The sequence below is a fragment of the Camelina sativa genome, chromosome 17 (assembly GCF_030686135.1).
Source record: "Camelina sativa cultivar CO46 ecotype springtype chromosome 17, ASM3068613v1".
NCBI classification, from domain to species: Eukaryota; Viridiplantae; Streptophyta; class Magnoliopsida; order Brassicales; family Brassicaceae; genus Camelina; species Camelina sativa.
The window spans coordinates 29,034,950-29,177,943 of NC_141896.1; the positions used below are offsets into that span (position 1 = coordinate 29,034,950).

A 142,994-nucleotide genomic window follows, 5' to 3' on the forward strand; every position below is an offset into this window, starting at 1 on the left:
AAACTTCCACCAGGTACATATTTTAAAGCTGAATACACCATTATATGCATATCTTGCTATCATCTGCCTAACAAGTTATGTCTTTTTCACTATACATTTAAAACCATTGTCCATTGTTCTTCTATTGTCTAACAGGAATCATCATCATGAAAAGGAGAAAAGAACCAAAGGATAGACAAGTCGAGAAAGTACCTAAGACTTCTAAAAGGATAAGGTCTACAGAGAAGTCTAATACCCATAATCTACTCACAGAAGAACAAGAATATACAATGAAAACTCCTGTGTCGGTTAATTCTGTGTTTAGGAGGGTTTTGTCCGATATTACAAACACCCCACAGTTACAATCGGGACAATCATCAAACAACAACGTATCCACTATATGCAATGAAGGAACAACACCGCAAAGCAAATATGAATTACAATTTGCTCATAATGCAAGAAGCCAAAGTATTAGAAGACAAACTTCTCCAAGTCCATTCGAAAAGACATGGACAAATCAAGCGTCTCAAGAAAGTAAGTACTAGATAGGATTCTCTTAAACTAAATTAACTATTTCAGTATATAATCAAATAATTGCTGCTCATTACGTTTTAAACATACTGAGAATGATCAAGACTTACATGATTTCCGTACAGGTGGACTGACTACTCCTTTTACACCAAATAGACCTGCAAATCAAACAGATTATGACATAACAGCAGATTAGATCAGTTGTTATTGAATTATATATATTTTTGTAAGTACTGAATACTAAAATTTCCAATTTATCCACATCATAGGTAATCAGACAGATTTCAATAGTGTAAACAGAAAGGAGAATTATAGCCATAATGACGGAAATCTAACAAGACCTCATGGTCAACATGGTGGTGTTATATTAGATTCAGATGAGGATTCTGAATTTCAAGACTATTATGATCAATCGGAAGGTAAAACAGCTTTCAAAATACCTGTGAAAATATTAACTAACTACTTTTATTTGGTTATTTTAACCCAGAACACTGTAATCAATGTGGCCAATGTTTTCAATATTTTCTCAGAGGATCTAGAAGATGATTACCATCAGGAATTTTACTGTAGTAGCCAGGAAGATACAAGTAGTGAAACTTTTTCAGAGGAAATGGATGAAGCTAGAAGAATTGAAGACTCTACAGACGAACAAATATATCAGGCCAAAGAACATTATGATATTCTTACAATGCTAGAGAAAAGTATAGCAAAGGTCTTTGGTTCCAAAACTGCAATTCCTCCAAAGGCTAACAAATCAAACGAAATAGGTAAGATAAACTACGTCTTTTAATAAGTTGGTAAAACCATAGTCTAGATACAGTTTCAAACTAATAATTCAGTTTCCTGTTAATACTCAGATTATGTTGATGACGGTGATCCAGACTATACTTGTGAACACTGTGGTGCAATCTTCTGGTATGGAGAACGTCTAAACAAAAGGAGGAATGCTAAAAATCCTAAATTTGCAGCATGTTGTATGCAAGGACAAATTACATTACCATCGCTCAAAGAGTCTCCTGAATTGCTAAGGCAACTTCTTACTGGAGATGATGAACTAGCAAGAAATTTTAAAGATAACATAAGAGCTCACAATATGATTTTCTCATTTACATCTATTGGTGGCAGAGTTGATCATTGTGTTCCTAAAGGACGTGGCCCTCAAATGTTTGCATTGCAAGGAGAAAACTACCATCTGATGGGTGCTTTAAAGCCAAAACCTGGCGAATTAGCAAAGTTTCTACAGCTCTACATTATCGACACCGCAAATGAAGTGGAGAACAGAATGAACATAATGAGGTATATTTTAATTTTAAGAAAGTGCACTGTCTATTAGTTAAGGATCATTGTATTAAGGTTTTCATAATCTCATAAAATATATATTTGCTGATATTCAATAGTAATGGGAAAGATCCTGATAATGGGCAAGGAAAGAAAAAATTCAGAAAGGAAATAATTGAAAGCATCATCAAGCTACTGAATCAGATCAACCCACATGTTGATGCATTTAGGTCTGCCCGAGACAGATTTAATACTAATGATGAAGAAAGGTTTCACATGAGGATTATTGCTAAACGCACAACTGATGGAAGGCTATACAATATGCCAACAGCATCAGAAGTCGCAGCTTTAATACCAGGAGATTTTCATGAAGATATGGATAAACGTGATATCGTCTTACAGGAACATTCCGGGAAGCTAAAAAGGATTCATGAACTGCATCTAGCCTATCTAGCATTGCAATATCCTCTATTGTTTCCATATGGAGAGGATGGTTATAGGCTTGGTATAAAGAAACTTAAAACATCAGGTCGTGGAGAAAAGGAGCAGGAAGATGTCAGTATGAGACAATTTTTTGCTTACAGACTTCATGAAAGAGAAAATGAAAAACATGTTTTGTTAAGGTCTAAGCGCTTGCTGCAACAGTTTGTGGTTGATGCTTTCACAATGATCGAGTCAAATAGGTTGCGTTTTATTAAGAAGAATCAAATAAAGTTCAGGACTACAAATCTTGAATCAGTTCAGAAGGCAGCTTCATCTGGTAATAATGATCTACAGAACCAAGGCAAAAGAGTGACGCTCCCAGCATCTTTTACAGGTGGACCAAGGTATATGACTCAAAATTATTTGGATGCAATGGTTATATGCAAACATTTCGGATTTCTCGATTTGTTCATAACCTTTACATGCAATCCAAAGTGGCCTGAGATAGTTCGATTCTGTAAAAAACGCAATTTGAAGCATGATGACAGACCAGACATCATATGCCGTGTTTTCAAGATAATTTAAACTATGCAATTTTAAAAATTTCATCACTTAAATATGTTTGTTTATCTCTAAATCTCACTTATTTACTTTTCTTTTACTGCAGCCATGTACACAATCGAATTCCAGAAAAGAGGACTTCCTCATGCTCACATATTATTGTTTATGCATTCAAGTTGTAAGTTTACAACATCTGAAGATATTGATAAGATCATATCTGCCGAGATTCCAGATAAAGTGAAGAAACCAGAGCTGTATCAAGTTGTTAAAGACTGTATGATTCATGGACCATGTGGAGCGGCTAATCCAAATTCACCATGTATGGTCGATGGTAAATGTACGAAGTGTTTCCCAAAAAGCTTTAACAACACTACTAAGGTGGATAAAGAAGGATTTCCAGTTTATAAAAGGAGGAAAAACGGAGGTTACATTGAGAAAAATGGTTTCAAATGCGATAACCGTTATGTCATTCCATACAATGAGAAGCTATCTCTTCCTTACCGTGCTCACATTAATGTGGAATGGTGCAACCAATCAGGTTCAATTAAATATCTCTTCAAATATATCCACAAAGGACATGATCGTGTTACAGTTACTGTCGAACCACATAAAAAGGATGGAGATGTTGAAATGAATGTAAATGGTGGAGCGACTACAAAGGAAAAGGAAATCGATGAAGTTCAAGATTATTTTGATTGCAGGTATATTCACACACTTTTCAAATTCCATTTTTTATGCTTTATTGTACAATTCTATTAACTGTGATTTAATGATGTCTACAGATACGTTTCAGCATGTGAAGCTATGTGGAGAATTTTTAAATTTCCAATGCATCATAGGACAACACCTGTTGTCAAACTTACTTTTCACGAAGAGGGTTTGCAGCCGGTTGTAATCAAAGAAGGAGAAACAATTGAAGCTGTGATGGAGAGATTAGGTAATCAGATGACTCAGTTTTTAGCATGGTTTGACCTGAATAAGAAGAACCTAAAGTCATTCAATCGTTCTAATGGGAAGAAAAGGATTAAGAAGGTTGCTGATCCCAAAAAACTCCTATATGAAGAGATTCCAAATCACTTTACATGGAATAATAAAGAGAAAAAATTCGCTCCGAGAGAAAGAGGGTTTGCTATTGGTAGAATAAATTTTGTTCCACGTGCTATAGAGGACTCTTATTTTTTGAGAATCCTCTTAAATATCCGGCGAGGTCCTCAACAACATAAGGATCTTAAGACAGTTGATGGTGTGGTTTATAACTCTTACAGAGATGCAGTTTTTGCACTTGGATTACTAGATGATGACAAAGAATACATCAACGGTATTAAAGAAGCAAACTTTTGGTGCTCAGCAAAATATGTTCGAAGGCTTTTCGTCATCATGCTACTGTCAGCAAGTTTGAGTAAACCAGAGATTGTATGGGAAGAAAGTTGGAAAATTCTATCTGAGGATATTGAGCGAAAAAAAAGACATGAGTGGAATCAACCAGGTTAGAAATATCCCTTCTTTGGATTTATACTTTTTACTGCAAGTAGTTTTTTTTTATTTATAAGTATTCCAAAGATACTATACTCAAATGATTCAATAAACTGTGCAGATCTTATTTTAAGTGACGAGGACAAAAAAAAATTTGCTTTACAGGAAATAGAAAAGTTGCTAATCAGAAATGCAGCATCCCTTACGAAATGGAAACAGATGCCTCAGGTTGATATGGAAGAAGTAGAAAAGTCCAACCAATTTCTTCTAGATGAACTGAAGCACAACAATCCAGACTTGAAAGCTAAGCATGATGAATGGTTATCTATGGCTACTTCAGAGCAAAAACAGATATATACTGAGATTGTAGATGCTGTTTATAAAGATAGAGTAGGAGCTTTCTTTGTATACGGTTTTGGGGGAACTGGCAAAACATTTCTATGGAAACTGTTATCGGCTGCTATAAGATATAGAGGAGATATTGCATTAAATGTCGCTTCAAGTGGTATTGCTGCATTGCTTCTCGATGGTGGACGAACTGCACACTCTAGGTTTGGGATCCCAATAAATCCGCATGAGTCATCCGTATGTAATATTGCAAGAGGCACAGATCTTGGTGAGTTAATTGAAAAAGCAAAACTAATTATTTGGGATGAGGCACCAATGATGAGTAAGTATTGGTTTTGAGTCTTTGGATCGAAGTCTGAGAGATATCATGAATAAAGAAGACAAGCCGTTTGGAGGAAAAGTCATTGTATTTGGAGGTGATTTCAGACAAGTTTTGCCGGTGATTAATGGTGCTGGTAGGGAAGAAATAGTTTTTGCTGCGTTAAACTCTTCGTATATATGGGAGCATGTGAAGGTTCTAAAGCTAACAAAGAACATGAGACTTTTGGCCAACATTCCGGAATCAGAAAAAAGGATATTGAAGAATTTTCTAGGTGGATTCTAGATGTGGGTGATGGCAAAATTTCACAGCCTAACGATGGAGTAGCAGAAATTGATATCCCACAAGAGTTTTTAATTACTCAAGGAAATGATCCCATCGAGACAATTATAGAGTCAGTTTATGGTAGTTCTTTCATGAATGAAGAGGATCCTACATTCTTTCAAGGAAGAGCTATTTTATGTCCAACAAATGAGGATGTCAACTCAGTTAATGAACGAATGCTCTCTATGTTGAATGGTAAGTTTCCCTACAGTTACTTCTATAGTAAATTCTATAGCACGGATTGAAACATTGAAGTATAAGTTTGAGATTTTTTTGTTTATTTCTATGTAGGTGATGAAAGAATATATTTAAGCTCGGATAGTATAGATCCTTCCGACAAGAGTTCTACAAACAACCCAGTTTACTCTCCAGATTTTCTAAATAGTATAAAAGTGTCGGGTTTGCCTAACCATTGTTTGTGCCTAAAAATAGGTTGTCCAGTCATGTTGATAAGAAACATTGATCCATCTAAAGGTCTATGCAACAGGACAAGGCTACAGATAACGCAAATGGCAGATCATGTGATTGAAGCTAGAGTCATTACAGGTAATAGAGTTGGAAAGATAGTTCTTATTCCTAGAATGCTAATCACACCATCAGATACAAGATTGCCTTTCAAAATGAGGCGTAGGCAATTTCCTTTAGCTGCAGCTTTTGCTATGACTATCAACAAGAGTCAAGGTCAGACACTACAACGTGTGGGAATTTTCCTACCAAGACCAGTTTTCTCACATGGACAATTGTATGTAGCCATGTCTAGAGTTCAGTCTAAATCAGGTTTGAAGATTCTCATTACAGACAAAAAAGGACAACCAAGGCAGACAACAAAGAATGTTGTTTTTAAAGAAGTCTTCCAAAACCTTTACTAGACAAACCAATCAATAATCTATCGTTTCCTTTTGTTGAGGTATCATCTTTTGTTTCATGTCTTTTAATTTTATCATACTTAGAATTATGTTATTATAGATATACACTTTAGTTCACTACAATTAATATATCTTTTATGTTACAGAAGGCGTTCTTACAAACAAAGGAGTGATTGAGATTTCAAAGCAGAGAAGTAGTTTTTTCAAGAATTATCGTTTTAAATAGACCTCCTTATTTTGTTGATTTGTATTTTAATTTCCATTTTACATTTTCTATTAAGTACTATTCAATAAAATAAATCAACAAAATCCCCTAGAAATATTATGTTTATTGTAAAAAACAAGAACTTCACAACACATGGAAATTTTCATATGGGACAACAAACATAAAAGGAGAAGAAAGTACATGGATTTTAAGCTTGCTCCACAATCTGGATGACCCAAGAAATCAGCCTAACTCATACGTCTCTGGATCCTGACTAAGGGAGCATTGAGCTGATCGTAACCTGGCTACCCACTCATCATTACCAAATGCATGTCCAATTCTTTAATATTTGTATACAGTTCGAGTGAAGAGGGTATTCATATCAGAACATATGAAAAATGTTAAACCTTAATGGATCTTTTATGCTGCCTCTCCCACTTATCAGAACACGGCAATCAGTACTCGTGCCCATTCATTTGAGCCAAAGATTCAACTACGACCGAAGAGGCGTCCAACAGATTGGTTACACGCAAAACTTCTGTTCCAAAAAATTACAATTAACAAGTAAGACAAACAATCCAGAATTATTTGGAAAATCTATCACTAACCATGACTGTAATATGTAGAGACATCATAGTCTCAAATAAGTTTATGAACGAAAAATGATATTCAGACAGATTTTTATAAAACAATCGATAATTGTACCGTTTAATCTGTATCTGATGCAATTCAATTATACAGGACATGGAATTAAGAATTGGATAACTGATTTAATAATTAAAGTAAAAAGATTAAAAACGAATAAAACAGCAGAAGGCGAAGAACAATTTTAGATCAGCATACTTCAATCGCGGGAAAAGAAATTGTTGATATTAAGTTTCCGTATTAGGAAAAAAAAAAATCAATCTGGTTTTGGATTGAAATCTTCAAAGAATCTTTGTCCAAAAAATTGTCAAATCTTTGTCTTTTCGTTTCGAAGAAGATGAAAGAATATTGAAGAAAGAGATAAAATACTTTCTCTTGCAATTCCCCTATAATAATCAGATAATTGTTATACCAAAATAATACTAATACGTAAAAGGCTTTTAATGACAATATTGGCCCAATTATGGCCCATTAAATTAAATAAATATAGAGGATCCAACATGATCCAGTATGGGTAAGAACAACGATTCCGTGATCCATTGTTTGTAGATAATATATTGTTAATCATGATAGTATGCTATAAAACAACGATGCTATTATTCGGCCAATGATTAACATGCTATTACAAATATTATTATAATAGCATCGTTGACCAAATATTTGCTATTACAAATATTACAAATATTTGTTCCGAATATTTTTAAAAATGATTAACATGTTAATATTTGTAATATTAACAGGCTATTACATGCTATAACATGTAATGTTAAAATTAATATTATAGCATTTCTGTTATATGTAATGTTAATATTACATGCTATATTAAATGTAATATTCAAATATTAAATGCTATATCAAATGTTAATCAAATGCTGTGTTTGAAGACTATTATTCCCGATGAAAATGATCATCGTGTGTATAGCATGATCCAACAATGACTAAAAAAATTGCATATGATTTTTTCATAATATTGTATTCAAAAAAATTTATTTACCAAATTATATAAATTATATTTTACTATAGTAATTAAAAAATAAACAAAACGAACTACAACCCGTGCTCGAGCACGGGTCATAATCTAGTTATTTTTACAAGGGGGGTTATAGGGAAAAACTTGGTAGAATACAGGTTATGTCAAAAAAAAAATTGTTATTGGAAACTTTGAATGATGATGATACCAAAACGGCCGAAATCTATATATATAAAGTTACCTTTCCTCACTACTCATGCTGCCACATCAGCAACTCATTCTTTTTATTTGGGCCTAATCCTAAACACTAATCCACTATGTAGCTTCTAATCCATTCATTCATAACACTTTAAAAGCCCATATTAAACCCAAATGTTTTAAATAAATGAATATTTTAAAATAGTAAAAATAATACTATTGATTTATTTTAGTAATAATATTATTATTCAAATTTTAACCAAAAATGATCATATTCCAAAATTTAGAATGAGTTACTAAGTTTTAGAATATAAGTAAGATTTTAATACATGTGGAGTAAAAAACAATTTATGTAATTGTATTTATAAAATTCTAAACATAAAAATAAAATTGAAGTGAAATATTAGTTCTAAGAAACAATTTCACTTATAGAAAAATAAAAGATTAATTATTTAACTCAACTTAAAAGTTTTGATCTAAAACAAAGATATTGTAAGAGTCACAATTTTTTTTTGGGAAAAACTATGAAAAAGAATCTTGAAAAATTAATCCATCTAAAAAAACACAAAATCAATGGTCACAATATATAGAGAAAATGATATGTAAGTCGTTATTAAAAAGTGACATGTATAGTATATCTCAGAATGCATATTATCGATCGGAGCTAAAATTCTATAACATGATAAATAAAAATATATATAAAACATGCTTGAGATTTTATCAATTTATGATCAAATGCTTTTAACCAAAAACATTGCTAGAAATAACATATTACTAAAGTACACCATGTTTTTTTTAAAAGATGAAGCTGAGGTTGCATCACAAAATTAACATATGAAAATAACATATGAAGGGTTTTAGACATATATGTAACTTGGATTAGTGAACGGATGTCGGGTTTAATCATTTCACCATTTACGCATTCTTGACTTGGTCGGAAATTCTATTATGACAGGCGATGCACTTGGATAACTCCGTTGTAGTGACATAACAGTAAAAGTGTTCATCAAAGGAGATTGGAAGATCATTGAAGAATTTTCCGTCACTAAAGTCACTGGACAATATCGGTCAACAAACAATCCTTACACAATTAATTTTTTGTATACAACAGAGGTTTCTCCTTCAGAACCTATGTCCAATAACATTTGGCTTGATTTGGTTAACTTTAACAAAATCAACCAAGGTAACTTAGACCTAAATTATTTGGTCGGTAAGTAAATCTGACGTTTTGTATAAGAAATATTTACTGGTTTATATTTCTTATATAGGTACTAATTTCGACTTTTGTAATTGTAGATTTGATTGGTCAAATGGTAAACGTCAGAGAAATAGAGCTGTTAGATGTTCAAGGAACCCCAAGGAAGAAGATTGATTTCCAATTACGAGATGTTAAGTAAGTCAATTACGGAATATACCATAAATTATATCTAATTAATTAAACTGATAATGCATATCTGTTTAAAATTTATTTCCAGGAATAACATCTTAAACTGTACTCTTTGGGGAAAATGGGCCGATCAACTGAACCAAATGTCTAAAGAATTGGTTGGTGGGATGGTCATATGTTTAATTCGATGGGGCAAAGTAGTAGAGTACAAAGGTTATTCATTTATATATATTAATCACTATATAGAATAACATCTCTTACTCACTATATATAATAATATATAATAATTAAACGGTGGAAGTATGCTCTTGATCATATTCGCTGAAGTAATTTAGTAACAGGTGTGAGGAGTGTTGCTTCTTCTTTTGATGCATCTGATGTTTGGTTTAACCCAGACATACCGGAGGCAGTGGATTTCAAAAACCTTTAAGAATTGATATCATTACAAATATAAAGTCGTATCATTAAATAGATGCTGAAACACTAACTAACTATATCTTAGGTTACCATCGGATGGTCTTGCCTTATCCATTTTGGGACCTAAACCGAGATTGAAAAACCGGAAAATAACTGATCAAATGGCAAGTCTGGTTCCGTTGAGAACAGTTGCGGAGCTGATGGACTCTTATGAGGTTAGGATTTTATTACATCAATCATTTATTCTACATGTGTTTATGTATACTAATCTGTACAATGTGGACAACAGCCTGAAAATGTTCGCATCAAGTGTTCAATCCTGGGATTTGACACTGACTGGTCATGGTATTACTACTGTCATGTGACCTGCAATAAAAAGGTAGGAAAGAAAGCCGGTATTTCTACCGACAAGAAACAAGTCTATGTTTGTCAAAAATGCAGGCTAGAAGTGACAGAAGTTGTTTTAAGGTGATTGCTTTGTAATGCTTTAGATACCCTGTACAAGTTCTTAAATTCAGAACAAACTAAACATTAGAACTTATGCAGATACTGGCTACATTTGCTAATAGAGGATAGCACAGGACAAGCGAAGATATTCTTATTTGATAGTTCTGCGAAGGAAATCATTGGGCAAGAAGTCTCTGAACTCATGGAAAGCTGCGGGCCTGAGGTATAATACTGATTTACTCAACATCTAAATTTATTATCTTAATATTGTTTCCTAATTAAAACACTATATTAAGATGAATGTTTAAAATTTCAGATAGACGACCCATGTTGTCTACCGGATGTACTTAAAAAACTAATAGGTCAAAAATATAATTTTGTCATCTCAATCGGGAAAGACAATATAACTAGAAGCAATGATGAGTACAAAGTAGAAGAAGTTTTACCTTATCACACCTTCGATGATGATTTGTCTGCTACGCATTCACAATGCCCAATGGAACTATCTACAGTTAGTTCTACAGACCAGGTAGCTATGTGATTAACTCAAGTTCAATAATTTTACTTTGCTAATTTGTTTAGTTTGACAGTTGTGGGAATAATCGTTATATTGAATTTGATTACAGGTTGTAACACCCGCAAACCAATTTGAGTGTTTTGGGTGAGGGTGTCGATCGACACCAAGGGGGTGTCGGTCGACACCACTGATTTTCTGGTTCGACCAGATTGAGTTTTTAATCGATTTGGACCGATTTGGTTTAGGGAAAACCATTAAATCGTGATATTTAAGTGGGAGAATGACCTAGGTCGTGTTTTGTTGTTGCCTAGCCACTGAAAACAAAGAGAAAGAGGAGAAGGAAGAGTAAAACTTGATTTTGGTGTTCAAAGCAAAAAGGAACAGAATCGTCAGGGTTTGGGAGAAGGAAGATCTGTATACTCAAATCGTTTTGAAAGGTATTGAGTTTTGGTAGGGTTGTAGCTAAGAGATTTTCGTACACTCTCCTTTTTACAGAAGTGATTTTGGGTTAATATTCTAGGAGATATCGACAGTTTCGTGGGGCGTTTCTTCTCAGTCGCGGATTGAGACCAGCGGGAGTTTCGGGATCGATTGCGGTTTCATCTGAGATCTGATCGTGCTGAAATTTTGTGGGAAGCTTCGTGACGCCTAGGAATAGCTTTTCACCGGAGAGATTTGATAGTTAACGGTTCATTTTCATTTTATAAGGTGAGTGCATGACCATGGCTTATCTAAGCCTTTGATTCCTTGTTCTTGCTTGTTCTTGCTTGTTTGTGTGTTTTTCTTGCTTGGGATTGGTTGAAACAGGTTCCTACGGAGGTTTAGGGCTTGGGTCGTGAGTATTGGGCGATTTGGAGGAGTTTCAGAAGTGAGATTCGACTCTCGTTTTCGTGCGGATCGCAGTTGCAGAGGGAGTGTCGATCGATACAACTTGGTGTCGGTCGACACCAGAAAATTGGGCATCGATCGACACTGTGGGGTAGTGTCGGTCGACACCACTGAGCCAGTGTCGATCGACGCTAGGCTGGTGTCGGTCGACACCTCCCTTCCAGTTAGTCGATGTTTGATTTCCTGGTTTGTGTGTTTGTTTGTTGCTTGTCTTGGAACTTTGGAATCATTGTTGCTTGTGTGTATAGCCCAGTAGATGGGAGGATTGCCTCACTGAGTGTTTATCAAATACTCATGCATCTCAATTTGTGTTTGTGGTGCAGGTAAAGGCAAAGTGTGATCGTGGAATCAAGGCAATGAAGAGGAGGATGTTCTAGGGATTCGATTGGATGTTGTCTGGCATTGCTAGGTTGCTAGAGTTGGGTCATTAGAAACATTGCTAGGTTGCTGGTTCCTTGTTTCTTGTTGTTTGGATTGTTTATTGTTGATGATTATGGTTATTAGTTTTATTTGAAGTATTATTGGATATTATGTTAGTGTTGTTATTTCCGCTGATGTTTGTGATTGTGGTTAGGTGGCTAGTGGGTATGGGACCACTAGTTGTAGTTCTATTTATTATATTATATTTATTATTGTTATTTATTAAAAAAAAAAAAAAAGGTCGGTCGTTTCATTTTGGTATCAGAGCCCTTACGGTTCTAGGTTTGGGTTCACTAGGTTTCTGTTGTGATGTTTGGGATTGCATGTCTTGATTGATTATGTGAGTTAGTCAATTGTGTGTGGCATGGAGTCCTAGAACATCCTCTTCGAGCCTTCAATGAGATTCCACGGTGAGTTATTGTTATGTTTCTTTGTGTGGTATTGATTTGTTTTCTGCTTGTTAGCCTCTGTTCTTGGAAGATCAGTGGTTAAGGTGTTTGAGTTGTTGGTCGTGGACGGGGACGTGGTCGTGGTCATTGTCGGGCGGGTCCCGAGGCCAGCGAGTGTGTAGTCCAGAGTTCCACGAGGAGGTACGTCAGAGGGTCGCAAGCGTATCAGGAGGGACCGGAGGGGATTAGCCGGTGAGCGTGCCGGGGGTGCTGGGAACCCAGGTGTGGGGTTGCAGCAGGTGGAGCCCAGGGTCGAGATGATCGCTTGGCGAATCTGTTGGCGTGCTGTTGGAGCGGTTACCGAGAGGAGTACCAGTGTAGGCTCCAGTTGTGCCACATGTGGCGGGGTGCAGTCGAGGACTGCGGATGTTGAGGACTTTCCAACTTACGTTAAGAGGATGGAGCGGTTGTAGATGACCGGTATGAGATTATTCTCAAGAGGTATCGGGCCTAGAGAGGCGGATATGTGGACATATGCAGTTGGAGCAGATATTTCTCTGCTTGGTGGTTAATCCAGTTGGATATTATAAGTTGAGTGGGCAGGTGTAACATTGCAATGTTATACTCGGATCACAGGAGGTAGTTGTGTCGAGAGATGATTATAGTCGTTAAGGATTGTTGCTCCTGAGGGGATGGTGATTCCCCTGAATACCGATAGCTCGAGGGGCTGAGGGCTCCGAGAGTGGCAGAGGGGGATGTTGTTCTCCTGAGGGGATGAGTGGTTCCCCTGATACCGAGATCTTGAGGATTGTGGTCCAAGAGTGAGACGGTATAACTCGAAGACGCTGGTCTGAGAGTGAGATCGGTATGACTCGAAGGTTTCGACCTAAGAGTGGAAGAGTTGGGAGCAAGCAATTCCTAGGACGTGAGTATAAACATAACGATTGAATGTAGACCTCCAGAAATTTACGGTGGTTTAATCTTGGATTTTAGGATTATGTTGGCCGTTGGGCCAGGGTTTTATGAACCAGAGCGGTTATGAATGTGTGGCTGTTTTGCCAGGATTGTGAGGCCAGTGGTGCCGGAGTCCCGGGAAGGGGAGTTACAGCAGGATTGATTCAGGAGAGGCATGTTTGCCAGATACATAAGTTCACGGAAAGCCTTCATGGCAGGATAAACTAATCGTTGCAACGATGTTGGATGAAGTTCATTGGAGATGGACAGGGTTGCTAGATTCAAAGTTTTGGTAAGCTTGTTGGAGGAAATAAGTCAAGTGGCTTGAGTTAGCGGCCTGCAAAGTATTTGAAGCGGTGAATCAGAATATGCGAGCGTATGGTACTTGTTTGTTTTATTACGTTCGTATTGATGATTTGCTGTGGAGAATTGCCAAGCGGAAAGCTATCTTTGGAATAAGCTAACTTGTGGAAGATTCCCTAACTGGCAAGTTACTAGAGGTTTTTGGAGGAACAAGAGGGTTGATATTCAGGTGGGGGCGAGTTGATGTCGGCACACTTGAGTGTTGGTTTAGTTGAGCTGAAGAAGTAACTAGAGGATTTATGGAGCAAGAGATTCATACGTTCTAGTGTATCACCGTGGGGAGCGCCGGTGTTGTTTGTGAAGAAGAAGGATGGGAGTTTCCGGTTGTGTATTGATTATCGGGGTTTGAACCGGGTCACTGTGAAGAACAAGTATCCTCTTCCTAGGATCGATGAGTTGTTGGATCAGTTGAGGGGTGCTACTTGGTTCTCCAAGGTAGATCTAGCGTCGGGTTATCATCAGATACCGATAGATGAGGCAGATGTGAGGAAGACTGCTTTCAGGACGAGATATGGGCACTATGAGTTTGTGGTGATGCCCTTCGGATTGACTAACGCGCCAGCAGCGTTTATGAGAATGATGAACAGTGTGTTTCAGGAGTTTCTGGATGTATCTGTCATCATTTTCATCGACGATATCCTGGTCTATTCTAAGAGTCCTGAGGAGCATGCAGTGCATTTGAGGGCAGTTATGGAGAAGCTGCGGGAGCAGAAGTTGTTTGCCAAGTTGAGCAAGTGTAGTTTTTGGCAGTGTGAGATGGGCTTTCTGGGTCACATTGTTTCTGCAGAGGGGGTTTCTGTAGATCCAGAGAAGATTCAGGCTATCAGAGATTGGCCTAGACCGCAGAATGCCACAGAGATCAGGAGCTTCCTTGGATTGGCAGGGTACTACAGGAGATTTGTGCAGGGGTTTGCAAGCAGAGCACGTCCTATGACTAAGTTGACAGGGAAGGATGTTCCTTTTGTCTGGTCAGAAGAGTGTGAGGAAGGCTTTGCAAGCCTGAAGGAGATGTTGACTACTGCGCCAGTGTTGGCTTTGCCTGAGCAGGGAGAACCCTATGTGGTTTATACAGATGCATCTAGAATTGGGTTGGGTTGTGTTCTGATGCAGCATGGAAAGGTGATTGCCTATGCTTCGCGGCAGTTGCGGGTGCATGAAGGCAACTATCCTACTCATGATTTGGAGATGGGTGCTGTAGTTTTTGCCCTGAAGATTTGGAGATCTTATCTTTATGGTGCAAAGGTGCAGGTGTTCACAGATCATAAGAGCCTGAAGTATATATTCACTCAGCCTGAGTTGAATTTGAGGCAGAGGCGGTGGATGGAGCTTGTGGCGGATTATGATTGGGAGATAGCCTATCATCCTGGTAAGGCTAACACGGTTGCAGATGCTCTGAGTCGGAAGAGGGTAGCTTCGGCTCAGGAGCAGGAGATGGAGTCACTGGTAGGAGAGATCAGTGCTTTGAGCTTGTGTGCTGTTTCACAGGAACCGCTGGGTTTGGAAGCAGTAGATAGAGCAGATCTTCTGAGTAGAGTGCGGTTGGCTCAGGAGAAGGATTTGGGGCTGGTGAATGCCTCTAAGGATGTGGATTCAGAGTATCAGGTCTCAGATAATGGTACTATCTTGGTGCACGGTCGTGTGTGTGTGCCCAAGGATGAGGAGTTGAGACAGGAGATTCTGAGAGAGGCTCATGCGAGCAAGTTATCCATTCATCCAGGAGCGACTAAGATGTACCGTGACCTCAAGAGGTACTATCATTGGGTCGGGATGAAGAAGGATGTGGCTAGTTGGGTTTCGAGGTGTGATGTGTGTCAGCTAGTGAAGGCTGAGCATCAGGTTCCTGGCGGGTTACTGAAGAGTTTACCCATTCTTGAGTGGAAGTGGGATATGATCACCATGGATTTTGTGGTGGGTTTGCCAGTGTCACGGACCTTTGATGCTATTTGGGTCATTGTGGACCGGTTGACTAAGTCAGCACATTATCTGGCCATTAAGAAGACTGATGGAGCAGCGGTCTTGGCTAAGAAGTATGTGAGGGAGATTGTCAGGTTGCATGGGGTGCCAGCGAGCATTGTGTCTGACAGGGATTCTAAGTTCACTTCGGTGTTCTGGAAGGCATTTCAGGCGGAGATGGGCACTAAGGTGCATATGAGTACAGCTTATCATCCCCAGACAAATGGACAGTCTGAGAGGACGATCCAGACGCTGGAGGATTTGCTGAGGATGTGTGTGTTGGATTGGGGTGGCCATTGGGCAGATCACCTGAACCTGGTAGAGTTTGCTTACAACAACAGTTATCAGGGGATTATTAAGATGGCTCCTTATGAGGCTTTGTATGGGAGACCATGTCGTACACCATTATGCTGGACTCAGGTGGGGGAGAGGAGCATGTTTGGTGCTAGTTTTGTTCAGGAGACCTCAGAGAAGATTCGGGTTCTCAAGCTGAACATGAAGGAGGCTCAGGATAGGCAGAGGAGTTATGCTGATAAGAGGAGGAGAGATCTTGAGTTTCAGGTAGGAGACAGAGTGTACCTCAAGATGGCCATGTTGCGGGGTCCGAACAGGTCATTGTCAGAGACTAAGTTGAGTCCGAGGTATATGGGTCCATTCAGAGTGATTGAGCGGGTTGGACCAGTGGCATATAGATTGGAGTTACCTGAGGTGATGCGTGCATTCCATAAGGTTTTCCATGTGTCTATGTTGCGGAAGTGTCTCCGTGAGGGAGAGGAGGTGTTGGCTAAGATTCCTGAGGATCTTCAGCCTAACATGACTTTGGAGGCGAGACCAGTGAGGGTTCTCGAGAGGAGGATCAAGGAACTTCGGAAGAAGAAGATTCCTTTGATGAGAGTCCTGTGGGACTGTGATGGTGTTGAGGAGCAGACTTGGGAGCCTGAGGCAAGGATGAAGGCAAGGTTCAAGAAGTGGTATGAGAAGCAAGCCGCGACTTGAGCTTGTTTAGCCTGGTCCCATCTGTAATCCGTGGCTGGAGCGGGAATGGAGTATTCCAGCCCATCTCTCTTGTTACTCGGTCGCTTGGGGTGGTTGGTTGTGCGACTTAGTAACAAGATGAGGTGGTGTTGGGGTACAAAGTTTCCGTGAGGCGGGGGTTGCGAAGTTAAGTTTCCTGAAAAAAGAGTTTCCAAAAGTGGGAAGTTTCCAAAAGTGGAAAGTGCTAAATATGGAAAGTTTTACGGGAGTTAGAATTTGTCCATTTTAGCGGTGGGAAGCCTTGGAGGGGCTTTGTGGTCTTTGTGGCGGACTTTCGAGTCAGGGTGCATGTGTGTGGCGGTCTTTTTTAGACAGTGTGTGTGGCCTTAGTGGCGGGCTTTTAGCCAATTGTGTGGCCTTTGTGGCGGGCTTTTAGCCAATTGTTGGCCTTTGTGGCGGGCTGTTTAGCCAGAGTGTCTTTGTGACGGTCCTTCGGGACAGATGGTCTTTGTGACGGTCCTTCGGGACAGATGGTCTTTGTGACGGTCCTTCGGGACAGATGGTCTTTGTGACGGTCCTTCGGGACAGATGGTCTTTGTGACGGTCCTTCGGGACAGATGGTCTTTGTGACGGTCCTTCGGGACGAGTGGCCTTGGTGGCGGTCCTCTTTAGGACATTTGTTTTGGCCTTGGTGGCGGTCCTCGTTAGGACATTTTGTTGGCCTTTGTGGCGGCCCTTGTGGCGTGTGTATGATCCTTGTGTGGTCATGAGGTATCCCGGTGAGGGGATATGTGGTTGGTAGGACATTGAGATGTTTCTATGCGAGCCACGGGAAGGAAACCTGGGTAGGGATAGGACTCAGACGTGTTCAGAATCGTTTGCTCGCGACTCTTGGGGGACTTAGGTTCTCCTAGTACTGCTATATTCAGAGACTTTGTGGCTCGGGAGTATGGTTGGTATATCGACTTCGGATGACGATCCGGGGGCGCGCTGTAGGGTGGCAACCCGAGAGACGAGTTTGGATTTTCCTTATATATTATGGCATGCGGGCTTCGGCCTGATGAGGAGCCAACATTTGGCATGCAGACTTAGGTCTGATGAGGAGCCAATAAAACTCAAGGTTTAGGCCTATGAGTAAAGGAAAGTCCAAAAAGTCAAGAGCAAATGACGCCTGGAGCGTGAGTCTATCGCCTAGAGGTGACCTTCTGTAGATCAGTCGGAGGAGTGCGGGCCGTGGAGACGGTTGCACGGGAGTCCTTGGCTGATGGTTGTTCGAGATTCGAGGACGAATCCAGTTTGGTGGGGGAGAATTGTAACACCCGCAAACCAATTTGAGTGTTTTGGGTGAGGGTGTCGATCGACACCAAGGGGGTGTCGGTCGACACCACTGATTTTCTGGTTCGACCAGATTGAGTTTTTAATCGATTTGGACCGATTTGGTTTAGGGAAAACCATTAAATCGTGATATTTAAGTGGGAGAATGACCTAGGTCGTGTTTTGTTGTTGCCTAGCCGCTGAAAACAAAGAGAAAGAGGAGAAGGAAGAGTAAAACTTGATTTTGGTGTTCAAAGCAAAAAGGAACAGAATCGTCAGGGTTTGGGAGAAGGAAGATCTGGATACTCAAATCGTTTTGAAAGGTATTGAGTTTTGGTAGGGTTGTAGCTAAGAGATTTTCGTACACTCTCCTTTTTACAGAAGTGATTTTGGGTTAATATTCTAGGAGATATCGACAGTTTCGTGGGGCGTTTCTTCTCAGTCGCGGATTGAGACCAGCGGGAGTTTCGGGATCGATTGCGGTTTCATCTGAGATCTGATCGTGCTGAAATTTTGTGGGAAGCTTCGTGACGCCTAGGAATAGCTTTTCACCGGAGAGATTTGATAGTTAACGGTTCATTTTCATTTTAGAAGGTGAGTGCATGACCATGGCTTATCTAAGCCTTTGATTCCTTGTTCTTGCTTGTTCTTGCTTGTTTGTGTGTTTTTCTTGCTTGGGATTGGTTGAAACAGGTTCCTACGGAGGTTTAGGGCTTGGGTCGTGAGTATTGGGCGATTTGGAGGAGTTTCAGAAGTGAGATTCGACTCTCGTTTTCGTGCGGATCGCAGTTGCAGAGGGAGTGTCGATCGATACCACTTGGTGTCGGTCGACACCAGAAAATTGGGCATCGATCGACACTGTGGGGTAGTGTCGGTCGACACCACTGAGCCAGTGTCGATCGACGCTAGGCTGGTGTCGGTCGACACCACTGAGCCAGTGTCGATCGACGCTAGGCTGGTGTCGGTCGACACCTCCCTTCCAGTTAGTCGATGTTTGATTTCCTGGTTTGTGTGTTTGTTTGTTGCTTGTCTTGGAACTTTGGAATCATTGTTGCTTGTGTGTATAGCCCAGTAGATGGGAGGATTGCCTCACTGAGTGTTTATCAAATACTCATGCATCTCAATTTGTGTTTGTGGTGCAGGTAAAGGCAAAGTGTGATCGTGGAATCAAGGCAATGAAGAGGAGGATGTTCTAGGGATTCGATTGGATGTTGTCTGGCATTGCTAGGTTGCTAGAGTTGGGTCATTAGAAACATTGCTAGGTTGCTGGTTCCTTGTTTCTTGTTGTTTGGATTGTTTATTGTTGATGATTATGGTTATTGGTTTTATTTGAAGTATTATTGGATATTATGTTGGTGTTGTTATTTCCGCTGATGTTTGTGATTGTGGTTAGGTGGCTAGTGGGTATGGGACCACTAGTTGTAGTTCTATTTATTATATTATATTTATTATTGTTATTTATTAAAAAAAAAAAAAAGGTCGGTCGTTTCACAGGTTTTAATGCTTACTAATAGTGAAGAGAAATCAGATAGCATAATGAATTTGGTGGCTACTCCTTCATCAAAACGAAAGGAAGACTGCAGTGACGAAAGAAATCAGTCATCGACAAACCAAAAAAAAACTAAGGGAAGTAGCGACCAAGAGATTATAGATGATACCCCAAAGGTTGCTGATGGTACCAATCTCATGCAAAAAATACATGCTGTGGCTGACAATGAAGCACGTGATTCTGAAGAACTAAAGAAAATCATGATGAAGAAAGTTAAGATTGAAAAGATTGCTGAGTTAAAGGAGTAGGATTTCATGGGAGCTGTGGTGGATCAAAAGGAGTAGCGATAAAGAAACATGCTTTTTTAGTCTATTTTATTTGAATAATTTGGGTGTGTGTGTGGAGCAATTATATTATTATAATTACTCTATAGATTCCACCTAAAAAGTGTTTTTTTAAGGTCTTATTTTCAGTTTAACTATTTTTGAGTACTTGAATTTTCTTAAAGGGGATGCTTTATGATGGCTTTTCAATTTAATTTATAAATCTAATCTCTATTTTCTTTCACGTGAAATTCAGCTAAATTATAAAATAACAGGGTAGATAATATACCTCATAAAAACAGTACCATCACTTAGCAAATATACTTGACGATCAAACACCTTACTATCCTCATCGCACCCATTCTGCAATCCTACAATAGTTAAATAATCCAAAGTTAAGATTGAATAATAATCACACATATATGTTAGAACAATACAGAAGTTATTTGAAAATAGATTATATATGACCCTCAACTTGGAAAATTTGGAAAAAAAAAGGAATTATAAGCATCTAAAAACGAGTTAACAAATGCTTATTGCGAAAATGGTGGAAAGAGGTTTCCTTTATAAGATCTTTAAAATATCCTCCGAATATGGCTACCAGTAAATTAACCATACTATCCCAAAAATATCGTCAAGGTGGTATTACTAGGGAAAAGGGCTATTTCATACCCGTACACACTCCGAAAGTGCGAATTGCTACCTGTACAAATAAGGAGGGCCAATTTATACATGTACCCTAAGACATTTTAAATTTCATACCTATACTCACAAAATTGAGCCAATTTCACAGTCCACGTTAACGGAATTAAGTCAACCGTTAGAGATGCTGACTCAAAGTCCACATGTGTATTGACTGCCATCGAAAATGCAAAAACGACGTCGTTTTGTTTTCTTTGAAAAAAACTTGTGGAATAACCACACACTAGAGGTTCAAACCCACGACCTCTTCCGTATTTAGCATAGGACTTAACCAGTTTATCCCACAACAATTCTCGATAGAAACCAACAAACTTATTAATATAAACCTAAGGTAGCATCCATCGAAATCCAAAAAAATTGTGGAAATCCTCACTGCCGCGGGTCGAACCCAAGTACTCAGATACAAACAGCATAGGACTTAACCAACTGATCCCACAACAATCCTTGGTAATAACACACAACTTTATCTTTATAAACCTATAAGGTATCTAAGTCCCAATTAAATGAATTTGAATTGGGGGAAAAATAAAAATCCTAGGATTCTTCTTCTTCTCTCAAATATAAATGATAAATTTATAAATTTATATTTAAATTATAAATTTATAATTTATAAATGAGAATTAAATATAAATTTATAAATTAAATATAATTGAGAATATATTTGTAAATTTAAATTTATAAATTAAATTTATAAATTAGATTAAATGAAATTATAAATTATAAATTTATATTTAATTCTCAGTTATAAATTATAAATTTAATATAAATTAAATATAACTGAGAATATAAAGATAAATTTGTATAACTGTTAAATTTATAAATTTATAATTTTAACTGAGAATTAAATATAAATTTATAAATTAAATATAACTGAGAATATATTTATATTTAAATTAAATTAATTTATATTTAAAAATTAAATGAAATATTTATAAACCTTAAACCTTAAACCTTAAACTTTAAACATTTCATTTAACTGATAATTTATAAATTTATAAATATATTCTCAGTTATACTTAATTTATAAATATCTATTTAATTCTCAGTTATAAATTATAAATTTATAATTTAAATATAAATTTATAAATGTATCAGTTATATTTGATAGAAGAAGAACCCTAGGATTTTTATTTTTTCCCTAATTCAAATTCATTTAATTGGGACTTAGATACCTTATAGGTTTATAAAGACAAAGTTGTGTGCTATTACCGAGGATTGTTGTGGGATCAGTTGGTTAAGTGCTATGCTGTCTTTATCTGAGTACTTGGGTTCGACCCGCGGCAGTGGGGATTTCCACAATTTTTTTCGATTTCGATGGATGCTACCTTAGGTTTATATTAATAAGTTTGTATGTTTCTTTTGAGAATTGTTGTGGGATAAACTGGTTAAGTCCTATGCTAAATACGGAAGAGGTTGTGGGTTCGAACCTCTAGTGTGTGTTTATTCCATAATTTTTTTTCGAAGAAAACAAAACGACGTCGTTTTTGCATTTTACGTGGACTCTGAGTTAGCATCTCTAACGGTTGACTTAATTCCGTTAACGTGGACTGTGAAATTAGCTCAATTTTGTGAGTATAGGTATGAAATTTGAAATGTCTTAGGGTACATGTATAAATTGGCACTCCTTATTTGTACAGGTAGCAATTCGCACTTTCGGAGTGTGTACGGGTATGAAATGGCCCTTTTATGTTTCACATTCGTTTCCACACACAACCCTGCAACCATTACTACCTGTGATTGTATACAAACTTCCACCAGGTACATATTTTAAAGCTGAATACACCATTATATGCATATCTTGCTATCATCTGCCTAACAAGTTATGTCTTTTTCACTATACATTTAAAACCATTGTCCATTGTTCTTCTATTGTCTAACAGGAATCATCATCATGAAAAGGAGAAAAGAACCAAAGGATAGACAAGTCGAGAAAGTACCTAAGACTTCTAAAAGGATAAGGTCTACAGAGAAGTCTAATACCCATAATCTACTCACAGAAGAACAAGAATATACAATGAAAACTCCTGTGTCGGTTAATTCTGTGTTTAGGAGGGTTTTGTCCGATATTACAAACACCCCACAGTTACAATCGGGACAATCATCAAACAACAACGTATCCACTATATGCAATGAAGGAACAACACCGCAAAGCAAATATGAATTACAATTTGCTCATAATGCAAGAAGCCAAAGTATTAGAAGACAAACTTCTCCAAGTCCATTCGAAAAGACATGGACAAATCAAGCGTCTCAAGAAAGTAAGTACTAGATAGGATTCTCTTAAACTAAATTAACTATTTCAGTATATAATCAAATAATTGCTGCTCATTACGTTTTAAACATACTGAGAATGATCAAGACTTACATGATTTCCGTACAGGTGGACTGACTACTCCTTTTACACCAAATAGACCTGCAAATCAAACAGATTATGACATAACAGCAGATTAGATCAGTTGTTATTGAATTATATATATTTTTGTAAGTACTGAATACTAAAATTTCCAATTTATCCACATCATAGGTAATCAGACAGATTTCAATAGTGTAAACAGAAAGGAGAATTATAGCCATAATGACGGAAATCTAACAAGACCTCATGGTCAACATGGTGGTGTTATATTAGATTCAGATGAGGATTCTGAATTTCAAGACTATTATGATCAATCGGAAGGTAAAACAGCTTTCAAAATACCTGTGAAAATATTAACTAACTACTTTTATTTGGTTATTTTAACCCAGAACACTGTAATCAATGTGGTCAATGTTTTCAAAATTTTCTCAGAGGATCTAGAAGATGATTACCATCAGGAATTTTACTGTAGTAGCCATGAAGATACAAGTAGTGAAACTTTTTCAGAGGAAATGGATGAAGCAAGAAGAATTGAAGACTCTACAGACGAACAAATATATCAGGCCAAAGAACATTATGATATTCTTACAATGCTAGAGAAAGTATAGCAAAGGTCTTTGGTTCCAAAACTGCAATTCCTCCAAAGGCTAACAAATCAAACGAAATAGGTAAGATAAACTACGTCTTTTAATAAGTTGGTAAAACCATAGTCTAGATTCAGTTTCAAACTAATAATTCAGTTTCCTGTTAATACTCAGATTATGTTGATGACGGTGATCCAGACTATACTTGTGAACACTGTGGTGCAATCTTCTGGTATGGAGAACGTCTAAACAAAAGGAGGAATGCTAAAAATCCTAAATTTGCAGCATGTTGTATGCAAGGCCAAATTACATTACCATCGCTCAAAGAGTCTCCTGAATTGCTATGGCAACTTCTTACTGGAGATGATGAACTAGCAAGAAATTTTAAAGATAACATAAGAGCTTACAATATGATTTTCTCATTTACATCTATTGGTGGCAGAGTTGATCATTGTGTTCCTAAAGGACGTGGCCCTCAAATGTTTGCATTGCAAGGAGAAAACTACCATCTAATGGGTGCTTTAAAGCCAAAACCTGGCGAATTAGCAAAGTTTCTACAGCTCTACATTATCGACACCGCAAATGAAGTGGAGAACAGAATGAACATAATGAGGTATATTTTAATTTTAAGAAAGTGCACTGTCTATTAGTTAAGGATCATTGTATTAAGGTTTTCATAATCTCATAAAATATATATTTGCTGATATTCAACAGTAATGGGAAAGATCCTGATAATGGGCAAGGAAAGAAAAAATTCAGAAAGGAAATAATTGAAAGCATCATCAAGCTACTGAATCAGATCAACCCACATGTTGATGCATTTAGGTCTGCCCGAGACAGATTTAATACTAATGATGAAGAAAGGTTTCACATGAGGATTATTGCTAAACGCACAACTGGTGGAAGGTTATACAATATGCCAACAGCATCAGAAGTCGCAGCTTTAATACCAGGAGATTTTCATGAAGATATGGATAAACGTGATATCGTTTTACAGGAACATTCCGGGAAGCTAAAAAGGATTCATGAACTGCATGTAGCCTATCTAGCATTGCAATATCCTCTATTGTTTCCATATGGAGAGGATGGTTATAGGCTTGGTATAAAGAAACTTAAAACATCAGGTCGTGGAGAAAAGGAGCAGGAAGATGTCAGTATGAGACAATTTTTTGCTTACAGACTTCATGAAAGAGAAAATGAAAAACATGTTTTGGTAAGGTCTAAGCGCTTGCTGCAACAGTTCGTGGTTGATGCTTTCACAATGATCGAGTCAAATAGGTTGCATTTTATTAGGAAGAATCAAATAAAGTTCAGGACTACAAATCTTGAATCAGTTCAGAAGGCAGCTTCATCTGGTAATAATGATCTACAGAACCAAGGCAAAAGAGTGACGCTCCAAGCATCTTTTACAGGTGGACCAAGGTATATGACTAAAAATTATTTGGATGCAATGGCTATATGCAAACATTTCGGATTTCCCAATTTGTTCATAACCTTTACATGCAATCCAAAGTGGCCTGAGATAGTTCGATTCTGTAAAAAATGCAATTTGAAGCCTGATGACAGACCAGACATCATATGCCGTGTTTTCAAGATGAAACTTGACAGGCTAATGGACGATCTAACAGTCAAGCATATTCTTGGAAAAATGGTTTCAGGTAATTTAAACTATGCAATTTTAAAAAATTCATCACTTAAATATGTTTGTTTATCTCTAAATGTCACTTATTTACTTTTCTTTTACTGCAACCATGTACACAATCGAATTCCAGAAAAGAGGACTTCCTCATGCTCACATATTATTGTTTATGCATTCAAGTTGTAAGTTTACAACATCTGAAGATATTGATAAGATCATATCTGTCGAGATTCCAGATAAAGTGAAGAAACCAGAGCTGTATCAAGTTGTTAAAGACTGTATGATTCATGGACCATGTGGAGCGGCTAATCCAAATTCACCATGTATTGTCGATGGTATATGTACGAAGTTTTTCCCAAAAAGCTTTAACAACACTACTAAGGTGGATAAAGAAGGATTTCCAGTTTATAAAAGGAGGAAAAACGGAGGTTACATTGAGAAAATTGGTTTTAAATGCGATAACCGTTATGTCATTCCATACAATGAGAAGCTATCTCTTCATTACCGTGCTCACATTAATGTGGAATGGTGCAACCAATCAGGTTCAATTAAATATCTCTTCAAATATATCCACAAAGGACATGATCGTGTTACAGTTACTGTCGAACCACATAAAAAGGATGGAGATGTTGAAATGAATGTAAATGGTGGAGCGACTACAAAGGAAAAGGAAATCGATGAAGTTCAAGATTATTTTGATTGCAGGTATATTCACACACTTTTCAAATTCCATTTTTTATGCTTTATTGTACAATTCTATTAACTGTGATTTAATGATGTCTACAGATACGTTTTAGCATGTGAAGCTATGTGGAGAATTTTTAAATTTCCAATACATCATAAGACAACACCTGTTGTCAAACTTACTTTTCACGAAGAGGGTCTGCAGCTGGTTGTAATCAAAGAAGGAGAAACAATTGAAGCTGTGATGGAGAGATTAGGTAATCAGATGACTCCGTTTTTAGCATGGTTTGAGCTGAATAAGAAGAACCTAAAGTCATTCAATCGTTCTAATGGGAAGAAAAGGATTAAGAAGGTTGCTGATCCCAAAAAACTCCTATATGAAGAGATTCCAAATCACTTTACATGGAATAATAAAGAGAAAAAATTTGCTCTGAGAGAAAGAGGGTTTGCTATTAGTAGAATAAATTTTGTTCCACGTGCTATAGAGGACTCTTATTTTTTGAGAATCCTCTTAAATATCCGGCGAGGTCCTCAACAACATAAGGATCTTAAGACAGTTGATGGTGTGGTTTATAACTCTTACAGAGATGCAGTTTTTGCACTTGGATTACTAGATGATGACAAAGAATACATCAACGGTATTAAAGAAGCAAACTTTTGGTGCTCAGCAAAATATGTTCGAAGGCTTTTCGTCATCATGCTACTGTCAGCAAGTTTGAGTAAACCAGAGATTGTATGGGAAGAAAGTTGGAAAATTCTATCTGAGGATATTGAGCGAAAAAAGACATGAGTGGAATCAACCAGGTTAGAAATATCCCTTCTTTGGATTTATACTTTTTACTGCAAGTAGTTTTTTTTATTTATAAGTATTCCAAATATACTATACTCAAATGATTCAATAAACTGTGCAGATCTTATTTTAAGTGACGAGGACAAAAAAAAATTTGCTTTACAAGAAATAGAAAAGTTGCTAATCAGAAATGCAGCATCCCTTACGAAATGGAAACAGATGCCTCAGGTTGATATGGAAGAAGTAGAAAAGTCCAACCAATTTCTTCTAGATGAACTGAAGCACAACAATCCAGACTTGAAAGCTAAGCATGATGAATGGTTATCTATGGCTACTTCAGAGCAAAAACAGATATATACTGAGATTGTAGATGCTGTTTATAAAGATAGAGGAGGAGCTTTCTTTGTATACGGTTTTGGGGGAACTGGCAAAACGTTTCTATGGAAACTGTTATCGGCTGCTATAAGATATAGAGGAGATATTGCATTAAATGTCGCTTCAAGTGGTATTGCTGCATTGCTTCTCGATGGTGGACGAACTGCACACTCTAGGTTTGGGATCCCAATAAATCCGCATGAGTCATCCGTATGTAATATTGCAAGAGGCACAGATCTTGGTGAGTTAATTGAAAAAGCAAAACTAATTATTTGGGATGAGGCACCAATGATGAGTAAGTATTGTTTTGAGTCTTTGGATCGAAGTCTGAGAGATATCATGAATAAAGAAGACAAGCCGTTTGGAGGAAAAGTCATTGTATTTGGAGGTGATTTCAGACAAGTTTTGTCGGTGATTAATGGTGCTGGTAGGGAATAAATAGTTTTTGCTGCGTTAAACTCTTCGTATATATGGGAGCATGTGAAGGTTCTAAAGCTAACAAAGAACATGAGACTTTTGGCCAACATTCCGGAATCAGAAAAAAAGGATATTGAAGAATTTTCTAGGTGGATTCTAGATGTGAGTGATGGCAAAATTTCACAGCGTAACGATGGAGTAGCAGAAATTGATATCCCACAAGAGTTTTTAATTACTCAAGGAAATGATCCCATCGAGACAATTATAGAGTCAGTTTATGGTAGTTCTTTCATGAATGAAGAGGATCCTACATTCTTTCAAGGAAGAGCTATTTTATGTCCAACAAATGAGGATGTCAACTCAGTTAATGAACGAATGCTCTGTATGTTGAATGGTAAGTTTCCCTACAGTTACTTCTATAGTAAATTCTATAGCACGGATTGAAACATTGAAGTATAAGTTTGAGATTTTTTTGTTTATTTCTATGTAGGTGATGAAAGAATATATTTAAGCTCGGATAGTATAGATCCTTCCGACAAGAGTTCTACAAACAACCCAGTTTACTCTCCAGATTTTTTAAATAGTATAAAAGTGTCGGGTTTGCCTAACCATTGTTTGCGCCTAAAAATAGGTTGTCCAGTCATGTTGATAAGAAACATTGATCCATCTAAAGGTCTATGCAACGGGACAAGGCTACAGATAACGCAAATGGCAGATCATTTGATTGAAGCTAGAGTCATTACAGGTAATAGAGTTGGAAAGATAGTTCTTATTCCTAGAATGCTAATCACACCATCAGATACAAGATTGCCTTTCAAAATGAGGGGTAGGCAATTTCCTTTAGCTGCAGCTTTTGCTATGACTATCAACAAGAGTCAAGGTCAGACACTACAACGTGTGGGAATTTTCCTACCAAGACCAGTTTTCTCACATGGACAATTGTATGTAGCCATGTCTAGAGTTCAGTCTAAATCAGGTTTGAAGATTCTCATTACAGACAAAGAAGGACAACCAAGGCAGACAACAAAGAATATTGTTTTTAAAGAAGTCTTCCAAAACCTTTACTAGACAAACCAATCAATAATCTATCGTTTCCTTTTGTTGAGGTATCATCTTTTGTTTCATGTCTTTTAATTTTATCATACTTAGAATTATGTTATTATAGATATACACTTTAGTTCACTACAATTAATATATCTTTTATGTTACAGAAGGCGTTCTTACAAACAAAGGAGTGATTGAGATTTCAAAGCAGAGAAGTAGTTTTTTCAAGAATTATCGTTTTAAATAGACCTCCTTATTTTGTTGATTTGTATTTTAATTTCCATTTTACATTTTCTATTAAGTACTATTCAATAAAATAAATCAACAAAATCCCCTAGAAATATTATGTTTATTGTAAAAAACAAGAACTTCACAACACATGGAAATTTTCATATGGGACAACAAACATAAAAGGAGAAGAAAGTACCTGGATTTTAAGCTTGCTCCACAATCTGGATGACCCAAGAAATCAGCCTAACTCATACGTCTCTGGATCCTGACTAAGGGAGCATTGAGCTGATCGTAACCTGGCTACCCACTCATCATTACCAAATGCATGTCCAATTCTTTAATATTAGTATACAGTTCGAGTGAAGAGGGTATTCATATCAGAACATATGAAAAATGTTAAACCTTAATGGATCTTTTATGCTGCCTCTCCCACTTATCAGAACACGGCAATCAGTACTCGTGCCCATTCATTTGAGCCAAAGATTCAACTACGACCGAAGAGGCGTCCAACAGATTGGTTACACGCAAAACTTATGTTCCAAAAAATTACAATTAACAAGTAAGACAAACAATCCAGAATTATTTGGAAAATCTATCACTAACCATGACTGTAATATGTAGAGACATCATAGTCTCAAATAAGTTTATGAACGAAAAATGATATTCAGACAGATTTTTATAAAACAATCGATAATTGTACCGTTTAATCTGTATCTGATGCAATTCAATTATACAGGACATGGAATTAAGAATTGGATAACTGATTTAATAATTAAAGTAAAAAGATTAAAAACGAATAAAACAGCAGAAGGCGAAGAACAATTTTAGATCAGCATACCTCAATCACGGGAAAAGAAATTGTTGATATTAAGTTTCCATATTAGGAAATAAAAACAAAAATCAATCTGGTTTTGGATTGAAATCTTCAAAGAATCTTTGTCCAAAAAATTGTCAAATCTTTGTCTTTTTGTTTCGAAGAAGATGAAAGAATATTGAAGAAAGAGATAAAATACTTTCTCTTGCAATTCCCCTATAATAATCAGATAATTGTTATACCAAAATAATACTAATACGTAAAAGGCTTTTAATGACAATATTGGCCCAATTATGGCCCATTAAATTAAATAAATATAGAGGATCCAACATGATCCAGCATGGGTAAGAACAACGATTCCGTGATCCATTGTTTGTAGATAATATACTGTTAATCATGATAATTGTAACATCCGCAAACCAAAAATTGGTTTTTGGGGATGGGTGCCGATCGACACCAAGGGGGTGTCGGTCGACACCACTTATTTTTCGGTTCGATCAGAATGAGTTTTTAATCGATTTGGTTCGGTTTGGTTTAAGGAAACCATTGAACCGGGTCTTTAAAGGAAGGAAACGACCTAGGTCGTGTTCCAGAGGTTGTGGTCGCCGTTTTTGTTTGAAAAAGAGGAAAAGAGAGAAAACAAGTGTTCTTGAGATTGTGAGTGAGATTGGGAGATTTCTTGGCTGTTCTTGAGAGATTGGAGGCTGGGAAGGTGCTAGAAGCTTGCTAGGAGTGAGGGATTCGTCCTTATTGGTCAGAAACTTCCTGCAAAGAGGTGAGTGCATGACCATGGCTTATCTAAGCTAAGATCTCTAGATTATATGTGATTTGGTGCTTATGTGGTTGTTTCTTTGAGTTCTCTATGATATTTCGTTGCTGTCTGGGCTGGGTTTGGCTTCTGGGAGTGCAAGGAGCGGATTGGAGAAGCTTGGAGGCAAGATTCGGAGTTTCTGATCGAGGGAAATCGCTGCTCGGCATCGGTGTCGGTCGACACCAGTTGGGGTGTCGGTCGACACCAACGCGAGGACGGCTCGGGACTTTGGCGAGTGTCGAACGATGCCATGTGGAGGTGTCGGTCGACGCAAACTAGGGTTTTCGGGAGTGTCGGGCAGGGTGTCGGTCGACACCATTTTGGTGTCGGACGACACCAGATAGTCAGTGTCGATCGACACCATCTGGTGTCGGTCGACACCCCTTGTTCAGTTACGAGGGATGTTGCATGCTATGTATATTGCCTGGTTTGTTTTATTGATTGTTGTTTGTGGCATGTAGAGATCTTATTGCTTGTGTGTATAGCCCAGTAGATGGGAGGATTGCCTCACTGAGTGTTTATCAAATACTCATGCATCTCAATTTGTGTTTGTGGTGCAGGTAAAGGCAAAGTGTGATCGTGGAATCAAAGGCAATGAAGAGGAGGATGTTCTAGGGACTTGATTGTATGGTTACCTGGCATTGTTAGGTTGCTAGAATTTGAGTCTTAGAGCATTGTTAGGATTGCTGGTTGTTTGATTTATGCTGTTTGGGATTAATGCTGGATATTACTTATTTGGTTATTGGTTATTGTTTTACTGGATATTTATTGGTATGTTGTTCCGCTGTTGGATTGTGAATGTGGTTAGGTGGCTAGTGGGTATGGGACCACTAGTTGTAGTTAACTATTATATTATTATTTATTATTTATTTATTAAAAAAAAAAAAAGGTCGGTCGTTTCATTTTGGTATCAGAGCCCTTACGGTTCTAGGTTTGGGTTCACTAGGTTTCTGTTGTAGATGTTTGGGATTGCATGTCTTGATTGATTATGTGAGTTAGTCAATTGTGTGTGGCATGAAGTTCTAGAACATCCTCTTCGAGCCGAGTGGGTGATTCCACGGTGAGTTTATGTTTCTGTGTTATAATAGAAATTGTTTGCTTAGCCTTCTGTTCATGGTAGTGCAGATGGTTAGAGAGGATGCTGTGACTGGTCGAGGTCGTGGACGCGGACGTGGTCGCGGACGTGGTCGTGGTAGGGGTAGAGCCCCAGTGGTTAGTGAGACCGAGGACCAGAGTGTGACAGCTGAGGGTGTTGGCGAGTCGCAGGATGTTCCGGGGGATTCCGTGAGTGTGGCAGGAGGGGGCGGTATTGATGCTCCAGTGGCCGGTGATGCTAGGGTCCCGGGTGTGGGGGTCCCAGCGGGTGGAGTCCCTGGTGTTGACATTGCGGCTTTGCTAGCACATGTGTTAGAGCGGTTACCACCTGTGGTACCGGCTCGGGCTCAGGTAGTGCCACCAGTGGTGGCGGAGGAGCGGCAGCCAGTGGTTGCGGATGTGGGAGAGCATGGACGTTATTTGGCTATGCTCAAGGAGATGAAGGGTCTGTTCACTGAGAGGTTTTTAGGTGGTACAGATCCTACAGCTGCGGATGCTTGGAGGACGAGTGTGGAACGTAACTTCCATACTCTGAGATGTCCTGTGGAGTTTTGGGTGGACATAGGGGTCTACTTTTTGGGTGGGGATGCTGAGTTGTGGTGGAGATCCGTGGTTGCTAGGAGGGTGCAGAGGGAGATGACTTGGGCTGACTTCGTCTTGGAGTTCAACCGCAAGTATTTTCCTAGGGAGGCATTGGACCGGTTGGAGGTGCAGTTCCTTCAGATATCTCAGGGGACGCGGTCAGTGCGGGAGCTGGACTTGGAGTTCAGTCGACTTCTATGTTTTGGGGGTCGGGCCATGGAGTCTGAGGAGGCTCAGGTCAGGAGGTTCATGAGAGCTCTACGGGATGATTTGAGAGTTCATTGGAGAGGGAGGTACTATGCTACGCGTGCAGAGCTGGTTGAGACTGCAGCAGAGATTGAGGAGGATATCCGGGCACAGTCAGTGTCGGTTACTCCAGCAGTTCAGCCTAGTAAGGCTCAGTAGCAGGGTGGTTCTAGCAGGGGCGGTAGGCATGCTCAGGGAACCAAGAGGAAGTGGGAGGCTACGCAGAAGCCGAGTGGTGCAGGTTGCTTCGGTTGTGGGAGCAGAGATCACAGGGTTGCTAGTTGTCCCAAGAGGAGTGTTCCGTCGACAGGACCTCGGGTATGTTATCACTGTAGGGAGACAGGGCACATCAGGCCTTTTTGTCCCAAGTTGCAGCCGGCAGCCGTGGCAGCGTTGCAGCAGGTGCAGCCTGGTGGTCAGCAGGTGGCACGGATTGAGCAGGGGCCTCGGGTTTACACGACAGCTGAGACTGGTGGAACCAGTGCCGGGGCGATCACAGGTATATTTTCTGGTACTTAAACTTTGTGAATTTTAGTAGGTTCAGATTGTATATGTTTCCTGTGATAAAGTGTTAGGTTCTCAACACATGAGGTTTGTGTAGGGACCTTGTTGGTGGGCGGGTTTAAGTCCCATGTTATGTTTGATTCTGGAGCTTCGCATAGCTTCATTACTCCAGAGTGTGCAGAGTGTGCGGGGATCAGCGGGGATCCTGGAGAGCGTGCAGGAGTTGTCAGAGTTGCGGGAGGCGAGTTCCTGAGAGTGATTGGACGAGCTAGAGGAATTGATATTCAGATCACAGGAGAGTCGTGGCCAGCAGATTTGCTTATCAGTCCAGTGGAGCTGTATGATGTTATTCTCGGGATGGATTGGTTGCATCGGCATAGGGTGCATTTGGATTGCCATCGGGGTAGAGTGGAGTTTGAGCGTTCAGGAGGGAAGTTGGTTTTTCAGGGTATTAGACCGACTTCGGGGAGTCTCGTGATCTCAGCCATTCAGGCTGGGAAGATGATCGAGAAGGGCCGTGAGGCTTATCTGGTTACTATATCTATGCCAGAGTCAGTGGGGAAGTCTACGGTTAGCGGTATTCCAGTAGTGGAAGAGTTTGAGGATGTGTTTCAGTCTTTGCAGGGATTACCACCATCTCGGTCGGATCCTTTTACCATTGAACTGGAACCGGGGACGACACCGTTATCCAAGGCTCCTTACAGAATGGCTCCAGCAGAGATGGCAGAGCTGAAGAAGCAGCTAGAAGATTTGTTGAGTAAGGGATTCATCCGTCCTAGTGTATCACCGTGGGGAGCGCCGGTGTTGTTTGTGAAGAAAAAGGATGGGAGTTTCCGGTTGTGTATTGATTATCGGGGTTTGAACCGGGTCACTGTGAAGACCAAGTATCCTCTTCCTAGGATTGATGAGTTGTTGGATCAGTTGAGGGGTGCTACTTGGTTCTCCAAGATAGATCTGGCGTCGGGTTATCATCAGATACCGATAGATGAGGCAGATGTGAGGAAGACTGCTTTCAGGACGAGATATGGGCACTATGAGTTTGTGGTGATGCCCTTCGGATTGACTAACGCGCCAGCAGCATTTATGAGATTGATGAACAGTGTGTTTCAGGAGTTTCTGGATGTATTTGTCATCATTTTCATCGACGATATCCTGGTCTATTCTAAGAGTCCTGAGGAGCATGCAGTGCATTTGAGGGCAGTTATGGAGAAGCTGCGGGAGCAGAAGTTGTTTGCCAAGTTGAGCAAGTGTAGTTTTTGGCAGCGTGAGATGGGCTTTCTGGGTCACATTGTTTCTGCAGAGGGGGTTTCTGTAGATCCAGAGAAGATTCAGGCTATCAGAGATTGGCCTAGACCGCAGAATGCCACAGGGATCAGGAGTTTCCTTGGATTGGCAGGGTACTACAGGAGATTTGTGCAGGGGTTTGCAAGCAGAGCACGTCCTATGACTAAGTTGACAGGGAAGGATGTTCCTTTTGTCTGGTCAGAAGAGTGTGAGGAAGGCTTTGCAAGCCTGAAGGAGATGTTGACTACTGCGCTAGTGTTGGCTTTGCCTGAGCAGGGAGAACCCTATGTGGTTTATACAGATGCATCTAGAGTTGGGTTGGGTTGTGTTCTGATGCAGCATGGGAAGGTGATTGCTTATGCTTCGCGGCAGTTGCGGGTGCATGAAGGCAACTATCCTACTCATGATTTGGAGATGGGTGCGGTAGTTTTTGCCCTGAAGATTTGGAGGTCTTATCTTTATGGTGCAAAGGTACAGGTGTTTACAGATCATAAGAGCCTGAAGTATATATTCACTCAGCCTGAGCTGAATTTGAGACAGAGGCGGTGGATGGAGCTTGTGGCAGATTATGATTTGGAGATAGCCTATCATCCTGGAAAGGCTAACACGGTTGCAGATGCTCTGAGTCGGAAGAGGGTAGCTTCGGCTCAGGAGCAGGAGATGGAGTCTCTGGTAGGGGAGATCAGTGCGTTGAGCTTATGTGCTGTTTCACAGGAACCGTTGGGTATGGAAGCAGTAGATAGAGCAGATCTTCTGAGTAGAGTGCGGTTGGCTCAGGAGAAGGATTTGGGGCTGGTGAATGCCTCTAAGGATGTGGATTCAGAGTATCAGGTCTCAGATAATGGTACTATCTTGGTGCACGGTCGGGTTTGTGTGCCCAAGGATGAGGAGTTGAGACAGGAGATTCTGAGAGAGGCTCATGCGAGCAAGTTGTCCATTCATCCAGGAGCGACTAAGATGTACCGTGATCTCAAGAGGTACTATCATTGGGTCGGGATGAAGAAGGATGTAGCTAGTTGGGTTTCGAGGTGTGATGTGTGTCAGCTAGTGAAGGCTGAGCATCAGGTTCCTGGCGGGTTACTGAAGAGTCTACCCATTCCTGAGTGGAAGTGGGATATAATCACTATGGATTTTGTGGTGGGATTGCCAGTGTCACGGACCTTTGATGCTATTTGGGTCATTGTGGACCGGTTGACCAAGTCAGCACATTTTCTGGCCATTAAGAAGACTGATGGAGCAGCGGTCTTGGCTAAGAAGTATGTGAGGGAGATAGTCAGGTTGCATGGGGTGCCAGCGAGCATTGTGTCTGATAGGGATTCCAAGTTCACTTCGGTATTCTGGAAGGCGTTTCAGGCAGAGATGGGCACTAAGGTGCATATGAGTACAGCTTATCATCCCCAGACTGATGGACAGTCAGAGAGGACGATCCAGACGCTGGAGGATTTGTTGAGGATGTGTGTGTTGGATTGGGGTGGCCATTGGGCAGATCACCTGAACCTGGTAGAGTTTGCTTACAACAACAGCTATCAGGCGAGTATTAAGATGGCTCCTTATGAGGCTTTGTATGGGAGGCCATGTCGTACACCATTATGCTGGACTCAGGTGGGGGAGAGGAGCATGTTTGGTGCTAGTTTTGTTCAGGAGACCTCCGAGAAGATTCGGGTTCTCAAGCTGAACATGAAGGAGGCTCAGGATAGGCAGAGGAGTTATGCAGATAGGAGGAGGAGAGATCTTGAGTTTCAGGTGGGAGACAGAGTGTACCTCAAGATGGCCATGTTGCGGGGTCCAAACAGGTCATTGTCAGAGACTAAGTTGAGTCCGAGGTATATGGGTCCATTCAGGGTGATTGAGCGGGTTGGACCAGTGGCATATAGATTGGAGTTACCTGAGGTGATGCGTGCATTCCATAAGGTTTTCCATGTGTCTATGTTGCGGAAGTGTCTCCGTGAGGGAGAGGAGGTGTTGGCTAAGATTCCTGAGGATCTTCAGCCTAACATGACTTTGGAGGCGAGACCAGTGAGGGTTCTCGAGAGGAGGATCAAGGAACTTCGGAAGAAGAAGATTCCTTTGATGAGAGTCCTGTGGGATTGTGATGGTGTTGAGGAACAGACTTGGGAGCCTGAGGCAAAGATGAAGGCAATGTTCAAGAAGTGGTATGAGAAGCAAGCCGCGACTTGAGCTTGTTTAGCCTGGTCCCATCTGTAATCCGTGGCTGGAGCGGGAATGGAGTATTCCAGCCCATCTCTCTTGTTACTCGGTCGCTTGGGGTGGTTGGTTGTGCGACTTAGTAACAAGATGAGGTGGTGTTTGGGGTACAAAGTTTCCGTGAGGCAGGGTTGTGAAGAGGAGTTTCCAAAAATGGAAAGTGTTAAATATGGAAAGTTTTGCAGGAGTCAGAATTTTGTCCATTTTAGCGGTGGGAAGCCTTGGGAGGGGCTTTTGTGCCTTTGTGGCGGACTTTTGAGTCAGAGTGCCTGTGTGTGGCGGTATTGTTAGACATTGTATGGCCTTTGTGGCGGGCTTTTAGCCAATTGTGAGGCCTTTGTGGCGGGCTTTTAGCCATTTGTTGGCCTTTGTGGCGGGCTGTTTAGCCAGAGTGTCTTTGTGGCGGTCCTTCGGGACAGATGGTCTTTGTGACGGTCCTTCGGGACAGATGGTCTTTGTGACGGTCCTTCGGGACAGATGGTCTTTGTGACGGTCCTTCGGGACAGATGGTCTTTGTGACGGTCCTTCGGGACAGACGGTCTTTGTGACGGTCCTTTGGGGACGAGTGGCCTTGGTGGCGGTCCTTTTTAGGACATTTTGTTTGGCCTTGGTGGCGGTCCTCGTGAGGACATTTTTGTTGGCCTTTGTGGCGGCCCTTGTGGCGTATATATGATCCTTGTGCGGTCATGGGGTATCCCGGTGTGGGGATATGTGGTTGGTAAGACATTGAGATGTTTTACGCGAGCCACGGGAAGGAAACCTGGATAGGGATAGGACTCAGACGTATTCAGAATTGTTTGCTCGCGACTCTTGGGGGACTTAGGTTCTCCTAGTACTGCCATTTTCAGAGACTTTGTGGCTCGGGAGTATGGTTGGTATATCGACTCCGGATGACGATCCGGGGGCGCGCTGTAGGGTGGCAACCCGAGAGACGAGTTTGGATTTTTTCCTTATATCATTTGGCATGCAGACTCAGGTCTGATGAGGAGCCAATAAAAACTCAAGGTTTAGGCCTATGAGTAAAGGGAAGTCCAAAAAGTCAAGAGCAAATGACGCCTGGAGCGTGAGTCTATCGCCTAGAGGTGACCTTCTGTAGATCGGTCGGAGGAGTGCAGGCCGTGGAGACGGTTGCACGGGAGTCCTTGACTGATGGTTGTTCGAGATTCGAGGACGAATCTAGATTGGTGGGGGAGAATTGTAACATCCGCAAACCAAAAATTGGTTTTTGGGGATGGGTGCCGATCGACACCAAGGGGGTGTCGGTCGACACCACTTATTTTTCGGTTCGATCAGAATGAGTTTTTAATCGATTTGGTTCGGTTTGGTTTAAGGAAACCATTGAACCGGGTCTTTAAAGGAAGGAAACGACCTAGGTCGTGTTCCAGAGGTTGTGGTCGCCGTTTTTGTTTGAAAAAGAGGAAAAGAGAGAAAACAAGTGTTCTTGAGATTGTGAGTGAGATTGGGAGATTTCTTGGCTGTTCTTGAGAGATTGGAGGCTGGGAAGGTGCTAGAAGCTTGCTAGGAGTGAGGGATTCGTCCTTATTGGTCAGAAACTTCCTGCAAAGAGGTGAGTGCATGACCATGGCTTATCTAAGCTAAGATCTCTAGATTCTATGTGATTTGGTGCTTATGTGGTTGTTTCTTTGAGTTCTCTATGATATTTCGTTGCTGTCTGGGCTGGGTTTGGCTTCTGGGAGTGCAAGGAGCGGATTGGAGAAGCTTGGAGGCGAGATTCGGAGTTTCTGATCGAGGGAAATCGCTGCTCGGCATCGGTGTCGGTCGACACCAGTTGGGGTGTCGGTCGACACCAACGCGAGGACGGCTTGGGACTTTGGCGAGTGTCGAACGATGCCATGTGGAGGTGTCGGTCGACGCAAACTAGGGTTTTCGGGAGTGTCGGGCAGGGTGTCGGTCGACACCATTTTGGTGTCGGACGACACCAGATAGTCAGTGTCGATCGACACCATCTGGTGTCGGATAGTCAGTGTCGATCGACACCATCTGGTGTCGATCGACACCCCTTGTTCAGTTACGAGGGATGTTGCATGCTATGTATATTGCCTGGTTTGTTTTATTGATTGTTGTTTGTGGCATGTAGAGATCTTATTGCTTGTGTGTATAGCCCAGTAGATGGGAGGATTGCCTCACTGAGTGTTTATCAAATACTCATGCATCTCAATTTGTGTTTGTGGTGCAGGTAAAGGCAAAGTGTGATCGTGCAATCAAAGGCAATGAAGAGGAGGATGTTCTAGGGACTTGATTGTATGGTTACCTGGCATTGTTAGGTTGCTAGAATTTGAGTCTTAGAGCATTGTTAGGATTGCTGGTTGTTTGATTTATGCTGTTTGGGATTAATGCTGGATATTACTTATTTGGTTATTGGTTATTGTTTTATTGGATATTTATTGGTATGTTGTTCCGCTGTTGGATTGTGAATGTGGTTAGGTGGCTAGTGGGTATGGGACCACTAGTTGTAGTTAACTATTATATTATTATTTATTATTTATTTATTAAAAAAAAAAAAAAGGTCGGTCGTTTCAATAATATGCTATAAAACAACGATGCTATTATTCGGCCAATGATTAACATGCTATTACAAATATTATTATAATAGCATCGTTGACCAAATATTTGCTATTACAAATATTACAAATATTTGTTCCGAATATTTTTAAAAATGATTAACATGTTAATATTTGTAATATTAATAGGCTATTACATGCTATAACATGTAATGTTAAAATTAATATTATAGCATGTTTGTTATATGTAATGTTAATATTACATGCTATATTAAATGTAATATGCAAATATTAAATGCTATATCAAATGTTAATCAAATGCTGTGTTTGAAGACTATTATTCCCGATGAAAATGATCATCGTGTGTATAGCATGATCCAACAATGACTAAAAAAATTGCATATGATTTTTTCATAATATTGTATTCAAAAAAATTTATTTACCAAATTATATAAATTATATTTTATTATAGTAATTAAAAAATAAACAAAACGAACTACAACCCGTGCTCGAGCACGGGTCATAATCTAGTTATTTTTACAAGGGGGGTTATAGGGAAAAACTTGGTAGAATACAGGTTATGTCAAAAAAAAAATTATTGGAAACTTTGAATGATGATGATACCAAAACGGCCGAAATCTATATATATAAAGTTACCTTTCCTCACTCCTCATGCTGGCACATCAGCAACTCATTCTTTTTATTTGGGCCTAATCCTAAACACTAATCCACTATGTAGCTTCTAATCCATTCATTCATAACACTTTAAAAGCCCATATTAAACCCAAATGTTTTAAATAAATGAATATTTTAAAATAGTATAAATAATACTATTAATTTATTTTAGTAATAATATTATTATTCAAATTTTAACCAAAAATGATCATATTCCAAAATTTAGAATGAGTTACTAAGTTTTAGAATATAAGTAAGATTTTAATACATGTGGAGTAAAAAACAATTTATGTAATTGTATTTATAAAATTCTAAACATAAAAATAAAATTGAAGTGAAATATTAGTTTCTAAGAAACAATTTCACTTATAGAAAAATAAAAGATTAATTATTTAACTCAACTTAAAAGTTTTGATCTAAAACAAAGATATTGTAAGAGTCACAATTTTTTTTTGGGAAAAACTATGAAAAAGAATCTTGAAAAATTAATCCATCTAAAAAAACACAAAATCAATGGTCACAATATATAGAGAAAATGATATGTAAGTCGTTATTAAAAAGTGACATGTATAGTATATCTCAGAATGTATATTATCAACCGGAGCTAAAATTCTATAACATGATAAATAAAAATATATATAAAACATGCTTGAGATTTTATCAATTTATGATCAAATGCTTTTAACCAAAAACATTGCCAGAAATAACATATTACTAAAGTACACCATGTTTTTTTTAAAAGACAAAGCTGAGGTTGCATCACAAAATTAACATATGAAAATAACATATGAAGGGTTTTAGACATATATGTAACTTGGATTAGTGAACGGATGTCGGGTTTAATCATTTCACCATTTACGCATTCTTGACTTGGTCGGAAATTCTATTATGACAGGCGATGCACTTGGATAACTCCGTTGTAGTGACACAACAGTAAAAGTGTTCATCAAACTTTGTATATTTGCATTTAATGTGGGATATCGATATATTTAAATGATTTCTATAATTAGGTCAATGATCGATCTTCGGTGTTAGAAATTTTAAAATGATGTTTTCATTGGATATAAATATGAAATGTACTTTTCGAGGGAAATTCTTTAAATCATTTTTTCTTACTACGTTATATATTATTGATTTACCAGAAAAACATTACTGCGACACTAGACAATATATATATATATATTATATATATATATATTAGTAAAATAGGTATGACTTTTATTTGGATTTATCTTTTAAACTTTAAATTACTAATTATATTTTTATTCAATGATTTTTATTCCTAAAAAAATTAAACTAAAATCCCTCGCAAATAAATATAACAAATAAACATTATCTTCAATAATATATGTGTTGTATGTTACTTAGTAAAATAAGTTTAGTGTTTATATAGATTTGTACTCAAAAATTTCAATAAATATATTTGAGCTCAAAAATTTATATTGATAAAAATTATTTTAAATTAAAATCCCGCGCGTGCGCGGGTTCAAATTCTAGTATAAATAAAAAAAATTCTAGAAATTAAAATTGAAGTTGTAATTTTGGAATCAGTCGTTTTTGTTAGAGAGTCTAAATAAACACAAGTTTTCCGAAAGTTTATATCAAACTTTTTAGTACTTGAGCCTAGTGAAGAATATTTTGTCCCATGAATTGAAGAAAGCATAAACGATATCAAAAACCAAAAATATGGTTAGAAATAATTCATTTACATTTTAGTTCCAATACTATTTTCATGTAGTTTAATCATTTTTAAAATGGTTTTTCACAATTTAACATTTTAATTTCAAATAGAAAATGTTTCACAACTTAAGTAATGTCAAAGATCACAAAAATCAGTCAGACTCACTAGAGGATGGTGTTGAGGTAAAACATTCGAAAATGTAAAGATTTTATCCAATATGATTTTGTTCGTAATTTTCCAGGGTTACTTATGATGTGCTAGTATAAAATAAATAGTCCTCTAGACCCTTTCTCTCTTAACAAAATAAATTTTAGGCCTTTGTCCCGTAAAATCATTCGATCAATGACAAGTCGTTGGTAATACTTATTAAAGCGTGAACTATCTCTTCGGAGACTCGAGTCTTGTAAGTCACATACACATTCTTTGTTGAACATATAGTATCTAACAAAGCTAGGATCTATGTTCTCTTGCTCTCAAAGAATATTGTATCCATGTGATGAGGAGCTATGGAGCTTGTTGCATCTAAACAGAAGTGAGTTAGCTACAATAAATGTAATAAGGAGTTAAGTACAAGACCTTTTTCGTTAGGTCATTAAAACAATATTGTACTAGTACACTTTTTGCAATTATTTTGATTAAAGGATCTTACTTTTTCCAACTATTGAAAGATTTATAGTACTAGCTCTTAAACAAATCAAAAGGTCTTTGACTATTAAATACATATAGACACAGATCCAATAATATGTATATGATGTGTATAATTCGAAGTATGTATTCATTTTGTTTCTCTTTGACGACGATTACTATTTGAAGTTCTAAAAGCTGATTACAATGAGGCTTTAAATGCTCCATTAAGTGAGCATTAATACCCCATTTAGACAACATATCTCATATTTGCAACTACTTTTCAAGGTAAAGTGAACACACATATGCTTTAAAATGTTGTCCTTAATGCAAGTGATCATAAATTTAATTAATTGCAAAAGTACTACAATATTTAACTAAGTGTGAATTAGGTTTTCACTTGCCAGTTCATATATCTTCTAAAACACGTTTTCGAAGACTCCAAGGATTATGGGCGACGCGAGCTCTCTACTTGTTTAACATGAATTATGAAATCCGTATATAATAATAGCAAATGATTTCATTACTAATTCGTGTTACAAAAAGAATATGTAAAGTATAAACAATAAAAAAATCGCATTATCTAATGTATACTAATATATAGGTTATTCAAAACAGAGTCGAGCAAGCAGAGGTTTTGAGGTCATACAAAGCCGGAAGCAAATATTTTCTCCCATTCAATCCCTTTGCGTTATAACTCCCACCGGTCGTTGCATCCACAAGCAACTCTCCAGCGTAACCAGGATACGAGCCTTTCCCATAGACTCCAGTACAAGCCGATCCAGCCTCAAGCGGTGCCGTTTTAGGGCCTTGGTAATACCCATCTCCGAACGGGTTCGTTGCGGTCCCAGCTAAGAGGCTCGCCAAGTTAATCACCATCCCGTCAAGACCCACGTCGTTGTTTGGCGCCACGAGTGGTGAGCTCTGTGGTCCGTAAACAGGCGAGTGGAATGGCCACGCGCATTGTCCTGGACATTGTGTCTCTGAGTTCCCTACCCAGATGTAAGCGAATTTTGACCCTTTCTTGCCTGATCCGGAACCAGACCCGTGTGACCCGCATCGGTTCATGCAAAATCCTTGGACCGCCACGTCAGCTGAGGTCAAGACTACGTTGACAGCATAGCTTTGGCCGCCTTTCGCGGCTAAGGCTTTGAGGTTACTCTCTGTTAGAGACTTTCCCATTGAGTATCCTTCGTCGAGGATATGCTCTCCGAGGGAGAGAGTGAGTCCACGTGTCTTCGCGGTCTTGCCGACGTGGTAATACTTCTCCACCGTCTTCCACCATGTGGCGACTGGCGACTGATGGGTTTTGAACCATGGTCCGGAAGACGAGAGGGAAGCGACCAAATCGGTGACGATTGCACGTTGCGACGGTTTGAACTGACCGTACCAGATTAGGTTGATTGAAACATCTCCGGTAAGGAGAGCTCCTTTGTGGTACTGAAACGAAGTATAGTCTTGCGTTTGGTTCGTCCTCGCTTCTAGACACACGAAGGCAACAGCCAACAATAACAAGCAACCCAATACATAAGATGCCATTTCTGTAATGGATAGTAGAAGCAACAATAACAAAGAGACTAATAGAGTTTTGAGCTAGAAGGTAGTGGTGATGTGTTATGTATATGAGTTTGTGAGTTGAGTTTGTGTTTGTGTTGTATGATGACTGATGAGTTTATATTTATATAAATTAGAGGAGATAGATAGGAACGTAACCAAGATTTTGGTTGACAGTTAGGCAAAGAGCGCGTTTGGAGATTCAGTAAGAAAACAGCTAAGTGTTTTTTGGGAAACAGAATTAAAGACAAAAAAATGAAAACCGTGGGAGCGAAGTCAATAAGGTTCGGTTGGACTAATAATATCATACAGTAAGAAAAATTTGTGGTATGGAGACAGCTGGAGAAAGTAAAGAGAATTCATGCGGCGGAGAGTGGGTGTTAATTAATAAATTAGAGCATGAAAAGACTCGATTAACGACAATACAAATATACTACACGAGTTAGTGATAAAACTCCTATTTTAGAAATTGCTAGGTGTTAGTCGGGCGGATGGAGTGGGTCTAGCGCCTAGCAAAAAAATCGGATATTAAACGGGGATTAATCGGATACTAGTTTTAAGGTTATTTTATTAAATTAATAATAAAATAAGATATATAGTACTAAATATATGTATAATTCTGTTTATGTGAAAAGAAAAATATCAAATAAAATATAAAATTATAGTATTATCTTTAAAATGACGGTAAACACATAAAACATAATTTAAAAAAAAAATGATTTTAGTTAATAGTTTGTACATTAGTTATTGTAAAACATCATAAATTCATGATTTCAATGTCTAAATAACAAAAATATATATATTTGATTTATATTTGGCTTCAAAAATAATTGGTATATACAAAATTAAGCGGGAAGTAATCGGATTGGATGGTATAATCGGATAATCGATGCTAGGCGGGAATTAATCATTAATCGAGGCAGAGAGGATGGGCCTAGCGATTTTGCGGGGCGTAATCGGTGCTAGACGGGGATTTTTTTAACAGGGGATAAAACTGTAGGCAAAAATGAAAGCTGTTGGAAGAAACTTTGGTAAGGTTCGGTTGGTGACTATAATATTTGAATAAAATTGACGAATATGTTTTTTGTTTTGTTTTTGGGTGGTATTTCTAAAATTAGATACAGCTGGAGAAAATTAATACTATATATTTTATAACTAGTTTCTGATTAATTTTCATTTAATCTTCGATTTTCTGGTTAGGCGCTAGGTCCACCTCGACAGTCCAACTAGCGCCTAACTATTTCTAAAACATAAGTTTGTAGTATGAATGTATGGCCCTTTTGGCTTGTTGTCAATAGGAACTGCAACCGCAACCACCACATTGCATTGTATGTCATCATATTTTGGGACATTTAGGAATTTATAAACTTTAATATTAAAATTGTATTTTTACATTTTCATAATGTTTTGTATGTTAACATTATTGGTTCATATGAGTTGATTCTTATATTGTCAAAAAAAAAGAAGTTGTATCCAGTTCTAAGATGTCTTTATAAATGCTGTAAATAAAAATAGAAGTCTTTATAAACACATTTATTGAGATCTAACCATCTATACTATTAAAGCAGAAGTACTCTCTAGAGTAAAAATGGACCATGACTTGGTTTTGGTAGGTTTTTCATTAAAAATGATTAGAGAATCACAAAATTTAATCTAATTAACCTATAGTTTCGATTTCTTTAAATGACGAAAATACCCTTGGTCGATCACTTAAAAAATTGCCGGGTCGGGACGCGGATCCTAAAATATCCGACTACAGAAGGAAAAAAACCCGCGGATCTGTTTGTATTCCAGAATAATATTTTTCGGATCCAGTATATTATTTCATTCAAGATTAGTTATTTAAGATCCCAAAAAAACTCATTCGATATAGGCAAACACTCTTATTTCATTTTCTTTTAAAGTATTTAAATGTAAATCATAAATTTTAATTACCAAAAATTCGGATATTTCCTTAATTACCGAGATTGATCTTAACAGATAATCTTTTAAAAGGAATATTTAGTGATTCAGTTAAAATCTTAAAAAACGAATATTCAAGTTACCAAATCTGACTAAATTGTTTGATTTCCGATATTATAATATTTCCTTAACGAAATTATAGTAATTAATTGTGAGTAGTATAGATAGAAAGAATTAAAAACGCAGAAATTATATATATGTAAAGTTGTAAACTAATTTACAGAAAAGTGTATTGTATATCCCACATCGACTAAATATTTTGGAATATGGTTCATAATCACTATAAATATGTGACTAAAATGTTTTGAGTACAAATGAGCAGGAAACTTGATTTATCAGGTATCCAAATTTAACAGTTTAATTTGGTTCTATATTTGAGAATATTTAAACTTTTAAAAAGTAAACATATTATAATATATTATAATATATTTACATTTTTTTAAAAAGTTTAAGATATTCTAAATATTTAAATTTTTATAGAATGGTTAAATTATTATAAATTTTTGAACTCCGTCGAAAGTTTAAAATATTATAATAAATTTAAAGTCTATAAAATATTTAAGTAATATTAATATTTTAATTCTTAAAATTTTAAAATATAAATTTTTTTTGAGTTAAATCCGTTAAAACATGTATTTTTATCAAACTATAAATTAAGCCATGGAAGCAGGGTGTATCTATCATCTTACAAAACTACTATCCGATATTGCGGAGTGTCTATTCTCTTACAAAACTACTATCTACTATTGTGGTGTGTCTGTTTCTATGAAAAAATACATTTTACAAACTACTTACTCTATTAGGATTTCCAATTTACTGTATAATCCCAAATATACAAATAAACACTATATAAACAAAGAAAATAAATCAAAATAAAAAACTATATTACAAAAATACAAATTACAAAAAAAAATAACTAACAAAATATATAATCCCGTGCTGTAGCACGGGTATCACCTAGTTCACTTATATTATTAAAGAAAAATTAGCTTCTCTAAGTAACCAATAAAAAATGCTGGGCATAGCATTCTCCTTCTCCTTGTCAAAAGAATAAACATCGAAAGAGTTCAGCCACAAAAACTTATCTAATCAAAAAGAGAAAAAATCGTTACAGAAATGGTCCCTGAAGATCAATAAGATTATATAATTAATATATGCTAAAGATAAACCAAGGAAACTGATAGTTCTTTCTTTTATTTATTTTTGTACGAACAAAAATAAATAAATAAATCAAACAAAGATGCTAAATTTGGAAATGATAAGCATAATAAGTTAATAACATCAGCTTATTTTGGATATTATTAAATCAAACACCAACCAAACGAAATGTTGGTTAATAGACCACAACTTCAATCAAATAGAAGCTGACAAGTACGTGAACCCCTTGGAGACAATAACAACTCCTTGATCATCTCAAGTTTCTTGCTAAGATCAGTGGATTTAGACTATCCTCATTGGTAGTCCTTAGATATTTTTTAGGAAATTTCTTAGGTATAGATATTAATTATTAATGAAACATAAGCTAAAGATTAAAAGAAACGTTTCTAATTTTAGAACTAAAAGAAACGTTTTTTAGTAGACAGGTGGCGCGATATGAATGGTGAAATGAGATTAATGGGATAAATTTTCTTTGGTATTTCTCTTTCATTTTCGTGTGTTCTCTCTTCATGTTGTTTGTTATGTTTTTATTTTTTAATGTTTTGTGTTTTAATTTTAAATGTTGTATGTTATTTTATGTTTTTATTATTAAAATATGTTTCTATGATATATAAAATAATTTTGAATTTTTTAAGTTATTAATTATTATTTTACTATATTTATTACTAAGAAACACCTTAACTTGGTTCTACCAATAATCAACAATATTTTACTTTTTTTTTTTTTTTTTGAATGAATGTAAAATTATATTCAAGCAAAAAAAAAGTCCTCTTTACAATGAATGCGTCCTTGTTTTGAAAATATTAGAAAAGCTGAAAAATGTTAGAAAGGTGTAGAAATGAAATTAGGTGCGTGTTGCCAACCAGAGCTGCAGACCATCCCCCCACTTGGAGGTTTGCGTTTGCAACGAGAGTAGCTTGTTACGAACTAGGCGATCCAGGAAGCGAATGAGCTGGTCCGAAGTCGATGGGGTGTCACCATGCCGACGTCTGTTGCGTTCCAACCAGATTGTGTGAACCGAGGCCTGAAAAACAAGTCGCAGAAGAAACCGAGGAGTTCTGGTGACAGTTTGACCCGAGAGGAGAACCAAAATTTGAGAAATGGAGGCAGAGGGGTTATTGGGCAACAGCTTACGAGACAGGGACTGCCACACCCGAGAAAATGACGATCCGGGGGCGCACTGTAGGGTGGCAACCCGAGAGACGAGTTTGGATTTTCCTTATATATTATGGCATGCGGGTCTAGGCCTGATGAGGAGCCAACATTATGGCATGCAGACTTAGGTCTGATGAGGAGCCAATAAAAACTCAAGGTTTAGGCCTATGAGTAAAGGAAAGTCCAAAAAGTCTAGAGCAAATGACGCATGGAGCGTGAGTCTATCGCCTAGAGGTGACCTTCTGTGGATCAGTCGGAGGAGTGCGGGCCGTGGAGACGGTTGCACGGGAGTCCTTGGCTGATGGTTGTTCGAGATTCGAGGACGAATCTAGTTTGGTGGGGAAGAATTGTAATATCCGTGAACAGGAATCCCGGTTTGGGAGTTGCATCGGTCGATGCAGATGGTGCATCGGTCGATGCATGTTCAATTCTGTGCGTTTTGACTTAAGTCAAACGCTGCGTTTTAGGTTAAGGAAAACCCTTAGATGCGAGTTTTTGTCTCATTCGTGGTTGTGTGGCCGTTTTTGAGAAAAGAGAAAGAGAGAAAAGTTGTTCCTGAGTGTTTTTGAGAATTCTGGGAGATTGGAGGCGTTCCTGTAGAGATCTGTAGCTGGGATCGTTGTAGGAGCTTCCTAGAGGCTTGTTCTTGTTTGTTTAAGGTTCAGATTCTTCTGTGGCAAAGGTAAGTGCATGACCATGGCTTATCTAAGCTAGAGATCTCTCTGATTTGCTTGTTATGTGTTGTTAGGCTGGTTAGATTGTTATTTGGGACGTTGGGAAGCTTTCTTGTGGCTTGGGATCGAGTTTCGTGGTTGCAGGAACGAAAATCCGGCGAGAAGCTTCGGAGGAAAACGATGCTCGGCATTGCATCGGTCGATGCACTTTGTGCGTCGATCGATGCAGATGCGAGGACGGCGCGTAAACTCTAGGGTTTTCGTGTTATGTCGAGCATGCGTCGGTCAATGCAGATCTTGCATCGGTCGATGCAAGTTAACCTTGCATCGGTTGACGCAGATCTTGCGTTGGTCGACGCAACCTCCACCTGGTGTCGGTCGATGCATGTTGGTATCGGTCGATGTAGAGTCCTGGTTTGTTATTGTTGATTGTTGAATGTTGTTTGATGGTTAGAGTTGTCTCTATTGCTTGTTGCTTGTGTGTATAGCCCAATTTATAAAATACTCATGCATTGCAATATGTGTTTGTGGTGCAGGTAAAGGCAAAGTGTGATCGTGGAATCAAGGCAATGACGAGGAGGATGTTCTAGGGACTTGGTTTTATGTTGTCTGGCATTGCTAGGTTGCTAGAGTTGGGTCATTAGAACATTGCTAGGTTGCTGGTTTTATGATTCCTGTTGTTTTGGATATTGATTATGTTGGAATATGGTTATATTTTATTATTGGATTATGATTAAATATTGGTTGGTTATTTCCGCTGTTGAATGTGTTTGTTGTTAGGTGGCTAGTGGGTATGGGACCACTAGTTGTAGTTTATTTTATTATATAATATTATATTTATTAGTTATTATTATTTTTATTTTTTTTTAAAAAGGTCGGTCTTTTCAACCACCTTCGTTTTTAGGCAAACACACATCTTTCCAAGCCAGTTTATTCTTTGATGCAGTAAGATCAGGACCTGACCAAAGATAAGCCGCACAGATACGCTCAATCTCCTGAACACGGGCACAAGGAAGGCGAAAGGCGGAGACCCAGAAGTTGGTGAGGCTAGCAATAACCGAACTCAGTAGCTGCAACCGCCCAGCAAAAGACAGATAACGATGTTTCCAGGAGCCAATACGAGAGCGTATTCTCTCAAGTAGAGGGAGACAATCTTGAATTTTCATTCTCTTGGTGAGAAGAGGAAGACCCAAATAACGAACAGGTAGAGAGCCTACAGCAAAAGGGAATTGAATGAGGATAGCTGCACGAGAGCGACCAGAAACCCCCGCAAGAAACAAAGTAGACTTCTCCACACTGAGACCCAAACCTAAGTATGCAGCAAACTCCTTAAAGACTTGGAGAATGCTATCTATAGAGGAAGCCTGACCATCCGACAAAACCATTATATCATCAGCGAAACAGAGATGGGTAAGCTGCATACCCTTACAGCGAGGATGAAACCCAAATTTCCGGTCCCCAGCAGCCTTATCCAACATAGAAGATAACACATTCATGCAAATCACAAAGAGATATGGCGAGAGGGAACAACCTTGACGGAGACCTTTTTCACTCTTAAAAAAACCAGCAAGCTCCCCATTGATTTGAACAGAGAAAGAGGCAGTAGAGACGCAGAGATGAATCCAATGGATAAACTTATCAGGGAGGTTCAGCGCCTTGAGCACATTGATGAGAAAAGGCCACTGCACCGAATCAAAAGCCTTTGAAATGTCAATCTTCATCGCACAGCGAGATGAGATATCCTCCTTATGATAGTCTTTTACCAATTCCGTAGCTAGCAAAAGATTTTCCATTAGAAGCCTGTCCTTAATAAACGATGACTGGTTAGGCGCAATGAAATCAGGAAGGATTGTTTTGAGACGGTTCGCCAAGAGTTTCGAGATAACCTTATAAAGCACATTGCAGCAAGAGATCGGGCGATAATCCTTCATCTCCTTGGCAGTGGTTTTTTGGGAATGAGAGCCAGGATCGTTGAGTTCACCCCCTTTGGTAAGAAAGCAAACCGAAAAAGATTGTATTGCCTTGGTAAGATCAGGACCAAGAACAGACCAAGCCCCCTTGAAGAACTCAACCGTATAACCATCAGGCCCAGGAGATTTATTGGGAGGCATCGAAAACAGAACCTGTTTCACCTCCACCTATGTAACTTCTAACAGGAGAGCCTGGTGCTGGAGCGTGGTACACCGGAAAGGTAATAACTCCTGTAAAGCAGGAATAGAAATATCTGTAAAATCCGAAGGACAGTGAGAGAGTAAGTGTGAGAAAAACCTCACACCCTCAGCTTTAATGTCCTCCATAGCCGTAAGACTGCAACCACTCGGATCAATAATCTCATTAATAAAGTTCAGAGAGTGCCTTTCCTTAATGGCATTGTAAAAACCCTGTTGTTTTTATCCCCCACATTCAACCAATGCAATTTCGATCTCTGCTTTAAAAACCTCTCCTCTAAACCCGCAACACGCTCCCACCTAGTGTGAGCTAAGGTTTCCTCCGCAATGTCTTGTGACGTAGGGTGAGCATGAACAGCTAATTGCTTAGTACAAAGATCATCATACGCAGCAGCAGCCCGGCGAGAGATATCTGAAAGTTTGTTACGGCTTAGTTCACGCAAATGTGGCTTCAATAACTTCAGTTTCTTACTGAGGCGAAAGAGAGCAGAGGTAGAGTGATGTATAGCTAGAGTGTCTTCCCAGTAGTTCGCAACAGTAGGTAAGAATTCTTGCTGAAGAGCAATAACATTCGTAAACTTGAAAGGGTCCTTTCTCCTCTGCAACCTTGCATCCAAGTAGATCTTTCCCCGCAGATGATCTGAAACACCACCTGCTTCCATCACATAATAGGATCGAGGAAAAATACGATCCCAGTCCACATTCTGTAGAACCCTATCCAGCTTTTTGCAGATAAGACCATTTCCTGGTTGTTACACCAAGTAAACAGTGGACCCGTCATTCATAAATCCACCAAAGAGCTGTGCCGCTGTGTTGCTTGGAAATCACGCATCCCCGATGTTACCATTGGCGTGACTAATGAATTAGAATGTTCCTCAAGATCCAGAGTCTCATTCAAATCACCCATCAAAATCCATGGTTTACCTTGAAAGGAAGCTAGATCATGTTGGCACTGAATGTCACGCCAAAGTTCTTTTCTCTCCTCTGCTGTATTTTGAGCGTAAATAAACGAACACCAAAAATCCTCTATGCCCTCCCCCCCCCCCCCCCCCCTAGCATAATAGAGCAAGTGATCAACTGTCCACTCTTGAAGACAACCTGCAAGTTTGTTTGGCGGCTGCAGAGAACCCAAACTCTCCCCAATCTACTAAACTCATAGTTAGAAACTAAGTTCCAATCCCCAAAAGTTCTCGCCAGCACCCTACTAACATTCACCTCCTTGTTTCCAATAAACAACCGAAAGTAAAATTATTTTTCCGAACCCATTCACAAATAACATCCTGCCTACTTGACTTATTCAAACCTCAAATATTCTAGAAGAAACCAGACATTAAGGTTTTTTTTGAGGCGCCTTTATAGAGGTACCGCTAGAGCCTGTGCCCGTAGCTTTATGAGTAGAGTCCGAGAGAAATCTATGAGCATTTTTGGAATTCCGAGGCTGCTGCACATGAGTAGCAACTGGTTCCTTAGATGCCAATGGCTTCCTGACCGTCGCCAAAACCGTCTGTTTCCCAGTTTCCAAAACGTGTGGGAGAGTAAACCTTTCAACCTCTACACGATCAGTATCAGGCAAAAACTCCCCCTCCTAAGCACCCTTTAAAACATCAAACCGAGTGGGAGATGCAATGCTAACTTGACCATAGACCAGTTGTTTATTGACATTTTTCCCATTTTTCCCTCCAGAATGTGAAACCTCTGTCCACTCTCCCTCAGTTGCATGTTCCTCTTGTCCCCCTACTATAGCCTCTCCAACAACCTCCTTTACATCACCCAAAGAAGGGATCACCTCACTTGCTATCTCCGACCCAGAAACAGAGGGGGGATACTCGCATTCTGCGGAACAGTCTCAACGATAACTGGCACAGTGGCAACGGGTGAGCTCACTTGCGGCAAACTAGCTTGAGCAGGAGCTTTGGCTAGCTTTGCCAAGCAACCATCCTCCGAATGCCCCCACCTGCTGCAGAAACCACAACGAGGTGGTAAGCATGGATATTCATACTGCACACACACCTCTTCCCCTCGAACTGAAAAGAAATAGGTTTTGGGAAGTTCCTGCATAAGATCAACTTCAACAAAAAATTTTGCATCCTCAAAACTAGTAACAAGTTCTGTATCTGGATGCAACCGTTTAGGCTCACCCACTGGACTCGCAAGAAAGCTCAGACCGTCCCAGGAGAACATAGAATGGGAATATTTTTAATTGTAACCCACAGTGGCATAGTCTTGAGCTCAGGCTGAGCGTCCTCCGCAATCGGAGTCCATTTAGAAACAATCATTGGGAGAGCACAAATATTCCACATACCACGCCTAAGCGCACGTAGTCTAGCTGAAGCGTTACGGATACGAAACTTCACCGTTGTCTCATTCACACTGTAAACATCAATCTTAATATTCTTATCCCCCAAGTTCCAGATCTTGTTCACAATAACATGAATCTTCGCTACATGGGGAGCCGCTGAAGGAAATCTACCGATAAGGAAGTCCTCCCACAAAGGCACTGAATCATTGAGGATGGCCTCAGGAACAGCAACCATAGCCTTCCCATCAACCACCGAGAGCTCGAAATCAAACTTTGATAAAGTGGGTTTGGTACCAACAACATTAGCATACGATTTTGGGGAAGAAACTTCCTTCTAAGAATTCGAAATAGGATCCGGAGCAACCCCAGAACCTTCCCCCGACATGAGAACCAACGGCGGCGGCCGCCAGAAACTGAGCTTGCGTGCGGCAAACGGCAGAACCCTAATCGCCTTCAGAATCGCACCCTAGCTGACGTGGCAAAATCTTTCAGTTTCGAATTGATCTTCTTCGATTGCTTAATATTTTCCTTTTCTCTTAACAAAGTTTCTTCTTCCCTTTTTATTATTAAAAAGATTACCTTAAGAAACAACTAAGAAACACACTAATGAGGATAGTCTTAGAGTAAATATTTGCCTTTTTTAAGCAGTTTGTGTTTCTTAAGACGAATTAAAACAACCCGACCCTTTTTTTTCTTCTTTTTATTAATTAAATACAATATATAATTAAGTATCCCATACTACTTAATTAAACAAACCAACCCACACACAGTAACCAACCAATAATAAACCAACATCCAACTACATGTACAACGGAAACATATCAATAATACAAAACCAATACAATAACATTTCTATCCATTCTATCCAGCAACCTAACATATCTCTATCCAAGGTTCCATCCTAAACAATATAACAAAGACCAACAACACACAAACGAGACCCTAGTTCATCCTCCTCCTCATCGCCATGATTCCACGTCACATACCTGCACACCACAAACAACAATTGAGATGCGTAAGTATTATCATAAATACTTAGTGAGGCCGTCCTCCCATCTACTGGGTTATACACACAAGCATATGAGACCCTCAAGTTTAAGCAAAACAAACAACACACAACAATACATCAAACCAGGAAAACAAGTCTCGACTGAGACCAGTGTCGACCGATTCCTCACGGTGTCGATCGATGCTACAAACAATGGTGTCGACCGATGCTAAACAGTGTCGACCGATGCCAACCAAATGGTGTCGACCGATGCTTCCTAGTGTCGATCGATGCCTCCTCTGCAGACACGATCTGCGCGAAACCGAACATCGAACTCTCCTTCCCAATCATCTCGAATCCGTCTCAAACTCACCCAATTACCTCAGAAAACACTGGGAATCACAAAAGCAACGAACCCAAGCAACAAAACAACACAAACCACAAAGAAAACACACAAACAAGAGAGATCTCATGCTTAGATCAACCATGGTCAAGCACTCACCTCAAGAACAGGAAGATTTGATTGAGAAACATGGAAAACAACACCTCCAGAAGCTCCCCCTTCGTTTCCAGCAACAGCTAACCCTCCTACAGCCTCAGATCTCTCCAAAACTCCAAGAACAAACCCAGAAAGTCACAGAAACGTTTTCTCTCTTTTCTCTCTTTCTCTTTCTCTCAAAAGCGGCGACTACCAACCAAATGACACGACCTAGGGTCGTTTTTCCCCTTTTACACACGAGTTAGGGATTTCCTTGAACCAAACCGAACCAATCAGCAATTAAATCAAACCCGACCAAACCGGAAAAACATGGTGTCGATCGATGCCACCAAGGGTGTCGATCGACACCCACACCAAATTTACAAAAATTGGTTCGCGGACGTCCTCGAATCCCGCAAAACCGTCCAACTGTCAAAGACCTCCGTGCCACCGTCAACACGGCCTGCACGTCCCCGACCGGACTAAATACCGTCAGCCAAGGTTTCCCGTGCACTATCGCAACAGCCCGCACACCTCCGACTGAACCACGAGGTCTCCCTCTAGTCAATATACTCACATCAAAGACACTATTTGCTCACAACTCAGTGCTTCCCCCGTCCGTGGTCGCAACCAACGAATCATGCCGGCTCGCTATCAGGCCAACCGCCTTAAGCTACGGCATCCAGGAAGTCACTCACACACACACTCCCCCCGCTCTCAGGTTGCAATCTTCGAGTCATACCGGCTCACTGCCAGGCCACAGCCTACAGCTACGGTATCCAGGGAGTCTCACACGCCCACTCCCCCCGCTCTCGGGTCGCAACCCTCGAGACATACCGGCTCACTGCCGAGCCACGGCTCACAGCTATGGTATCCAGGGAGTCTCACACGCCCACTCCCCCCGCTCTCGGGTCGCAACCCTCGAGACATACCGGCTCACTGCCGAGCCACGGCTCATAGCTACGGTATCCAGGGAGTCTCAAAATCCCGCTCTAAGGTCGTCACCCTAAAGCGCGCTCACGGATCGTCATCCAAAGCAAACATACCACTCCCACTCTCTGGCCACAAAGTCCATTGAGCTATCGGTATCACATGAGTTGGGCTCACACTATCCTGAGCAAATAAGTCCGATGTCAACGAGTATCTCCCGACTAGATCTACCTCAACACTTTCCATTTCTGGAAACTTCTATTTTTAGAAACTTTCCATTTATAGCAATCTTCTATTTATGGAAACTTTCCATTTATAGACTCCCGTGCTATTTCCTTTCCAGTGATTTTTCACAAATCCCAAAACCAAAGAACTCCAACTTTTATTAGAACCTCAAATGCAATAATCGTTTACAACTCCAAATGAAAATACATAATGAAAGAAAGAAAGAATACATAAGCTAAAACTAAGCGCCGGAATGGACACCCGGTCCTCCCTTCGGCTGCGCTGCAACCTCCATCATCTGCCTCCTCTTAGGACAGAAAGGCCTGATATGCCCTTCCTCCCCGCAATGATAACACACTCGACGGTACTCCTACGAATCACCTCCCCTGGCCCCGCTTGCCGACACGTGATCCATGCTCCCGCTCCCATAACCTCTCTGGCCACCTTGGTTCGCCACTGTCGTCTCTTCCCGCTTCCTTTTACGCCTTTGCTCCAACTGCCTATCCTTGTTTGGAATGCTCTGCTCCAATGTCTCCTCTGAACGACCCGCTGGACTGACCACCACCAACTGTGACCTCAAGTCATCCTCTATCCCAGCTGCAACCTCAACCAGCTCCGCCCTCGTGGCATAGCTCCTCACTCTGCACCGTGTCCTCAAATCATCTCGCAAAGCCAGCAAGAACCTCCGCACCTGAGCCGACTCTGGCTCCCAAGCCCGGCCTGCATACCCCACAAGCCGACTGAACTCTGCATCCAGTTCCCGCACTGTACGGTCCCCCTGAGTCAAACCCAAGAACCGTGCCTCCATACGATCAAGAGCCTCCTGAGGAAAATACTTGGAGTTAAACTCCCCCACAAAATCTCCCCAAGACATACCCCGCTGCACCCTCCGTGCTGTCACCGACCTCCACCACACACGAGCATCTCCTGACAAGTAAAACACTGCCAGATCCACCCTGTACCGGTCGGGACACCTAAGCGAAAGGAAAATATCCTCCATCCGCTCTCTCCACTCATCCGCTACACTCGGATCGGTACTTCCTGAGAAATACCCGGCTCCCACATGCCGCAGCTGCTCCATCATCCGCACATACTGTGCATCCACTACCTCGGCCCCCGGCTGCACACCTGCCTGCAAACCTGCCACAGGCTGCACCACTGGACCCTGCCCACCACCCATTGGCGGCACTACTGGACCCTGCCCACCAACCACTGGCGGCACTACTGGACCCTGCCCACCAACCACTGGCGGCACTACTGGATCCTGCCCACCAACCACTGGCGGCACAACTGCTGGAAGTCGCTGCAAAACCTGAGCTAGCAAGTCCATCAAGACATCCTCCCTGCCTGGAGCACCTCCCGCTGCAACCCCCACACCCGGGGCAACACCGTGACCGACACCGGGCCCATCCGCCCTGCCGTCACCCAAACCAGCCTGGTCTCCAGACACACTAGGATGAACCTGTGACTCCGCCACCTCCTCACTGGCCATGCTCTGGGCTACACTCACACTGGCCTCAGGAACCTGACCTCGTCCCCGACCACGACCACGCCCACGACCACGACCGCGACCCACAGCACCCTCTCTAGCCATCTGCACTACCCAGAACAGAAGGCTAAGCACACAATTCAAAAACCGCACATAGAGTACACATCTTACCGTGGAATCTCATTGAAGGCTCGAAGAGGATGATACTAGGACTCCATACCGCAAACAAATTGACTAACTACTCATATTCAATTCCATCACACAACATCATGCATCAAGCAAAAAGGAAAATAATTCACCCAATTAAATTCCTAACCGCTCTAACCATCCATTTAACCATCCTAGAACCGTAAAGGCTCTGATACCAAATTAAAACAACCCGACCCTTTTTTTTTCTTTTTATTAATTAAATACAATATATAATTAATTATCCCATACTACTTAATTAAACAAACCAACCCACACACAGTAACCAACCAATAATAAACCAACATCCAACTACATGCACAGCGGAAACATATCAATAATACAAAACCAATACAATAACATTTCTATCCATTCTATCCAGCAACCTAACATATCTCTATCCAAGGTTCCATCCTAAACAATATAACAAAGACCAACAACACACAAACGAGACCCTAGTTCATCCTCCTCCTCATCGCCATGATTCCACGTCACATACCTGCACACCACAAACAACAATTAAGATGCGTAAGTATTATCATAAATACTTAGTGAGGCCGTCCTCCCATCTACTGGGTTATACACACAAGCATATGAGATCCTCAAGTTTAAGCAAAACAAACAACACACAACAATACATCAAACCAGGAAAACAAGTCTCGACTGAGACCAGTGTCGACCGATTCCTCACGGTGTCGATCGATGCTACAAACAATGGTGTCGACCGATGCTAAACAGTGTCGACCGATGCCACTCCAAATGGTGTCGACCGATGCTTCCTAGTGTCGATCGATACCTCCTCTGCAGACATGATCTGCGCAAAACCGAACATCGAACTCTCCTTCCCAATCATCTCGAATCCGTCTCAAACTCACCCAATTACCTCAGAAAACACTGGGAATCACAAAAGCAACGAACCCAAGCAACAAAACAACACAAACCACAAAGAAAACACACAAACAAGAGAGATCTCATGCTTAGATCAACCATGGTCAAGCACTCACCTCAAGAACAGGAAGATTGGATTGAGAAACGTGGAAAACAACACCTCCAGAAGCTCCCCCTTCGTTTCCAGCAACAGCTAACCCTCCTACAGCCTCAGATCTCTCCAAAACTCCAAGAACAAACCCAAAAAGTCACAGAAACGTTTTCTCTCTTTTCTCTCTTTCTCTTTCTCTCAAAAGCGGCGACTACCAACCAAATGACACGACCTAGGGTCGTTTTTCCCCTTTTACACACGATTTAGGGATTTCCTTGAACCAAACCGAACCAATCAGCAATTAAATCAAACCCGACCAAACCGGAAAAACATGGTGTCGATCGATGCCACCAAGGGTGTCGATCGACACCCACACCAAATTTACAAAAATTGGTTCGCGGACGTTACACGAATGCTGCTACTTATTTCTCAACTTTAGTTCCTTCATAGTCTTCCCACTCGAGATTTTCAAGACTCCGTAATAGACATTCAGGAACTAAGCTTGGTTCACTCCAGCACGCGAGCTCTTTACGGGTATGGCACTGATATAAATAGATTGGATTAGAGAACAACATATTACATTTATACGTACTGGTCAAGGAAAATAAAAAATTCAGTTCGTTTGTTAAGATCTATGTACCTGGTCAAGTTCGAGAGCTTGTAAATTAGGGGAAGCTCTCATCAAAAACAATAGCAGATTCACCCACTCTGTGTCACATGTCCATATTATTAAACGTACGCGAGAGAAGAAGACACAACTAGGAGGATATGCATCCTGCATACAATACAACATATTTGATCACAAGAAAAAACAATTGTATAGAACGAACACTGCTAGAAACACAACAGCCTTGGCCGTAAACAAAAAATAACTTTGAACTAAATAAACATAAACCGAGACGCTTGACTGAAGTAATAGACCCTAGAATCTTTCCAGTAAGAAAGCAAGCAATGTCGATATCTGCCTTTTCCATCTTAGGCATATTATTCTCAATGACACAGAACCTACCTTGATGATCAAGAATGTCCAAGTGCTCCAAAGAAGGATCGTCTATCACAAAGCCATGATCATCATCAATAGCTTCATCTACGTCTTTTGGTGTAGACATGACTAACTTCTTTAGAGAAGGCATTCTAACGGTGAAGGTTGTCACATTTTCATCTGGACCGTGAACCACATATAAGTCTTCAAGAACATGACAATGGGATAAAAGCCTCTTTACGAATTCGTCACCAGGGTACGTCACCAATACAATTACCAATGACTTGAGGGAAGGGAAAGAAAAATTTGAAGAAGAATCCACAAGAATCACACTATTAAGTTTCAATGTCACTAGCATTCTACACTCTGTATACAAACTCTTTGGAAGTATGATTGGAGATGGTCTAAAAGAAGTATCGATCTCGATAATCAGCTCACGGATAGAGCATTTATCTGCAGCTCTAATCCATACGGGAATATCTTCATCACGACAGGTTTCACCAAGTTTGAAGTGCAAAGTTTCGAGAATTGGAGCCTTGTGCAATGCCAAAGACCCATCTACAAAGCCCGAAATCTTTGAATATTCTTGTTGCTATCATCGTATACAAGTCTTGGTACCATCATCCAAAGGAATCTCCAACGTTTATACAGAATCATTGTGGCCACAACATCTTCCGTTGGTAGTAACGACAATATTTCTACGAGCAACGCATCAGGCAGTTCACTTAATCTATCCGGACCCCTTTGGAATTTCGATTGTTCACTGTCGTCAAGGCCAAAAAGCCAAAACCAGATACGAGAAACATCGAAAAGACAACGAGGCTTGAGAGATTCACTGTCGTCATGTGTGCATATCTCTCCTGATATTAGCTTATTTCTTTAGTCTGTTTGCTAAAAGAAAATTTCAATATATCTTATGTAACCATTAAAATATATCTCAATATATCTTTTTTCCGTCATATATCTCAATATATATATATATATATATATTTATTCATATTTATATTTTAATTTCCACAAATTTCTCATACATCTTTTATAAATATTTCAGAAATCTTTATAATATTACATATTATCTCCATCATTTTTTATTTATGTTATTATATATGCTTTAATATAAATATTAAATTACAAAAGTGGCTAAATATATACATTTGAAAAAAAAAATATTCTTCTACACTCAATCTCTTTGAAATTAATAGTCAAAATTTTAATAAAAATTACAAGATTGTTGGAGCATATTCGACCTACATGATATCTTCCTGAAAACGTTGCGAGGGTATGTCCATTGAAGCCAAATAACCAAACCTCTTCTCGGAGCTGAAAAGGTCAAACAAGATACTAAGGTGGTCGCCATCAGTGGCTGATGTAAGAAGGCATGATAGTCTCATGCGAGCAATAATGTATTAATTATTTTTAGTGCAAACTTGATTGAATTTGATGATTTTTTTGGTTAAATTAGTCTTTAACCCCTATAAATTTGTGTTCAAACTTCCAAATGACCCTTTAACTATACTTTCAATCTTATCACCTTTTTCTTTGGTAAGAAAAAGAAGTTTCAAAGAAGTATAAAAGAAGAGTCTTAAAAGTGATTAAAAAAATTCTCACAACTTTGCATAAAATTAAATAAAAAGATCAAAGGATTAAAGGAAGATGTTACTTTGACCAGATTTTTGGATATATTTTTGTAAAATTTTCTAGTCTAGAATGAGTAGACCAATCAAGGAATCAATTGTTCATTAATATGTAGTTGAAAATATAAAAAAGTTTGACCAACAATATTTCACCATTATCCTCTAATTTAATACATTCCCAAAAGATGTTTTCACATTTGTTAGAATAAAATTATATTCGTATTTTATAATTTGGAAATTTGTATAAATTAGCACCTTTTATTTTTTAGATATACATATCACCCCTACCAATAACTACCGCATCTATCAATCAAAACAATGAATCGCCTCTTGTGTGTCCTGGTTCTTATTGCATTGTGTGTAGGATTCAACAATGCGAAAATGAAAAATTTTGTACATTTTAAGAATTCTCTCCTTCAGAAAAATATTCTCAAGATTCATTGTCAATCAGACGAAGATGACCTAGGCATTCACTTTTTGAGTCCTGGACAAACATACAATTTTAGTTTTAATGACAGTATATTTAAAACCAAAATTGATTGTGAATTATGGCAGGGAATTGGTTTCAAGTTTTTTGCAAAGTTCATGGCATACAAAAGTGGCGGTCTCATACTTCATCATGGTAAGAAAATTTTTTGGGATGCTAGAGAAGATGGGATTTATTTCACACATGGTAAACAAATTCCCAAGTTAGAGTATAAGTGGGTAGATACATCTCCGTACGTCTGGGACAGTCCTAGACCATCTTTGTTTTGAGGGTTCATGTCTTGTGTGTATGGAATTACCTATACCTAATGAATAAAAGATTACTAGAGGAGCACCCGTGCTACAGCACGGGATTATATATTTTGTTAGTTACTTTTTTTTTTGTAATTTGTATTTTTGTAATTTAGTTTATTATCTATATTAACATTTTTGAAGTACATTTTGTGTTATACCCTTTTAGTTTTGTTTATTTAAAAAGTTATTTGCAATATTAACCCCTAAAAAGTTTCCAAAACCAACATTATTCCAGATTTTGTTTCCTAAATATTTTATATTTCATTCCAACTAAAATAATAACAGCAATCAATATGAAAATAGAAAATATCATATATTTAACCATACATTTTGCTGTGTTTTGAAAATATTCTATATCTAAATCCTTCGCAAACAAAGAAAACAACAATTTGATTTCCATTTTGTTTTCCAAAACCTGTGAGCTTTGATTCTTAACTTAAGAAAAACTTCGATTGATATTTATTTAAATATTATAATTAATATATATAAACTTAATAAAAATTTTAATTACAAATATGTAAAATTAAAAAATTCTAAAATACTATATAATGTGATTATATAGTATATGAGTTATAAAGAGGACATATTGGAATTAATAAAATATTATTAAATTTTTGTTAACACGGATTAAATCCTCATTTAATTATTTATCAATACTAATAAATACTAATATTAGAATATTTGACATAAAATCAAGTTGATTTAACTAAAATTGTATAAAATAGTTAATTTATTAGAAAAAATATGACTTAATTACAGCGTATAAATTACTGATTATGTATTTAAATCCCTTATTTTTTGTTATAATAATTAAAAATACAAAAATAGAATCTCAAACACTAAACAAAACAAACTAAATATAACAAACAAATGGTCATGAAATGTATTGCAGGTTAAAAAATAATATAAATATTTAGCCGCACAACAACCGGAAAATTTAGTTATTTCTCTATTTACAAAATATCTAATATTTAACAAATATATACAAAATAAATATAATTTATATGTCCGCGGTGTACCGCAGGTTAAAATCTAGTATATATTAACATTTTTGAAGTATATTTTGGTTTATGTCCTTTAAATTTTACTTATTTAATTTTTTTTAACAACATTAACCCCTAAAACAATTCCATAAATAACATTGCAGAGAAACTCAAATACTAAACTTTCTTAAATTGACCAACATTTGTTACATTTAATACCGTAAAATCTTAACAACATCTATACATTCCGATTTTTCCAAAAACAACTCTATCCGTTAAAGTTTTAACCTACTAAATCTCAAAAACTATTTTTATGGATGCTAGAATCTTTCAAATTTAAATGATATATAACAGATTTTCCATAACAAAAGTTTACAATATTCATAATTATATTAACATTAATAAATTTCTTAAACCAAAATCCAATTATAAAATATCACATTAAATATGTTGAAAACCCCCCATATAATTTTGTTTATTTTACTTCAAAAATTATCATAAACTATATATATATATATATATATATATATATTGACATGGAAAATTTATAAACTATTAAAATATGCTAATATTGTAAAACAATTAACATAATTAAACTTGATAAAAAAACTTATTTGATTTTTTTTTTTTACACAAAAACTTATTTTGATTTTGGTGAGACGGGTTGGCATTAATCCCATATAGGGAGTTAAGTGGAATTGTTTTTTTTTAAAATACTTTTAGATGTATACCAAGAGATAAATTTATTACTAGACTATACATATACCACACGAGTTAAAACCTTGAAAACACTACAAAACCCCTATACTTTGAATACTTATATCAAATACCTGTAAAATTTTATATTCCTTTTTAAAACTAATAAAACAATAATAAAACAATAAATAAATACAATATAAATTTGAGGTACAAAAAATACAATATAAATTTTAAATTTTTAAAATTAAAAATATTGTCCCGCGGTGTACCGCGGGTTAACTTCTAGTTTTGACTTATTTTATTTGTTTATATAGTGTTTATTTATATATTTTGGTTTATACGGTAAATTAGAAATCCTAATAGAGTAAGTAGTTTGAAGAATATAACTTTTCATGGAAACAGATACACCGCAATATTGGATAGTAGTTTTGTAAGAGAATAGACACTCTGCAATATCAGATAGTAGTTTTGTAAGAGGATAGACACACCGCAATATCGGATAATAGTTTTGTAAGAGGATGATTTTTTATTTATTTTGGTTTGTCGTCAAAAGAGGAGAAGTTGCTTGTTAAATTTTTACATGTTGAAGTGAAAAATTGTAAAAAACCAATTTAATTTTTTGTTTGATAAAAATACATGTTTTGACGGGTTTAACTCAAAAAAATTTAAGAGTATAAATATTAATATTACTTAAATATTTTATAGACTTTAAATATATTATAATATTTTAAAATTTCGACGGAGTTCAAATATTTATAATAATTTAAACATTCTATAAAAATTTAAATATTTATAATATCTTAAACTTAAAAAAAATGTAAATATATTATAATATGTTTACTTTTTAAAAGTTTAAATATTCTCAAATTATAACCAAATTAACTGTTAAATTTAGATACCTGATAAATCAAGCTTCCTGCTTATTTGTACTCAAAACGTATTAGTCATATATTTATAGTGATTATGAGCCATATTCCAAAATATTTAGTCGTTGTGGGATATACAGTACACCTTTTCTGTAAATTAGTTTACAACTTTACATATATATAATTTATGGGTTTTTAATTTTTTTCCATCTATACTACTCATAATTAATTACTATAATTTCGTTAAGAAAATATTGAAAATATAAACTAAATGATATTTTTTATTTAATTGTATTAAGTTGATTTGTTTTTTCCGTAAATATCTCACAATATAAAAGCAAATCAAATAAGTTTACATATATATACAATTTTGTATTTAATCTATTGATTATTTTGGAAGCAACAAAATCACAATTGATAAGTATTAAAGATTTCTCATTATTATTAATATTCGTAATAATTATAGGGATTAAGTATGGTAATAGTTAATATTTGGTAATACTGAAGCCATTAAATACTAGTTTTCTTATTTTATAGGGATTATACCTCTGTTTGGTGACGAGAATAACTATTTTTGAATCAAACAACATACACGATCCGAATTGTATCAATCCGGATTACAAACGGATCAGCGTGTTTTGAAGTCTACTATTGTCGGGTCATACAGGATCCGTGTCCCAACCCGGTGGTAAATATATTATCTCCCGAGGGGTTTAAACGTCATTTAAATAAATCAAAACTATAGGATAATTTAATTTAATTAAGTGATTCTCTAATAATTTTTAATGAAAAATTACCAAATAGAAGTCATGGTCCAATTTGAGTCTAGTAAATACTCTTGCTTTAATAGTATAGAATATCCCATTTATTGTCTATACTTATTAAAATAGAATAGTCAACGATCATGTTGACTTGATTATTGATCGTAAGTACTACAATAGTTTACAGCGAACAAAATAGACTATTGACCATGAATGTTTGCAAGATTTTTAATAGTTTTTGGTTTTTGGATTCTAAATTTTTGTTTATTGCTCTTCGATTTTGTAATAAAACAATTTAAAAAAAAATGAGAAAAAAAAAATGTCGACTCAGGTTAAGAAATTAAAAAAAAAATTCATAACATGTGATTTTTGGATTTTAAGAAGGAACTAGCCATATATTTTAAATTATGGGTTTCCAACTTTCAGGAAATCTATTTTTTAAGATGTGAATGGCTAATAAGATGAATTTTGCATAATCAAAAACCAAAAACTGATAGAAAATCCGATGTCATTCATGATCAAGTTTTGGCAAAGAACAAGAGCGGGAAGAGACTTGAGAATTGAGACGTACTAGGAATATTTTAGATGGAATTAGAAGTATTACAATGCATGTTTGTGTACAGAATGTGTGTTTCGTATTCTCAAAACTGAGATTGTATATTCATCGAGAAATCTTTAAGAAAAAAATAAATAAATAAATAAAACAAAATAATCTCGAATTTCTAATAACTTGACTAGTCATTCAAGAAAACTAATCTCGAATTTCTCAGTCAAGCCTAAAAAAGGTTTTTTTTTTTCATTTGCTTGGTTTACCTCTATCGGTGTTAGATGCGTGTGCCTTACGCTAATGGATAGTTATTCGCATGTTTTACTCTATGATCGGTGTTTTGTTTCTGCAAAGAGCTAAATGAATCTTTGCAACATCAGAACTAAAAGAACCTGGTCAATACGGATCGGAATCTTGATTCAAACATTTAGGCTTTCAGAGGAAAGAAAAATCTCAGGAGAAGAAGAAGCCATCAGTACTGTTTTATATCTATATCTTTTTAATTATGTGTTAAGTGTAAGTTTTGATATGAGAAGATGTTGAAAAAATTGTGTATTAAGTGTGTTATATTAAGACATTAAAAGCAACGAGAATTATGTCTCTGGTTTTGGAGAACATTGCCCATAAAGAAGGAAACAGAGCTATTAACAACAACTAGTAAAAAAAAACACATGGAAATCTTATCTCTGATATTGACCAAAATGCAAAAGTATGAGTAGGCTGAGATCAGTTAAGTGCAATCTTTTATCATTCCTTGTGTGTCGAAGCCTTCAAATTAACCATAACTGCTGGAATCCTCATCTCCGTTCAGTGAATGTGGCTTAATGAAATCAGCGAAGAAATCTTCAAAATCCTCTGGGATCACTGGTTCCTGCTCAGAGATGATCAACTCAGGAAAGTTATAAGGAAAAGGCTGCGTCTGCGACTTCTGATGCTCTGCTGGAAGTAAACAGTACTCTGGCTGTTGATGAGGAAGAATCGGTGTACATTGCTCTTGTTGTTGCTGCTGAGTATCGACACCATCTTCTTCTTCTTCTTCATTACTGAATAATGCATCAACGTCAAATAACCTGTCCTCGTCAGACACATCAAACAAGTCTTCTTCGGTGCTGTTGTCGTTGCTCAAGCGAGTCATGGCCATCTTGGATCTTGAATCTTGATCACCTTGCGGAGGAGGCAGACTCAGCTCTTCTTCTTGATGTTTAGTAGCGCCAACATTTTCTTCCTCTAGCGTCGTCGTCGTCATGAGAAACTGTTGTTGTAGATAAGCAAAATCATAATAAGGATGCAGTTGGCAGGCCCGGCCCATCCATAAAGCAGCCAAAGCATTTGCTTTAGGCTACACAATATATTAAAAATTTTAGGTTTACATATTCAAAAGATTAGGTAGGTCAGCTGGCAAGGTCTTCTGCAATTAATTATCTTCTCTTCAGTTCAAGCCTTATACAATGCACCTTCTCTTTATGTTTTTTTCCCCTTTTACAGTTTTGTTTTTTCGTTTGGTTACGTTTTTATTTCCTTCTGTTTTGGTTAGAGTTGTCGAAATATTTTAATTTTTCTCCTCCTTGATTTTAATCCTTATTTCATTATAATCAACTGTTTTGGATTATTATTAATTCAAAGGTTATGAATTAAAAATAATAAATGTATTTGGGAATTAGGGATTGCAAAATTATGTTCTTGTTCTGCATAGATTGTTTTACATTGCTAAAGTATTTAATAATTTTTAAATATATATTTTAATTATATTTAGTATTTTAGTGAAAAAAATTTTTATTAGATTTTACATAGAAAATATGCTTTAGGCAACCAAAATTCAAGGACCGGCCATGGCAGTTGGTGACCTTGAGAACGAGGAGGAGGAGGAGGGAGAATCGGTGCACTTTGCTCTTGCTGTTGCTTCTCAGTTACGACACCATGTTCTTCCTCATAGTTTAATAATTCATTGATGGGGTTAAAGAACCCGTCTTCTTGGCTCATCACCATCCCGGATCTTGAATATTGACCTTGCGGAGGAGGAGGAGGAGCAAGACTCGGCTGCCATTATCTCCCTCTAGCATTCTTATAAATTGCTGATACGCAGAATTATAATGTTGGTGTGAATCTGGCCGGGCTGCCATAAACTGCCATCGATGTGGTCGGTAAGAATCTAGCGGGCCTGGCCAAAACTGCTGTTGATACGCCAAATCACGAGGCTGCGGTTGATAAGAATCCAGCGGGGCTGGCCGAAACAGATGTTGTTGTTGATACGCAATATCATGATGAGGCTGCGGTTGATAAGAATCCAAAGGGGCATGCAGTTGATGATACTCGACACTAGGAGGCTGCTGCTGCACAACCTTCTTCTGCTTCTTATTCTCTTCTTCCTCTGCTTTCTTCTGCTTATTTATTGCTTGTGTGCTCCGATAGATCTTGCACATAGAATAGTCCTACGTATACGCACCAACCAAAAGAAAACTCACAATAAAATAAAATAAAATAAAAAAACTTAATAACTTGGGAATCAAGAAACGCATACATACCTTTACGTCATCATCAGCAGAAGGACACTGATCAATCCAGTATTCATGCATCAACCAACTGATAGAATTAAGATGTAATTCTGAATAGATTCTCTGAATAATACGGGTTCTGTATCGGTATACAAGAGTAGATCAGAGCATCATATTCTCTAGATCTAGCTCCCTCAAATTCTCTCGCAAGAGAAAGTCATACACCACATACATACCTCCAATGAAAGATAAAACGAAAGCTTTATACGAAACAACCATCAACAAGTTGCAGATAAAATATCTTTAACGGCCATCACACGTGCCAGGTCCACGTGTTTTATTTCTTCGCACGTACACGCGATGTAGCTTATCAATACCCCCCCCCCCCTTCGACAGCAAGCTTGTCCTCAAGCGCTAAACCGGGAAACTCCTGCTGCAGCTCCTTCACCGGCTCCCACGAATTCTCATGAGCAGGCAGCCCTTTCCACGCGACTAACGCCTCCCAAACCCCCTGATCATTGTAACGAGTCTCAAAAACATCCGTAGGCTCCAAAATCAGTTCACCAGCATCAGAGAAGGTCTCAGGCAGAGGAAGAACTTGATGATGTGACCCTAGCACTTGTTTGAGTTGCGAGACATGAAACACCGGATGTATTTTCGAACCAATAGGTAAGCGCAACTTATAGGCTGACTTCCCGAAGCGAGCAATGACCTGAAAAGGCCCAAAGTACTTAGCGGAGAGCTTCTGACAAATCCTCTTCACCACCGAGTGTTGCCTATAAGGACAAAGTACCCACGAATTCACCTCAAACTCCATGTCACGGCGATGTTTATCGGCATTGTTCTTCATTAATTGCTGCGCATGAACCAAATGAGCCTTAATATCCACCAACATACTATCCCTCTCCTGCAACAACTTTTCCAGCTCGCAGTTTTGAGTCGACTGAGGTTCATACCGCAATAAGGCTGGAGGATCCCTACCATACAGTACCCGAAACGGAGTAGTCTTCAAAGCAGTATGATAAGATGTATTGTACCACAATTCAGCCCATGACAAGAACTTGTACCACGTCCGAGGGTGACCCGAAGCGAAACAACGCAGATACGACTCCATACAACGATTAAGCACCTCTGTTTGCCCGTCCGTTTGAGGATGAAAAGCGGTGCTATACTTCAGTTTTGTGCCAGCCAACTTAAAACAATCCTTCCAAAAGTGACTAAGGAAAATTCTGTCCCGGTCCGAAACTATTGAAGCTGGAAAGCCGTGTAAACGCACAATCTCCACAACAAACTTCAGAGCGACATCCGAGGCTGTGAAAGGGTGTTTGAGACCAATAAAGTGACCGTATTTACTCAAACGATCCACAACCACCAAAATCGCATTAAACCCTTGTGAAGACGGTAATCCCTCCACGAAATCCATATTCACATCTGACCACACCGCCTGAGGAACTGGCAAAGGCTGTAACAACCCCGCAGGTGACAAGGTAGAGGACTTATGAGTCTGACAAATAGCGCACTCTGACACATACTTCTAGACATCCTTCAACATGCCTGGCCAGTAAAAAGACAGCTGAATACGCTTGACTGTCTTCAGCACACCCGAATGACCACCAAACTGACTATTATGGTATAACTCCAGAAGCAAAGGCACAAACTTAGATGTTGCAGGAATAACAAGCTTATTCTTGAACCACAGCTTGTCATCCTTAACTGTAAACCCTTTCTGCGCCAACTGCAGAGCATCAAACCCCTTGATACGCCTTTGAATCTCCACATCCTCTCCAATTTCCCTGAAAATATCTTGCATCTGCAACACTGAAGGAACGGTCAAGGAAAATAATTCCAAGGCGGATACTGTTACCGGATGATAAGGCATGCGGGACAATCCATCTGCCGCCTTATTATCGATGCCCGCTTTGTACACAATTTCAAAATCATAAGGTAACAGCTTAGTTAACCACTTCTGGTAATCCATGGAGACCTCACGCTGCTCCAACAGAAATTTAAGGCTCTTCTGGTCAGTGTGAACAGTAAACCGACGCCCCATCAAGTAATGTTTCCACTTCTGAATCGCCAACACAATCGCCATCAACTCCCGTTCATACACAGGCTTGAGTTGCTCTCGAGGAGATAGACCCGTGCTAAAGAAGGCGATGGGACGTTTATCCTGCATCAACACTGCACCCAAACCATAGCCCAAAGCATCCGCTTCTACCACAAACATCTTCGAAAAATTAGGCAAGGCCAACACCGGAGCTGTGGACATAGCCTCCTTTAAAGCGTCAAAAGCCTGCTAAGCACCATCTCCCGAATCAAACTTATCCTTCTTCAACAAGTCAGTCAGAGGACGAGCTATGACTCCATACCCACGAACAAACCTTCTGTAATAACCCGTGAGACCCAAAAACCCCCGCAACTCCTTCACTAAGCCAGGGCAAGGCCACTTCAACATCGCCGCAGTCTTCGCAGGGTCAGTAGAAACTCCTCCCGAAGAAATGATATGACCCAGATAGTCTACCTGCGATTGAGCAAATAAACATTTCTTCCTATTGGCATAAAGCTAATGTTCATCAAATATCTTCAACACCACCAACAGATGCTGCACATGCTCTTCCAAGGACCTACTATAGATCAAAATATCATCAAAAAACACGAGGATGAATTTACGCAGATAAGGTCGAAAAAGCTCATTCATCAACGCCTGAAAATTGGCTGGAGCATTCGTCAATCCGAAGGGCATAACGAGGAACTCGTAATGTCCATCATGTGTTCTGAATGCAGTCTTCTCAACATCACACTCACGCATCCTGATATGGTGATAACCCGCACGAAGATCCAGTTTTGAGAAAATCGTAGCACCATCGAGCTCATCTAATAACTGATCGATCATCGGAATGGGAAATTTATCAGGGATCGTCGCATGATTAAGTGCTCGATAATCCACACAAAAACGCCAACTCAAGTCTTTCTTCTTCACAAACAACACCGGACTGGAGAACGGACTATGACTAGGCCTGATAGTTCCTGCGAGCAACATATCTTTCACTAGTCCTTCCATGACCTCTTTCTGAGTATGAGGATAACGGTAAGGACGCACACTGACAGCAGTAACCCCAGCAACCAAATTAATCGCATGCTCACGACCCCGGACTCGAGGTAAACCTGTAGGTTCAGCAAAGACTTGAGCAAACTGCTGCAAGGACTCTTCAACCAACGCAGGAACCACCACAGAGTTAGGTGTAACCAACTCCTGAACTGCCAACTCACCCGGCACTTCATCATCCAAAAAAGGTGAGGAACCTTGAAAAGCACCACCCGCCAACTTCAACTGAGTATCACCAACCAAATGCACCGACTGATTCTGATAAGTGAAACAATATTCATGTGTTTCCCAGTCCACACTGCATTTCCCCAATGTTCGCAACCAGTAAATCCCAAGAATCACATCCACCTGACCCAATTCTAACACAATAAAGTCAGAAGAAAAAGTCCAACCCTGAATATTAAAGGCGAGGTTACGACAAACACCAACTCCTTGCACCATTACGCCAGTTCCCAATTTAATATTCAGATTAGCACAAGCTTGAGTCTGTAGACGAAGTCTTGCTGCCATCCTAGGTGAGATAAAATTATGCGTTGCTCCACTGTCGATCATTACCAAGGCCTCTCCATGATTTATTATCCCCCTCATCTTTGTTGTAGATGGCGATGATAACCCCATATAAGAACTATAAGAGAGTTCAATCAGTTGTCTTGCAGCAACCACCTCTGGTTGTCCCTCCAATTCGCCCTGATCCTACAAAACCTCTACTAGGTAATCATCAAGCACAGTCAGAATCTGCAATTCCTTGTTAGGGCATTCATGACCCCGAGACCACTTCCCCTGACACTTGAAACAGATTCCTCTTCTGTGCATATCATCCAGGTCAGCATTGGAGTGGTGTTTCTGAGGACGCTGAACTGCATTAGGCCCTTGCCTCTCAGTAACCTTGCTGTGCTCAGAAACAACCGGTCTCCCTTTCCAGGTCACCACGGACTTGGAATGCTGCACACACGTGGACTGATCAACTCCTCCTGCATCAACTACAGGCTGCATCACCTTTCGTAAATGGCTAGACTCCATTGATAACGCGACTGCTATTACTTCAGGAAGACTTTGCGGTTTCATCATGTAAACCAACTCCTGCATTTCAGGACGCAGGCCATTGAGGAAGATCCCTTCCAACTTATGGTCATCAAGGCCCCGCACTTGAGAAGAGAGGTCCTCGAACTCCCGAACATAATCTGCTACCAAACCAGTCTGTCGAATGCAGAACAGACTCTGGCTAGGACCTTTCACTCGCAGATTCCCAAATCGCAAGAGTAAGCGATCCTTAAACTGATACCAGCCAGCAAACGGAGCTCTATTAACTTCCCAATTAAACCAACCCAACGTATCTCCAGCAATATGCACCGATATCAGATCTAGCTTCTCCGGATCAGAGAATCCTCCAATACGAAAGTACCTCTCCGCAAGAGCCAACCAACTATAGATATTATCACCAAAGAACACCGGAATCTCCGAATTCCTAAGCAATTCATCCCTAGAGCTAGGACCATCATTACGACGATTCGCGGTTAAAGGTATGGATAATACCTTACGGTGACAGTTGACTGACGGATCCACCGATTGAGGCTCCGATGAGTCACAATCCACATCGCGAGGTGATTGATTCGCCAACAGCTGCTTCATCGATTGTTGTATCTCGGCGATCGCGCTCCTCACATATTCCCGATCTGACGTCATCTCCTTCTGAATCAAATGCACACTCCGAAATAGCTCCTCGATTTGCTTCTCTTCGTACTCCTGAGAAGTCTCAGAGACGATCGGCGACATCTTCGGTTCAAATCCCATACTCCAAGCTTGCGATTTCTTCTCGATCGAACGTCACGATGCACCAATTTGATAGAATTAAGATGTAATTCTGAATAGATTCTCTGAATAATACGGGTTCTGTATCGGTATACAAGAGTAGATCAGAGCATCATATTCTCTAGATCTAGCTCCCTCAAATTCTCTCGCAGGAGAAAGTCATACACCACATACATACCTCCAATGAAAGATAAAACGAAAGCTTTATACGAAACAACCATCAACAAGTTGCAGATAAAATATCTTTAACGGCCATCACACGTGCAAGGTCCACGTGTTTTATTTCTTCGCACGTACACGCGATGTAGCTTATCACCAACTAGTTTTTTTGCCATTAGGTCATTTCCCAACGTAGTAATCTAGTGCGGTTTTGTAACCAACGAGGCCTTGCCCAGCGTCAATCTTCTTGGAAGCAACAGTTGCGTGCCAATATCCGCCTTTGGCGTCACGTTTCTGCCTTTTGCCATCTTTACCCATCTTGTTCCTCTTCGATATAAAGAACCTATCTGTATCATTAGCCTTCTTGAATTTTTCTACGTACATATTTCAAAAACATATATTAAGTAAACGTTTGCCCAAAGAGAAAGTAGAGATAGAGTTGATAAAAATAACAAGTAATTAATTTGTTGTACAAGGAGACGACAAACCTGAAAGTTCTTCAGGATTGGACTCGTAGATGTTCACGAGATGTATAGAGAGGGTGGCCAATAAATCTCTGTTTCCGCCCAAGTAGTATTGTTTCCGTCCAAGTAACGAGATGACCTCCAAGTCTTTTGGTCTATAGTTGACACCTGGTGGAAAGCAAGGTCTCGTCGAAGGAGAAGAAGACAACTGATGATCATCAGCTGAAGAAGAAGGAATCTCTGACGGTTCCGGTTCCGGTTCTGGCAAGGATCTTTCTTTACGCTTGTTTCTTCCAGGCATTGACATCACCTGAGTAACCTTAGACAATCAGATTGAAAGTACGTAAGTTTATGATATACTATCTTTTATTTATAAGGATTGTAGCCGGTGGCCATATATATATATATATATATATGAATTTTATCAAAATTTTGAAAAGATATACAATATGTATATCTTTTCAAAATTCTGTGACGAAGCATTAAAAAAACTAATCTCGAATTTCTAATATATAGGAAAGTACTTTCCCCTATATATATATTCGATTTCTTAGGTTTCGGAGTTTACAATTGTCTCAATATATTATGAATTGGAAGTCTAAATCTTATTGATGATACTTACATGTATTTATGCAAGAGATTAGACTAGGCTAACCTAATAGAATACGCTAGTGTTCATGAGTTGCATTTGACATGGAGCGATATCAAGATTTATTGACAGAATGAGACATCATGCGGTGCCTCTTTGTTTACCAAACAAGGAGAAGCACCAAGAAGAACTATAGCTTGAAATCACAATATGAAGACACCAATATTCTTTGTCGACCACATTTCTTAAGATATTAAACAACATGTAGTGCAATGAGCAGAGTAAGGGTTTGTAAAAATCATATATATAAAAGTAAGGTTTTGGTCTCTCCTTATTGGTTGATTTTCATTTAATACTTTCTAATTTTTTTTTTATTATTTGCTTTCTAATTGTTTAATTGATTTAAATAATATTTAAGACCCAATTAACACAATACATTTAATTCATACATTAAAATAAAATTATAACAGAAAATAAAATAAATTATGCATTAATCATATTTCACCACTCAATTTTATTCAAACACAATAAATAATATTTGTAACTCCAATAATTCTAAATGTAACTTCCATCAATTCTTATCATATAAATAAGCATTGCCTCATTCTTTCATATTGGCATTTTTCACTTTCTCATTTTCACTTTCTCATTTTCACATTCTCTCATTATCTTCCACTTCTCTCATTCTCTTCCACAATATCTCAAATCATTTTTTTTAATGTTTTCAATTTCTTATTTTTGTTGTATGGGTTACAAAAAACCAAATGAAATATCATTGTAAAATTTTAATACTAAATTTTAATTTTAGAGACTACATGATATATATTTTACATTGTTTTTATATTTAAAGATTCATCTCCATTATCTAATTTGGATTATCATCTTATAAGTAATCATTCTCTCCTCCTCTCTCACCAATATCAATATATCTAATATGTGTTGTAAGAGTTTGATTCTATATTTTAATTTAGAAAATGTTATATATAATTAACATTGTTTTCAATTTTTATTTTATTTATATAAAAATAAAATATTTCTTATATATTTCTTGCCTTTCTAATCTATTCATGTCTATTTCTAAAATTTCCATAGCTAAATTTAAATTCACATATGTTGGTTTTAACAAAAAAACAAGTTTATTTGAGAATCTGTTTAAAAGGTTTATCTTTATTATCTATTTTAGATTAGCATCTTATAAGTCATTATTTTTCATACTCTTACAATATTCACCACACAATAAGATCATGAAGTTGAAAATATCCATCTCTAATTCTCTATTATTTACTCTGGTTATCTCACATATTCATGTATTATTTTTAATAATTTAGAATGATCAATATAATTATCCAAAGTCTATTTTATTTTGTAAAGTCTATTTTGTTTTGTTATCCAATAGATAAATATGTAAAGATCAATATAATATTTAAATTATTTAAGATTTGAGGTTTTTGAAAACAAAAAGAACTTAGGGGGATGTATTGAAACAATGATTTTGGAGGATTTGATGGGATTTAAGAAATTTGGAATTTTTGTAGATTTTAGGGAAGTTGATATGATTTATAGGAAAATTCTTTCAAATCCCACCTAAAACCATGAGATTTGGATTTCTGTATTTTTAACTAAACAAATCCTCTCAAATCCTCTAGAATCCTTAAAATTTATTAAAATCCAAATCCACAAACTGTTTTGAATAACAGTAGATTTTAAAGTAGATTTTTAAATCATCAGTTCAATAACATTAGATTTCAGGAGACTTTTTAAAATCCATGATTGAATAACATAGGATTTGTAACTTTTACACAAATCACTTAAAATGTCAATTTGAATACATCCCCCTTAATTATAAAAAATTGATTTTCTTGATTTAAACAAAATGAAAAAATGATTCCAAAAAGAAATCATGTTTAACTGGAAGTGATATATAGTAAATAATATAATAATTAAAATACCATTTAACTTAATCCTCTAAAGATGAAACCACTTGTATGAAATCTAGCACTATAAATTAAATTGATGAGTGAAAAACAAAAAACAAAAAACAAAAGGATTGAAGTTATTTTTGGGGTTTTAAAAAATCTTTACATTGAAGTTCATATAATTTTAAAAAAAAAAAACTAATTTAATTTGTCACTTCAAAAGTAATATTTTCAATTTGGAATACTATGTGTGAGTGTTGAGTTTATATCAACAAAACAATCAAAAAGTGTAAGTTTAAATTTTGATTGAGCCACTTGGTATTCTTTTTCTTTTAAGTCAAAAATAAATTAAAATATTTATTTATAATTAACCCACTTTTAAAGGCATTTAACTCCATTTAACTCAAATGTAACTCCTACCCAATAATTTTACATTCATTCCTCCAACTAATATATTTATCTTTCAAGAAAAAATGTTTTTGGTAAAATTTTAATATTTTTTAATTATTTTAATTGCTTTAAACTTTGTAATGAGGAATATTCTATATACAATAATATGCGTAGTTACTAAATTTTTTGATAATTTTATTTGATTCAATTTTACTATACTATACTCTTATGTTTACAATGTCATTAAGAAAAAATCTTTAAATCAATGTTTAACCTCTATAAAACATGATCATAAACATAGATTCTCTCATATTAGGAAAATGTTTAAATTTCTATATTATTATTTATATTAATATAGCTAATCAATTTGTAATAATTTTTTTTTGTATTGGTTAATTTTTGATTTATAGAAAAATTTATATATTTTAAATTTTGTATAATAAATAACCATACCAAAAAAATATTGACAGGAATATTATTTTGAAAAATTACTATAAAATTTTTTGAGACTCATACATTAGTATAATTTTTTTGAGATTATACATTAGTGTTGGTGTTGGGTTTCGACGATCATAAGGCCCACCAAATAAGCCCATTAGGGCGTACGCGCAGGCCAGGAAAAGAGGCCCAGTAAGGGCCCATGGAGGAAAACCCGAGCAGGAGGATGGAGTAAATCTGGAGAAGAAATCGGGATTGGGGAGCCGAGATTGCAGCGAGACGTTCAGGAAGGGTTTCGAGGAATTTTAGTTTAAATAGCAGATGAATGTGAAGGACACAACACATGTAATCAAGCTCAGAGCGAATCAATAGAAAAAGTAAATACAAAAGTCCAGTTCGTTGTTTTTCATAGTTCTAAGTCGATTTGTACCGAAAGTCTGCCCAGATCTCATTTTACAAACTTATTCTTCTAATTGTTGTTTTTAGCCCCAACAATTAGTAAAAAAATATTTTAGTTTAAAAAAATTTAAGGAATATAATCAAAACTATTATGCATATAACCACGCATTGCGTGGACTAATTATCTAGTTAAGAAAAAAATTAGCATAACTTAGCTAAGATCGGACCAATAGCGGACCCAAAGATAAATTTACCAATTGTATTGTTGGTACTTTACAAATTTACATGCACCAAAATTATTTTGATAATTTTACTTGACCCCTCTCTTCTTAGTAGGTCCGCCCATGGCTTGGACCGTGTGATGGCAAAGTCAACTAATCATCGGTACTGGTCGTGTAATGGTCAGTCATCAGCTAAAGCCTAAAAACTTATGATTTCCTGTTTCAGTAGGCACGTGAGAATGCTTGGATCCGATCGAGAAGGGTCGACTCATTGATAATGTGTATAGGATTACTATACTCGAAGTCGATATAATGAAGAAATATAATGGCTCACTTCGTATTCCATGTTCGAAACAATTAGATACCCAATAATATACCACAAATTAAATGGTCCGTACGCAAACAAAAAAAGGAAATGAAAGAAGCCCAAATTTAAAAGAACAAAGTCTCGGAGACAGATGAATTAGAAGCCTGCTCATCAAACAAACCAGTCGGATAAGGCCCATGACCAGTCCCAAATGCCTTAACATGGTCCTTAAGGGAGCGTTTGTGTTTGAAATCTGAACCGCAAACGCAAACCCAACGTTTCCCACAGTTCTTTTCATGTGTACGCCAATCGCCCTTGACAGCCAATTGCTTACCACAGATGCGACACGAGTAGGGTTTGTGGCCATGTTTGCGTTTGTAGTGCGTTTGGAGCGTTCTAAAGTCTTTGAGCGGCTTGGAACGAGGATGGTCAATGTGGTTCCTACACCCTTCGACGCAGCAGTAACAAGGGATTCCCAACATGGCTCGTGGCTGCGTGCCTTTCAGTGACTCTGGTCCTTTTCTGTATTGTGAACCGTGCCCCCACATGTGCATCTACATTGATCATAATATTTGAGGAGTCAACATGGTTTGTATAAGTAATATTTTTTTTTTAAAAAACCATATGGTTCATTAAAATCATGTTATTGATATATCATATATAGTGTTTCATTTAAGAAATGTGTATTTTAGTTTGACTGATTTTTTTTTTTTTTACAACTATTCTACTAAAAATGAATATATATGAGAAAACTATTAAAATTATCATCAGTCATATTTGAGTAAATACTTTCATTTCAATTTTTTGTTTAAAATTGTGAGAAAACTATTAAAATTATCGTCAGTCAAATTTGAGTAAATACTTTCATTTCAATTTTTTGTTTAAAATTAAAAAATTTAGTTAAGACATTGAACAAACGTAAAAAAAAAAATTTGATGAAATAATTTCATGAATATATATATATATATATATATATATATATATATAACCATAAAAATATGTCTTACCAAATATTTTTTACCGGCTGTTTAGCTTTATTTTTTTGCAAATTAATTCATAATTATATATGTGAATAAACTCATAACATGAGATATTAAGATAACTATATAAATTGAGAATGAATTTATTATATTTGGTTATGCATGAAGAAAGCAATACGCATGATATATATATTGACTCGATCGTACCTGAAGATTGTTGTAGCGATTGAATGTCTTAAAGCACACATGGCAAGAAAAATGAGTGAAGCCTATTAGAATCTGCTCCGGCGCCGGTATCCAGTACGCCTTGCCGGAAACTTCATTCTCAATGTCTTTTCCGGCATCATATGTGACGATCTCCTTCCCGTTTCTCTTCTTCGGCTGTTTAGCACCATTGCCTGACTTACCAAAACCAGGAAGGCCGATGTGTAAGTCCACGTCCACTTCAACGTCATCTTCTTCGTCTTCTTCTTCCCCTTCGTCCGCGTACAAGGGGTTAGGGTTTGAGTTCAGGTTTATCCAATCAATAAGCGGTAAAGGCTCGATTAGGGTACTGTTGTTACAAGAGTTTTGGTGGAGGTTAGGGAAGAGATCAAGAGGTTGGAAATGGTTTCTAGGTTTTTCAGAAGAAGAGCTTGAGGATATCTCATATTGTGGTGACTCCATTGAATGTGATGAATTGTGGTTGGAGAGTGATAAAAAAAAAAAAAAAAAGGTTGGAATGTTTGTTTACGGAAATTATTTATTTTTTAAATCAACTATATATATATATATATGATAATAATATATAATTAAGTTAGCTTTATATAATGATTGCTCTCTATCAAAGAAATTTAATGTTTTGCAATAACTTTTATAACTAATAATCATGTAGGTACGTAAGTAGATCCCACGTATCAATCGTCTCCGTTAACCTGTGAGAATTAAAGATAAAATAAATTTCGAATCTGTATGATTTCTATACATGTTTAAGAAAGCAAGTGTGAAACAAAAGGAATAATGAATAAAACAATTTTGAGGCTTACGTACCAAATAGAGAAGTGAGTAAATAAAATGAGGATCTTGGGGGATGTGAAGAGCAGACACTTGAGAATGCATGTGGTTGAGTGAAAACAACCTTTGTTAAGAAGTAATTTAATCTTCTCTGTCTCATCTCTTTGCCTATAAATAGAGTGGGAAGCCAAGAACCTTAATTTCGTGGACCACCCTCTCCAAGATTTGGCAACTTTGTCATTGCAGGGTTTTGACTATCTTTGGCATTTACGTAAGCTTTTAGCTTTTCATACAGTGCAATTGTACTGACTCAATTAATGAAATTTCGGATTTGGGTAATGGTATGAATGCTAATGTTGAATTTACTGTTTTGTTATTATTAATGGAAGATGCAATATTATTATTCTTGGGCTTATGGTTTGTATGCATGTAAGCTGTTTAATTCTCTCTAACGGTCAACACCTCTAGTTTTGTAAACACTAGATTTGACATACCAATAAGAGAAAACTAATAATTAAATTGTAGGCTACCATTCAAAGTTTAGTGATAAGTTTGTTTTTATAGAACATGTATATGATCGTTGAGTGGATTGCTTTACAAAGTTATATTGCAAGGTATACTTATCTTGCCTAGTCAAATACTATATCGGGTCTCCACAATTCAACATATTGATACTGATAAAGAGTCAATTTCTTTTAGTTATTTTCATTAGTACTGAAATTATAATCTTCCCAAAAGCTATATATCATAAGAAAGAATGACCAGAATTAAAAACATATTTAATTGTATGCTCTATTTTGCTGATCAACTATGACTACTTTTATGAACATACTGATTGGCTTTGCTTATTTTCAAAATTTTTAATTACTTCTATATATGTATATAATAACGTTTTAATTTTATATTCAACTCAGTCGTAGTCTATAGACATGGGACTTGGAATTAAGATATGAACTACAAAATGGCCTATGGCAACTCCGCTGGCATACAATATTTGCCCATATGGCTATTGTACTATAGAACAATTTTAGTAATTTAGTAACTCTTATTGTTGAATTTTATGATAATATATATATTTTTCAAATTAGTTGATACATAATATTTTAATATATGGAATTTTTCAAAAGATGCTTAGTTGTTGATAAATAAATTATTATTATTGGTTAGAAAATTGAAAATATTATTAAAAGTTGTCATTAATTAATTTATATTCGGTAAACTAAATGTAACGTGTTCCCTTGATACTATACGTAAAAGGTAAAAACTAAACCCACTAAATGTAACCCATTATTAGTTCACGAGAGGAAATGTAAAACGCGACTCCAAACATTGGCGGACGATATGCCAAGTTAGAATTTACAAAAAAATAGCAAAGTCAAGTCCAATGGAATAGCATAATCATTATCAAACTTTTTTTTTTGTGTTATTTTAGAGTATTTCTCATCAATATATGGAGTTACCAAATTTGTAGAGTTAATGGAATTTTCAAGTTAATCGAGTAAAAATTATTATGTAGGTTCAACCTCTGATTTTATAATAGTTATTAAATATTTATGAACATTAATTTATAGAGGTTATAGTGTAGGTTCAAATTTATGCGGAATTAACCGAGTCAATGGATATGATAATCAGTATATTCAAGTCCGAAAAATTTAATAAATTTAGTACTTTCCAAGTTATCAAAATCAAGTACATATGGACTGTCAAATTTTCAAAATATGTAAAGTCAATGGACCTTGACCAAGTTAACCAAGTTGTATAAGGATATTTCAAACTAAACTGACTCAAATCTCTAGTTTCTTTAGACCCTTGCACAAATAGCGAGGACTGAGGAGGGCTCTTGTAAAGTAGTTGAGTCAACGAGACACTGATTATAACCGCATTTGAAATAAATGAGATTTTTTTTATGGCTCGATTCAAGTTCGTGTGCTTTGTAAAACTACAGTTAGAATACGTGTAGTCGTTTTTGTTTTGATCATTTTGATTGAAATTGGCTTATTTTAGTTTTCATTCTGTCCATTTTCTTAGACTTTAAGTCTGGTTTAATTTTAATTTTAAAACATGTTGTTGATCATTTACCAACGTCTATGTTGTTCATCTCTACGCATGTTCGGTCCACAACATCCTTCAAGCGAATTGGCCAAGCCGGCTAGTCAAGAGGTACGTTCGTTGACTTTTCATATAGATTCGTCCCAGTAATGTGCAGGGATGAATTCAACGTAAAGAATATGAATTAAGAAACAAAGACTCGATAAAGTATCTTGGAGTAACCTTAATACTTTTGCAGGTGTTGCAACTTGCAACGGCTTCATTAACCATTCAACTGGCTCGGTTTCATCAGTGCAATGATCTCAAAAATTTCTTACACTTACTGAAGCATCTTCTCAAAGAAAAGCCATGGTTCTTGATTCTTCTTCTTACTTATGTTACTAATCCGCGTCAAGTTTGTATTTTTTGTGTTTTTATTTTCAGACTAATATGGACAGTACAAATGTCTATGCTTACATCTCCATCATTGCTGTCTTCGTCTGTATTCCTCCTGCCATCATCGTTAAGTCACTTTTATTATCCCCCACTACTTAAGTTATTAAGTATGAAAGAAGTAATATGTTTTTTATTTGTTATAAATTAATGGTTTTTGGTTAAAATTTGTTCTTAGGTTGAAGGTCCGAAACTGCTGAATCACGGTTTCGTTGACGTGATTGCCAAAATGGGAATGAAAAAATTTCATCTCTGTTTTACCATTTCTACAAACCTTTAGCCTTAATCTAAATACGTATTAGTTTATTAAACCTTATAAAGGTCCAATGTCTTTAAAAGTTATATATTTTATTTACTCTATCGCTTGGAGCATATAGTCTAAGGCCATGAATAGCTGATGGTTTATAACTGGTTTTTAGATTTTGAATTTTAGCTTTTAGATTTATTTAATTTTTGATTTTTGGTGTAGATTTTAGATTTTACAAAATCTTGAATGATAACTTGAGTAGTTTTTGGTTTTTATGTATATAATTATTTTTAAATAGTAAAATAATGATTATACATTTTTATTAAAAGATAAAAAAATACAATGATACAGAACAAAAAAATACATTTATTGCATATAGAAAACATATTATTGCAAAATTACTATCATCATCATCATTCAAGGTCTTAGTTTGTTTTGGAATTTAATTAAATTTGAATAAATATATCGGTTTATTAATGAACAATGCAATGTATTTGTGATCTCTCTTGCCTTGATAGCAGCTTTGACATGTATTTGTTTGTGTTTGTGTTTCTTGAATCGGTTCAATATTGATCAATGCTTGTTTTATTTTCAGGCTGCAAATGCAAATGTTGGAGAGTAAGCTATGAGATGAAGCTGTGAGATGCAAGTCTTGGAATGCATAAATGGCAAAAAGTAAGCAAGTGTTGGAGAGTGTGTGTCTAGTAAAGATAGTCAAATGTTACACAATTTTTTCAAATTTTAAATTTTTAGAACCTTCAATGGTTCTGGACTATCTCAAATTTAAAAGTATCTACAATTTTATTACTGTATTTGTTTTTTTCAATTATAAATAGATAGAACCTCCAAACTTAGAACCATGGTTGGAGATAGATAGTCTTATAATTGAAAAAGGGATTTTTGCCAAAAATGCCACATTTTCTAAAAAAGTTTTCACCAATGCCACATTCTCAAAACCTTAAAGAAAATGCCACAAAACAACTTTATGGCATAATGTCAAAAGACGATTTTGCCCTCATGATAATAATGAAGCAAAGAAGCGGGAAAGTTGTGTCTCTTTCATGGTTTTGGAGGGAAAGGTACGAATGATGGACAAGATGGTGGATAAGATGATGGACAAGATAAATATGATGGACAAGATGCGGTTGATGGACAAGAAGCAGATGATACAGAAAATGATGGACACGATGATAGGGAGAAGGATGAGATAAGATGCGGTTGATGGACAAGATAAATATGACGAACAAGATAAATATGATTGACAAGATGAAAATGATGGACAAGATGCAGTTGATGGACAAGATTCAGTTGATGGACAAGAAGCATATGATGGACAAGATGATACATAAAATGATGAACAAGATGATAGGGAGGAGGATGAAAAGACGATGAAGAAAAAAATGACATGGAAGATGATGGATAAGGTGATAACATGTAGGATTGTGGACCAAAAGAACATGTGGAGGATAATGGACCAAAAGAACATGTGGATGATGGAAAAAGTGATAGCATAGAGGATGGTGGACCAAAAGAGGATGTCAAGGATGGTGGACCAAAAGAGGATGATGTGGATGAGAGTGGAGAATTGAGTTTCTCGCCGGCATCTTTCTCCATATAATCTTGTCCATCATCTTAATTTTGTCCATCATTTGCATTTTATCTATTATCTGCATATTGTCCATCATCGACATCTTATCAATCATCCATATCTTGTCCATCATCTTAATCTTGTCCGTCATCTGTATCTTGTCTATCAGCAGCATAGTATTCATCAAGGGGCATTTTTGTCTTTTTAAATGAAAGTTGTGGCATTGTGGAAAAGAAGTGAATAAAGTGGCATTTTGACTAAATTTTTTTACTGTTCATGGCATTTCTTTTAATTAACTCATTGAAAAAGTAGGGAGTATAAATTGATCTGGGAAATTAAAAAAAGTTGGTTAATTAAGAACGTTGATATGAAAATAAATTTAAAATATTTAGAGTTTTTATGTAATTAAACTGGAAATGATTTGATATTAATAATCTAAGTGAAAAAGGTAATTTGTATTACCTCATTTCCCTTGCAACAAGAATCACAACAACAGCACACACAAACCAGGGACAGCTGGTACCAAGATTCGAAACCTGGTCCCAAGTTTATTTGGTATCTAAAGCGTTAGACTCCAACCACTTGGACCAGACCAAATTTGGTGGTCAAAATTTTAATTAATATTATATATACTCAGCTGAAATTGTTTTGGTCGAGTTCACATTTACAGAATTCTGTTTTGAGTATCTTCTTGTCAAATCAAATACAATACGAGATTAGTGTATGTGTCTTGTCGTTTTTTTTTTGGTACTGATCACGTGATTACCCGCTCTACAACTACGTTGTTGATATCTTCTTCTTATTTTTTTTTTTCTTTTCTTAATGTGAAGTTTGTACTTTATGATGTAGTATAGGTTTAAATTTAATGAAGTTTGTATCATTGTATGTATGATGTAGTATATGTTTAAGTAAAATTCAATTTGAGGGGTGAACCAGTTAATAAAAAAAAACCAGTCCACCTGGTATTGAATTGGGGCTAAATGCAGCCATGACTTCCAACCACCCCCCCATTTGTGAGTTTGATCCACGAGGTATTCAAGTGCAAGTCAGGAAATCAAAAGGGAGCTATCTCCATATGATGCGTAACACTACCACTCGCATGTTTTGGGCTTCCAAGAGAGTCTCTACTGAGGAAAGAGGCTCCCAATAACAACTCAACCTTCATTCCTAGCCATTGGATCAAGAGAGTCTCCTCAATCGTTGACGTGGCGAAAACGAGATCATAATCCGGCTTACATAAAGAATAAGAAAAAAAATCCGGTTTAATTTTTTTTCTTTTCTTTCTAGCAAAAAAAAAAAAAAAGAAAAAAGAAAAAAGCTTTGGCCTTTGTTCCTAGGAGGAGCAATATACCCAGAGTGACCAGCAGCAACCACAACCGCTTCTTCTTCTCCCTCCTCATCTTCCCATTGATCATATCCTTCATTATCTGCCCCCCCCCTAATCACAAATCCATTAACTTTGCATACAAATCTCTTCCTCAATCCCAAGAGGTATATTATCAACCTGTTTCTAATTTGTCGGCAACAACAACAACAAACAAATCTACACCATTTCTAATTCTGGGTTCTGTGAATTTCTTCTGTTGGGGGGGAGAGAGAGAGAGAGAGAGAGAGCTTCTGGGTATCGTTTAATGGAGAAGGGGATCTTGTTGCTGCTATTGGGCATGATGTTTTCGAATCTAACGTTCGCCGCCGTCGACGATTTCACCGTTAGGGTTCCGTTTTGTGCTACGAGGTCTACTAAAGATTACATCTTTGGGTTTCGAGATCAGACTTGTCCTGTTTCTGGTGTTGAATCAGCCGAGCGACCTCATTTTGTTGTCGTCACCGAGGTAATTTGGAATTAGAGTTTCTAGGGTTTCTGCTTGATTTGGAATTGATTCGATATCGAAATAATCTGTCCTTTTTTTGTTTTTAAATTTGGATACTTTTGCTTGTGGGTGTTGGTTTATTTGTCAAGGGTGATGAGCGTTGGTTGCAAATAGCTTTGGATATGATCCATAAGAACAAGTGTGACTATGTGGCTTTGCTCTTCTATGCATCATGGTGTCCTTTCTCAAGATCATTTAGACCGAGCTTCGATGTTATCTCTTCTCTCTTCTCCTCTATTCCTCATTTTGCGATTAAGGAATCATCCGTTAAGCCGAGGTCAGTTGATTATTTTTTAAGAGTGGCAATCTTTAACATTGTTAATAATGAGCTTTTGGATCAATTTTTGTGGTGCAGCACCCTTTCCAAGTATGGAGTTCATGGGTTTCCCACGCTCTTACTTTTGAATTCGACTATGCGGGCACGGTACCGAGGAACCAGAATGCTTGATTCTCTTGTTGCTTTCTATAGTGATGTTACCGGTAAGGTGTTTTGTGCTTATAGATGTTCTGGTAGCTTTTCATATTTCTAGTCTCTCTCTCTCTTCAGTGTTTTACCTTTATGTGGATACTAGTGTTTTCCGTGATGAGGTTAGGCGATTACTTACCAACTAAGGAGTTGGTTTTGTATACTGGTATTAGTTGTTTATGATCTTTTTCAACTGCTCAACCAGTGGAACTAACAAGGCTTGTTATGAGATTGTAGGCATCGAAACGCTGGATAAAACTTCTCTTGAGAGAAGCGTATTAGTTCCTCATCTCGAGAACGAAAACAACACTGAGCCAGAAAACTGCCCCTTTACATGGGCAAGATCACCCGAGAATATGCTTCGACAAGAGACCTATCTGGCTCTTGCCATTGTATTTGTCCTCTTGAGATTGCTCCACTTGATATACCCTACGCTCGTTGTGTTTATGAAATTCACTTGGAGACGGATTGCTCAGAACATGAGACTGGAAAGCCTGCTAGAACATACAGTTGGGTTTCTGAGCCGAGCTGTACAATTATGCATGCACAGGAGGAGCAATCTGCAGGGAGGAGCCATGAACGCCAGAGCATGGGCCTCCAAGTCTCTGGCCACTGTCTCAATTGGGGATTCAAGCTCATCAAACAGAGGAAGTTCAGCTTCTCAGTGACTTCGAGAAATTCTATAATATAGCAAATGTGGTCAGCTAAAATGTTTTTGGCTGTATCAGCCGTCTGTTACAGCTTTTCAGGAAAAGTTTTGCCTCTTTTCTGTATAATCAGCAGTTCCTCTAGACCAACAACTTTGGAGAGGGCTTAATTCATAGCTGAACATTTTGTAGTAGAAGTGTATATGTCATCAGATGGCAAGATTATAAAGTCAATTCATATATATATATATATATATATATATATTTTGTCAATATTACATCAGAATTGATCTTTGCCAAAACTTGTTTCCTCAAGTAGCTTCACATACATTGAATCATCAAAGGCAATCTTACAAAGTAGTACATAAGTTAAAGACTTGCACCAATCTGTTTGGTTAGTCCCCTAAAGGCCAAATCTTCCACTAATCGAGGTCTACAACTGCTACATCATTCTTCAGGATCTGCATTTCACATAAACCAAACTTAAAGTCAAAACTTGAATAAGATGTACAAAATCCCACAGAAGTTGTATGTTCTTCATGCAGTACCTGTGAAATGTAATCTTTTAATTTCTCACTAACTTGCGGATCCAAAGCTCTCTCAGCAAGATCGTAAAACAGAGTACTACCCTCTGGGCCACTCACTTTCTCCTTCTGCAAGAACCTGTCCATTTAGAAAAAGCATTTTACAAAGATCTTGGGATCAGTCATTATTCATTTACGAGTTTAAAACACGTATGCCTAAGGTTAAAAGAAAGGTCTAACCTTTGTTGGACTAACGTCTCCAGGGTCTGCTTGTTGTTTCCAAACACAGGATTATGCTCATCACCTTCATGCAGTCCCATTCGCTTCAAATGATGCCAAAGGGTTTCTAAAAATGTTGAGAAAGCGTAAAAGGTAAGTGGAAAGACACAAACGAATAAATTCTTGAATCAGGTGTGTCACATACATATACTCTTGATTTGATTCTAAAAACTAATTCAAATGTAGGCTCTTAAACAAATTCAATATAGCATACTCGTGACTTCAAACCTACAAATTTGCTCACTAACTATGATCCTTAGAATTGTAATAACGGTACATAGAAGGCATACCTTGAGGGATTTTACCACCTGCAAGCTGCACAATGGCAAGAACCGCAAACGTGAAGCCAGTCATAGGACTCGTGGTTTCATCCACAACGTACTTCCTAAACGTTTCGATTGGCAATTGACTAACAAGCACATACGATTTCGAGTCAACAGAACCTGTATTGATCGATAAAAAAAACCAAAACATTTTTAAGCTAATCCAAATCTAATCGCCTGACTTTGGAATCAAAGGCGGTCATCATCTTCATCTTACTCTGTGACTGAGGAGGAGGAGGAAGCCTAGTTTGAGCATTAGAAGAAGCACGAGAGCGTTGAAGCTCTTTCAAATCGTAACCAAAGACATTAGAGAGCTTGTTCTTGGCTTCGTTGATGACGTGTGTGGCGAGATTACGCTGGCGATAGTTCTTAGTAACAATCTGAGTCAGATCTTCTCTTTTAATTGGACACCCTGAGGTTTGGTGTGACTTGAACAGTATGAATCTTATCACCTCTGATACTAGCTTATCCGTTTCCTTCAATTTTTTTTTTTTTTTTGCAGAATTCAATAAAAATCCTTAATTTGAACCAAAATCGAAAGCCAAAAAAATTCCCAAATTTGAAGAATCTGGTTTACCTCTTTCGATATGTTAAATTGAGAGAGAGCATCTTCTTCATCGGCCATTCTGAAATCGAATCAACCAAATTAGGCGTAAATTAAACAGATGAATCGAAGGGATTTTTCAAGTTCTTCAAAGAGGTTCACCTGGAGGAATTTGGGAAGAGAGAGACACAGAGCGGAGGAGGACGATTAAAAGCTTCGCTAACCCTAATTTATGGTATTAATTATATTTATCAATTGGCGGGAGATAAATAAATAAAACAGAGAGACTCTGATCCAGGAAGAGGGTTTAGCTTTTAAGAGTGGGAGACAAGTGTGATTCATGAAAAAAACACAAAGAGGCATGGGGCACATCAAAAGGTCTAAATCCAACGGTTGATATCCGTCGTTATCATTATTTGAGGCTTTCCACTATCAGAGACTTTAATCTCAGCCGTTGATTTTGCTTCTTCCTGTCTTCAACCAAACCGCCAAAAAAAACTTCTTAATTATATCGTGACAGGCTGATAGCAGTTTTTTTTTTTTTTTTTTTTTATCAGAACGAAGACTCAATTCGAGCGATCTATAGAGAAGCTATGGAGAAAGAGAGAGAGAAGCAGGTGTACTTGGCGAAACTCAACGAGCAAGCTGAGAGATATGATGGTAAAAACCCAATGACCCGTAGCTCTTTTTAACTTTTGTTTGAAATTTCTTTAAGTAAGCCCTTAAAAGTTAAAACTCTGTTCCCTAGATCTCTCTGCTTTATTACTCTGTCGGAACATGTAGTAATTATTCTGTTACGGCTACTTCGAAATTTTTATTTAAAAAGATTCATGAGGTTATTAATTAGTGTTGTTAGCATCGATTTGTTTCCGATCTTATTCGATATTATCACCGGGGTTAATTGTAAAACTATGATGATGACTCTAGTAACCTCATAGTTTGTTTATTCTTTGATTCAATAATACTCAAATTATTTCTGTATGATGTGGTATCGATTCTTAGAACACGTGTTGTTGTTGTAAACAGATATGGTTGAAGCAATGAAGAAAGTTGCAGCTCTTCATGTGGAGCTCACAATTGAAGAGAGGAATCTTTTATCTGTTGGTTACAAGAATGTGATTGGTGCTAGGAGAGCGTCCTGGAGGATCCTTTCTTCGATTGAGCAGAAAGAAGAATCGAGAGGAAACGAACAGAATGCAAAAAGGATTAAGGATTACAGGACAAAGGTTGAAGATGAACTCTCCGTGATCTGTTACGATATTTTGGCTGTCATCGATAAACATCTTGTCCCATCCTCAACCTCGGGAGAATCCACTGTTTTCTACTACAAGATGTCGGTCTCTATTTCTTGAATTAAACTCACAACAAGAGATTATATATATGACACACACTTGAATTGTTTTTTTGGATTATTTTTTGTCTAGGAAAGGAGATTATTTCAGATACTTGGCTGAGTTTAGGTCTGGTACTGATCGCGAGGAAGCTGCCGAGCTATCACTCAAGGCGTATGAAGTATGTTTACCATTTCTTTTCTCTTGATCAAATTAGCTTAATTGCTAGGAAAGAAAGCTAAGTTTTTTTTTTTTTTTTTTTTTTTTTTTTTTTTTTTTTTTTTTTTATAATATAGGCTGCTACGACTTCGGCTAGCTCGGAATTATCTTCAACACATCCAATAAGACTCGGCTTAGCTCTCAACTTTTCTGTCTTCTACTACGAGATCTTGAATTCTCCAGAACGGTATTGTCCCGTTAAGAGCAAGTAACTTAATAGGCTAAAACTACATATATCCAAGTTCTAAAATGTTTTGAAAATTTTCTTGAATCGCTTAGAGCATGTCATTTGGCGAAGCGGGCGTTTGATGAGGCAATTGCTGAGCTGGACAGTCTTAACGAAGATTCATACAAGGACAGCACACTTATCATGCAGCTTCTCAGAGATAACCTCACTTTATGGACCTCTGATCTAGAGGAAATAGGTAAGTAGTAATAATAAACAACACACGAGATACAACATCTCTTTAGAACTTTATAGTACTTGCATTGAATGAATGCTTTATTATATACTTTTTTTTTTGTCTTGCAGGTGAACAATCTAAAGGCCACAACCCACAAGACGTGGTAAATATTATAAAACTAAATTTAATCTAAAGGAAAAGCTTTACACTTTTTTTTTTTTTTGTCATCTGGTTTTTCCATTCATTAAAAGAAAGGATTACAATATGTAACTTTATAGACTGATCAAAAGTTACTAAGGAAAAGTGATTTAACAAAGGATTACAATATGTAACTTTATAGACTGATCAAAAGTTACTAAGGAAAAGTGATTTAACAAAATCAACTTAACCCTCTAAAAATAGGCTCTTAAAGCTTTAGCCACTAAGGGAGAAAGAAACAAAAGTTTAAAGAGAGGAAGAAGGTCTCTCATCCTCAAAGAGTTCCTGTAGCCAGAAGGGGAACCCAATGGCTACATAAGATTGCACTAAGGCATGATCAGGAAGACTTTGAGCTATGAGAGAAGCTCCCCTTTTTGAACAAGGCTTCTCTAAAAAAACCCTCCATTCTTATATTCTAGCCAATAGCAGAAGCATATCTGATTGTTGATGCGCATAGGATGGCCAAGCTTTTGGTCTTAAGATTCCTCCGATCAGTTCAATGGAATCAAAAGCAAAGATGATTTTCGATTGTCTATGGCTTATCATGCTTTCGACAGACCACATGAAACTTTGAAAGGCTGCATCATCTGAAGTCAAATTGCCCACAAAAGCTTTTCTACTATGAAGAAGCACGGTTCCGATTTCATCTCTAAGGACCCAAGCTCCACCTGAGAAAGGGTTTTTCTTTTTATACCTTGAGACACCTATGTTGCACTTTAACCAACCAGGAGGTGGTGGTTTCCATTTTGCTGCATTACTTTTTTCCTCTGCTTCTTCCTCCAGGTCCAAATCGTTGTCAACCTGTTGCGACAAACTCCAAAGATCTGCATCCTCTCTGATTTTTTTGACTGTATCAAGGGGATCAAACATCTTTGCTTCAAAAAAGAAGGAGTTTCTGTTCTTCCACAATCTCCACAGAATCCATGGGAATAATCTTCTGGTCTCAATGGGAATGATTGCCATCTTTGCCATTCTATAAAGATAGTGGAAGTTTGAGTGAACAGAGAGTTCATCAAACCCATCTGGAGGATGTGGGAAGTTTGATAAAGCCCAGATCTGTCTTGCAAGGGTGCAGGTGAACAAAACATGGTTAATAGATTCCTCTTCGTTCCCGCAAACCTGACACCTAGGATCCATCTTAATTCCTCTTTTGGATATCAGATTGGTTACAGGCAAAGCATCACTGACAGCTCTCCACATAAATGCTTTGATCTTAGGAACAGTTTGAAGAGACCAAACCATATATTTAATGCCATTCAGGGATGGAAGCATTGTGACTTCGTTTAGTAACTATGGGTTCTTCAAAGTGCTAGCTAGCCAGTAACCTGACTTGACAGTGTACTCTCCACTTTTTGTGTGCTTCCAGCACCAATAATCATCTTTACCTGTTACTGGTTTCTGATTTTTAATGCAGCAAATATCATTGGGCAAGAAGTTAAAATCCAAAGCCTCAAAATTCCAACTTCTTGTGTTAGTGTCGATTAGATCCTCCACACGCAGTTCCCAGTCAAAGAGAGAGTTTTTTCTGTAAGGTGCTCGCCAGCCATTATCAAAAATCCAAGGATCCCACCATAGTCGAATGGATTTTCCATTACCAATCTTCTTTTTCAAACCCTTTTCCAAAAGTTCTCTGCCATGCACAATGCTTCGCCAACCGAAAGAAGGTCAATCACCAATCCCTGCCCCTAAAAACTCATCATCAGCAAAATATCTACTCTTAATGACTTGAGCAAAAAGGCAGTTGGGTTCTTGCAGGATTCTCCATGCCTGCTTAGCAAGGAGAGCTTGATTGAAATTTTCTAGGTCTTTAAAACATAAACCTCCATTTTCTTTGGACAATCTTTTCCCAACTCACCCAATGAATTTTCCTTCTGTGTTCAATAGCGTTCCACCAGAAATCTGACATTGCGCTTGTGAGGTTGGAAATTGTTGTTTTTGGCAACTTGAAACAAGACATGGCATACACAGGCGTTGCCATTGCAACAGCTTTAAGTAAGATTTCTTTTCCTCCCAGAGACAAAGATCTAGCAAACCAACCTGAAAATCTGGTTTTTAGTCTTTCTTTGATGTAATCCAGCATCTGAACTTTGGAACCACTGAAACATTCAGGAAGTCCCAGATACTTGGCTGCTCCACCCTCATCAAAGATGCCTAAAAGATCTTGAAGTTCCTTCTTTTTTCCTTCATCCACTTTGTCTCCAAAAGTAATCGAAGATTTGAGTACATTCATTCTCTGCCCAGAAGCATCACCATAAACTGTTAGAACACTCTTTAGAGCTCCACATTGGTGGGAATCCGCCTTACACAGAAACAAGCTATCATCTGCGAAGAGCAGATGATGAATTGAAGGTCCACACGGCGAGAATTGTATTCCATTTATTAGGCCATTTGCTTCAGCTTTGTTCATGAGATGTGTAAGACCTTCAGTGCATAAAACGAAGAGAAACGAAGATAAGGGATCACCCTGTCTCAAACCTCTTCTCGGCTTTATCATTCCAAATGGTTGGTCGTTGATCAAAACTGCATATGTGACTGTAGTGACGCACCTCATGATCCATTGGATCCATTTATGACCAAAACCTAAGGCTCCCAGTAACTTCTCGAGATAAATCCATTCTACTCTGTCAAAGGCTTTAGACATGTCAGATTTGATAGCCAGAAACTCCTTAGATATAGACTTATCTGTCTTTAAGCCATGAACTAGTTCATGCGCTATCAGAATGTTATCAGAGATGAGCCTATCAGGAACAAAGGCTGTTTGATTAGGAGAGACAATGTCTTGTAATAAGGGTTTAAGGCTCCTGATAAGAATTTTAGAGATGATCTTATACAACACAAAGCAGAGACTTATTGGCCTTAAATCTGACATATGATCCGGGTTCTCTTTCTTCGGTAATAAGCATATATGTGTATAGTTCCATTCTTCTGGAAAAAGACCCGAAACAAAGAAGCTCTGAATTTCTGAGGTGACTTGATTCCCGATGATTCCCCAATATTTTTGGAAGAAGAACCCTGTAAAACCATCAGCACCAGGTGCACTTGATGGTTTGATTGCAAAAACAGCTTCTTTCACCTCCTCCTTAGATACCAACTTGCAGAGTTGCTCATTCATCTCTTCTGTGACTCTGGGTTGGAAATCATGAAAAATCTCAACCAACGAATCGGGATTAGAAGATGAAAAGAGATCTTGGAAATAAGCAACTGCTACTGCTCCTTTAGAAGCCTCTGATTTCTGAGTATTTCCATTCACATCAACCAGTGTATCCAATCTTATTTTCCTCCTATTCGCTTTAACAGAGGCATGAAAGAACTTTGTGTTCTTATCAGCTGATTTGAAGCTGAGATATCTTTGAAAGAGCATTTGTGTTGTTCTCCTTTTTCCACTTACGAAGAGCTTTTCTGCAGTTTATCAACCTTTCCGATACCACTCCATTCCTTCTGATGTTCGAAGAGTTCCAAGCCAGAGCAATAGCATGTTTAACATTAGGTTTGTTGAAAAACCGTTTGTCAAAACGAAAATTACCTCTGTACGGCTCCTTTACTGATGATAGCTTAACCAACACAGGTCGATGGTCTGATCCTCTCTTCTCCATAAAAGTTTGATTGGATACAGGGAATTTTTTGAACCATTCCTTGTTCCCAAAACACCTGTCTAACTTGCTTTGAATCCACAAAGATCCTCTAGCTCCTCCCCATGTGAAACCATTCCCATAACTAGGTAGCTCGGCCATTTGACAACTTCCAATCATGTCCTTGAAAGGTAAAAACGAAGCGTCTCCTCTCTTTGGCCCTCCAAGCTTCTCACCATTATGCAAGATTTCATTAAAATCTCCCATCATACACCAAGCCTCAATTCTTTGGATTCAAATTCTTGTTATCCTTTCCCAGACTTTAACTCTTTCGCTCAACACTGGATGCCCATAGACACATGAGACATAGTAGTCCACTGCATCGAACTGTACATGGAAGTCAATCAGGTTCTTATCAAAAAACTTTATATCCAAGGTGACTCCCTCCTTCCAAAACAACGCTAAACCACCGCTTAGACCAACTGGATTTACGGTAAAAACACGATCATAACCCAACCAGCTTTGTACATCAACTACTACATTACTATTATTCTTTGTTTCCATTAAGAACAGAATCTCAGGGAAATGTTCTTTACGCATCTCCTTGAGACAAGGAATTGTCAGATCCTGAAACCGTCCCAGTCCCTGGCAATTCCAACTTATCATGCTCATTAACACTTGGACAGCCCCTCCTTTGGGGCTATCTCTTTGGTTTTGCGCTTAGCGGCTTTTGATGTAGACTCAGCCTCATCCGCAGCTTTTCTCTTTGGGCATGTCTCCGTTTCAAACTTTTTTCCTTCACCAAAGACAATGACTTCATTTTTCTTTCTCTGAGCTTTATATGGTCTTCTTCTTTGTTTAGTCTTTTTCAAAATATTCCCGGAGCAACCGGCTTCTGAGAGACCCGCGTTGAAGACCGTAGGACTATTCTGATAATACAAAGAAGAACCATAAAGCCCATCTCGCTCCCCTCCATCCGATTGAGTAAACTTGGTAACTGCTTCCATGTTTGTGTCTCTTCCCAAGCGGTTAGAAACATTGCTGAAGCTCCAAACAGGTAACTCTTTAGCTGAATCTTCAGCTTGGACCGCCTCACTTGAGTAACCAAAAACAATTCCTTTTTGTTTGTTAACATCAGTCGAAATCAAAGGAAGAGGTTCCAGCCTAAGGATTAACTTCGCTCTCAAAGGATCATTCTTCAGATCCTCTAGAGAGGATTTGATCTTGTCAATCTTTTCCATCCTTTCTGCTCCTTCTGATCCTCTCATATATTTTCTCATTTCCTTGATAACTTCAGCTGCCATCCTCGGCCTTCCTGTGATAGGGTCAATCCCGACTTGATCATCCCTTAAAACTCCAAATAAAGGATCTGAAACAGGGATTATCCGCGAGGGTGTGACCACTTCTTTCTTCTTCTTTAAATTTCTAGCTTCTTTCTGGTCAATCAAATCTTTCATTTTGACCGGACAGTTACCTTGCTCATGAGTGAGTCTTTGACAAGTGAAACACCTCTTCTGAATTCTTTCAAAATCAAAGAAGATTGTAGCCGGTCCTCCCTTGAAATTGACCACTTTTGATCGACGAAGTGGTCTAGAGACATCAAACTTGATCTTTACTCTGACGAAGTCATTAATTTGTGGCTGATCCGGGTCAAAAGCCACTTCTAGTACCTGACCAATGATTTCTCCCAAAGCTGTAATAGCCTGCATCGTGTAGTGATTCACCGGGATATTCCTGATTTGAACCCACACCGGTAAGAACTGAAGATAATCCTTTGGTGGATTCTCCCACTACAAGAAATATGGACATTACTAGCACACAGAAAATGCTACTAAAGGGCTTTCGTAGCGCATTTGAAAACGCTGTATAATGAGGAGCTATAGTAGACCCCCCTCCTACCATAGCAGTTTTTACGCGCTATGGTAGATTGACCTATTATAGCGCTAATACTCCGCTATTTAATATTATTAACTAGCGCTTAGTTCGTGCTATTATGTTTTTTTTTATAGCAAACATTTCGTGCCGTAAAATATTGTTTTGTTCATTTTGATAATGCTGTTGTAATGTATATTATTATGTTCTATATTTCAATTATTTGAAACCTATAGTGCATAAAATATAAATTGCAAATTGATTCATAAATAAAATTAATATTACATTAAATTTATAAAACATACATTTTACATAGAATCATTCTATCAAATACCCAAAAGATACAAATGATTGAATCACCAACAAAGTCATAAAGAAAAAGAAGGCAAGTACATTTCTTCACCAAACCAAGTAATAAAGAGACCAAAGCAGCCCTAGTAGATCTCCACTCATACCATCAGCATATCACCTTATAGTAACTGTAAGTGGGAAAAATAAAAGAGTGTCAGCATAATATAATTGAATCGGTTATAAGCAATGGTAAAACTCTTACTTTCCTAAGGTTGGTGAACTCGCAAATGTTACAAAGGATTAAACAAGAGATATGAAGAACAAGAAAATGGATTTAAAGTGTTTACAAACCTGGTTTCCAATCACCATCCTTTGAAATCCATCCCTCTCTTGTTGTAGCTATTCAATCTGGGACTTCAAAGCAAATGTGTTTTTGGCTTCCTATCTTGCAGCCATCTTACAGGCGGAGAAATAGAGAGAAGAACAAACTCGTTGGAGTTCATGGCAGCTAAAACAGGCCCCCTTATCGATCAATAGCTGTGAAAACAAATGCCAAATGAATTCATATATGATCCAAATGAAACAAAACACTGCGTGTTTCCACCACATGAAGCATAATGGAGAGTTGCGTACCCCCAACACCTACAATGTATAACCAAAGCGCCAAAGCGAAAACAAAACTACAGAATTAATTTTTTCAATTAGAGAATCTCTACATTCATTATGAAGAGGTGTGATTCCACCATCGTCTGCTCTGTTGACCACTTTGTGAAGAACACTACAAAACACATCCAAAGAACACAAATCTGTATCAAACATTGGTAAGCTAAATCTGTATCTGCCAAAAGTATTTGTTTTCTTAAGATCTGCAACGTTTCTTCACACCAAAAGATATCACTTATCTGCGAAGAACTCAAGAGAGAAAAACAGAAACCACATAACCACAAGAGAGAAAACAGAGAAGATTGGAAAGAGATTCTTACTCGCTAAGAACCAAACCATGACTAAAGAAGACTATGACCACCAAAACGAATTTGGAACCAAGAGTCACTGATTTGGTAATATGCGAACTAGCAAACCTAACAATCTACAATGAGATCCCAGAAAAAAAACTAACTTCACCTAAATATCTTAACTTAAAAAACAAAAAAAAAAACACTTTTTTTACCTTGGATCAAAATCAGCAATTGAGGATTTATTATTCTTCAACAAGCTCCAACAGATGGGAACACTTGGTATCTAGTCCGAAACCAAGATCTTGATACACCGAGGGTGACTACTTGGCTTCCTATAAATCGCCGTCTCTAGCCGCTGATACTAAGCGTTCGCAGGATAAAAATCCAAAGTAAACTAAAAGAGAAAGAAGATTTTAGATATCATTAATTAGAGAAATCTTTGGTCTCAAACCCACCACCACCAAGCTCGCTTAGAGTCATAATCAATCTCAGATCCAGAATTTGAATCGGAGGGAAGCGGAAGCGTCGTTGGTGGTTTTGTCTGGAAGGTCGATTGTGATACCCGAAGAGGAAGGAGCTTCGACGGGAAGTTTGGGTTCTCTTGCTCCAGCAGATCTCAACTTCATCTAAAGATGCCGAATTCATATTCTTCAAAAGAGATAGAGAGAGAAAAACAGAGAGAGATAGAGGAATTTGGGAAGAAGGAGAAGCCTTAGGATTTGTGTGAGAAGAATTTGTCGGCTTGAACATTTATTTTTGGGAATTTTAAGATTTAGGGTTAATGGAAAGAGGGACAATGGATGAGAGGAAGAACTTTTTTCTTTTTAAGACTTAAGACGAAAAAGGATTGTTTTTTTCTCTCGTCATGAAAAACAAAAAATTTGGGTTAGTGTATTGCCTCCAAAACAAATTTTCAACTATAGTAGCGATTTTTTTTCCCGGGATAATGAAATTTTTTCCTAGCACGAATTTAATGCTATCGTATAATTGGACATTCAATTTTGACACTTTTAGTAGCAGTTGTTGAATTAGTGCTACTGTGATCTGCTACCAATGTCCTAATTTCTTGTAGTGTCCACCCATCTATCAATCACAATCGACCATTCGTTGAATGAATGGACCCTCTTCTCCAAAACCCTTTCCAAATCATGCTCATACTGGAAAACGAACTGAAAACTCTCTTTCGATAAGGCCACTCCTCTTACTCTGTGGTAAAGCTGCCATTTTCTTGGGAGATCTCTGACCAAGTTGGAGACCGATTGACAAGCTGGGTTCAGGACCCTACCCATCAGACTAAGAACATTTTTCTCGCTTGAACAGAACTCTGGTAGATCTGGCATGTTAAATGGGACATCCTCTTCTTCCTCCAAAGACATCCCTTTCATAGCTTTATCTAATCTCGAAGACATCAACCAGAAGGGAAACAACAAGGTAAACCGAACTGAGCTCAAGAACAGAAGGATTTTACCCAAACCCTTTACAGAAGAACAGATCGATAAAGAACCCTAGAAAACTTTCGACAGAAACAGGTTACTCTTGATAGATATTTTCCAAACCAAGGTTAAAAGAGTACTAAACAGGTACGACTCTTGCTAAGAGGGAGAGGTTTCCCTACACTAAAGCTCCAACGTTCGATAAAGTAGACACTCTAAATGAACAAGAGACTTCTGAGCCCAAAGAAGGGAATGTTATGTATCAAGAGAATCCTGAGCTTTACACTTTTCTTATATTCTTTTATTTTTGACCTATTTTCATAAAATTTAATATGCATAGCATCATAACTCTTGTAGAACTAATGAAGTGGAGAAGTTAGAAGACATACACTTCTTTGGTACCGAAAAGACTTTTCTTCTTGCGACAAGGTTTTGAGTTGGCGAAGGATACCTCATTTATAATTTATCACTCTTTTTTTTTTTTGTGTACTTTTGTTTTATTTTTTATTTTTAACATTTATATGAAAACTTATGTGTCGTCCTGCGTCCTATTGTGTTGATATGGAAACGTCACGACTCTGTCCTCTATCAAACTGAGATGACTTAAAATCTCAGTTAGCCAATAACTAGAGAAAAGGGGTGCCATTGTTTAGGGCGACACGACACCCAACCACCAAACCCAACCACCAATGTTTCGAGCTTTTGATCCTACATTTATTTTTATTTACATATTTAAAAAACGTTTACATGATAAAAACCAAATAAATATGTTAACATTAAGGGTTTGAATGGTAACTACAGTCAGAACGGCCAAATCCGTCTGCGGTCTGGACCGCTCCATTTTTAAAGTAGACAACAGACTGTTGTGGACTAACTTTATTTGTATGCAAAAGCGGTTCGCAGTTGGTCTGCTCCGGTTTTGTCTCTGCTTTATTTAGACCATACCACTGCGGACTACATTTGCTGAATGATAAATAAAAAGCGGTTCAGTCTGCAAACGGATTTATCTGCCTCAAACGCTGCAACCATTCACACCTTAACCACTGCAACCATTCACACCCTAAGTCTCTGGAAGTGTGTAACTTGCCGGCTTATGTTTCCCTTGTTTGTGTTTAGTGTTAGGTGATTTAGATGTTTTTCACTTTTTTGTTTTCAACAGATGTAATCTCTGATCAGTTTCTAATATAAAATCAGATGACAAAAAAAAAATTATATATGTTAACCTACCAAATTTGGATAGTGAGTTTAGTTAGGAAGAGGGCAGGGTGGGTTTGGGGATTTTTAAGAAGATAACTTCGAAAACGGTTAGGCCACTAATTTGTATAAATCAGGATCGGACCTAGGAGAATATAACATTTAGTCATTTTGCATACATATTCTTAATAAAATAAAAATATTCATAACAATTAGTTACTAGATATATTTTCTGAATAATAGTTTTGAGAAATTTAAAACTAACTTGCCATCTGGCACCGATGTTATCAAAACATGAAACAACCAAAGGTGGCCTAGGCTGAATTCTAGAATGGAAATTGTTGGATATGGATGAACTAGTTAGAAAAAATGATTCGAACAAAATAGGTTGAATAGCATGTTGTATAAGCGGTGTGTAACGCCGGATCGTAACATACGGTGAATTTAGATGATGACTTTTTTTTTGTCAGCAAAAGAAATCAGCTCAAACGAGTCAATTTGCGGGAAAATTGTTTACAAACAAAATAGGATGTGGAGATGAAAGCGCGCGGCGCGCCAAAGAATCCGCTCGTAAATTAGCATTTCTATGAACGTGAACTAAAGAGAAAGAAGAAAACTCCTCCCTGTCACGCTGGATATCGTCTAGATAAGATGCAAAGGCCGGCCAATCCTGAGGCGAAGACACCATCTTCACCAAGTCAGAACAGTCCGTATAAAAGACCACCTCCCGGAAATCATGTCCAATCATACAGCGCATCGCCCAAGTGAAAACTTTAACTTCTGCATGTAACGGAGACAGACTGCGCCGGTAGTTGGTTGCGCCATGCAATGGGGCGCCATGGGAAGAAGTGCAAACCCATCCTGCACCTGCAAAAACATCTGTTTCTTTCCACGAACCATCCACAAAACACCGATGACCTGAGAACACCGACGGGAGTTGACATCCCAGAGTCCTAGTAGGCAAAACACGCGGGGAGGAGGGAACCTCGTCCAGCTCAAAATCCACCTGAGCCTGCTGCCAAGTCTACACCTCTCCTACCGCCACCCGGACAACGTCGTCAGGTCGTTCGACCTCATTCTAAAAAACCCGAGCGTTCCGAGCTTTCCAAATATACCACATTAACCAAGAGAAAGCTGCCACTTGTGATCCCGGATTTGTAGAACCCAAAGATGGTCCACATTAGCATATACAGATTTTGTAGGGAAGTGAAGCGACCCCACTGGAACAAGTGCTAATGCCCATGCCTGGCGAGCTGGTGGGCACAGGAAAATAACATGATTGATATCCTCCACCTTAGCCCCACACCGTGTACACAGGTCATCACAATCAATCTCGCGTCATCTCAAATTAGCCGATACCGAAATACTACCCGTCAAGACTTGCCACATAAAATGCTGTAGTTTTGGCGGGCATGGGACCCTCCAAACCTTAGCCAGAAGAAGAGTTATCTCTCGACTTGCCCCAGAAGCCTGAAAAGTGTGGGGGATAGCTGAACGCTCCACCGCATACCCTGATTTTACCGTGTATTTTCCATGTTTTGTATTAGATGATTACTGAAATGTGCATATTATCACTTTTTTTAAAAGAGTATTCGACCCTTTTCTCAAGCATAAAATTACATATGACAATGAAAGTTTTCTCTATTGTTCTAGGCTAAGATACAAGAGAAACAGAAGAGATTTTGTGTTTTGTTTCTCTGTCACCAAAGTTTCTCTCGAACTTTGATTTTGTGAATCTAAATTTTTCTTTGTTTTTTTTTTTTTCTGTTTTTGTGCGGAGGAACATAATTTTATAGGAGTAAAAGGTTTTGATCGTATGTTTGCAACCACATGTCTATAGATGTAAGCATTTATTCAAACATTGCAATGGTTAATAAAATAACCACTGAATTACATTTTAATTTCCAACATTCCTCCCACATTTAAGTGTACTCTTTGATTCATGAAATTAACAACATAAACTAAACTCATGCATAGATGAAAACATCATAACGATTGAATTAATATCTTAGTGATATTACACATTTTGAATATCCGAGAATTAGGATGTCCAACAAAATGAATCCTTTCAACTTATTTGGGTAAATAAAGATAATACACACACAACTTTTCACACTACTCTAAGTGTTTATTCTTGACACTATTATAAGCCATGTGTCATTATCCATTCATGAGCATATAGGAAGCTAAGTCCAAGCTTCTTGATGCGGGTCTATTTCATACTCATATAGGTAGATCTTTTAATCTTGCACCTGTAAATGCAATTTTTCAAAAAATCTATTAAGAAGAGAACTTCAACCTAATCCTTTCTTGCAGGTTCAAGCACTTACTTTGGGATGATACAACAAGTGCTTCAATATTTAACTGTGAGCTTTCCACATTGAATTCAGCCTCTAACGTTGTATTAGAGGGGAATTGGGTATCCCACAACTAAAAATCTCAAATGGACTTTAAACTCATCCCTCTAGCCGACTTGATCACCAAGTCTCTAGCTAACCCTTTTGTCTAGTATCCGCTAGATTGTGTTCAGATCAAACAAACTGTATGGTAATTGCCCCATGAGTGATCAACTCACGTATCATGCTATGTCTAACACCCAGGTGTCATGACTTACCATTATACACTTGGCTATAAGCTCGAGCCAAAGTAGCTTTACTATCACAATGTATACAAATTGATGACTGGTCTAGGCCACAAAAAAATCTCATAGACTAAGTTTCTTAGCCAATTTTGCTCTTTAATGGCAGCCGCTAACGCTAGGAAGTCCGATTCCATAGTCAAACTTGTTATATAAATTTTTTTTCTAGAAGTCCAAGAAATGGCACCTCCTCCAAGCAAGAACACCCAACCACTTGTAGAAGAGTAACTTTTTACGTTGTAGTTCAAACTCGCATCGGAATATCCTTCTAAAATCGAAGGAAATCCGACATAAGATAAATCATAATTTATGGTTCTTTTTAAGTACTTAAGCACCCGTCTTATAGCTTGCCAATGGTGAGTATTAGGGTTACTAGTATATCTACTCAACTTTCCTACCGCATAAGCTATATTTGCTCTTGTACTTGTCATGGCATACATTTAGCAGCCAATTAGTTGTGAGTACTCGAGTTATGAAATCATTTTTCCCGTATTAGGCATAAGCTTCACAGTCGCATCCATAGGAGTGCTCACGAGAGAACATTTCTCATAATTGAATATATTTAGCACCATTTATTGTAATGAGATTGAGATAAACATAGGTCTTTGCTCTCACGCTTGATTCAAATTCCAAGAATCACATCCGTCTCCCCCATGTCTTTCATGGCAAAATTTGATGACAAAAACTCTTTTGCAAGTTCTACTTGTCTTAAGCTGGTACCAAAGATCAACATGTCATCCACATATGGGCAAATGATTACTCCATTACCGGAATCATCAAATTTGCTATATAAGCACTTGTCCGCTTGATTCAACTTGAATCCTGTAACACCCGCAAACCAAATTTTGGTATTTTGGTAAGGGTGTCGATCGACACCTCCTAGTGAGGCATCGATCGACACCAATTGTGGTCGGTTTGGTCGGTTCAATTTTAATTGTCCGGTTTGCGTGGTTGGTTTAGGGAATCCCTAAATCGAGTTTTAAAGGAAGAAAACGACCTAGGGTCGTGTTGTTTTGTCTTATGCGCCGTTTTTGAGAGAAAACACAAAGAGAGAGTGTTCTTGAGCTATTGGGAAGAGATTGAGAGATTCCTTGCTGTTCTTGGGAGATCCAAGGCTGGGAAGGTGCTAGAAGCTTGCTAGGAGTGAGGGAATTCGTTCTTGTTGGTCAGAATCTTCCTGCAAAGAGGTGAGTGCATGACCATGGCTTATCTAAGCTAAGATCTCTAGATTCTATGTGATTTGGTGCTTATGTGGTTGTTTCTTTGAGTTCTCTATGATATTTCGTTGCTGTCTGGGCTGGGTTTGGCTTCTGGGAGTGCAAGGAGCGGATTGGAGAAGCTTGGAGGCGAGATTCGGAGTTTCTGATCGAGGGAAAATCGCTGCTCGGCATCGGTGTCGGTCGACACCAGTTGGGGTGTCGGTCGACACCAACGCGAGGACGGCTCGGGACTTTAGCGAGTGTCGAACGATGCCATGTGGAGGTGTCGGTCGACGCAAACTAGGGTTTTCGGGAGTGTCGGGCAGGGTGTCGGTCGACACCAGATAGTCAGTGTCGATCGACACCATCTGGTGTCGGTCGACACCCCTTGTTCAGTTACGATGGTCGTTGCATGCTATGTATATTGCCTGGTTTGTTTTATTGATTGTTGTTTGTGGCATGTAGAGATCTTATTGCTTGTGTGTATAGCCCAGTAGATGGGAGGATTGCCTCACTGAGTGTTTATCAAATACTCATGCATCTCAATTGTGTTTGTGGTGCAGGTAAAGGCAAAGTGTGATCGTGGAATCAAAGGCAATGAAGAGGAGGATGTTCTAGGGACTTGATTGTATGGTTATCTGGCATTGTTAGGTTGCTAGAATTGAGTCTTAGAGCATTGTTAGGATTGCTGGTTGTTTGATTTATGCTGTTTGGGATTAATGCTGGATATTACTTATTTGGTTATTGGATATTGTTTTATTGGTTATTTATTGGTATGTGGTTCCGCTGTTGGATTGTGAATGTGGTTAGGTGGCTAGTGGGTATGGGACCACTAGTTGTAATTATTTAATTATATTATTATTTATTATTTATTTATTAAAAAAAAAAAAACGGGAAGGGTTGCTTCATTTTGGTATCAGAGCCCTTACGGTTCTAGGACTAGGGTTCATTGTGCTTTTGCTGTTGATGTTTAGGATTCCATGCTATGATTGATTGTGTGAGTCGGTCAATTGAGTGTGGCATGAAGTCCTAGTACATCCTCTTCGAGCCTGTGTTGTGATTCCACGGTAAGTTGTGTTTCTTGTGTATTAGAATTATTGTTTGCTTAGCCTTCTGTTCTTGGATGATACAGATGGTTAGGGGTGAGGATGCTGTTGGTCGCGGTCGTGGTCGTGGGCGTGGTCGTGGTCGGGGTCGGGGACGAGGTCAGGTTCCTGAGGCCAGTGTGAGTGTGACCCAGAGCATGGCCAGTGTGAGTGTGACCCAGAGCATGGCCAGTGAGGAGGTGGCGGAGTCACAGGTTCATCCTAGTGTGTCTGGAGACCAGGCTGGTTTGGGTGACGGCAGGGCGGATGGGCCCGGTGTCGGTCACGGTGTTGCCCCGGGTGTGGGGGTTGCAGCGGAAGGTGCTCCAGGCAGGGAGGATGTCTTGATGGACTTGCTAGCTCAGGTTCTACAGCGACTTCCAGCAGTTGTGCCGCCAGTGGTTGGTGGGCAGGATCCAGTAGTGCCGCCAGTGGTTGGTGGGCAGGATCCGGTAGTGCCGCCCGTGGGTGGTGGGCAGGGTCCAGCGGTGCAGCCTGTGGCGGGTTTGCAGGCAGATGTGCAGCCGGGGGCCGAGGTTGTGGATGCTCAGTATGTGCGGATGATGGAGCAGCTGCGGCATGTGGGAGCAGGGTATTTCTCAGGAGGTACCGATCCGAGTGTAGCGGATGAGTGGAGAGAGCGGATGGAGGATATTTTCCTTTCGCTTAGGTGTCCCGACCGGTACAGGGTGGATCTGGCAGTGTTTTACTTGTCAGGAGATGCTCGTGTGTGGTGGAGGTCGGTGACAGCACGGAGGGTGCAGAGGGGTATGTCTTGGGGAGATTTTGTGGGGGAGTTTAACTCCAAGTATTTTCCTCAGGAGGCTCTTGATCGTATGGAGGCACGGTTCTTGGGTTTGACTCAGGGGGACCGTACAGTGCGGGAGCTGGATGCAGAGTTCAGTTGGCTTGTGGGGTATGCAGGCAGGGCATGGGAGCCAGAGGCGGCTCAGGTGCGGAGGTTTTTGTTGGCTCTGCGGGATGATTTGAGGACTCGGTGCAGAGTGAGGAGCTATGCTACGAGAGCAGAGCTGGTTGAGGTTGCAGCTGGGATAGAGGATGACTTGAGGTCACAGGTGGTTGTGGTCAGTTCTTCGGTGCAGCCACAGCAGTCTCAGCCGCTTTCTGTTCCTAGCAAGGGCGGCAAGCCTGCGCAGGGGCAGAAGAGGAAGTTCGATGTTATGCAGAGATCGAGGCACGGGGGTGCGAAATGCTTTGGGTGTGGTAGTAGGGACCACAAGGTGTCTAGCTGTCCACAGAGAGGTGAGCAGCGGGCAGTGACAGAGCAGCGGGCGGTGACGGAGCCGCGGACAGATACTCGGGTGTGTTACTACTGCAGAGAGACGGGGCATATCAAGCCTCGTTGTCCCAAGTTGCAGCAGAGGGCAGTAGCAGTGTTGCAGGCTGGAGCTCAGCCAGGGGTGCAGCAGGGTGTGCAGCACGGTGTGCAGCCGGTGGGTTGGATTGAGCCGACGACTCAGGTGTACTCGACTCAGGAGCCCGGTGGCACTAGTGCAGGAGCGATCACAGGTATAACTTCTGAGATTCGAACTTAGTCAATTCAATTGTTCATATTATATTTGTTTTTGTTTGTGGTCAAGTGTTAGGTTCTCAACACATGAGGTTTGTGTAGGGACCTTGTTGGTGGGCGGGTTTAAGTCCCATGTTATGTTTGATTCTGGAGCTTCTCATAGCTTCATTACTCCGGAGTGTGCCGTGAGTGCGGGGATTAGTGGGGATTCTGGAGAGCGTTCAGGAGTTGTCAGAGTTGCTGGAGGCAAGTTTCTGAGGGTTATTGGACGAGCTGGAGGAGTTGATATTCAGATCGCAGGAGAGTCGTGGCCAGCGGATTTGCTTATCAGTCCAGTGGAGTTGTATGACGTCATTCTTTGTATGGATTGGTTGCATCGGTATAAGGTGCATTTGGATTGCTATCGGGGTAGAGTGGAGTTTGAGCGTCCAGGAGGGAAGTTGGTTTTTCAGGGTATTAGACCGACTTCGGGGAGTCTCGTGATCTCAGCCGTTCAGGCAGGGAAGATGATCGAGAAGGGCCGTGAGGCCTATCTGGTTACTATATCTATGCCAGAGTCAGTGGGGAAGTCTACGGTTAGCGATATTCCGGTTGTGGAGGACTTTGAGGATGTGTTCTAGTCATTGCAGGGATTACCACCATCTCGGTCGGATCCTTTTACCATTGAGCTGGAACCGGGGACGATGCCGTTATCCAAGGCTCCTTACAGGATGGCTCCAGCAGAGATGGCAGAGCTGAAGAAGCAGCTGGAGGATTTGTTGGGCAAGGGTTTTATCCGTCCTAGTTGTTCACCGTGGGGAGCTCCGGTGTTGTTTGTTAAGAAGAAGGATGGGAGTTTTCGGTTGTGTATTGACTACCGGGGTTTGAACCGAGTTACTGTGAAGAACAAGTACCCTCTCCCGAGGATTGATGAGTTGTTGGATCAGTTGAGGGGTGCTACTTGGTTCTCCAAGATCGACTTGGCTTCAGGTTATCATCAGATCCCTATTCATGAGGCAGATGTGAGGAAGACAGCCTTCAGGACGAGATATGGGCACTATGAGTTTGTGGTGATGCCGTTTGGGTTGACAAACGCGCCAGCTGCGTTTATGAGATTGATGAACAGCGTGTTCTAGGAGTTTCTGGACGTGTCAGTCATCATTTTCATCGACGACATCCTGGTATATTCCAAGAGTCCTGAGGAGCATGCAGTACATCTGAGAGCAGTGTTGGAGAAGCTGCGGGAGCAGAAGTTGTTTGCTAAGCTGAGTAAGTGCAGTTTCTAGCAGCGTGAGATGGGGTTCTTGGGTCATATTGTTTCAGCTGAGGGAGTTTCAGTGGATCCAGAGAAGATTCAGTCCATCAGGGAGTGGCCGAGGCCGCAGAGTGCCATTGAGATTGGGAGTTTCCTGGGGTTAGCAGGTTACTACAGGAGGTTTGTTCGGGGTTTTGCGAGTATGGCTCAGCCGATGACAAAGCTTACAGGGAAGGATGTCCCGTTTGTGTGGTCACCAGAGTGTGAGGCAAGTTTTGCAAGTCTCAAGCAGATGTTGACTACCACGCCGGTGTTAGCATTGCCTGAGCAGGACGAGCCTTATGTTGTGTATACAGATGCTTCTAGAGTGGGGTTGGGTTGTGTACTTATGCAGCAGGGGAAGATTATAGCTTATGCTTCGCGGCAGTTGCGGAAGCATGAAGCTAATTATCCTACTCATGATTTGGAGATGGCAGCAGTGATCTTTGCTCTTAAGATTTGGAGATCCTATCTGTATGGTGGGAAGGTACAGGTATTTACAGATCACAAGAGTCTGAAGTATATTTTTACTCAGCCTGAGCTGAATTTGAGGCAGAGGCGTTGGATGGAGTTAGTAGCGGATTATGATTTGGACATAGCTTACCATCCTGGTAAAGCTAATCTGGTTGCAGATGCCTTGAGTCGGAAGCGGGTGGCTTCGGCTCAGGAGCAGGATATGGAGGTGTTGGTAGGTGAGATTAGTGCATTGAGTTTGTGTGCTATCTCACAAGAACCTTTGCGTTTGGAGGCAGTTGATAGAGCAGATTTGTTGAGCAGAGTGAGGTTAGCTCAGGAGAGTGATGAGGGGCTGGTGAATGCCTCTAAGGCTGCGGGTGCAGAGTATCAGGTTTCTGCTAATGGTACTATCCTTGTGCATGGTCGGATCTGTGTGCCCAAGGGTGAGGATTTGAGGCAGGAAATACTGAGAGAGGCTCATTCGAGCAAGTTCTCTATTCATCCAGGAGCGACCAAGATGTACCGTGACCTCAAGCGGTATTATCACTGGGTCGGGATGAAGAAGGACGTAGCTGACTGGATGGCAAAGTGTGATACTTGCCAGCTGGTGAAGGCGGAACATCAGGTTCCTGGTGGTTTATTACAGAGTTTACCCATTCCAGAGTGGAAGTGGGATTTGATCACGATGGACTTCGTGGTAGGTTTACCTGTGTCGAGGACGTTTGATGCTATTTGGGTCATTGTGGACCGTTTGACTAAGTCTGTGCATTTTCTGGCCATCAAGAAAACTGATGGAGCAACGGTTTTGGCCAAGAAGTACGTGAGGGAGATAGTCAGATTGCACGGTGTGCCTGCTAGTATTGTGTCTGATAGAAATTCCAAGTTCACCTCGGTGTTCTGGAAGGCATTTCAGGCGGAGATGGGCACGAAGGTGCATATGAGTACAGCCTATCATCCTCAGACTGATGGTCAGTCAGAGAGGACGATCCAGATTTTGGAGGATTTATTGAGGATGTGTGTGCTGGATTGGGGTGGTCATTGGGCAGATCACTTGAGCTTGGTGGAGTTTGCTTATAACAACAGCTACCAGGCTAGTATTGGGATGGCTCCTTATGAGGCCCTGTATGGGAGGCCGTGTCGTACACCTTAATGTTGGACTCAGGTGGGGGAGAGGAGCATATTTGGTGCAGATTTTGTTCAGGAGACCTCGGAGAAGATTCGGGTTTTGAGGCTGAACATGAAGGAGGCTCAGGATCGGCAGAAGAGCTATGCTGATAAGAGGAGAAAGGATCTTGAGTTTCAGGTTGGTGATAGAGTGTACCTCAAGATGGCCATGTTGCGGGGTCCGAACAGGTCATTGACAGAGACTAAGTTGAGTCCGAGGTACATGGGTCCGTTCAGAGTGGTTGAGCGGGTGGGACCAGTGGCATACCGGTTGGAGTTGCCTGAGGTTATGCATGCGTTCCACAAGGTATTTCATGTGTCGATGCTGAGGAAGTGTCTTCACGAGGGTGATCAGTTGTTGGCTAAGATTCCTGAGGATCTTCAGCCTAACATGACTTTAGAGGCGAGACCAGTGAGGGTGCTCGAGAGGAGAGTCAAGGAACTTCGGAAGAAGAAGATTCCTTTGATGAGAGTCCTGTGGGACTGTGACGGAGTAGAGGAGCAGACTTGGGAGCCCGAGGCGAGGATGAAGGCAAGGTTTAAGAAGTGGTTTGAGAAACAGACCGCGACTTGAGCTTGTCTAGCCGGGTCCGAGTTGTAGTCCGTGGCTGGAGCGGGTACGGAGTATTCCAGCCCATCTCTCTTGATATTTGGTCGCTTAGGGGTGGTTGGTTGTGCGACTAAGTATCAAGATGAGGTGGTGCTCGGGATGCGGGTTGTTTGCTCCGGTTGTTGTATTTTTGGTTTTTTCTGATGTAATTTCGTTGAGATTGTAACGATTATGACATTTTTTTGAGATTAATAAGATGATTATTTTTCTTTATGTTTGACTGTTGTTGTCATGGGAAAAGAGAAATAGCTCGGGTTTCTATTTTTGGAAAGTTTCCATAAATAGAAAGTTTCCACAAACGGAAGGTTTCCATAAATAGAAAGTTTCTAAAATGGGAATGTTTTGTGGAAATGTGAGGTAGATCTAGCCGGGAGATATTCGTTGGCATCAGTGTTTGTTTTTGCTCAAGGCCGTGCGAGCCTAACTCACGTGATACCGATAGCTCGATGGACTTTGTGGCCAGAGAGTGGGAGTGGTATGTTGCTTCGGATGACGATCCGAGAGCGCGCTTGAGGGTGACGACCCAAGAGCAGGATATGTGAGGCTCCCTGGATACCGTAGCTGTGAGCCGCGGCTCGGCAGTGAGCCGGTATGTCTCGAGGGTTGCGACCCGAGAGCGGGGGGAGTGGGCGCGTTAGACTCCCTGGATACCGTAGCTATAGGCTGTGGCCTGGCAGTGAGCCGGTATGACTCGAAGGTTGCGACCTGAGAGCGGGGGGAGTGTGTGTGTGTGAGTGACTTCCTGGATGCCGTAGCTTAAGGCGGTTGGCCTGATAGCGAGCCGGCATGATTCGATGGTTGCGACCACGAACGGGGGAAGCACTGAGTTGTGAGCAAATAGTGTTTATGATGCGAGTATATTGGCTAGAGAGAGACCTCGAGGGTCAGTCGGAGGTGTGCGGGCTGTTGCGACAGTGGCACGGGAAACCTTGGCTGACGGTGTTTAGTCCGGTCTGGGGACGTGCGGGCCGTGCAGACGGTGGCACGGAGGTCCTTGGCAGATGGACGGTATTGCGGGATTCGGGGACGAATCCATATTGGTGGGGGAGAATTGTAACACCCGCAAACCAAATTTTGGTATTTTGGTAAGGGTGTCGATCGACACCTCCTAGTGAGGCATTGATCGACACCAATTGTGGTCGGTTTGGTCGGTTCAATTTTAATTGTCCGGTTTGCGTGGTTGGTTTAGGGAATCCCTAAATCGAGTTTTAAAGGAAGAAAACGACCTAGGGTCGTGTTGTTTTGTCTTATGCGCCGTTTTTGAGAGAAAACACAAAGAGAGAGTGTTCTTGAGCTGTTGGGAAGAGATTGAGAGATTCCTTGCTGTTCTTGGGAGATCCAAGGCTGGGAAGGTGCTAGAAGCTTGCTAGGAGTGAGGGAATTCGTTCTTGTTGGTCAGAATCTTCCTGCAAAGAGGTGAGTGCATGACCATGGCTTATCTAAGCTAAGATCTCTAGATTCTATGTGATTTGGTGCTTATGTGGTTGTTTCTTTGAGTTCTCTATGATATTTCGTTGCTGTCTGGGCTGGGTTTGGCTTCTGGGAGTGCAAGGAGCGGATTGGAGAAGCTTGGAGGCGAGATTCGGAGTTTCTGATCGAGGGAAAATCGCTGCTCGGCATCGGTGTCGGTCGACACCAGTTGGGGTGTCGGTCGACACCAACGCGAGGACGGCTCGGGACTTTAGCGAGTGTCGAACGATGCCATGTGGAGGTGTCGGTCGACGCAAACTAGGGTTTTCGGGAGTGTCGGGCAGGGTGTCGGTCGACACCAGTTTGGTGTCGGTCGACACCAGATAGTCAGTGTCGATCGACACCATCTGGTGTCGGTCGACACCCCTTGTTCAGTTACGATGGTCGTTGCATGCTATGTATATTGCCTGGTTTGTTTTATTGATTGTTGTTTGTGGCATGTAGAGATCTTATTGCTTGTGTGTATAGCCCAGTAGATGGGAGGATTGCCTCACTGAGTGTTTATCAAATACTCATGCATCTCAATTGTGTTTGTGGTGCAGGTAAAGGCAAAGTGTGATCGTGGAATCAAAGGCAATGAAGAGGAGGATGTTCTAGGGACTTGATTGTATGGTTATCTGGCATTGTTAGGTTGCTAGAATTGAGTCTTAGAGCATTGTTAGGATTGCTGGTTGTTTGATTTATGCTGTTTGGGATTAATGCTGGATATTACTTATTTGGTTATTGGATATTGTTTTATTGGTTATTTATTGGTATGTGGTTCCGCTGGATTGTGAATGTGGTTAGGTGGCTAGTGGGTATGGGACCACTAGCTGTAATTATTTAATTATATTATTATTTATTATTTATTTATTAAAAAAAAAAAACGGGAAGGGTTGTTTCAAATCCATATGATAAAATAGCCTCATCAAAGCTTTGATGTCACTGTTTAGGTGCTTGCTTCAGCCCATACAATGACTTTATTAACTTACACACCTTTTGCTCATTCTCGGGCATACAAACCCTTCAAGTTGCTTCATATAAACTTCTTCTTCCAAAACTTTGTGCAAAAACAATTGGTGGATCACAAGATCTTTAATAGCTGCTAAATCAATTAATAATCTTATATCTAGATCTTTAATCGGAGTCTTGTACTTTAACATCCATTTGGTGGATCACAAGATCTTTAATAGCTGCTAAATCAATTAATAATCTTATATCTAGATATTCTAGCAACCGGAGCTTATGTATCAAAATGACTGATACCTTCTTTTTGTCTAAAGCCTTGGATAACCCATATAGCATTAAACTTGTCAATAGTTACTATCAACTTTTATCTTCTTTTTGAAGATCCATTTGCATCCTAACGGCTTGCAACCGGGTGGGAGATCCATTAGGATCTATGTATTATTCTCTATGATGGAGTCTATCTCGTTGTTTACTGCTTCTTTCTAAAACGCAACGTCTTGAGACTTCATAGCATCATCAAATGTTATAGGTTCCTCATCAACATGATAACAATATGAATTTTGAAATTCAACCTCATCTCTTGACCCCTCAACTAAATAAAGCTGAAAATCAAGACTGAGAGATTTTTCAATTCTTCCTCGCTTGCTCTTGTGGAGTATATTTGACACGTTAGAAGGAATGGGTCTCTCTATATTGTTCCACTTGTACCAGGAACCAGATCCTTTGGTCTAGGTATTGATGAGAAACGACTCTCATCGAATATTGCATCTCTTGACTCAATCACGGTGTTAACTGATATAGAATCATTAGGTTCTATGACATAAAACCTATAAGCCTTGGAATGCTCAGAAATTCCAATGAAGATGAAATCAATACCTCTTTCTCCCAAAGTTTTAATCTTTGGTTGGGATAGTCTAACAACCGCCCTACAGCCCCAAACTTGAAGGTAATTCAAGTTTGGTTTCTTTTTGTACCAAAGTTCAGACGGGGTAATCTTGTTCCTTTTGTTAGGAACCCTAAATAGTAAGCTGTTAACATGGCTTCACCGCAAAATCCGTCACTTAATCCCGAGTAAGATAAAATGGAATTAATTATTTCTTTTAGGACTCTATTTTTCCTCTCGGATACACCATTTTGTTGTGGTGTATATGGAGCCGTAGTCTCGTGTATAATTCTCACAGACTAAAAATACACAGGATCATAATACTATCCACCTCTATCGTTGCGTAACTTCTTAATCAAGTCACTATGTTGTAATTCAACCTCAGTTTTATAAACCTTGAATTTATCTAGGATTTCATATTTAGCATGTAAAAGATAAGCATAACAAAAGCGAGTATAATCATCTATGAAAGTGATAAAATAATTTTTGTTTCCTAAAGATGTCATAGCATGCAAATCACATAGTTTACTATGTACAAGTTCAAGCACCTTAGAATTACTTTCAATACTTTTAAAAGGTTTTCTAACTATCTTAGTCAACATACAAGTACTACACTTCTCTAAATCCACATCAATATTAGGAATTAATCCTTTTAGACATATCAATCATTCTCTTATAGTGCACATGACCTAATCTTAAATGCCATAGAGAAGAATTATTTTTGCTAGAACATCCCATATATATAGAACTCACAACTTTATCAATATTAAGCATAAACATGCCATTACAAAAATATCTAAATCCAACAAAGACACATCCCTTTGATAAAACATACCTATCCGACTCATATACTTGTTTATAGCCACACTTATTTAAAACACTACTGGAGACTAAGTTCTTCCTAATTTCGAGTACATGAAGTACATTATTGGGATCAATGTGGGGTGGTTTTAGATATTTTAAAGCAGTATGAGGCGGTCTCCGGACAGCAAATTAATTTTGCGAAATCTTCGGTTCAGTTTGGTCACACGGTAGATGAGATAGAAAAAACCGAAATGCAGGGGGTCCTAGGAATAACCAATCTGGACGGCATGGGTTCTTATCTGGGATCCAGAGAGTTTGGGAGGGTCAAAAACAAAGATTTTTTCTTTTGTTAGGGATCGTCTTCAGAGTTGGACGACCGGCTGGTCAGCGAGGTTACTCTCGAAAGGGGAGAAAAAGGTGATGATTAAGTCTGTCGCGACGGCTGTCCCAAATTTTGTGATGTCTTGTTATCGTCTGCCAAAGACAATCACATCTAAAGTGACTAGTGCAGTGGCAAAATTCTGGTGGAGTACGAATGGCCAGGCAGGGGGTATGCATTAGATCGCTTGGGAGAGACTTTGTTGTAGCAAGCAGTTGGGTGGTTTGGGATTCAATAGTGTTGATGATTTTAACACGGCTTTGCTAGCTAAGCAGTTTTGGAGACTGATAGATTATCCGGACTCACTGTTTGCCAAGGTTTTTAAGGGGGGTGTATTCAAACCATGATTTTGGAGAATTTGATGGGATTTAGGAAATTTAGAATTTTGATAGATTTTAGGGAAGTTCATATGATTTTATGTAAAATTCTTTCAAATCCCACCTAAAACCATGAGATTTGGATTTCTGTATTTTTAACTAAACAAATCCTCTAGAACCCTCCAGAATCCTAAAAATTATTAAAATCCTAATCTACAAAACTGTTTTGAACAAAAATGGATTTTAAAGTAGATTTTTAAATTATCAGTTTAATAACAAGGGATTTTAATGGATTTTAAATTAGATTTTTAAATCATCAGTTCAATAACAGTGGATTTTAATAGACTTTTTAAAATCCATGATTGAATAACATAGAATTTGTAAATTTCACACAAATCACTTAAAATGTCAAGTTGAATACACCCCCCTAAAAGTAGGTAGTATCGAAACTCAGATCCTATGGATCCAATACAGTCTTATTCAGACTCGTATGGGTGGAGGAGTATCATATCTGCTCGATCTCTGGTGAACAAAGGGCTTATTACACGAGTTACCTCATGGACCTCCATATCTATATGGAATGATCCTTGGGTTCCGGCTCAATTCCTGAGACCAGCCTTAAGTGACGGTTTAAGGACCCAACTCTCTGGTTACCTCATTTAATTGACCATCAAACGAATTCTTGGCGAAAGGATCTGCTCACTCAGCAGTTTGATCCCGTGGATGTCGCTCTTATAGAGACTATACCTCTAAGTAGTTGCTCAAAGGCAAATTATTTAGGATGGTACTTTACTAAAACTGGGAAATATACGGTAAAATCTGGGTATGAAACGGAACGTTTGGATGTCCAACATCTTTTTTCCGGCATTTGGGTTTGGTCCAGCGATCACTCCCCTTCTTGCTAGGGTTTGACATGTACACTGTCCACCGAAATTACAACATTTTATGTGGCAAGTGTTATCGGGTTGCATTTTGGAATCGGCTAATTTGTGCCGCCGGGGGTGAGTTGTGATGTCGTTTGTACATGGTGCAAGATGGAGGAGGAGGATATAAATCATGCCATATTTTTGTATCTGTTGGCCCAACAAGCACTACAAGAAAAACCCATATTGATAGCAGTAGAAGATAGCTCATTTTACTGAAATGTTATAAAAGATGATGTTTTATTTTGATTACTATATGATAGCACTAAAACACTGCTATGACAAAAATTTCAGTATACGAGAAAACAAAATCCCTTATTCAGCTAAAATTTGGGGAAAAATTTCAGATCTTACATAAAAAAAACTTTTAAGTGCCAAAGTTTTGTGCAAAAAAACCCTTCAAGTAATTATTTTTTGCAAGAAAACCCTTCACATCAAATAAATGCAGGTCAATACTATGATCTCAAAAGTCACCCGCAATATAACCCTTCTCTGTATTTATGACGTGGCAATTTAAAAGTTTTATTGTTTTGAGGGCTAAAAAATGGCAGAGCATTCAGATTTATTTATTTTTGGGCGGTAGGTCATGTACCAGTGGGGCCGCATCTCTTTCCGATGGAGTCTGTATATGCTAATGTCGATCATTTTCTGGATCCTAAAGTCAGGGTTCACATGTTCTGGCTTTTCCTTGGCTGATGTGGTATATTTGGAAAGCTCGGAACGCACGTGTTTTTGAGGACCAGGTTGAACGCCCGGATGAGGTTGTCTGGGTGGCGGAAGGCGAGGCTTTGACATGGCAGAAGGATCAGGTGGATGTCGAGGGGGAGGAGTTCTCCTCCACTCCTATGCGTCCAACGTCTGGGCATAGAGGGGGTTTATCTCTTGCTCCGGTTTTTATGGGACATAGATATTATGTTGACGACTCTTGGAAACCGACTGATGTTTTTGCAGGTTGATAACATGATTTTCACCCAGGGTATCAATTCCCTATGCAATTGTGGTACAAAGGGTTATCAATCCGAATGGTTGTTATGCTAGCAGATAAGATATGATTAGAAGCAAGCAAGTCAAGCCAAGCAATAATTGGGGTTTAATCTAACAATTCTAAAATAACCGAAAGAAACTGAAAAGGCAGAAACAACACAACCTAAGCACTCGATGCAAGCATTCAAGTACAGGATCTGGTGGAGTGATCGGATCAAGAAGTCAAGGACGAACAGCTCGAAGGTATACACGAAGCTGGTGATCGAGTACCAGTTTGGGTAAGGGGTCGAGTTATAGAATAAAGTTAAACAATCAAAATAAGAAAGCTCCTAAGGATGGGGTAATCGACTCCTAAGTGTTCCTGACGACCATAGGATGTCCTACATGCCTTAAGCAAATATTCCCTAGACAATGAATCTCTAAAATCTTGTTAAAACACTCTCGTGATAGAAACAATCAACCTTGGTCACTCCCCTACCCAACTCTCGTTGGAGAAACATGACCAAGCAGGCATTACAAACCGATTCATTATTGTCAATAAACTCCTTACACATCTAATCTCTTATGCTAAGTGAGTAAATCTCTAGCATTGTTTGATTCAAGCATTTCAACAACATCTCTCGATGGTAAAACACCCTAGATCTAATCTCAACCTCTCGGTCTGAAAATAGCATTAAGAACACCAATCTAGAAAGGAATTTATATAACATAAACAATCAAGCTAAGACATCCTAACCGATCAAGAACACATATTTGTCTATCCCATCCCTAAAAACTTTATTTTACTACTCAGATCTCATTGCAGAAAGCATAAAAACACAGATAAACAAAAATTGCATTGTATTGAAAATAGAATAAAATTAGAAGAGTACAGAATCGAAATCTAGAAAGAAATGCAAAAGAAAGTAAAAAAAAATCCTAACAAAGTGGAAAAAGAGTTTGAATCGCTCAGTCTCTCTCTCAGAAGCTCTTGCTCTCTGTTCTGAGCGTCTGCGGCGTGCTAGGGCGAGAGGAAGAAGAAGGGGGTTTACATATGGAACCCTTTTAACCTAGCTGCCCAGTCCTGCCTGAGGGTCTGCTCGATGCGGAGCACGAGGATGAGGTCGGGTTGCTCCTCGGGTAGGTCTTCGGGGTCTTTTTCCTGCCCTTAGATCCTCTTTGATCAGGTTGAGGTTCAGACTGTTCTTCCTGCTCAATAGCTCCTTCGGGTACATGCTCGGATTTGACCTTGTTTTCCCCCATTTTAGGCTCTAAAGCACCTGTTTTCATCTAAAATACACAAATGCAATAATGCAACACCCTAAATGACCTAAATGCAACTTCCTACAGTTAATGACCTAAAAATGCTAAGGTTAGGCTATATATATAATGCAAAATATAGACAAAAAGGTGTCTAAAACATGTAAATTAGAGAGTTATCACACCCCCAAACTTAAATTTTGCTAGTCCTCTAGCAAGGAAGTAGGAGGATGAGATTTTAAAAATGGGGACTCATAACCTTTTTTATGCTAAGCAAAAGATTCAAGCTATAGTCCTTAAAGATAGTTTAAGGTGCTAAGATCAATCAACATACTTACAGATATTTTTCTATGCTTATCACCATGCATTAATCTAGTTCATCCTCCAACCAACAGTAAAGACTTGCAATTCCAAAGAACATATCTTTCACATTCATTAAAGTGTTTGGCGAATTTTTGCAAATGGGAAGTGAATCAAGCTCAATCGGTTTCAAGGGTAAGACTTTTTAGTTGGGTGGTTTCAAACAATATCTTTGGATGGTTTTCTCTTAAAAGATCGAATGCTAGACAGTTGTGAAAACTATCTAAGATCGAGAACAATTAGAGCATACAAAACTTAACTCTTGATAATCTACCCTTTTCTCATTCACTTTCTTTATGTCCAACACCCTAGAGTAAAACTACCCTCTTTGAACTCATCTATTTTTTTTTTACAAAATTTCTTTCTTTTTCTTTCTTTGCTAAACTCCTTGTAAATGCAGATTCTGGAACAACTCGCTGTGAGGAACAAGTCGTTGTGCCAAACATAGCGTTGTGCCAATCAGGAAGCTGCATCAGATCACAGACGCCCGAGTTGCTGACATGGATGTGTGAGCTGACGTGGCAAGACGTGAGTGGATGTGATGATGTGTCAAGGAAGGCTGCTGACTTGGCATTGAAGATAGAGACAAGATTGTACTTGGAGATATAGAAAATATTCTCTGCGATAAATAAGGAAAGAATAAGCTTGAGCACCAAGCAGTTTCCGTTTGCTTGGAGATATGAAGAATATTCTCCGCAATAGTTAAGGAAATGATAAGGCTGAGAAACAAGCAGTTTCCTTATCCCGTGATACTTGGAGATTTGCCTTCCAGGGTTTCTCAAGTCGTGTATATGTATTCTAGGAGTAGGCCACGAGCCAATTTGAGCACTCTAGAATATTGATACAGTTGTAAACTTCGAAGTCACAAAGATAAGGCTTAGAAGGTGTGTTCGCAGTTCTCTATGACGTTAATCAGGGAGGTGATTAAGTGCACAGAGAATTGTTTTTCTTTCTCTTAGATCTATACTGGTGAGAGTTTAGATAGAGAAGAGAGAGGGTTGGTTTTACTCTCTTAGATCTACACAGGGTGTTGTGTTAGATAGAAAAGAGAGAGTCTCAGATTCATTCTTAGTTGGGATCAATCCTATTGGGTAGAATAGGTTGAGTAAGGGCCGAGACAAAATTGTATCATTGTAAGAGATAATTTTTGTTAATAAGATTGAAGAGAAAAGCGTTGGCTTGGCGTGTTCCAAGTGTAAATCAGTGTGTTGTGTGTCTCTATACCCTTACAATTGGTATCAGAGCAGACGCCTGATAAAAGAATTGTTTATCTTTTCAACAGGTGAGATCTTGAGACGAGGTATGGAGAATACACAACAGTTCGTTGATGAGAACAATCCGCTGATGCTTGATGCTGAGCATTATGATGATTGGAAAGCACAAATCAGACAGATGATTCAGAGTTGTGATATTGAAGCCTGGTTCGCTGTTAAAGATGGATGGTCACTTCCAACACTTACGAACATGAGAGGAGAAACTGTAGTATAGCCCTGTAAGCTGTGGACAGCTGAGGAGAAGTTAAAGAGAAAACAGAATGCTGAAGCATTATCTACTATTTTCAGCTGCTTGGCGATGGATCTGTTTGCGATGGTACAAGAGTATATGTCGGCGAAAGAAGCTTGGGATAGGAAGCCTTCTTTGAGGAAACCAGAAGGGTGAAGAAGGAAAAATCTGATGTATCACCATCCTGTCATTTCAATAGTCAACTAAGCTCGCCGTGTCAGGAAGTTGTAGTGCTGAAGAAGGTATATAAGGATAAGAGGTTTGTCAAGGAATTTCTCAGAAGCTTATCACATGGATATCTTTCTCACAAATCTGATGGTAAAGGTGCCCTAAGTTCTGATGAACAGAAGGTTCATCAGTGTGTGAAATTAGTTCAGACAGATGAACTGTAGATGAGAAAGAACGATCAGAAGGCTGAGGAATCATTCACTCTGAAGACTGTAGAAACTCAGACGTCTGTTCAAGGTAATGAGGGAGTACTGATTAAGAAGCAGTTCAGAAGTCTGAAGGGTGTGCAACGTCAGCATCAATCTTCATCATCCAGATCTGATGCAGAGAAAGAATCTCAGAGTTCTGAATATCAAGGTTATGGACACTTCCAATCAGAATGTTCTAGACGTAAAAGAAGAAGCACGTTGAAGTGTTACAACTGTCAAGGCTGTGTTCATACGAAATCTTGTTTGACATGGAGTGATATTGATTCAGCCAAAGAAGATAGTAAGAATCAGAAGTCTGTTTTGAAGCCTAAGGATGATGTGGCTGGCTTATCTGTTGAGAAACAAGTCATCGCTTTGTTTAAGGATCTGATTCTGCAGAAGAAGGAGAATTATGATCTGATGTCTGAGAAGAAAGAGCTGCTCTATAGAGTCTTCACTCTTGAGAAATTGTTGTCTGAGGAGAAAGTTATTACGTCTCTGTTGAGACAACATCTTGAGGATCAGCTAAAAGATTAACAAGAGGCTGAGTAAAGGAGCAAAAGATCTGGACAAGCGGCTGGTCACTCACAAGGCTACTATGATTGCAAACTGTGGTATGAAGAACCATGGAAGAAACTCAAGTGGTGACACAAGTGCAGTAAATGGGTCAATAGTGCTGCAAAATAGAGGTGGTGCTGTCAAACGAGCGTCTGACTTCAACCTGCAGAAGACTAAACATATGATTGTTGTGAACAACCTGAGAGGGAAACTGCGTCGTTGTTGGTATTGTAGTGTGATTGGTCATATTAAGGTTGATTGCTACAAATTTAAGAATCGTGTAAGTCAACTATTAAGCAAGAAGAAGTTCCACAATGTTGGAAGAAGAGGCAATCAAGTCTTCATTAAGAAGAATGATATGTATTGTTATAGTGGATATTCAAGTACCACAATTAACAATGGTTTAAACCTCAAATCGATGAAAGAAAAGACAAGATCACAAGTTGAGACAAGAATGTGGAGTGTCGGAGTTCTGAACAAAAGAACATGTCGATGTTTTTATGCAAGTCAGAGCCTCCACAAAGCTGCCTGTTTCAAGTGTCTGGATTGTACTATACCACTCACGCATCTGAAGGAGTGTCACAAAATGTTCGAAGATGCAGGCGAGTAAACATCAAGAAGCGTGACATGAACTGTTATGTTTTGCACACTGTTGATGGTCAACAGACTGTTGTATTGACGAACTATGGTTGTTCAAGGTACATGACCGTGAATCACGGAAGGCTATACAACTTTGAAGAAGGCTCAGCTGACAAGGTCACTTTTGGGGATGAAGTTGTAGGTACAATCAGAGGCAAAGGTGCATCTCGAGGTAAAGACCAGCCCACTATGAAATCTGTCTACCTTGTCGATGGTCTAAAAGTCAATCTGATTAGCATCAGTCAGTTGTGTGATGAGGGTTTAGATGTTACCTTCACCAAGGAAAGATGTCAGGTGGTTGATGAGCGCGACAATATTTGAGTCCAAGGCAGCGCTCTGATAATAGCTGTTATATATCGAAGTCGTCCAATCCACAAACAAAAAGAGTTCTATGATGTCTAGAGACATGATCTGAGAAGGAGTGTATTAACTAGCTGTTGTCAAGTGTAAGCTGTAGCACTCAGATAACTGTGAGAATCACTTCCATCAAGAAGCTGCTGGAAGGATTCAAGAGGGCAGAGTTGTTGTTTCTGCTGCTATTACACAGAGTTGTTTGGATGCAGTTAGTGGCGTTGCATGTCAGAGCTTTGCAAATGGAGTTAAGTTGAAACATGGGCGAAGCTAAAGAGGTGGTACTAGGTCTATAGATGTTATTGCAGGTCAGTGCTTGGCTGGTGAATTCATTGTGCTGAAGGAACTTTGTTGTCTGTGGGTGACGATTGTGGAAAATAGAAGTTGGACAAGTTGGAAAAGTTGTGGAGCACAAAGCACGATTGGTCGTACAAAACTCTAAGGAGAGTTCGCTAGACACAACACATTCACTTCATCACGAGATGATGAAGTATTCATATACTGATGCAAGTATGCCAAAGGTTTGATCAGTGCATATGAGTTACAGAGAAGTGGAGATGAGGCCTCATCCATGATCGTAAAGTATCACACATGCGAGCTGCTAAAATGATTGTCAAGTATTTTAAAGGTACATCCAACAAAGGGTTGGTGTTGACGAAAAGAGCTAGCAGAAACCTGAAGAGATCTCGTTCTCTGAATCATTGTGAAGGATCTGGTGGCTGTTGCCTTCTGAGAACAAATCTGATCTTCTGCTACGCTCAGAAGCTTGTCAAGGTACCTCGTTCAATGTTTAAATATGAGATTAATGCCTTGGGAACCTGTTTTCATCACCTGATGAGAATCAAACAATTGAGAACAGCGTACGGTACATTCTTAGACCTTGCATCAATGTTGTGTGATAATCGTTTGTTTGTTAATATTGTTGTAGATCATGTGTCACATACTAAAATTACAATTACAGGATCCTGAATATTAGTTTATTCATATTATAGTTGTGGAGAAACTGATAAGTAATAGAACATCAGAGTATTGATTTGCGAATTGCTGATTTGTTTACAAAACCATTGGACTTGGATCAACACATGATTCTGAGAAAAGTCATTGGTGTTTGTGGGATCTAATATGTTATGTGAGTTGTGTTGATCAGATACAGGGACATGCATCAGAACAGGCCATGGAATTCCTAGAATGTATAAAAGAGCAACACTCTGTCTAAATGAAGAATCAGTGGAAAACAGCTGCCTGTCATGCCAATTCATATGGGGAATCTCGTAAAACGTTGTCGTAAAGGAGGAGGTCAAAGAGCTGAGGAGTGGCATTATTATGCATTCCATTCTGAAAGAAGTACCAGTTGTTTGCAATTAAAAAAAAAAATGTGACTAGTACGTCTGCAACACAGTCCTGAAGAATAATAACAAGGGAATGCACAAATATCTGCGGTTGAGAAGTCAAGTGATATCGCTGATAGAAATCAGGAGATTCAACAGAAGATCGTTCATATCATCAAGCTGTGAAGATCACTCGTGCCTGTTGGATCTAAGCTCTAAGGTAGTGTATCATGAAAAGTCAAAAAAAAAAAAAGGGACTTGATACACTCTTGTCAATGCATTCTCCAAAGGAAATTCCAGCTGCCTACTTCACGTTGATGGTGAACCATGAGAATCAAAGGCATGCCAGAGCGAAAGACTAGCCACTGATCATAGAGTTGTTCTTTGAAGATTCACAAAAGGTTGTGGTAGTTTCTAGTGAAGTCCTGAACAAGTGGTTGGCACACATCACAGAACAGATCTCAAGGTATGAAAGCCTCTTACTTTAAGAAGTAAAAATTAATATAAATGTACTCTTGATGGTCTATTGCTTTTCTGGTTCCCTCACCTCCTGTGATTAACAATGTTTGGATGTCTGAGGTTGTGTATAAAAGGCTGAAAAGAAAACAATGTGTTGAAGAATCAATGTTTTGTAGTTAAATTCATATGATTGATTGTTGAAACACGAGGCTGATTGTAAATATTCTTGATGAGAAACGTTTGTATGTTTTCAACAAGTGTACACTGATGTGTGTGTTAAGTGTTTCAGGTTTAAGCTCATTTGGTTCAGCTCATAGGAATGATCATGACTCTCTAAGAGGTAAACTCCAGAGAGCAGCAATGGATCAAGGGTCTGACATCTTGAGTGATGGATTGATCATGAAAGTAGGATCAGAGAGCTGCATGTTCATCTAATTATGTCAGTTGTGAAAGTGCTTTAGAGGATTGTTGTTGAGGTTTCATGTGTCTGAAGGCGAATCGAACGAATGATATTGGGTCTCAATCGATGAATGAGTATAATGTCGGTTCGATGATGCAAAGGAATGAAGCGACCTCTTCCAGAGGCTGATGAGTGTTCCTAAACAGAAGATTGTGCTCACAAGTTGTTATGTGGCTATCATGTCAGTACAACAGGTGGTTGTTCATTTGAGTTCCATCTTTCATCAAAGTATTTGATGCAGGGGACTGTTACCGGAAGCTGGTTTGTGCTACGAGGCAAGTGTCTATGTCCCACCAGCTGCTTCACATGTGCATTATCGTCTGTTTCACAGGTATATTTGCTCCAAATTCTGTTTCACCACGGGTCACTACGTCCAAAGCTAGGGTCTGTTTTATCTTCTACAAGTGAATCTAGAGAAAATGTCATCTTGCGGTTAAGGAAGATTATGTAGAAGTGTGTAGATGATTTAGTTTCTTGAAGCCTACAGATGGATGACAAGAGATCAACTCATTCCTGATAATCTGCAGGGGCAACAGATTGCATTGAGACTTTTGGTTCAGGTTTTTACAGGAACAACAGAGATGTGACGCTCTGGTCATCATCGTACATGCATGTTTGGACAATGTTGTGTTAAAGAACAGACGATTGTGTTTGCTCTCAATGATGCTAAATATACCTGTTGAGTTTCTCATGAATGTGTTTGCGTTGAAGACTTGCTTACGAGAAGGTGTATGAGGTTCTTGCACTAATCTGTCAACTGTCAAGGGGTTTGATCAAGACAGTGAATGTTCTCTTCAAAGAACATAGATTTTATGAAGTCTCACTTATGACTGATTCGGGAAGTTTAACATGCCTTGCTCATCTGTTTATAAGGGCAACACGGTTCTGTGTAGAAGAAACTGATTTGGATGCAAGGATGAAGGAGATCTACAGTGAAGCAGAGTTTTGAAATAATACACAAGAGACTGTTTTTTCTTGTAAAGCTTGTGTATGGTCACCTCATTACTGTGATTCGATCACAGTGCTACTTGCTGTTCGAATTCTCCACTATCAGCGTCCTATAGCCCAACATCCAGTTGTGGTTGCAAGGAGAGTCAGAACGCCTACAAACATGAAGCTGTTCCAATAGGTGAAGAGACTGATCATCAGAGTGCTTAAGGATGCGAAGCACTGTTAGCAGGTAAGTGATTCCCATAACTCAGTGTTTTGTTGTAATACATATGTCTGTTTTTGACTTAGTTGATCACTCAAGCTGGGGGAGAATGATTCTGGTTTTGATTTGATTTTAATCAACGCCTAATGCTTGGGAGTTCTGTACCTGTGAGGGAGAATCCTTGTAGTTACTTGGTTTAGGGGAGAATCATTGTTTATGGGGGAGGCTTAATGAATTAATTGGTTGGTTGACTTTAGGTTGTGAATGATTGAGGATATGCCAATTGATTGAGTCTGATTAAGAGAGATATTAAGAACTTGGTTTCCGCTGCAGTCCACTGGGGTTTCTGATTGATTAGGTTCTTAACCATAGTTCTGTTTGAACAAGCTGTTGATTAACTTTGCTAGATAATGATTGTTGTTTTGTCTAGTTGTTGCTTGTTCTGTTTTTGGCTTGTGTTTGTTGGAGTGTCTTTTCAGGTTGAACCATAGAGATGCTTGAGTATCAAACTCAGTCAAAAAGGGGGAGATTGTAAATGCAGATTCTGGAACAACTCGCTGTGAGGAACAAGTCGTTGTGCCGAACATAGCGTTGTGCCAATCAGGAAGCTGCATCAGATCACAGACGCCCGAGTTGCTGACATGGATGTGTGAGCTGACGTGGCAAGACGTGAGTGGATGTGATGATGTGTCAAGGAAGGCTGCTGACTTGGTATTGAAGATAGAGACAAGATTGTACTTGGAGATATGGAAAATATTCTCTGCGATAAATAAGGAAAGAATAAGCTTGAGCACCAAGCAGTTTCCGTTTGCTTGGAGATATGAAGAATATTATCCGCAACAGTTAAGGAAAGGATAAGGCTGATTAACAAGCAGTTTCCTTATCCCGTGATACTTGGAGATTTGCCTTCCAGGGTTTCTCAAGTCGTGTATATATATTCTAGGAGTAGGCCACGAGCCAATTTGAGCGCTCTAGAATATTGGTACTGTTGTAAACTTTGAAGCCACAAAGATAAGGCTTAGAAGGTGTGTTCCCAGTTCTCTATGACTTTAATCAGGGAGGTGATTAAGTGCACAGAGAATTGTTTTTCTTTCTGTTAGATCTATACTGGTGAGCGTTTAGATAGAGAAGAGAGAGGGTTGGTTTTACTCTCTTAGATCTACACAGGGTGTTGTGTTAGATAGAAAAGAGAGAGTCTCAGATTCATTCTTAATCGGGATCAATCCTATTGGGTAGAATAGGTTGAGTAAGGGCCGAGACATTGTAAGAGATAAATTTTGTTAATAAGATTGAAGAGAAAAGCGTTGGCTTGGCGGGTTCCAAGTGTAAATCAGTGTGTTGTGTGTCTCTATACCCTTACACTCCTAACAATATACCCATATCTTTATATATATATATATATATATATATATATATATATATATATTTTTTTTTTCTAGGAGACTATAGCAAGATCTTTCTTTTTTTTTTTACTTAGAGACTTAGAGCTAATTAAACCGAACCTTAGGGACTTTCTTCTTTAATTTCTTTTTTTTTCTTTCTCAACACAACCCCAAATAAACATGCTAACCACCTATCTTTCCAAACCGATTCTATTAGCTAGTCCAAATGATTCTAAATTTAGCTAAAACAAGAGCCAGTTCTTTGTCGTCCTCAATACTCTCAAGGTTTCACAACTTGTAGCACAATGAAAAGGCAACACTCATTTGGGTTCAAGGGTAGGAAAAACAAATTGGGTTAAACGAAAAAATTGGCAAAAATTGAGTGTTAACCCGAGTTTAGAGTTACCATGGGCAAGCATTCAAATTCCATAAGCAAGATAATTTAAGTTCAGGTTAAGTCCAATAATATAGAGATGATGCAATGTTCAAGCAAGTTTCACACAAGTGGAGGAAGCTTTCAAAAGGCAAAAGGTTTTAAACAAAGATTTTTCATTTTTTTTCCAAAGATTGATCTAGCAACAATGAACTGTGATTAAGGGCTATAGCTTCAATCCTAAAGTTTGACTTTAAACAAGGTGGTTTTAATCATTGTCCCTTAAAATGCATATGCAACAATCCTATATGAAACAGTCTAGACTCAATCCTAATATGTAAATGCAACTATATGAACACTTTTTTTTTTTAATTGTTTTTTTAAAAAAATTTTCAATTTTTTTGGGGTTTTTAATGCAAATAGATGCAGACTCAAATGAATAAAACTAGCATGTAAACATTTGAAATAGGAAAATAAGAAAATAAAACATAATGTTATATACATTCTCAGATCCTCCCCCAAACTTAAATTACACAGTCCCTTGTATAAATAAAAGTTTGAAAAAGAAGTCTGAGAATCACACAAAATGAAACAAAATAAAATGCAATGGTATAAACAATGGTTTGGATGAAAGTGGTACCTCATGAGTTGGTGAAGAAGGAGGTTGTGGCAGCCTCCATGCTCGCCAACGTGTACCCAGGATCGTCACCGGCTTTAGCAGGCACCGGGATTCGCTCATCAGAGAGCTCTGTTGTGTGCACGGACGACTTGCTCGGACCAGCATCTGAGGGATTGATCGGGTAAAGCATCGCGTAGCTCATCGGGTAGAGCATCGGGTAGTACGTCGAGTATGGTGGGAGATGTCCAGAATGGTCACCCGTGTAGCTGCTCGCAGGGTGCATTGAGTACGGCATCGGATATGGCATCTGATAGGTCGGAGGGAAAGGACCTGAGTGTTCACCCGGATGTGTGCTCGATGGAGGCATCGGGTATGACATCGTGTACCCCGTCGGGTTAGGCGTCAGATAGGCATCTGAGTGGCTTCTCCGCGATCTATCGGGTCTGGTGACATCCTCCTCTGCTTGGGGCTCATAGGATGACGCCCTGTGAGGCTCTGGAGGTGCTAATCCTTGGATTCCTCCTAGTGGTCCGCTCTTCCCCATCCATGTGGGTGCATATGCTGAAGTGGGAGCTGAGGCACAGCTTGCCTTGTCTTGCAATTCCCTGATCTGTCCTTCCATCACCTTCACTGTGCCGGTAAGGTCCCTTACTTTCTTAGTTAGGAACTTGTTCATCCTCTTCAACCATCCGATTCTCTTGTGAGCTTCTTTCACCCCCACTGGTTGCTTTTGAGAGCAAACATACTCCTCAAAATCGTAGTCCTCCGAATTGTCTCCCTGTCCTTGCCCTGTTGGCTCTCTCTCTTCAGCTTCGGATTCCCCCTTAGGGTTGTACAGCTCTTCCAACGGTGACATGAAGCCTATGTTCTCCCCTAGTCGGATCTTTGTGCACACGACGTTGGGCAGAATCATTTGAGTAGCTCTGACTGCTGGATGAATGAACTTGAAGAGCAACCTATCATTTGGCCTCTCATAAGCCAAGAATCTTGCCATGTGAGGTAGTCGATGTCTAGCCATCTCGGCTCATGTACCACTCCCTTAAGGGGCACATCACAAGCTTCCAAAGTCGGTGTGACCAAACCTCCTATGGAGATCTCTCCAGATTCTTCCCTCCTCTCGGTTTTCATTGCCTAGGATTTCAGATATAGGAACTAATCAAGCAACACGAAAACCAAGATAGTGTCCGCAACATCTCCTACTAGCGGTCTACCATCTCTTGCATTATCCAATATTCCACACAAGGCTATGTCTAGAAGTTGGAGCTCATGATCACTCACATTCCCAGTTTCCTTCTTAGCAAATAGAGTGTAGGTTAGAGACTTGTGAAAATACCTCAAAACAGGACTCCTTTGAGAAGATTTCATCTCTTCCTTGCTCACTTCCATGTTTTCTCCACTACCAGCCTTGAAACCATACAGCTCCTCCATCTCCTTGAAGGTGAGTCGGTATTCCTTGTTGCGCACGGAGAAGGTGATGAACCCGATCCCCCCATCGGGTAGTAGGGTCGGGTGGTGTTCAAAATAGTGTAATTGCAGCGTGGAAAGGAAGTGAACAGTCTCCTCCTCATAGGCTTCGAGGTTGGCTCTCATCATCTGGCCTAATTGGCACATGTCGAAGAGAAACTTGACATCTCTTGCGATTCCCAACTGTTTCATCATTTCGTGGTGGGGGTAGCGGGTCCCAACAAAGCTCATCTTGCGTAGGACCTTGAAGAGCTTGGCCGGAGTCTCCACCTCTCTTTGCTTCAGCATCCTTGATGCCAACCTGGTGGGTTCTCTCTGCTCCTCTTCGCGGTCATGACTCTCACCCTCAGTGTCTCGATCGTATTCTTCCGCCGCCCTCTCAGCTACTTCCTCAGCTTTTTCAGAGGCTGGTCTCTTCCCTCTTGCAACCGTGGCTCTGCTCCTCAATTGTGAGGTTTGGTTCTCCTCCGGTTCTCCTCTATCGGCATATGAATCGACCTCTATTGGGTCGGTGACGGTTTGCTCGGACGTAGACAGGTCCCTACGTCAAGGAGATCTGCAGACAGCACTCGCCACCGGGCTTGGTGAGCGAACTCGGGGGCCTGCACGATCGGTTGCTCGGTGACGGATCGGGTTGAGCATCGGGTTGGGGATTGGAAACGTCCACTCAATGGTTGAGAATTCGAAACGTCTCCTCCTCCTCGGGAGTCGCGAGCATCAACGCCTTCACCTCCGGTTCTAGCAGCGGCAGAGGTTGATCTTGTCTCCTTCTTTTGGTAAGTCTTCATCTTCAGAGCCATTGTTGAATCCATGAAAAGAGAAGAAGCTAAACTCGAGATCAATAGAGTTAGTTCCCAAGAGATTAAAGACTCTCAATCCCTTGAGAGAAAAATAGAAAGTTGGAAGGCAAAAAGCTTTTAGGGTTGAGAGACTTATCAATTTTGTGATGCTGAGGGAGAGGGGTCCTAGTCCCTTTAAATATAAGAGGGTTGGCAACTTGGGCTTCACCGAGAGTGGGCTAGGGTTTTGTGGAATTCAGACTCCACTCACCATCCAAGTGGGAACACGATCAGGCGCGTCGGGTAAGGATTCCGGTTGAGCCTCGGGTTCTCCAAAATTTCTTCTGTCCTTTTTATTTTTTAATATATATATGTAAATATATGTAAACTTATAGAAATAAATTATTGTAAAAATCTAAAATATGACAAAATAAATAAAATGAAATTAAAAGAAAATAAAAGATACCTTTGGGACTTCCTCCCAAGTGAGCTTGTTTTAAGTCACTAAACTTGATTCTTCATGCTCTTCAAGCATGGGTTTTAGGAGGGAGAGGTTTTGGAATCCTCTCTACTGAAACATATTGGTTCAACAGATTTTCTGGTCTTGTCCCGGTTCTACAACAAATGTAGTATGGACTTCTTGGTGATGCTTGATTCTTCTTTGTTTTGTCTAGGTAGAAAAAACTTGACCATCAATGGTTGGCTTTTTAATTTCCTTCTTGATGCCAAATTCCATTTTGAAGAGCTCTCCATGCTCAATTCTGATCTTCCCTTTTTTCACATCTATTACTGCTCCTACTGTTGCCAAGAATGGTCTTCCTAGGATCAATGGATCTTTTGGTTCCTTATCCATATCAAGGACCATGAAATCGGTAGGTACTTCCACTCTTCCAATCCTGAGAGGCAAGTTTTCCAGGATACCAATGGAGTGTCTGATTGTTCTATCAGCTAGAACCAAATACATGCTACTTGGTTTAAAATTGCTGAAACCCATCTTGTTGGCAACTGATAATGGCATGATGCTGACCGAAGCTCCCAAATCGCACAAGCAGTTGTTGAAAATCCGAAGGCCTATTGAACATGGTAGTGTAAAAGAGCCAGGATCCTCCAATTTCTCATCAATTTGCAGTTCAGGAACTAAACACACTCCACTCCTCAGAATTTCATTCCCAATTTCTCTGACAGCTTCCTTTACTTCAATCTCCAGCTGAGCTGTCTCCTTGATGATTTCCTCTCGAAGTTCGTGTAGTGGCAAGAGTTTAGGAGGTGGGGCTTTTTGTTTGGACATACGCTCTACAAGTGCCTCTAATTGGATGTCAAGAGCTGCTCTGAATCTTTCCTCTAACTCCCCTTCCTAATCTGTAGGTAATTGAGGTTGATCTGTCATCTGAACATCTACCCGATGGATCATCCGATCACCATCGTCGGGTATGTCATCGGGTTCAGCCTTGAGTGGTGCATCGGTTTGCGATTCTTGAACTGGTGCTCGTTCATCAGCTCGATCACTCTCCTTGGGTGAAGGGTCGGGTTCATACTCGGAGATGTAGTACTGGTGCTCATACATCCCATAGTGATCCATATCCTCCCCATCTTGAACATCGCTGTCCTCAGTGAGGTAGTCATCAACATCATCATGAAAGATGGCCTGGGCAGTGGCATAGTCTTTTGGGTTCTGAACGGTTTTACCTGGAAGCTGGTTTAGTTTTGGAGGTAGTTGGGTGCTGTGTTGGCCTTCTAGGTATCACAGCTTCGTGTTGAGAGAATCATACTTGGCATTCAGGTCGTTACACCCAGCCGGTGTTTGACTTTGTATCATCTGCTGAATTAGGCCGCGTAGATCAGCTTCTTGAGATTGGTTCTGCGGGCCTTGCTGTGGTAGGAATCCAGGTGGTGCAATTGGTTGGTGGTAATTACCAGAATACTGCTGCTTAGGAGCATACCCTTGATGTATTGGATAAAAGGCTTTTGCTGGCCTTGGTTCCCTTGGATTGTGGATGGGTAGATTTGGTCTTGAGGATTTGCAACATTCAGGTTACAGTATGACAGATTTGGGTTTGGTTTGCAGTTGTTGTACCCTTTATTGTAACCTCCTTGATTATTGATGTAGTTCACATCCTCTAGCTGCGCACTCTCTCCATCTTGTTGCTAAAACTGGTCTTCCTCTGAGATGGCATGGACATGCTGCTGCTGGCTGAGGAGCTTATCCAATTTCTCATTGAGGGTTTTCATGTCTCTCTTGTACTTGGCATCATCCTCTCCAGAAGATCGTATAGTGCGATCATACTCCTCATTGTAGTGCCCATCAGATTGGGCTAATTTCTCCACTAGATCCCAACTTTCATCAACATCCTTGTTGAGGAAATTACCATTACTAGAGGTGTCCAGCAACATCCGTATCTTAGGGACCACTCCTCGGTATAATGTACTTAGCAACGAAGCATTGATGAATCCATGATGTGGGCATCTGCTTGTGTATCCCTTGAAACGTTCCCAAGCTTCAATGAACATCTCATTGCTTTTCTGAACAAAGCTGGAGATGTCATTTTGCAGCCTTGCAGTTCTAGAGTTGGAGAAGAATTTGGCTAGAAACGCCTTTTTGCATGCTTCCCAAGTGGTGATGGAATCCTTGGGAAGTGATTTTTCCCAAATGTGTGCTTTGTCTCCCAAAGAAAATGGGGAAAGCCAGAGTTTGAATCCATCTTCACTAACTCTATTTATCTTGGTTAGGCTACAGAGCCTATCAAACTCATCCAGATGGTCCAAGGGGTCCTCCATTGGTAGTCCATGAAACTTGTTGCTTTGTATCATCTGGATGAGACTACTCTTTATCTCAAAGTTGTTGTTTTGAACAGCAGGTGGCACCATGCCATGTCTTTGAGTGTGAGTAGATGGAGCATCTCCTGCTCCTATGTTGGTCCTCTCTTGAGGAGCTGGTGGACCATTCTAATTATTCATTACCTCCTCAATTGTGGTTGGTCGCGGTTTCTGGACTTGTTATTGACGGAGTTACCTTGGTCTGTTGATGTTGTCGATGAAAGGAGTCAAGTGTTGGCTACCCTTGGATCGTGTTTGCATGCACAATCAGTGAACCGAGTGAGTACACGAAGGTCTACCCAATCCAGGTGATCGAGTGACGGGTCGGGAGGGTGCTTGGGTTGTACCTGAAATGCAAAACAAACAAACATGAAAGTAAACAAGTCAGTTCCGAACCAAAGTGTAGAATAGAACTTGATCTAGCAAGTGCTGAAATCTTAAACGTAGCAAATGAAATTCAACCAAATGGCAACGGCGCAAAATTGATAACATGATTTTCACCCAGGGTATCAATTCCCTATGCAGTTGTAGTACAAAGGGTTATCAATCCAGATGGTTGTTATGTTAGAAGATAAGATATGATCGGAAGCAAGCAAGTCAAGCCAATCAATAATTGGGGTTTAATCTAACAATTCTAAAATAAGCAAAAGAAACTAAAAAGGCAAGAACTATACAACCTAAGCATTCGATGCAAGCATTCGAGTACAGGATCAGGTGGAGTGATCAGATCAAGAAGTCAAGGATGAACAACTCGAAGGTATACACGAAGCTGGTGATCGAGTACCAGTTCGGGTAAGGGGTCGAGTTATAGAATAAAGTTAAACAATCAAAATAAGAAAGCTCATAAGGATGGGGTAATCGACTCCTAAGTGTCCTTGACCAATATGGATGTCCTACATGCCTCAAGCAAATATTCCCTAGACAATGAATCTCTAAAATCTTACTCTCGTGATAGAAACAATCAACCTTGGTCACTCCCCTACCCAACTCTCGTTGAAGAAACATGACCAAGCAGACATTACAAACCGATTCATTATTGTCAATAAACTCCTTACACATTTAATCTCTTAGGCTAAGTGAGTAAATCTCTAGCATTGATTGATTCAAGCATTTCAACAACATCTCTCGATGGCAAAACACCCTAGATCTAATCTCAATCTCTCGGTCTAAAAATAGCATTAAGAACACCAATCTAGAAATGAATTTATATAACATAAACAATCAAGCTACGACATCCTAACCGATCAAGAACACATATTTTTCTATCCCATCCCTATAAACTTTATTTTACTACTCAGATCTCATTGCAGAAAGCATAAAAACACAGATAAACAAAAATTGCATTGTATTGAAAATATAATTAAATTAGAAGAGTACAGAACAAAAATCTAGAAAGAAATGGAAAAGAAAGTAAAAACAAATCCTAACAAAGTGGAAAAAGAGTTTGAATCGCTCAGTCTCTCTCTCAGAAGCTCTCGCTCTTTGTTCTGAGTGTCTGCGGCATGCTAGGGTAAGAGGAAGAAGAGGGAGGTTTATATATGGAAACCCTTTTAACCTAGCTGCCCAGTCCTGCCCGAGGGTCTGCTCGATGCGGAGCACGAGGATGAGATCGGGTTGCTCCTCGGGTAGGTCTTCGGGTTGTTCTTCCTGCCCTTAGATCCTTTTCGATCGGGTTGAGGTTCAGACTGTTCTTCCTGTGCAATAGCTCCTTCGGGTACATGCTCGGATTTGACCTCGTTTTCCCCTATTTTAGGCTTTAGAGCACCTATTTTCATCTAAAATGCACAAATGCTAAAATGCAACACCCTAAATGGCCTAAAAGCAAATTCCTACAGTTAATGATAAAAATGCTAAGGTTAGGGTATATGATAACAGGATTTTCACCCAGGGTATCACTTCCCTATGCAGTTCTAGTACAAAGGGTTATCAATCCAAATGGTTGTTATGCTAGCAGATGAGATATGATTAGAACTAAGCAAGTCAAGCCAAGCAAGAAATGGTTTTAATATAAAAATCCTAAAATAAATAAAAGAAATCAAATGAACAAGAACCACACGACCTAAGCACTCGATGCAAGCATTCGAGTACAGGATCGGGTGGGGTGATCGAGTAAACAAAGAAAGTATGAACAACTCGAAGGTGTACACGAAGATGGTGATCGAGTACCAGTTCAGGTATAGGGTCGAGTGATGTATAAAAATGTAAAAAATCAAGATGCAAAAGCTCCTAAGGATGGGGTAATCGACTCCTAAGTGTTCCGGACCAGTATGGAAGTCTTACATGCCTCAAGCAAATATTCCTTAGACAATGAATCTCTAAAATCTTGTTAAAACACTCTCGTGATAGACACAATCAACCTTGGTCACTTCCCTACCCAACTCTCGTTGGAGAAACATGGCCAAGCAGGCAATACAAACCGATTCATTATTGTCAATAAACTCCTTACACATCTAATCTCTTAAGCTAAGTGAGTAAATCTCTAGCATTGATTGATTAAAGCATTACATCTACATCTCTCGATGGTAAAACACTCTAGATCTAATCTCAATCTCTTGGTCTGTTGATAGCATTAAGAACACCAATCTAGAAAGGAATTTATAAAACATAAACAACCAAGCTAAGACATCCTAACCGATCAAGAACACCTAATTGTCTATCCCATCCTTAGAAACTTTGTTTCACTACTCTGATTTCATTGCAGAAAACATAAAAGCATAGATAAACGAAAATTGCATTATATTGAAATAGAAAATAGAAGTGAAGCATACAGAATAGAAATCTAACAGGATAGCAAAAAGATGTAAAAATAAATACTAACAAAGTAGAAAAATGTTTGAGTCGCTCAAGATCTCTCTCAGATGCTCTCGCTCTCTGTGTTTTAGTGTCTGCGGCGTGCTAGGGCGAGAGGAAGAAGAGGAGGGTTTATATATTGAAACCCCTTTGACCTAGCTTCCCAGTCCTGCCCGAGGGTCTGCTCGATGAGGTGCACGAGGATGAGATCGGGTTACTCCTCGGGTAGGTCTTCGGGTTGTTCTTCCTTCTCTTGGATCTCTTGGCGAATTCTTGCAAATAGAAGGTGAATCAAGCCAATCGGTTTCAAGAGTAAGGCTTTTTTGGTAGGATGGTTTCATACAATATCTTTGGGTAGTTTTCTCTCAAAAAATGGAATGCTAGACAGTTGTGAAAATTATCTAAGATTGAGAACAATTAGTGCATACAAAGCTTAACTGTTGATAATCTACCCTTTTCTCATTCATTTTTTTTTTATCAAACCCCCTAGAATAACACTACCCACATCCTTGATTTTAACTTTTTTTTTTTTTAATTTTTTTTTTATCATCCCTAAGGTCTATACTTTAAACATCTAGCTCTTTTTTTTTTTCTTTGCTAAACTCCTAATAATATTCCTATATTATATATATATATATATATTTTTTCTAGGAGACTATAGCAAGATCTTTTTCTCTTTTTTTTTTTACTAAGAGACTTAGAGCTAATTAAATCGAACCTTGGAGACTTCTTTTCTTCTTTTTTATTAATTATTTCTCAACCCTACCCCAAATAAACATGCTAACCACCTATCTTTCAAAACCGATTCTATTAGCTAGTCCAAATGATTCTAACTTAGCTAAATCAAGAGTCAGTTCTTTGTCGTTCTCAATACTCTCAAGGTTTCACAACCTATAACATAATGAAAAGGCCTCACTCAACAATTCACAACAAGGTTTGAAAGAAAGGTTTGGGTTCAAGGGTAGGGAAAAAAAAATCGGGTTAAACGAAAAGATTGGTAAAATGGGAGTGCTAACCCGAGTTTAGAGTTACATTGAGCAAGTATTCAAATTCCATAAGCAAGACAATTTAAGTTCAGGTTAAATCCAATAATATAGATGATTCAATGTTCAAGCAAGTGGAGGAAGCTTTCAAAAGACACAAGGTTTTAAACAAAGATTTTTCATTTTTTTCAAAAGATTTATCTAGCAACAATGAACTGTGATTAAGGGCTATAACTTCAATCCTAAGGTTTGACATTAAACAAGGTGGTTTTAATCATTGTCCCCTAAGATACATATGCAACAATCCTATATGAAGCAAACTAGACTCTATCCTAATATTTAAATGCAACTACATGAACACTTTTTTTTTTAAAAAACATTTTTCAAATTTTTTGGTTTTTTCAATGCAAATAGATGCAGACTCAAATGAATAAAACTAGCATGCAAAAATTTGAAATAAGAAAATAAGAAAATAAAACATAATGTTATATACATTCTAGGACCCTCCTCCAAACTTAAATTACACAGTCCCTGTGTAAATAAAAGTCTGAAAAAGAATCCAAGAATCACACAAAATGAAATAAAACTAGATGCAATGTTATTTACAAAGGTTGAATGAATGTGGTACCTCATGGGTTGGTGAAAGAGGTTGTAGGGCCTCCATGCTCGCCAACGTGTAGCCAGGGTCTTCACCGGCTTCAGCAGGCGCCGGGATTCGCTCATCAGAGAGCTCGGTTATGTGCACGGACGACTTGCTCAGACCAACATCCGAAGGGTTGATCGGGTACGGCATCGTGTAGCTCATCGAGTAAGGCATCGGGTAATACGATGGGTACGGTGGGAGAGGTCCATAATGGTCACCCTTATAGCCGCTCGAAGGATACATCGAGTACGACATCAGATAAGGCATCTGATACATCGGAGGGAAAGGACCCGAATGGTCACCCAGATGTGTGCTCGATGGTGGCATCGGATAAGGCATCGTGTACTCCATCGGGTTTGGCATCTGATAGGCATCTGAGTGGCTTCTCCGCGATCTATCTAGTCTGGTGACATCGTCCTCTGGTTGAGGCTCGTAAGGCGATGCTCTGTGAAACTCTGGAGGTGCTAATCCTCTAATTCCTCCTAATGGTCCGCTCTCCCCATCCATGTGGGTGCATATGCCGAGGTGGGGGCTGAGGCACAGCTTGCCTTGTCTTGCAGCTCCCTTATCTGACCTCCCATTGCCTTCACTGAGCCGGTAAGATCCCTCACTTTCCTGGCTAGGAACTTGTTCATCCTCTTCAGCCATCCGATCCTCTTGTGAGCTTCCCTCACCCCAACAGGTTGCTTTTAAGAGCACACATACTCCTCAAAATCATAGTCTTCCAAGTTGTCTTCCTGTCCTTGCCCAGTCGGCTCTCTCTCTTCTGCCTCGGACTCCCCTTCTGGGTTGTACAGCTCCTCCAAAGGTTGTGTGAAGTATATGTTATCCCCTAGCCGGATTTTGGCGCACACGATGTTGGGCAGGATCATTTGGGTGGCTACGGTAGCTGGATGGACAAACTTGAAGAGCAGCATGTCGTTTGGTCTCTCATAGGCCAACAATCTCGCCAGTGTCAGGTACTCGATGTCTAGCCATCTTGGGTCATGTACCACTCCCTTCAAAGGCACATCGCAGGCCACCAAAATTGGTGTGACCAATCCTCCTATGGAGATCTCTCCAGCTCCCCCTCTTCTCTCAGTTTTCATTGTCCATGAATTGAGGTAAAGGAACTGATCGAGCAGCACAAAGACCTTACTAGTGTCCGCAGCATCTCCAACTAGCAGTGTACCATCCCTAGCATTGTCTAACACTCCACAAAAGGCAATATCTAGCAGCTGGAGCTCATGGTCATTCACATTCCTAGTCTCCTTTCTAGCAAAAAGGGTGCAAGCTAGGGACTTGTGAAAATATCTCAAAACAGGGCTACGTATTTAAGCAGACTTGGAGCCTGTACACTTGTAAGGAAGCTTGTCGCCTATTGTCAGCCATAGGGACTTCATCTCCTCCTTGCTCACCTCCATGTTTTCTCCACTCCCAGCCTTGAAACCATACAACTTCTCCATCTCCTTAAAGGTAAGTCGGTACTCCTTGTTGCGCATGGAGAAAGTGATGAACCCGATCCCCCCATCGGGTAGTAGGGTCGGGTGGTCTTCAAAGTAGTGCAACCGCAGCGTGGAGAGGAAGTGAACCGTCTCTTCCTCATAAGCCTTGAGGTTGGCTCGCATCATCTGGCCTAGGTGGCACATGTCGAAAAGGAACTCGACATCTCTAGCGATGCCCAATTGCTTCATTGCTTCTCGGTGGGGATAGCGGGTACCAACGAAGTTCATCTTGTGGAGGACCTTGAAGAGCTTGGCCGGAGTCTCCACCTCTTTCTGCTTCAGCCTCCACAAAGCCAGGCGTGTGCATTCTCTCTACTCCTCCTCTCGGTCATGGCACTCCTCCTCCGTGTCTTGATCTTCTTCTTCAGCCGCCCTCTCAGCCACCTTCTCAGCCTTTTCAGAAGCTGGTATCTTCCCCCTCGCAACTGAAGCACTGCTCCTCAACCATGATGTTTGGATCTCCTCTGGTTCTCCTCCATCAACATCAGAATCGACCTCCATAGGATCGGTAACGGTTCTCTCGGACGTAGACAGGTCCCTACGTCGAGGAGATTGGTGAACAGCACCCGCCACCAGGCTTGGTGAGCGGACTCGGGTTCTGCACGATCGGTTGCTCGAGCACCAGATCGGATGACGGATTGGGTTGAGCATCGGGTTGGAGATGCAAAACGTCCAGCCAACGGTTGGGAATGCGGAACGTCTCCTCTTCCCTGGGATTCAAGAGGTTCGACGACATCACCTTCGGTTCTAGCAGCGGCGGAGGTTGACCTGCTCGACTTCTTTTGGTAGGTTTTCATCTTTGGTGCCATCGGTGAATCCTTGAAAAGAAAGAAAAGCTAAACTCGAGATCAGTCGGGTTAGTTCCCAAGAAATTATAGAGTCTCGATTCCCTTGAGAGAAAAATAGAAAGTAGGAAGGCAAAAAGCTTTTAGGGTTGAGAGACTTATCGATTTGTGCTACTGAGGGAGAAGGTTTCTAGTCTCTTTAAATAGAAGAGGGTTAGCAACTTAGGCTTCCCCGAGAGTGGGCTTGGGTTTGTGGAATTTGGACTCCACTCGCCACCCGAGTAGGAACACGACCAGGCGCGTCGGGTACGAATTCGGATAGAGCCTCGGGTTCCCCAAAATTTCTTTTTTCTCTTTTTTTATATTTATAAATGTAAATATGCAAAAATCGAAATAAGACAAAATAAATAAATAAAATTAAGAGAAAAATAAAGCATACCTTTGGAACTTCCTCCCAAGTGAGCTTGTTTTAAGTCACTAATCTTGACTCTTCATACTCTTCATGCATGGGTTTTAGGAGGGAGAGGTTTTGGAACCTTCTCCACTGTAGCAGGCTGATTCAATGGATTTTCCAGGTCTTGTCTAGGTTCCACAGCAAATGTAGTGTTAACTTCTTTGAGATGCTTGACTCTTCTTTGCTTTGTCTTGGTGGAAAAGACTTGACCATCAATGGTTGGCCTTTTAATTATTTTCTTGATGCCAAATTCCATTTTGAAATGCTCTCCATGCTCAATTATGATCTTCCCTTGCTTCACATCAATCACTGCTCCTACTGTTGCCAAGAATGGTCTTCCTAGGATCAATGGATTGTCCGGTTCCTTATCCATATCAAGGATCATAAAATCAGTAGGAACTTACACTCTTCCAATCCTGAGAGGCAAGTTTTCCAGGATACCAATGGGATGTTTGATTGTTCTATCAGCTAGAACCAAATACAGACTACTCGGTTTAAAACTGCTGAAACCCATCTTGTTGGCAACTGACAGTGGCATAATGCTGACTGAAGCTCCCAAATTGCACAAGCATTTGTCAAAAATTCGAAGTCCTATCGAACATGGAAAAGTAAAAGAGCTGGGATCCTCCAATTTCTCCTTGATTCGCAGTTCAGGATCTAGACACACTCCACTCCTCAATATTGCATTTCCAATTTCCTTGACAGCTTCCTTAACCTCAATCTCCAGCTGAGCTGTCTCCTTGATGATTTCCTCTCGAAGTTCGTGTGTGCAAGAGCTTAGGAGGTGGAGCTTTTCGCTTGGCTATACGCTCTGCAAGCGCCTCTAATTGGATGTCAAGAGCAGGATTGAACCTTTCCTCTAATTCCCCTTCCTCTGCTACAGGCAGTTGAGGTTGATCTGTCATCTGAACGTCAACTTGATGTATCATCCGATCACCATCATTGGGTGTGTCATCGGGTTCTGCCTCGAGTGGCTCTTCGGTTTGTGATTCTCGAACCAGTGCTCGATCATCAACTCGATCATCAACTCGGGTTCATACTCGGATATGTAGTACTGGGACTCATTCATCCCATAATGATCCATATCCTCCCCATCTTGAGCATCGCTGTCCTCAGTGAGGTAGTCCTCATAATCATCATCAAGGAAGATGGCTTGGGAAGTGGCATAATCCTTTGGGTTCTGAACAGCTTTACATGGATGCTGGTTGATCTTTGGAGGTGGTTGATTATTGTGGTGACCTTCTAGGTCATTATATCCATAATCGATCTTGTTGCTCATTCTCGCGAACCGTTTTGCATTGTCCATAGCAGCCGATGCTTGGTTTTGTATCATCTGCTGAATTAGGCTGCGTAGGTTAGCTTCTTGGGATTGGTTCTATGGGCCTTGTTGTTGTTGGAATCCAGGTGATGCAATTGGTTGGTGGTAGTTACCAGAATACTGCTGCTTAGGAGCATAGCCTTGATTGTATTGGACAAATGGCTTTTGCTGGACCTGGTTCCCTTGAACTGCTGATGGGTAGATTTGGTCTTGAGGATTGGTAACATTCGGGTTACGGTATGACAGATTCGGATTCGGTTTGTAGTTGTTGTACCCTTTGTTGTAACCACCTTGGTTGTTGATGTAGTTCACATCCTCTAGCTGAGCATTCTCCCCATCTTGTTGCAGAAACTGTTCTTCCTTTGAGATTGAATGGACATGCTGCTGCTGGTTGAGGAGCTTAACGAGCTTGTCATTGAGGGCTTTCATGTCCCTCTTATACTTGGCATCTTCCTCTCCAGTAGATCGCACAGTGCGATCTTACTCCTCATTGTAATGCCCATCGGATTGAGCCAAGTTCTCCACTAGATCCCAACCTTCATCAACATTCTTGTTGAGGAAGTTACCATTGCTTGCAGTGTCCAGCAACATCCGTATCTTAGGGACCACTCCCCGGTATAGACTCAGCAATGATGCATTGCTAAATCTATGATGAGGGCATCTGCTTGTGTATCCCTTGAAACGTTCCCAAGCTTCACTGAACGTCTCATTGTTCTTCTGAAAAAAGCTGGAGATGTCATTTCGCAGCCTTGCGGTTCTGGAGTTGGAGAAGAATTTTGCTAGAAACGCCTTCTTGCATGCTTCCCAAGTGTCCTTGGGGAGTGATTTCTCTCATATGTGTGCTTTGTCTCCCAAGGAAAATGGGAAAAGCCGGAGTTTGAATCCATCTTCACTAACTCCATTGATCTTGGTTAGGCTATAGAGCCTATCAAACTCATCCAGATGGTCCAATAGGTCCTCCATAGGCAATCCATGAAAATTTTTGCTTTTTATTATCTGGATGAGACTACTTTTTATCTCAAAGTTGTTGTTCTGAACAGCAGGTGGCACAATTCCATGTCTTTGAGTGTGAGTAGATGGAGCATCTCCTGCTCCTATGTTGGTCCTCTCTTGAGGAGCTGGTGGACCATTCTAATTTTTCATTGTCTCCTCAATTGTTGTTGGTTGCGGTTGTGGTACTTGATGTTGTCGGAGTAACCTTGGTCTGTCGATGTTGTTGATGAAAGGACTCAAGTGTTGGCTACCCTTGGATCATGTTTGCAGGCACAATCAGTGAACCGAGTGAGTACACGAAGGTCAACTCGATCCAGCTGTTTGAGTGACGGTCGGGTGGGCGCTCGGGTTGTACCTGAAATGCAAAACAAACAAACACGAAAGTAAACAAGTTAGTACCGAACCAAAGTGTATAATAGAACTTGATCAAGCAAGTGCTGAAATCTTAAACGTAGCAAAAAAAATTCAACCAAATGGCAACGGCGCCAAATTGATAACATGATTTTCACCCATGTATCAATTCCCTAAGCAGTTGTAGTACAAAGGGTTATCAATCCAAATGGTTGTTATGCTAGCAGATGAGATATAATCAGAACTAAGCAAGTCAAGCCAAGCAAAGAAATGGTTTTAATCTAACAATCCTAAAATAAATAAAAGAAATCAAAGAACAAGAACCACACGACCTAAGCACTCGATGCAAGCATTCGAGTACAAGATCGGGTGGGGTGATCGAGCAAACAAAGAAAGTATGAAAAACTCGAAGGTGTACACGAAGCTGGTGATCGAGTACCAGTTCGGTTATAGGGTCGACTGATGTATAAAAATGTAAACAATCAAGATGCGAAAGCTCCTAAGGATTGGGTAATCGACTCCTAAGTGTTCCTGACCAGTATGGAAGTCTTACATGCCTCAAGCAAATATTCCTTAGACAATGAATCTCTAAAATCTTGTTAAAACACTCTCGTGAT

At 39.3% G+C, this 142,994-nt stretch overlaps 10 protein-coding genes, 1 long non-coding RNA gene, 2 other non-coding genes and 6 pseudogenes across 17 annotated transcripts; 11 read left to right on the plus strand and 8 right to left on the minus strand.

The window, feature by feature from the left end:
• The window catches only part of LOC104773656 (uncharacterized), an 8,008-nt pseudogene extending 1,903 nt beyond the window's left edge, over positions 1–6,105 (plus strand).
• A 3,146-nt stretch (positions 6,106–9,251) lies between these two features.
• Positions 9,252–9,937, plus strand: LOC147924455 (uncharacterized). Its single transcript, XM_087496788.1, has 4 exons — positions 9,252–9,303; positions 9,417–9,513; positions 9,596–9,720; positions 9,849–9,937. The coding sequence occupies exons 1-4, from the start codon at positions 9,252–9,254 to the stop codon at positions 9,935–9,937; spliced, it is 363 nt and encodes a 120-aa protein (XP_087352914.1).
• Positions 9,938–10,085: 148 nt separating this feature from the next.
• On the plus strand, positions 10,086–10,912 carry LOC147924456 (replication protein A 70 kDa DNA-binding subunit B-like). Its single transcript, XM_087496789.1, has 4 exons — positions 10,086–10,139; positions 10,214–10,392; positions 10,471–10,594; positions 10,688–10,912. Exons 1-4 carry the CDS (start codon positions 10,086–10,088, stop codon positions 10,910–10,912), a joined length of 582 nt encoding a protein of 193 aa, XP_087352915.1.
• Positions 10,913–20,500: 9,588 nt separating this feature from the next.
• On the plus strand, positions 20,501–26,708 carry LOC104759705 (uncharacterized). The gene is made up of 11 exons (XM_087496790.1): positions 20,501–20,513; positions 20,750–20,805; positions 22,296–22,416; positions 22,539–22,916; positions 23,183–23,332; positions 23,444–23,613; positions 23,770–23,827; positions 23,896–24,208; positions 24,310–25,253; positions 25,438–25,939; positions 26,021–26,708. Exons 1-11 carry the CDS (start codon positions 20,501–20,503, stop codon positions 26,706–26,708), a joined length of 3,393 nt encoding a protein of 1,130 aa, XP_087352916.1.
• A 219-nt stretch (positions 26,709–26,927) lies between these two features.
• Positions 26,928–27,521, plus strand: LOC147924457 (uncharacterized). Its single transcript, XM_087496791.1, has one exon. It carries the CDS (start codon positions 26,928–26,930, stop codon positions 27,519–27,521), a length of 594 nt encoding a protein of 197 aa, XP_087352917.1.
• A 69-nt stretch (positions 27,522–27,590) lies between these two features.
• LOC147924458 (uncharacterized) lies at positions 27,591–28,568 on the plus strand (annotated as a pseudogene).
• Positions 28,569–42,320: 13,752 nt separating this feature from the next.
• On the minus strand, positions 42,321–43,468 carry LOC104757830 (protein EXORDIUM-like 1 pseudogene; annotated as a pseudogene). Its single transcript, XR_015586056.1, has one exon. The product of XR_015586056.1 is annotated as a protein EXORDIUM-like 1 pseudogene (transcript).
• A 5,737-nt stretch (positions 43,469–49,205) lies between these two features.
• On the minus strand, positions 49,206–53,023 carry LOC147924459 (uncharacterized; annotated as a pseudogene).
• Positions 53,024–58,485: 5,462 nt separating this feature from the next.
• LOC104759703 (putative FBD-associated F-box protein At1g32375) lies at positions 58,486–60,436 on the minus strand (annotated as a pseudogene).
• Positions 60,437–60,973: 537 nt separating this feature from the next.
• On the plus strand, positions 60,974–61,601 carry LOC104759702 (S-protein homolog 9 pseudogene; annotated as a pseudogene).
• An 11,460-nt stretch (positions 61,602–73,061) lies between these two features.
• LOC147924460 (NAC domain-containing protein 60-like) lies at positions 73,062–73,652 on the minus strand. The gene is made up of 2 exons (XM_087496792.1): positions 73,370–73,652; positions 73,062–73,255 (listed from the first exon to the last, which is right to left on the minus strand). Exons 1-2 carry the CDS (start codon positions 73,650–73,652, stop codon positions 73,062–73,064), a joined length of 477 nt encoding a protein of 158 aa, XP_087352918.1.
• A 3,959-nt stretch (positions 73,653–77,611) lies between these two features.
• On the minus strand, positions 77,612–79,428 carry LOC104757829 (protein TRANSPARENT TESTA 1-like). The gene is made up of 2 exons (XM_010480618.3): positions 78,793–79,428; positions 77,612–78,159 (listed from the first exon to the last, which is right to left on the minus strand). The coding sequence occupies exons 1-2, from the start codon at positions 79,249–79,251 to the stop codon at positions 77,731–77,733; spliced, it is 888 nt and encodes a 295-aa protein (XP_010478920.2). The 5' UTR covers positions 79,252–79,428; the 3' UTR covers positions 77,612–77,730.
• A 5,730-nt stretch (positions 79,429–85,158) lies between these two features.
• On the plus strand, positions 85,159–87,180 carry LOC104757828 (5'-adenylylsulfate reductase-like 4). The gene is made up of 4 exons (XM_010480617.3): positions 85,159–85,726; positions 85,855–86,042; positions 86,121–86,245; positions 86,469–87,180. The coding sequence occupies exons 1-4, from the start codon at positions 85,526–85,528 to the stop codon at positions 86,897–86,899; spliced, it is 945 nt and encodes a 314-aa protein (XP_010478919.1). The 5' UTR covers positions 85,159–85,525; the 3' UTR covers positions 86,900–87,180.
• On the minus strand, positions 87,104–88,870 carry LOC104757827 (uncharacterized). Its single transcript, XM_010480616.3, has 7 exons — positions 88,711–88,870; positions 88,582–88,630; positions 88,222–88,480; positions 87,972–88,124; positions 87,643–87,748; positions 87,427–87,541; positions 87,104–87,339 (listed from the first exon to the last, which is right to left on the minus strand). Exons 2-7 carry the CDS (start codon positions 88,627–88,629, stop codon positions 87,301–87,303), a joined length of 720 nt encoding a protein of 239 aa, XP_010478918.1. The 5' UTR covers position 88,630; positions 88,711–88,870; the 3' UTR covers positions 87,104–87,300.
• Positions 88,871–88,950: 80 nt separating this feature from the next.
• Positions 88,951–90,818, plus strand: LOC104757826 (14-3-3-like protein GF14 omicron). Of its 2 annotated transcripts, XM_087494384.1 has the most exons (6): positions 88,951–89,208; positions 89,575–89,881; positions 89,973–90,060; positions 90,176–90,285; positions 90,378–90,523; positions 90,631–90,818. In XM_087494384.1, exons 1-6 carry the CDS (start codon positions 89,142–89,144, stop codon positions 90,693–90,695), a joined length of 783 nt encoding a protein of 260 aa, XP_087350510.1. In that variant the 5' UTR covers positions 88,951–89,141; the 3' UTR covers positions 90,696–90,818. The 2 variants fall into 2 exon arrangements, with proteins under 2 accessions (XP_087350510.1, XP_087350511.1); XM_087494385.1 differs by lacking the exon at positions 90,631–90,818 and having other exon boundaries at positions 89,059–89,208; positions 90,378–90,531.
• Positions 90,819–94,940: 4,122 nt separating this feature from the next.
• Positions 94,941–95,978, minus strand: LOC147924461 (uncharacterized). Its single transcript, XM_087496793.1, has one exon. The coding sequence runs from the start codon at positions 95,976–95,978 to the stop codon at positions 94,941–94,943; it is 1,038 nt and encodes a 345-aa protein (XP_087352919.1).
• A 429-nt stretch (positions 95,979–96,407) lies between these two features.
• Positions 96,408–98,951, minus strand: LOC104757825 (uncharacterized). 3 transcript variants are annotated; one of them, XR_762529.3, is made up of 4 exons: positions 97,601–98,951; positions 97,149–97,210; positions 96,784–96,969; positions 96,408–96,620 (listed from the first exon to the last, which is right to left on the minus strand). It is a non-coding gene; the product is annotated as an uncharacterized LOC104757825 (long non-coding RNA). The 3 variants fall into 3 exon arrangements; XR_015586316.1 differs by having other exon boundaries at positions 97,066–97,210; positions 97,601–98,680; XR_015586317.1 differs by lacking the exon at positions 97,149–97,210 and having other exon boundaries at positions 97,601–98,295.
• Positions 98,952–132,208: 33,257 nt separating this feature from the next.
• LOC147924462 (small nucleolar RNA R71) lies at positions 132,209–132,315 on the plus strand. The gene has a single exon (XR_015587909.1). It is a non-coding gene; the product is annotated as a small nucleolar RNA R71 (small nucleolar RNA).
• A 9,361-nt stretch (positions 132,316–141,676) lies between these two features.
• On the plus strand, positions 141,677–141,783 carry LOC147924463 (small nucleolar RNA R71). Its single transcript, XR_015587868.1, has one exon. It is a non-coding gene; the product is annotated as a small nucleolar RNA R71 (small nucleolar RNA).
• The last annotated feature ends 1,211 nt before the right edge of the window (positions 141,784–142,994 follow it).

Coding starts and splice junctions, on each gene's coding strand:
- LOC147924456 (XM_087496789.1), top strand. CDS start 10,086: ATGGCAAGTCTGGTTCCGTTGAGAACAGTTGCGGAGCTGATGGACTCT. Junction 10,140..10,213: donor AGCTGATGGACTCTTATGAG/GTTAGGATTTTA, acceptor TGTGGACAACAG/CCTGAAAATGTTCGCATCAA. Junction 10,393..10,470: donor GTGACAGAAGTTGTTTTAAG/GTGATTGCTTTG, acceptor GAACTTATGCAG/ATACTGGCTACATTTGCTAA.
- LOC147924460 (XM_087496792.1), bottom strand. CDS start 73,652: ATGTCAATGCCTGGAAGAAACAAGCGTAAAGAAAGATCCTTGCCAGAA. Junction 73,256..73,369: donor CAATCCTGAAGAACTTTCAG/GTTTGTCGTCTC, acceptor ATATGTACGTAG/AAAAATTCAAGAAGGCTAAT.
- LOC104757827 (XM_010480616.3), bottom strand. CDS start 88,629: ATGGCCGATGAAGAAGATGCTCTCTCTCAATTTAACATATCGAAAGAG. Junction 88,125..88,221: donor TCCTCCTCCTCAGTCACAGA/GTAAGATGAAGA, acceptor CGATCAATACAG/GTTCTGTTGACTCGAAATCG. Junction 87,749..87,971: donor AGGTGGTAAAATCCCTCAAG/GTATGCCTTCTA, acceptor CAACATTTTTAG/AAACCCTTTGGCATCATTTG.
- LOC104757829 (XM_010480618.3), bottom strand. CDS start 79,251: ATGGAGTCACCACAATATGAGATATCCTCAAGCTCTTCTTCTGAAAAA. Junction 78,160..78,792: donor ATCGCTACAACAATCTTCAG/GTACGATCGAGT, acceptor TGATCAATGTAG/ATGCACATGTGGGGGCACGG.
- LOC104759705 (XM_087496790.1), top strand. Junction 22,417..22,538: donor TGTATACAAACTTCCACCAG/GTACATATTTTA, acceptor ATTGTCTAACAG/GAATCATCATCATGAAAAGG. Junction 23,828..23,895: donor CACTGTGGTGCAATCTTCTG/GTATGGAGAACG, acceptor GTTGTATGCAAG/GCCAAATTACATTACCATCG.
- LOC147924461 (XM_087496793.1), bottom strand. CDS start 95,978: ATGCAGGCTATTACAGCTTTGGGAGAAATCATTGGTCAGGTACTAGAA.
- LOC104757828 (XM_010480617.3), top strand. CDS start 85,526: ATGGAGAAGGGGATCTTGTTGCTGCTATTGGGCATGATGTTTTCGAAT. Junction 85,727..85,854: donor ATTTTGTTGTCGTCACCGAG/GTAATTTGGAAT, acceptor TTATTTGTCAAG/GGTGATGAGCGTTGGTTGCA. Junction 86,043..86,120: donor GAATCATCCGTTAAGCCGAG/GTCAGTTGATTA, acceptor TTTGTGGTGCAG/CACCCTTTCCAAGTATGGAG.
- LOC104757826 (XM_087494384.1), top strand. CDS start 89,142: ATGGAGAAAGAGAGAGAGAAGCAGGTGTACTTGGCGAAACTCAACGAG. Junction 89,209..89,574: donor GCAAGCTGAGAGATATGATG/GTAAAAACCCAA, acceptor TGTTGTAAACAG/ATATGGTTGAAGCAATGAAG. Junction 90,524..90,630: donor CTCTGATCTAGAGGAAATAG/GTAAGTAGTAAT, acceptor TTTGTCTTGCAG/GTGAACAATCTAAAGGCCAC.
- LOC147924457 (XM_087496791.1), top strand. CDS start 26,928: ATGCCTCAGGTTGATATGGAAGAAGTAGAAAAGTCCAACCAATTTCTT.
- LOC147924455 (XM_087496788.1), top strand. CDS start 9,252: ATGTCCAATAACATTTGGCTTGATTTGGTTAACTTTAACAAAATCAAC. Junction 9,304..9,416: donor CTTTAACAAAATCAACCAAG/GTAACTTAGACC, acceptor TTGTAATTGTAG/ATTTGATTGGTCAAATGGTA. Junction 9,721..9,848: donor CAAAGTAGTAGAGTACAAAG/GTTATTCATTTA, acceptor ATTTAGTAACAG/GTGTGAGGAGTGTTGCTTCT.